Below are 144,179 nucleotides of genomic sequence, written 5' to 3' on the forward strand. Positions count from 1 at the left end.
CGTTGCCAGCTTCTGTTTCGCGACTTCGGAGCGTCGAGAGGACATGTCGAATATCTGGCGAAATTGCTGGGTGAATGATGGCCAGCCGGAAATGTCGCTTACGTGGTTAAAGAACCACGTCTTCGTAACTTCGGTGAGGTAAAAAGTGACATACCGCAGCTTGTGCGTGTCGTCCCAATGGTTGACGTCGCTTGCTCTGTTGTAGTGCTCAAGCCACTCTTCCACGTCGTCGCCGCGGAGGCCGGCAAAGACGAGAGGGTCTCGGTGTTTGGTGTTCACCGTCTAGGTAGGCTCAGCTGGCTGAGCCGAGGTGGTAGTAGCACTGGTGGATGGGTTGCTTTTTGCCAAAATCGTGTTAGGCGAGAGCAAACGACGACCGGATCAGAGCTTCAGCGGAATCGGGATAGTAAGAGGATGTGGGAATCGAAGCACACTCCACCACTAGACGTCGTTCGATGCGATGCCTTTATTTTCGAGCAGCCGCCCGAGATAGAGCCGAAGCACCACCTGAGCCAAAAGATGATGGTGAGTCGTATGTACAAATGAAGATGACGATATGCACAAAGAGCGCTCACAAAACACACACACGCACACACACACACACACACACACACACACACACACACACACACACACACACACACACACACACACACACACACACACACACACACACACACACACACACACACACACACACACACACACACACACACACACACACACACACACACACACACACACACACACACACACACACACACACACACACACACACACACACACACACACACACACACACACACACACACACACACACACACACACACACACACACACATATATATATATATATATGTGTGTGTATTTTATTTATTTATTTATTTTATTTATTTACAAGTACTGCAGGCCAGAAGGGCTATTGCAGGGGTGGACGAATACAATGTGGCAAATACAAAACACAATAAAAAGAAGCCTATGTGAAAACATGGTTAAAGGGAGTTCTCAATAGCATCCCCAAATTCTTTATGGGGTAAACAACGGATGGAACCAGGCAGGTCATTACAGAGTTCAATAGTCCTAGGAAAGAAACTGTATTTGAAAGTGTTGGTGCGAGCAATAAAGACCAATAAGTCTAACTGATTGCTGTTTCTCGTGATTAGGGGCTTTGCACGGGTCAGCTATGTTTTAGGGGATGCATAATATGGAGAGTAAAATAAAGAGTGCAGAAGTTTCAGGGAATTAATGTGACGACAGTAGGAAAGAGGGGTTAAACCAAGCATATGCAGATGAGATAACGGTGAAAAGATTCTGTTGTAGCGGTGGTATACGAAACGAACCGCCCTTTTCTGAATAGATTCAATTTTCTGATTGTACGAAATTTTGTAAGGGTTCCATATGGTAGCCGCATATTCAAGAATAGGTCTTACAGGTATTTTACATGTAATGAGATTAGTTTCTTTCGGGGCAACACGTAGGGTTCGGGTCAGGTAACCAAGTTTTTTTAGTGCTTTGTTGCAAGTTGTTAGAATATGTTCTGACCAGGTTAGCCTTGGTGTGAAAAGGATGCCTCAATACTTATATTCATACGCACGCGGCAGAAAAGTGGATTGATAGGAGTAATTGAAAAATGAGCAATTAGCTTGCCTGTGAAAGGATATGACGACTGTGTTTTGAAAGTTAATGCTCATTTGCCAGAGTTCGCGCCATGCACAAAAATTTATAAAAAATATATAAATAAATATATATAAATAAATGAGGAGTACACCTTCGCGGTGAACTTAGGTTTATTTACCGCACAGTTTTAGTCAGTCGGTAGACCGAATATATATATATATATATATATATATATATATATATATATATATATACAGAGAGATTATTTGTAATAGCAGTTGTACTTGAAGAAACTTCGTGTGACCTCAAATAATTGTTCACTGAAGGGACGATCTTATATGCGCATGTATAAGACCTCATATTAGGAGACAGTTTAATTTCACAGCCCGATTCCCCTCGTACCACCACGAAACGGACGTCTGCGTTTTTTTTACGGTGAGCCCGTGTATAAGCGCTGCTGCGCATGACTCCTATTGGTTCTGATTCTGAGTGCTTCTGGATTGGCCTCCCTTCGTTGATTGAGTTATACATATTTATGACTTCCGCATCGAAGTGTCGATATTCGCATCCCTAACAAATGTTGCAAATTATTAGATTAGTTTTTCTTTTTCATGAGTCCTTAGCATTGCCTACTGGCAAAAGAAGTAATACTGAGACATGCGTCATTAACGTACATTCCACACTCCGTTGATAAAAGACTCTGTTGAAAGGGTTACTGAAGTTTGCTGGTTTTTTTCAGGGTCAAAAAACAACGCAGATCAATTTGAAGCAAAGTGAACATACCACAACATATTAGTTCTCTGGGCGTATGCTATCCATACTATTAGAAATAATTGTAAATTGGCTACCTCCTTGTCTTTAGAAAATATAGTAAACTTTGTCCTGTGTGGGCCACCACACAGCCTTCACATCACGCGCATGGGTCCAGGCCCCGTAGGGCCATGGCACTGGCACTCCGGTTCACGCAGCGAAGTTGGGTGTCCGGGAGGACCTCCAATTCCTCCCATGTTCCGATGGTGGGCTGTCCCAGCGGGGGAGGATCGGCAGGGCATCCGAAGAGGATGTAGTCTAAGGTGGCGTGCGACTCTCCACAGGGGTCTACTTTGTCCGGAAAATTTCGGAGGGTGGCCGGCGCCCTCCTTGCCGCTCCCGCCCCCTCTTTCGTAGCCGGTGCCTCTGCTTCTGTTCACTTCATTTTAATGGACGGCGGGAGCTGCAGCCAAGAACTGAATGCCGGAACTCGTCTTCAGCAGAAAAACGCCACATCTTTCCATCTTCTGCGGTAGGATTATAAATTAAAACACACACATACAAGCGCTCGGGAGCCGCTTCAAAGTTTTAATATTGCTAATAGCAGTAATTGTACTAACCAGTGTTCATGTTATTTGAACGAGAAATACCTTAGTATTCTGTCAACAGTGCAGAACTCTTGAAAGCGCATGTGCAACCACATTTTCGCAACCTCTTTGCAGGCACTATTGTTTTCATTGCTTGCGATGCATCTGCTTAAGTAATCACTCATTCTCAGTCAGCAGTCGTCTGGCATTTAGCGTACTTTCGTGTGTGTCGCAACTACAGTGAACTCGTGTGTAAACTGAGATCATTCGAAGCAGATGTTCTTCCCATCATCAATTCCCTGTGAAATATTAGAGGCATCGCCTATTAATTGAGGCATGTATAGAGTTTACCTCCAGCCGGTCGTGTCTCGGGGTTCACCTGGATGGCCGAATCTCAGCTACTAAGTTTCAATTTCTTGACACTATAAGGCAGACCCGCTGCGGTGGCTTACCAGCTATGGTGTTGCGCTGCTATGCACGAGGTCGCGGGATCGAATCCCGGCTGCGACACCGGCATTTTGATCTGGGCAAAATGTAAAAACGCCCGTGTCCCATGCATTGGGGGCTCGTTAAAGAACCACAGGTGGTCAAAATCAATCCCGAGCCCCCCACTGTGGCGCGCCTCACAATGAGATCATGGTTTTGGCACGTAAATTCCTAGAATTTAATTATTTATTATAAGGCAGCAATACCTTCGCATGATGATGGTGGCGTGGAGCAGAGGTAGAACTCTGGGCCTTTAATCTGAATGTCGTGAGTTAGCATCCTCCTCCGGTCCACTACGTTTTCATGCTTGAAGTGGCGCCTAGCTGTTACAGGAAAATTATGTGAGACCCAGTGGGGCTATACTGGTCCACGTGCAACCAAATTAGAAAGGCACACTAAGCTTCAACAAGGACACTCCCCTCAACAGAACACGGATTTCCCCCTAGTGCAGTATTTGTCTACTACCTCCCTCATGACTCCTGCAACTAGCCCATGGCCCTCAGTCCTCAGCGGCTGCGTAGCACCTGACATGCGACGCGACATGGTGATCAGACATGCGACGCGGCAGAGGGTGCTAAGAAGCACTGAATCTTATATACGCCAACATCTACTGATAAACAAAATATTGATGCTCACAATGAAATGCACAGTGACGCAATAATACAATCACCAGATATGCAACTAGTTACATTCGCAGCCTCAAGCTCTATGAATTGCACTAAAGGGCTGTGGACTTATCTCAAATGTGAGCCGATCCTTAAGGCACTAAAGACCGAAGTGCCAGTTGTCACTAGAGAAAAAAGCGCGAAACTTGCGCGTGACGCCTGCACCCGATGTGTCAAATAAAGAATCAGCTTTGACACGAGAGAAGTACGCGTGCCATCGGTGTCCATTAAAATACTGTACGTTAGAGATACGTCCAGGATTATCTAGCAATAACCACTTCTGTTGAGTCATCGCAGCAACGAAGAAAAAGCATTGAAACGTATTCCTGCGGAAATGCCCTGCAGGCTGTATCCATCGAACACCGGTTTGCCTGCGTCATAAAATGCATTTAAGGCCGAACCGGCCCATTAATAGACAACATTGACGCCTTCGGTGAACCTAGTCGATGTGGTTCGCTCTCCTCGCCGCTGTGTTTTTTTAGGTGTGACGCACCTTATGCGCCCGGGCTGTCAGCATCGTGCGCTCAGGAGCGAGCCGGATCTTTTGAGCCGCTCTTTTCAAGAGCGAGGAAGCAGTGGTTGATTAAGTGAGCGGCGGTTCTTTCGGAGAGAGGAAGCCGGCTCTCTCTTGTTCTGTGAGCCGTGGTGAACCATTCCGTCTCTTCTGCTGGGTGCGACTTCCGTGCCATCTATTAGCAGTGCGAGAAAGCAACTGCCCTTCAGCACTTCCTCGCAAGAGTCGCCTCCACTAGAGATGGGTCACTCAGGAGCGAGCCGGATCTTTTGAGCGGCTGCTTTTAAAGAGCGAGTGAGCCATCGTTCAGTAAAAATGAGCGGCGGTTCTTTTGGAGAAAGGGAGCCGGTTCTCTCTCCATAAGAACCGCCGCTCCTTGAACCACCACTCACTCGTTCTTCAAAATGAGCGGCTCAAAAGACAGCCGAAGGCGAGGGGGTGGAGGCTATAGAGATGGGTCGCTCAGGAGCGAGCCGGATCTTTTGAGCCGCTCTTTTGAAGAGCGAGGGAGCCGTGGTTCAGTAAGTGAGCGGCGGTTCTTTCGGAAAGAGGAAGCCGGCTCTCTCTCGTTCTGTGAGCCGTGCCGGACCGTGCCGTCAGAGCCTTGTCTTCCGCTGGGTTTCGAGGTTTCGTTTTCTAACCGACGAGTGGTGGCCGGCGTGGGCAGACTCTCTCGCGCTACTCGTACTCGGTCGCAGTGTGGTGTGCAGAGCAGCCCCTTTGATTTTTTGTGCGTCCAGATGCCACCGAAGGGAGAAGTTAAGAAGCCTTAATTGGCAAAGGATGGTACCGTTCGTTGCCTGCTGTTGTTCGAACGATGTCTCACAACTCTCACCGATCGCACATCGTGCGCTGGTGCAACAACACTTCGAAGATGGTCTTCCGTGTCTTTAAAGACAAGAAGTGAACGTGCAGTTTGACCAGGTGAACGTACAGTATGTGCTTCATTTGTGCTAATTAGTGTAGCCATGAAAATGTCACCCATGGCATCCAGTTCATTGCATTTTCTGAGCGTGTATCATTAGCACGTCAATAAAACGAGGTGACTGATCTGTTGTGTTGTAATAGAACTTCATTTCTTCATTTCTTTTTTGTCCTGGCGTATGATGGCATGATCGCCAGTATCGCGCGTGCGCTCAAGAGAAAAAAATATGAGAGATACGCGTGGTAGTTTTGTGGATCTTTAGTATGATTTTGTATTGTACTTCAAGAAATTATTTCTAGATTCATTTTGCATGGCGTTACAGCTGACTCATATTATAGTGAGCGTGCGTATGAGAATAAATGAATAAAGTTGAAAGATAATGTACAATAATTTTGTGTTCTTATTTTAACCAAAGTTGATTTTAAAGTACCACAAAACAGAAAAGTCCCTGTAATGACAATGAAGTTACTTTTTTTCTGAGAAAAGTACGTCGTATTCTGCCTGTTACAGTATTACAAGCATTTTATCCTCAATATCAGAAAAAAAGTTTCATGACAACTAAAAATTCATGGGCTTAAAATATGTAAACCTAATCTCAAACATAGCAAAAATACCAATAACAAGGTTATTCAATTATGCATATATAGTTTTTTGTCAAAGCCAAATAACTATAGAATATGCATAACAGAGGGGACCCTTAATTGAACTGGTTCAATTCAGTGAGCTGAGCCGTTCCGAGACGCTCACTGAAGTGAGCCGTTTTGCCCATCTTTAATCGTCATCGCCGTCGTCGTAGTAACTGTACGCAAGCGGCTCGTGGTCGCGCTCGGCACGCGCTCGTGCCACTGCTCCCGCGTTCGTTGTGGTCTTCCACAGCTGGCCTGTTCGTGCTCGCACACGGCACGCGCTCGTGCCACTGCTCCCGCGTTCGTCGTCGTCTTCCAGAGCTGGCTGCGTTGAAGCAAGCGGTTCGTGCTCGCACTCGGCACGCGCTCGTGCCACTGCTCCCGCGTTTGTCGTTGTCTTCCACAGCTGGCTGCGTGGAAGCAAGTGGTTCGTGCTTACACTCGGCACGCGCTCGTGCCACTGCTCCCGCGTTCGTCGTCGTCTTCCACAGCTGGCTGCGTGGAAGCAAGCGGTTCGTGCTCGCACACGGCACGCGCTCGTGCCACTGCTCCCGCGTTCGTCGTCGTCTTCCATAGCTGGCTGCGTTGAAGCAAGCGGTTCGTGCTCGCACTCGGCATGCGCTCGTGCCACTGCTCCCGCGTTCGTCGTCGTCTTCAACAGCTGGCTGCGTGGAAGCAAGCGGTTCGTGCTCACACTCGGCACGCGTTCGTGCCACTGCTCCCGCGTTCGTCGTCGTCTTCCACAAGTATTTTACATGTAATGAGTTTAGTTTCTTTCGGGGCAACACGTAGGGTTCGGGTCAGGTAACCAAGTTTTTTTAGTGCTTTGTTGCAAGTTAGAATATGTTCTGACCAGGTTAGCCTTGGTATGAAAAGGATGCCTCAATACTTATATTCATACGCACGCAGCAGAAAAGTGGATTGATAGGAGTAATTGAAAAATGAGCAATTAGCTTGCCTGTGAAAGGATATGACGACTGTGTTTTTAAAGTTAATGCTCATTTGCCAGAGTTCGCGCCATGCACAAAAATTTATAAAAAATATATAAATAAATATATATAAATAAATGAGGAGTACACCTTCGCGGTGAACTTAGGTTTATTTACCGCACAGTTTTAGTCGGTCGGTAGACCGAATATATATATATATATACAGAGAGAGTATTTGTAATAGCAGTTGTACTTGAAGAAACTTCGTGTGACCTCAAATAATTGTTCACTGAAGGGACGATCTTATATGCGCATGTATAAGACCTCATATTAGGAGACAGTTTAATTTCACAGCCCGATTCCCCTCGTACCACCACGAAACAGACGTCTGCGTTTTTTTTACGGTGAGCCCGTGTATAAGCGCTGCTGTCCATGGCTCCTATTGGTTCTGATTCTGAGTGCTTCTGGATTGGCCTCCCTTAGTTGATTGAGTTATACATATTTATGACTTCCGCATCCAAGTGTCGATATTCGCATCCCTAACAAATGTTGCAAATTATTAGATTAGTTTTTCTTTTTCATGAGTCCTTAGCATTGCCTACTGGCAAAAGAAGTAATACTGAGACATGCGTCATTAACGTACATTCCACACTCCGTTGATAAAAGACTCTGTTGAAAGGGTTACTGAAGTTTGCTGGTTTTTTTCAGGGTCAAAAAACAACGCAGATGAATTTGAAGCAAAGTGAACATACCACAACATATTAGTTCTCTGGGCGTATGCTAGCCATACTATTAGAAATAATTGTAAATTGGCTACCTCCTTGTCTTTAGAAAATATAGTAAACTTTGTCCTGTGTGGGCCACCACACAGCCTTCACATCACGCGCATGGGTCCAGGCCCCGTAGGGCCATGGCACTGGCACTCCGGTTCACGCAGCGAAGTTGGGTGTCCGGGAGGACCTCCAATTCCTCCCATGTTCCGATTGTGGGCTGTCCCTGCGGGGAAGGATCGGCAGGGCATCCGAAGAGGATGTAGTCTAAGGTGGCGTGCGACTCTCCACAGAGAGTTGCATGAAACTGAGACCGGTGCGGATATTTAAACGTATTGTGTCTGTGCATGGTGTTCAGAGTAGAAACAAAAAAAAATAATTGAAGTGAAAAAATACGGATAAGGTAGCCGCCGCTGATGCTTCTAAAGCGCTTGTCCTCCTATTGTCAGGGGAGGGGTCTACTTTGTCCGGAAAATTTCGGAGGGTGGCCGGCGGCCTCCTCGCCGCTCCCGCCCCCTCTTTCGTAGCCGGTGCCTCTGCTTCTGTTCACTTCATTTTAATGGACGGCGGGAGCTGCAGCCAAGAACTGAATGCCGGAACTCGTCTTCAGCAGAAAAACGCCACATCTTTCCATCTTCTGCGGTAGGATTATAAATTAAAACACACACATACAAGCGCTCGGGAGCCGCTTCAAAGTTTTAATATTGCTAATAGCAGTAATTGTACTAACCAGTGTTCATGTTATTTGAACGAGAAATACCTTAGTATTCTGTCAACAGTGCAGAACTCTTGAAAGCGCATGTGCAACCACATTTTCGCAACCTCTTTGCAGGCACTATTGTTTTCATTGCTTGCGATGCATCTGCTTAAGTAATCACTCATTCTCAGTCAGCAGTCGTCTGGCATTTAGCGTACTTTCGTGTGTGTCGCAACTACTGTGAACTCGTGTGTAAACTGAGATCATTCGAAGCAGATGTTCTTCCCATCATCAATTCCCTGTGAAATATTAGAGGCATCGCCTATTAATTGAAGCATGTATAGAGTTTATCTCCAGCCGGTCGTGTCTCGGGGTTCACCTGGATGGCCGAATCTCAGCTACTAAGTTTCAATTTCTTGACACTATAAGGCAGACCCGCTGCGGTGGCTTACCAGCTATGGTGTTGCGCTGCTATGCACGAGGTCGCGGGATCGAATCCCGGCTGCGACACCGGCATTTTGATCTGGGCAAAATGTAAAAACGCCCGTGTCCCATGCATTGGGGGCTCGTTAAAGGACCACAGGTGGTCAAAATCAATCCCGAGCCCCCCACTGTGGCGCGCCTCACAATGAGATCATGGTTTTGGCACGTAAATTCCTAGAATTTAATTATTTAATATAAGGCAGCAATACCTTCGCATGATGATGGTGGCGTGGAGCAGAGGTAGAACTCTGAGCCTTTAATCTGAATGTCGTGAGTTAGCATCCTCCTCCGGTCCACTACGTTTTCATGCTTGAAGTGGCGCCTAGCTGTTACAGGAAAATTATGTGAGACCCAGTGGGGCTATACTGGTCCACGTGCAACCAAATTAGAAAGGCACACTAAGCTTCAACAAGGACACTCCCCTCAACAGAACACGGATTTTTCCCCTAGTGCAGTATTTGTCTAAACCTCCCTCATGACTCCTGCAACTTGCCCATGGCCCTCAGTCCTCAGCGGCTGCGTAGCACCTGACATGCGACGCGACATGGTGATCAGACATGCGACGCGGCAGAGGGTGCTAAGAAGCACTGAATCTTATATACGCCAACATCTACTGATAAACAAAATATTGATGCTCACAATGAAATGCACAGTGACGCAATAATACAATCACCAGATATGCAACTAGTTACATTCGCAGCCTCAAGCTCTATGAATTGCACTAAAGGGCTGTGGACTTGTAGCGCCTCAGCATGCGGCGCCCGTCAAGGAAGAAGAAGTTGGAATTCGAACGCGCGGCAGGTGCAGAGCGCGAATAAAAAATCAGTTCGAAAACTCAACGCTGTCACGGCTGGATCTTTCTCGTGTTAGCTCCGACAGTTAATGGTGACCCGATAATGAACACGCAACCCCAACCATCCCGCATGGATCCCGCCGGCTCTTCCACCCAGCCTACCGGTCCTGACGCCCAAGAAGACGCCAGACCTAACAGTGCTGCGGTGGCTGCGATCCAACACGTCAACCTGCCACCATTTTGGCCAAACAACCCCTGCACATGGTTACTGCAGGTCGAGGCGTACTTCCGTCTACGGCAAATCACCAGCCAACAGACCAGGTACTGGCATCTGGTGTCCTCCTTACCTCCGGACGTAGCCGAAGACTTCACAGATATTTTAGCTTCGCCGCACCCGAGCCATCCCTACGACACGTTGAAGGAAGCTATCATTTCCCGCAAGTCCGAGTCTGAACACAGCAGACTCCAACAGCTCATCACGGCCACAGAGCTCGGTGACCGTCGCCCATCCCAGCTCCTGCGACACATGCGCCAGCTCATTGGCGGGACCTCCGCCCCTCAAGAGGAGAAGCTTTTGCGTGAGTTGTTCCTTCAGCGCTTACCGCAGAGCATGGTCCCGGTCCTCGTCGCTGCAGGAGATGTCCCAGTAGACACGCTCGCTGAAATGGCTGATCGAGTGGCAGACTACTCGCGGGCACATAGCCTCAACGCCATGACCACGTCGCCACCGGCCACCGCTGCAGACCCCGCGCTCGCGAGCATCGACAACCGTTTGGACGCCATTGTCAGACGTCTCGATGACTGCGTACCTGCGCATCGCCGATCGGCATCCAGGTTCCAGTTCCACAGTCGCTTCTCGACGTCTCCACGCTCTCCGGGACTTCAGACAACCGACGCGCCACGGGACGACTCGTCCTCGACCATGTGCTGGTACCACCGCCGATTTGGGGCCTCTGCACGCAAGTGCACTCGCCCGTGCTCCTGGTCGGGAAATGCGACGACCGGCCACTGACGGCGGCGAGTGGTCCTGGTAGAACGTCATGCCGCCTTTTCTATGTTTCCGATAAGATCACTGGCGCTTGCTTCCTCGTCGACACAGGAGCCCAGGTTAGCGTCATACCGGCCTCCTGTGCAGATCGCCGTCGCAACGAACAGACCTGCCCACTCCAAGCGATCAACAACTCCGCCATTCCCACATACGGCCAACGCTCTCTTACACTTGACTTTGGACTACGCCGTACGTTCCGCTGGATTTTCATCCTCGCTGACGTCTCGCAAGCTGTTCTTGGAGCTGACTTCCTCAGTTTTTTCAACCTTGCTGTGGACATGCATGCTCATCGCCTCATCGATCTCAACACGCGCCTATCCATCAACGGTATACCCTGCACTTCCTCGTCAACGAGCCTTCGAGCTCTCACACCTGCTTCGCCGTATGCAAAAATTCTCGCTGACTTCCCCAACCTCACGAAGCCGCACACCAGCGAGTCACCGGTGAAGCATTCCGTCACTCACCACATTGTGACCACTGGACCTCCCGTTTTTACACGGCCTCGTCGACTTTCTGGAGAACGCCTCACCATCGCCCGCCGTGAGTTTGAGCACATGCTTGAACTTGGCATTGTGCGGCCTTCCTCCAGCAACTGGGCATCGCCACTCCACATGGTCCCGAAGAAAGATCCTGGCGACTGGAGACCTTGTGGGGATTACCGCGCTCTCAATGCCCACACCTTACCAGACCGCTACCCACTTCCTCACATACAGGATTTCACATCAAATTTGGCTGGGTGCACGATCTTCTCTAAGATTGACTTAGTGAAGGCTTACCATCAGATTCCTGTAGAACCCGCTGACATTCCGAAGACGGCCATCATCACCCCATTTGGCTTGTTCGAATATGTAAGGATGCCTTTTGGACTGCGCAACGCAGCACAGACTTTTCAGCGCACTATCAACGAGGTCACGCGAGGTCTCGATTTCGTATTTGCCTACCTTGATGACCTCCTGGTAGCAAGCTCATCGGGCCCTGAGCATGAATACCACCTGCGCACCCTGTTTCACCGTCTGGATGATTACGGCCTCGTCATAAATCCCAATAAGTGCGTCTTCGGCGTCGCTACAATCGAGTTCTTAGGCCACCTTGTCACTCCACAGGGTATACAACCGCTCGCCAGCAAAGTGAAGGCTATCCAAGACTTTCCACCCCCGACATCAATGAAACGACTCCGAGAATTCCTGGGCCTACTAAACTTCCATCGCCGCTTTCTTCCTAAGTGTGCCACTTTCCTAAAGCCCTTAACCGACCTATTAGCTATAAAAAAAGACCCGGCTGCGCCACTGGAATGGACCGACGACGCCGCATCTGCCTTCGCCACTGCCAAAAAGGCTCTGGCAGACGCCACCATGCTCATACATCCCGTTCCTGATGCCCCAATTCGTCTCATCACCGATGCCTCGAGTGTAGCAGTTGGCGCTGTTCTCGAGCAGCACGCATCAGGTTGGCAGCCCCTTGGATTGTTCTCGCAAAAACTCAAACCACCGGAAGTAAAATACAGTACATTTGCCCGAGAACTCCTTGCTGTGTACCTCGCCATCAAGCATTTCCGCCATTTACTGGAGGGCCGGGACTTTTACGTCGTTACAGACCACAAGCCCCTGATGTTTGCCTTCCATCGCAATCACGGCAATTACACTGCAAGGGAGATCCGTCAACTATGCTTTATCTCCAAATTCACCGTGGATCTCAGACACGTACACGGGTCGGAAAATGCCGCCGCTGATGCACTCTCACGCATCGATGCCTTGTCGACCCAGCCACCACTAGACATGGAAGAGCTAGCAGCTGCCCAGAGCAACGATCCTGAGCTGCGTAGTCTTCGCTCTTCATCCACGTCTCTATCTTTCACGGAGTGCCTACTTCCATTTTCTACCTCATTAATAACGTGCGAAACGTGTACTGGTGTTCCTCGGCCCTTCGTGCCTAAAGCGTTTCGTCGTGCAATTTTTGATCAATTGCACAACATGAGCCATCCGGGTATTCGTGCGACCCAGAAGCTAGTCACATCTCGTTTCCTTTGGCCAAGTATCAATGCTGACGTCCGACGCTGGGCGCGAACCTGCCTTCAGTGCCAGCGTGTTAAAATTCACCGTCACACGGTCACTGCACCATCCCCCTTTCGGCCTCCCGACGCAAGGTTTTCTCACGTACATCTCGACATCGTCGGCCCTCTTCCACCATCACAAGGGGCCTGTTACCTACTGACATGTGTGGATCGCTTCACCAGATGGCCAGAAGCGTTTCCCGTTTCCGACATTACAGCACCGACAGTGGCAAAGGCTTTCACAAACGGCTGGGTATCACGCTTTGGATGCCCTTCTGTCGTCACCACTGATCGCGGTCGTCAATTTCAATCGGCCCTTTTCACCGCACTTGCCAATATCTTGGGCATTCGACACATCCACACGACTGCCTACCATCCTTCAGCCAATGGCATGGTCGAACGGCTTCATCGACAACTGAAAGCTGCCCTCACTGCTCACCAGCCAAGAGAACGTTGGCTTGATCACCTCCCCTTCGTACTTCTGGGCATCCGATCAGCATTGAAGACGGATCTCGGCTGCTCATCAGCTGAACTAGTCTATGGCGTGTCTCTGCGTCTTCCAGGTGAATTCTTTGAGCCGTCGTCGCCCCCTTCCACTCATGATGCCTCTACGTACATTCGAGAGCTGCGCAACACGTTTCACGACCTTGCTCCTGTAATTCCTGCCGACCGACACCCCCAGTCTGTCTTCGTCAGCCAGGATCTGCATGACTGCAGTCACGTTTTCGTTCGGCGTGACCAAATACGGCCACCACTCACACCGGCCTATGATGGCCCTTTTCGCGTCCTCCATCGTACACCTAAAACGTTCACGCTGGACATCAACGGCCGTGAAGACGTCGTGGCTGCCGATCGACTAAAACCTGCATACATTGCCGCTCTCGCGTCCGCGGAGCTTCCATCTCAAGTCTGGACTCCCACATCCAAGCACGTTCACTGGGCGACTCCTATGGCTCACGCTCTACGGGGGGGGGGGGGGGGGGGAGCCCTGTAGCGCCTCAGCATGCGGCGCCCGTCAAGGAAGAAGAAGTTGGCATTCGAACGCGCGGCAGGTGCAGAGAGCGAATAAAAAATCAGTTCGAAAACTTAACGCTGTCAGGGCTGGATCTTTCTCGTGTTAGCTCCGACAGACTTATCTCAAATGTGAGCCGATCCTTAAGGCACTAAAGACCGAAGTGCCAGTTGTCACTAGAGAAAAAAGCGCGAAACTTGCGCGTGACGCCTGCACCCGATGTGTCAAATAAAGAATCAGCTTTGACACGAGAGAAATACGCGTGCCATCGGTGTCCATTAAAATACTGTACGTTAGAGATACGTCCAGGATTATCTAGCAATAACCACTTCTGTTGAGTCATCGCAGCAACGAAGAAAAAGCATTGAAACGTATTCCTGCGGAAATGCCCTGCAGGCTGTATCCATCGAACACCGGTTTGCCTGCGTCATAAAATGCATTTAAGGCCGAACCGGCCCATTAATAGACAACATTGACGCCTTCGGTGAACCTAGTCGATGTGGTTCGCTCTCCTCGCCGCTGTGTTTTTTTTAGGTGTGACGCACCTTATGCGCCCGGGCTGTCAGCATCGTGCGCTCAGGAGCGAGCCGGATCTTTTGAGCCGCTCTTTTCAAGAGCGAGGAAGCAGTGGTTGATTAAGTGAGCGGCGGTTCTTTCGGAGAGAGGAAGCCGGCTCTCTCTTGTTCTGTGAGCCGTGGTGAACCATTCCGTCTCTTCTGCTGGGTGCGACTTCCGTGCCATCTATTAGCAGTGCGAGAAAGCAACTGCCCTTCAGCAATTCCTCGCAAGAGTCGCCTCCACTAGAGATGGGTCACTCAGGAGCGAGCCGGATCTTTTGAGCGGCTGCTTTTAAAGAGCGAGTGAGCCATCGTTCAGTAAAAATGAGCGGCGGTTCTTTTGGAGAAAGGGAGCCGGTTCTCTCTCCATAAGAACCGCCGCTCCTTGAACCACAACTCACTCGTTCTTCAAAAGGAGCGGCTCAAAAGACAGCCGAAGCCGAGGGGGTGGAGGCTATAGAGATGGGTCGCTCAGGAGCGAGCCGGATCTTTTGAGCCGCTCTTTTGAAGAGCGAGGGAGCCGTGGTTCAGTAAGTGAGCGGCGGTTCTTTCGGAAAGAGGAAGCCGGCTCTCTCTCGTTCTGTGAGCCGTGCCGGACCGTGCCGTCAGAGCCTTGTCTTCCGCTGGGTTTCGAGGTTTCGTTTTCTAACCGACGAGTGGTGGCCGGCGTGGGCAGACTCTCTCGCGCTACTCGTACTCGCTCGCAGTGTGGTGTGCAGAGCAGCCCCTTTGATTTTTTGTGCGTCCAGATGCCACCGAAGGGAGAAGTAAAGAAGCCTTAATTGGCAAAGGATGGTACCGTTCGTTGCCTGCTGTTGTTCGAACGATGTCTCACAACTCTCACCGATCGCACATCGTGCGCTGGTGCAACAACACTTCGAAGATGGTCTTCCGTGTCTTTAAAGACAAGAAGTGAACGTGCAGTTTGAACAGGTGAACGTACAGTATGTGCTTCATTTGTGCTAATTAGTGTAGCCATGAAAATGTCACCCATGGCATCCAGTTCATTGCATTTTCTGAGCGTGTATCATTAGCACGTCAATAAAACGAGGTGACTGATCTGTTGTGTTGTAATAGAACTTCATTTCTTCATTTCTTTTTTGTCCTGGCGTATGATGGCATGATCGCCAGTATCGCGCGTGCGCTCAAGAGAAAAAAATATGAAAGATACGCGTGGTAGTTTTGTGGATCTTTAGTATGATTTTGTATTGTACTTCAAGAAATGATTTCTAGATTCATTTTGCATGGCGTTACAGCTGACTCATATTATAGTGAGCGTGCGTATGAGAATAAATGAATAAAGTTGAAAGATAATGTACAATAATTTTGTGTTCTTATTTTTACCAAAGTTGATTTTAAAGTACCACAAAACAGAAAAGTCCCTGTAATGACAATGAAGTTACTTTTTTTATGAGAAAAGTACGTCGCATTCTGCCTGTTACAGTATTACAAGCATTTTATCCTCAATATCAGAAAAAAAGTTTCATGACAACTAAAAATTCATGCGCTTAAAATATGTAAACCTAATCTCAAACATAGCAAAAATACCAATAACAAGGTTATTCAATTATGCATATATAGTTTTTTTTTCAAAGCCAAATAACTATAGAATATGCATAACAGATGGGACACTTAATTGAACTGGTTCAATTCAGTGAGCTGAGCCGTTCCGAGACGCTCACTGAAGTGAGCCGTTTTGCCCATCTTTAATCGTCATCGCCGTCGTCGTAGTAACTGTACGCAAGCGGCTCGTGGTCGCGCTCGGCACGCGCTCGTGCCACTGCTCCCGCGTTCGTTGTGGTCTTCCACAGCTGGCTGCGTGGAAGCAAGCGGTTCGTGCTCGCACACGGCACGCGCTCGTGCCATTGCTCCCGCGTTCTTCGTCGTCTTCCACAGCTGGCTGCGTGGAAGCAAGCGGTTCGTGCTCGCACACGGCACGCGCTCCTGCCACTGCTCCCGCGTTCGTCGTCGTCTTCCACCGCTGGCTGCGTGGAAGCAAGCGGTTAGTGCTCGCACACGGCACGCGTTTGTGCCGCTGCCCCCGCGTTCGTAATCGTCTTCCACAGCTGGCTGCGTGGAAGCAAGCGGTTCGTGCTCACACTCGGCACGCGCTCGTGCCACTGCTCCCGCGTTCGTCGTCGTCTTCCACAGCTGGCTGCGTGGAAGCAAGCGGTTCGTGCTCGCACACGGCACGCGCTCGTGCCACTGCTCCCGCGTTCGTCGTCGTCTTCCATAGCTGGCTGCGTTGAAGCAAGCGGTTCGTGCTCGCACACGGCACGCGCTCGTGCCACTGCTCCCGCGTTCGTCGTCGTCTTCCACAGCTGGCTGCGTTGAAGCAAGCGGTTCGTGCTCGCACTCGGCACGCGCTCGTGCCACTGCTCCCGCGTTCGTCGTCGTCTTCCACAGCTGGCTGCGTTGAAGCAAGCGGTTCGTGCTCGCACTCGGCATGCGCTCGTGCCGCTGTTCCCGCGTTCGTCGTCGTCTTCCACAGCTGGCTGCGTTGAAGCAAGCGGTTCGTGCTCGCACACGGCACGCGCTCGTGCCACTGCTCCCGCGTTCGTCGTCGTCTTCAACAGCTGGCTGCGTGGAAGCAAGCGGTTCTAGCTCGCACACGGCACGCGCTCGTGCCACTGCTCCCGCGTTCTTCGTCGTCTTCCACAGCTGGCTGCGTGGAAGCAAGCGGTTCGTGCTCGCACACGGCACGCGCTCGTGCCACTGCTCCCGCGTTCGTCGTCGTCTTCCATAGCTGGCTGCGTTGAAGCAAGCGGTTCGTGCTCGCACTCGGCATGCGCTCGTGCCGCTGCTCCCGCGTTCGTCGTCGTCTTCCACAGCTGGCTGCGCGGAAGCAAGCGGTTCGTGCTCGCACACGGCACGCGCTCGTCTTCAACAGCTGGCTGCGTGGAAGCAAGCGGTTCGTGCTCGCACACGGCACGCGCTCGTGCCACTGCTCCCGCGTTTGTCGTCGTCTTCCACAAGTATTTTACATATAATGAGTTTAGTTTCTTTCGGGGCAACACGTAGGGTTCGGGTCAGGTAACCAAGTTTTTTTAGTGCTTTGTTGCAAGTTGTTAGAATATGTTCTGACCAGGTTAGCCTTGGTATGAAAAGGATGCCTCAATACTTATATTCATACGCACGCGGCAGAAAAGTGGATTGATAGGAGTAATTGAAAAATGAGCAATTAGCTTGCCTGTGAAAGGATATGACGACTGTGTTTTTAAAGTTAATGCTCATTTGCCAGAGTTCGCGCCATGCACAAAAAGTTATAAAAATATATAAATAAATATATATAAATAAATGAGGAGTACACCTTCGCGGTGAACTTAGGTTTATTTACCGCACAGTTTTAGTCGGTCGGTAGACCGAATATATATATATATATATATATATATATATATACAGAGAGATTATTTGTAATAGCAGTTGTACTTGAAGAAACTTCGTGTGACCTCCAATAATTGTTCACTGAAGGGACGATCTTATATGCGCATGTATAAGACCTCATATTAGGAGACAGTTTAATTTCACAGCCCGATTCTCCTCGTACCACCACGAAACAGACGTCTGCGTTTTTTTTACGGTGAGCCCGTGTATAAGCGCTGCTACGCATGGCTCCTATTGGTTCTGATTCTGAGTGCTTCTGGATTGGCCTCCCTTCGTTGATTGAGTTATACATATTTATGACTTCCGCATCCAAGTGTCGATATTCGCATTCCTAAAAAAGTTGCAAATTATTAGATTAGTTTTTCTTTTTCACGAGTCCTTAGCATTGCCTACTGGCAAAAGAAGTAATACTGAGACATGCGTCATTAACGTACATTCCACACTCCGTTGATAAAAGACTCTGTTGAAAGGGTTACTGAAGTTTGCTGGTTTTTTTCAGGGTCAAAAAACAACGCAGATCAATTTGAAGCAAAGTGAACATACCACAACATATTAGTTCTCTGGGCGTATGCTATCCATACTATTAGAAATAATTGTAAATTGGCTACCTCCTTGTCTTTAGAAAATATAGTAAACTTTGTCCTGTGTGGGCCACCACACAGCCTTCACATCACGCGCATGGGTCCAGGCCCCGTAGGGCCATGGCACTGGCACTCCGGTTCACGCAGCGAAGTTGGGTGTCCGGGAGGACCTCCAATTCCTCCCATGTTCCGATGGTGGGCTGTCCCTGCGGGGGAGGATCGGCAGGGCATCCGAAGAGGATGTAGTCTAAGGTGGCGTGCGACTCTCCACAGAGAGTTGCATGAAAGTGAGACCGGTGCGGATATTTAAACGTATTGTGTCTGTGCATGGTGCCACTGCTCCCGCGTTCGTCGTCGTCTTCCACAGCTGGCTGCGTGGAAGCAAGCAGTTCGTGCTCGCACATGGCACGCGCTCGTGCCACTGCTCCCGCGTTCGTCGTCGTCTTCCACAGCTGGCTGCGTGGAAGCAAGCGGTTCGTGCTCACACTCGGCACGCGCTCGTCCCACTGCTCCCGCGTTCGTCGTCGTCTTCCACAGCTGGCTGCGTGGAAGCAAGCGGTTCGTGCTCACACACAGCACGCGCTCGTGCCACTGCTCCCGTGTTTGTCGTCGTCTTCCACAGCTGGCTGTGTGGAAGCAAGCGGTTCGTGCTCACACTCGGCACGCGTTCGTGCCACTGCTCCCGCGTTCGTCGTCGTCTTCCACAGGTGGCTGCGTGGAAGCAAGCGGTTCGTGCTCACACTCGGCACGCGCTGGTGCCACTGCTCCATCATTCGTTGTCGTCTTCCACAGCTGGCTGCGTGGAAGCAAGCGGTTCGTGCTCACACTCGGCACGCGCTCGTGCCACTGCTTCCGCGTTCGTCGTCGTCTTCCACAGCTGGCTGCGTGGAAGCAAGCGGTTCGTGCTCACACTCGGCACGCGCTCGTGCCACTGCTCCCACGTTCATCGTCGTCTTCCATAGCTGGCTGAGTTGAAGGAAGCGGTTCGCGCTCGCACTCGGCACGCGCTCGTGCCACTGCTCCCGCGTTCGTCGTCGTCTTCAACAGCTGGCTGCGTGGAAGCAAACGGTTCGTGCTCGCACTGGGCACGCGCTTGTGCCACTGCTCCCGCATTCGTCGTCGTCTTCCAGAGCTGGCTGCGTGGAAGCAAGCGGTTCGTGCTCACACACGGCACGCACTCGTGCCACTGCTCCCGCGTTCGTCGTCGTCTTCCACAGCTGGCTGCGTGGAAGCAAGCGGTTCGTGCTCACACTCGGCACGCGCTCGTGCCACTGCTCCCGCGTTCGTCGTCGTCTTCCACAGCTGGCTGCGTGGAAGCAAGCGGTTCGTGCTCGCACACGACACGCGCTCGTGCCACTGCTCCCGCGTTCGTCGTCGTCTTCCACAGCTGGCTGCGTGGAAGCAAGCGGTTCGTGCTCACACTCGGAACGCGCTCTTGCCACTGCTCCCGCGTTCGTCGTCGTCTTCCACAGCTGGCTGCGTTAAAGCAAGCGGTTCGTGCTCGCACTCGGCACGCGCTCGTGCCACTGCTCCCGCGTTCGTCGTCGTCTTCAACAGCTGGCTGCGTGGAAGCAAACGGTTCGTGCTCGCACTGGGCACGCGCTTGTGCCACTGCTCCCGCATTCGTCGTCGTCTTCCAGAGCTGGCTGCGTGGAAGCAAGCGGTTCGTGCTCACACACGGCACGCACTCGTGCCACTGCTCCCGCGTTCGTCGTCGTCTTCCACAGCTGGCTGCGTGGAAGCAAGCGGTTCGTGCTCACACTCGGCACGCGCTCGTGCCACTGCTCCCGCGTTCGTCGTCGTCTTCCACAGCTGGCTGCGTGGAAGCAAGCGGTTCGTGCTCGCACACGACACGCGCTCGTGCCACTGCTCCCGCGTTCGTCGTCGTCTTCCACAGCTGGCTGCGTGGAAGCAAGCGGTTCGTGCTCACACTCGGAACGCGCTCTTGCCACTGCTCCCGCGTTCGTCGTCGTCTTCAACAGCTGGCTGCGTGGAAGCAAACGGTTCGTGCTCGCACTGGGCACGCGCTTGTGCCACTGCTCCCGCGTTCGTCGTCGTCTTCCAGAGCTGGCTGCGTGGAAGCAAGCGGTTCGTGCTCACACTCGGCACGCGCTCGTGCCACTGCCCCGCGTTCGTTGTCGTCTTCCACAGCTGGCTGCGTTAAAGCAAGCGGTTCGTGCTCGCACACGGCACGCGCTCGTGCCACTGCTCCCGCGTTTGTTGTCGTCCGCGTTCGTTGTCGTCTTCCACAGCTGGCTGCGTGGAAGCAAGCAGTTCGTGCTCACACTCGGCACGCGCTCGTGCCTCGTGCCACTGCCAAGCAAGCGGTTCGTCTTCCATAGCTGGCTGCGTTGAAGCAAGCGGTTCGTGCTCGCACTCGGCATGCGCTCGTGCCACTGCTCCCGCGTTCGTCGTCGTCTTCCACAGCTGGCTGCGTGGAAGCAAGCGGTTAGTGCTCGCACACGGCACGCACTCGTGCCACTGCTCCCGTGTTCGTCGTCGTCTTCCACAGCTGGCTGCGTGGAAGCAAGCGGTTAGTGCTCGCACACGGCACGCACTCGTGCCACTGCTCCCGCGTTCGTCGTCGTCTTCCACAGTTGGCTGCGTGGAAGCAAGCGGTTCGTGCTCACACTCCGCACGCGCTCGTGCCACTGCTCCCGCGTTCGTCGTCGTCTTCCATAGCTGGCTGCGTTGAAGCAAGCGCTTCGTGCTCGCACTCGGCGCGCGCTCGTGCCACTGCTCCCGCGTTCGTCGTCGTATTCCACAACTGGCTGCGTTGAAACAAGCGGTTCGTGCTCACACACAGCACGCGCTCGTGCCACTGCTAGCGCGTTCGTCGTCGTCTTCCACAGCTGGCTGCGTGGAAGCAAGCGGTTAGTGCTCACACACGGCACGCACTCGTGCCACTGCTCCCGCGTTCGTCGTCGTCTTCCACAGCTGGCTGCGTGGAAGCAAGCGGTTCGTGCTTGAACTCGGCACGCATTCGTGCCACTGCTCCCGCGTTCGTCGTCGTCTTCAACAGCTGGCTGCGTTAAAGCAAGCGGTTCGTGCTCGCACACGGCACGCGCTCGTGCCACTGCTCCCGCGTTTGTTGTCGTCCGCGTTCGTTGTCGTCTTCCACAGCTGGCTGCGTGGAAGCAAGCGGTTCGTGCTCGCATTCGGCGCACACGACACGCGCTCGTGCCACTGCTCCCGCGTTCGTCGTCGTCTTCCACAGCTGGCTGCGTGGAAGCAAGCGGTTCGTGCTCGCACTCGGCACGCGCTCGTGCTACTGCTCCCGCGTTCGTCGTCGTCTTCCACAGCTGGCTGCGTGGAAGCAAGCGGTTCGTGCTCGCACTCGGCACGCGCTCGTGCTACTGCTCCCGCGTTCGTCGTCGTCTTCCACAGCTGGCTGCGTGGAAGCAAGCGGTTAGTGCTCGCACTCGGCGCGCGCTCGTGCCACTGCTCCCGCGTTCGTCGTCGTCCGCGTTCGTTGTCGTCTTCCACAGCTGGCTGCGTGGAAGCAAGCGGTTCGTGCTCGCACTCGGCACGCACTCGTGCCACTGCTCCCGCGTTCGTCGTCGTCTTCCATAGCTGGCTGCGTTGAAGCAAGCGCTTCGTGCTCGCACTCAGCGCGCGCTCGTGCCACTGCTCCCGCGTTCGTCGTCGTCTTCCATAGCTGGCTGCGTTAAAGCAAGCGGTTCGTGCTCGCACACGGCACGCGCTCGTGCCACTGCTCCCGCGTTTGTTGTCGTCCGCGTTCGTCGTCGTCTTCCACAGCTGGCTGCGTGGAAGCAAGCGGTTCGTGCTCGCACTCGGCACGCGCTCGTGCTACTGCTCCCGCGTTGGTCGTCGTATTCCACAGCTGGCTGCGTTGAAGCAAGCGGTTAGTGCTCGCACACGGCACGCACTCGTGCCACTGCTCCCGCGTTCGTCGTCGTCTTCCACAGTTTGCTGCGTTGCCGCTCATCATTCCAGCATAGAACTTCCTTTCTCTTCTGTCGTCGTAATGGGGAAGGCCGCGTTTACGCGGTTATGGACCATTGCTAAACCCATTAACGCCCACTGTACCAGAAATAGTACACTTGGCTTTGCATCTCTACCTCTTGAAGAGCTGAATACTTCATTTTGGCTATTCCCGTTTCTTGTACCCAGAGGGTACGTCACACACCCTCACACAGGGTAGCATCTACTGTTTCATTCTTGTGTAATAACTTCGTGCTATTTCCCACAAAACTGCAGACTGACGACGAATTGGGGTGAGTACAGCGGGCGCTAATGGGTTAAGGCAGTATGAGCCCATTAGCGGTGCTTCAGTGCATGCTTCGCACCTCCGCGGGATTCACGTTGGTGGAGCTGCATTTCGCTCAATGGGTCTGTAGCGCCCACCGACGCTGCTATGCGGGGACGCTAAGGTCGGCGTTCTCAGCCGGCGCTTTGGGGCCGGCCGCGGATGGCGAGGAGAATAAAGTTGGGCAGCGCGTGCTAGCGGCGCAAGCACGGCACGCGCCAGTCCGTTCAAAAAGTCTGCTGAGCTGGTCCTCTTGGTCGTGCGCTCCGCGGCGACCCCTCGGTTTCTGACATTGGTGACTTCGGACGTGATCCTCAGAGTATCAACAAGGACCGATTCAGCATCGCCTGCTACCGAGCCCTGCCCGCGGCCATGGACCAGCTGGAAGAAGAGTGGCGCCCACCGACGCTCGACGACCCTTGGCGTTTGCAACTGTGGCCCTACCGTCCGCACAGCCCTATCGTGTGGTTCGCGCAGGTAGACGCACAGCTATACGTAAATGGCGTGTCGTCGCAGCTCTGGCGGTACCTACTCCTCAAGCGAGAAATTCCCACCGACGTCTTCTCTCGTCTTGACCTTCCGTCATCAGACCAGAACATGTACGAGGGCCTCAAGACCGCCTTCTTTCAACACTTTGGCGTGCCAGTTCCCGATCACTTACACAGCACGACACAGTTTCCTTCAACGGCTGACGCTTCTGAAGGAATGGCTCAAACTACGTCGTCCTCTTCACCATTGGCGCCGGGTGAACGCTGCGCCACGGCTCGCGAATCTTGCGCCGCACCTACACCACAGGAGCCACTGTGCGGAGACAACAAGACAACTGCGCCTTTCGCGTCTCGTTCATTCCCCGACGACGAACAACCTCCCGCCACACTGCCCGCACCATCAACTACACAACTGGTGAGCCCGCTAGCCCTCAGCAACGACCACCTTGCATCCACGCCCGAGCATACTAAAGAGTCGGCATGCACTCCACCCCCACCCGAGTTACATGACGTCCCCAGTCCAAGCCGTGGAGATGACTCAGCAGCGAGCCGTGCCTTGACGGCTGTCGAGACGCATATCAGTCCACCTGTTCCGAGTGAAATCCTGCGGCAACACTGCGGTGAGACTGGTTCGCCAGTTATCACGTGCACTGCACTTCCCAGCTACGCCAGCGTCTTTCCCGTGGAGCCCTTGTCGCCTGCCCCCTCTCGCACCACACGTTCAGTGTCTCGGCTTCAACGCCCGAACGACACTGCTTTGACGTTTGGCCACAAGGATGCCTCCTCGGCTTGCGGTGCTCGGCGTCGGAGAACTCGTGCCCAGCGCGGCCGGCAGCCCCGCTGTTTCGCTGGTTTTCGTCGCTGCGTCCACCCGATTTTACACAGGTGCCAGGCCGGACGCTGCTACCGCCCTCTACGAAAGCGCCCGCCCTCAACACCGAACCTATGTTCACGGGTCCGACTGACATTCACACGTTGGCACCACGCTAACTTCGATAGAGCGAACCGGGTCCCGTCGTTGCGGGTTTGTCACCACGGTCGCAGCATCAGCGGGGGCCGGATTCATTGTTGCTGTCGGCGCCGACGCACCCTACCACCGTCTTCACCGCTTGACCAGCCCAAACTTGGACGATGTCATCGTGGCTGCCGCGTTCCCCGCACCGTTCTGCGATCGACCGTCCATGCTCACCGACCATACAACATCTGCAGCTTAGAGCGCCAATGGCGTCGCCCCTGCGCCCTCCTAGATGCAGGGATCATCGGGGCCATGTTCCTCAAGCTGCCGCCACCAAAACCTCGTCCGCTGCTGCACTCACAGGCCAGACCACCCCAGTGAATCGCGCACATTTCGCCGTTCCGTCTGGGCGGGGGGCCCTGTAGCGCCCACCGACGCTGCTATGCGGGGACGCTTCTCAGCCGGCGCTTTGGGGCCGGCCGCGGATGGCGAGGAGAAAAAATGTCACAGTTTCGCCCTAAGGGCGAAGCAATGAATGCGATAGCAACACAGCAATGTCATACGAAGTAAGGTGAGCGGCTTTGGTAGCAACAACACGCAGAACTGTTGTCGACGCCATCGGCGTTTTGCCCGCGTTAGCTCAAAATGCGTGCGGCGTTGGTGACTGTTGCTGGAGCCTCTGATATAAATAGGCACTTGGTGCCGCAGCTAAACGTCGCCTCCCTTCCCTCCCCCTCCCCCACGGCCTCTCGCGCGTCCGAAGAAGGCGCGTTTGCTCTACATATATGGTGATTGTAAAGGAGGAAAGAGACGCCTACTTCTGCAGCCCTTAAGCAAGCACGGCGCGGAACGCGCGTTTGTTCTCCGCCGTGCGTTCACTCCCCGTGAAAGAGCGCGTCCCTCGCGCCCTTTCACTCGCACATACAGCGTTCGGCGCGCGGCGACGATTTCATCTCCAAATGACGTCATACGGAACCTCACGGCGACGGCGACGGCGACGGCGACGGCGACGCCGACGGCAGAAATCTGCTTTTGAGTGTCCATATAATTGCTATCGCAATAATAAAGTTGGGCAGCGCGTGCTAGCGGCGCAAGCACGGCACGCGCCAGTCCGTTCAGGTCATTCGAGCACCGAGTTATTGCTATTGCGCAAACTCTTGGGAATGCTACATAAGGTTGTTCTCTCTTCTCCACTTCCGACAGTTAGCCTACCTGATCGACGGCTTTAGAGGGGAAGGCTTGGTACGGTACAGTGAGAGGCAGCAAAATCTGTCTTACGCGATAGACACCTTTTAAGAGTGACTCACTTTGTTTGGTAATTTGGTAGTGCTCAAGAAATTTTATTATGTGTCGACCACATCAAAGTTTATGCAATTTTACGTTCTTGCAAATAATTGTTCAGTGATAAAAATGTTAAACAGAAACAAAGAAACACTCTTGGCTTAATGATTAAAGCATCGGCTGCTGTTCTCGAAGCCAGATGTTCAACCTCACCATTGGCCATGCATTTCGTTTTATTGAAGAGGTCTGAAACGAGGCGAGAAAGGAGGTTCACTTCCTACCTTTTTTACCGCAAATTGCCAGGATTAGGCAAAGACTGCTTCGCATTAAAACAGTGGTACGTGTGAGGGCACAAAGGTACAAGAGTTTGTTGACATAAAGCCTCGCAGCATAGAATGGGGCATGTATAAATTCCAGGAAGCCATGGTAATCTTTTCTGGCAGGGCATTAGAGCATGCGTGTCGCGCTTGTGTTGGCAAAAGGTGAAGTAGACGTGTTTGAGATGAGCCTGATGAACGTTTATTCTGCCATTTCATTGGGAAGTTTCTCGTTGTCAGGAACAAAAGGTGGAATCCTGCGTACCCGTGTACCACGTGGTCTCCTGGACTCCCGACAAGGGTCATTTCTGCGCCCCCACCCCCGCCCCCATTTCCACCACGGACGACTCTCCTCGGCTATCGACACCTTGCCGTTGATCGCGAAGTCGCGGATGCGGTCGGTCACGTGCGCGGGGCATTCCCGCTGGGGAAAGTGGCCCGCTCCTTCGTAGTAAATTGCCACTGAGTTCTTTAGCCACTCTTGGTCGTACAATGCGACGCGCGTCATGATAAACTCATCTTGTTCTCCCCATAGGATGAGTGTAGAGACGTTGATTTTGCGATATGGTAATTTGCTCAGCTGGCTGCTGTCGTTGTTGAAGGCCCGGTAGTAGTTGATGGTACCAGTCAGCGCTCCTGCGTGTAGGACGAACGTGAAGCAAACAAAGTCTTATTCAGCCAAAATGCTAGTGTTGTTTAGACGCAACATGTGCAATTTCAAGGCAGGTAATGTTATTCGGCAACGCTAAATTATGAAGCTTTGAAAACACCGCAGACAAACAGGTGCACTACTCTGTGATAATGATACCTATAAGTGAGGAATATGGGATTTCAGGAGCAGCGTTCACTGGGAAGGTGAACGGGGGAGTTAAAGACCGGACTGGCCGAGGGAGTTGGGGGGATCGTTGGTTCATTCGTTGTTTCATGAAACATCAAGTGTCGTGTACTATACGTATCAGCTAGAACATTTAAGACTCTAGGTTGTGTTGTTGCTGCATTCTTGCGTATCTTATTGCTATTTATGTGGGATAACGTGCAGGTATACCTCAAAATATGCAGCGTATCATGTTCTCGACAACTAATCTTGAAGCTAGCATTTTTCCCGATTTATAGTTGCGTGCGCGGAAACAAATTGGGGATGTTCCAGGTAGATTTTCATGAGTTGTCACTTTTAAATACCAAAGGCATTAGCCGTCATGCAGGTCAAAAAGGGAGTTCGCGATCTGTTTGTATTGTTTTGCTTTGGTTTGTGGGGCAGTCGGTCAGTCACAATAAATTCCCGTTCCACAGAAGAGAATGTCTTGCCTTCGTGCAGACGGGGAACTCGTGACTTATCTGTCATGAACCAGGTGTTCTAACCGTTGCACCACGACAGTTCAGTATAACTGTCGTGGTGCAACGGTTAGAAGTGACGGATGTCCTATGAGAATATTATGCATCTCAATGCAGCTGCGGCTTGGAAATCAGATGAGATAACCTGCTAGATAGACTGCTGCTAGCTTTGTATGTATTGGAACGCCTTTGCCATACCACGATGTTCCACCACCAATCCTTAAGCGCGAACCCTATGCACGGTACGGTAGCCATTTGTTCGCATGCCGCCCACATCAGAATATGCCGCCGCAGCTGGGCTGTAACCCGGGACCTCGTGCTCCACAGCGCGACACCGCAGCTCTTGCTCGACCCCGGTAAATTTTAATATACTCAGCCTGGTTCCTCCTGCTTCGAACAAGAAACCTCAAGCACTGCTCAAAGGGAAGTGCCTGTGTAAATGCAACTATCAGAGGAAACGCGAGTTACCCTCCGCTATTGGCACGATACTGTACATCTACTTCTAGCTCAAACGAAAAGAGTACCTGTTTTTTTTGTTTCTTATTCCGAAGCGCCCTTTGCAGTGGTGCATCCGTTGAGTTTTAACAAAACGCCGTTGTAAGATTTCTGACAATTATTTAGCAAGATCTATGCGTTTGTGAACGTCTATGAGAATACGTTCGTTGTAGGGTGAGGACTAAGGATTTTATTAGGAGGGTATCTTTACGTATGCAGCAGTTCTTCGTTTTGGAGCTTCCGTAGCTTCAAGCGTTGTGCAAAACTAGGTACCACATGACGTCCTCACTCAGGCAGGTGTGGACGCTATAGCGCGCCTCTTAAACTAAAATGGTGTTTCAGAAAACAGGAGACATGAAGCTAGGGTCACTGTCGGCCGGACGTATAAAGGAACACAAAATGACCACAAAATAACGAATGCAGACAGTTGGTTTTTGGGTACGTACGTAAAGAACAATTGGGGTGCTATTTCTATACAGGATGTTTTTTTTGGCTGCACCAAAGTTTTAAAAATAGCCTGTGACACATAGCACAATTCTAACCCTTCATCTTATTACTCGATGAAACAGCCACAACTTGTTAAAGAAATCAAGATGCTTAATTGAATAATTACCACAATAACAGTAATTACTTTTTATTTATTACTTTTAATCTATGAATTATATTTAGTGAGTATGCAAGGAATATCGACTTAGAACGTATACTCAGGACAACGACAGTATCGCGTTATTATTTTCAAAGTGTCCGAAGAAATGCATTGGAGTTCCAGCTACGCTTGTGTTTTATTACATAAAACAGCATTTTCTTAAAAGATTAAGTGGAACAGTTCATGTTTATCGGAAGTTTGACGCCGCATATCTCGAAACTGCTGCCATCCTGAGAATTTGCTCTATGTCGATATACTTTGAATACTCACTAGGTACAATTTGTGGATTGAAATATGTGCCGTAACGTAATTATTTAATATAATAATTAGCATAATTATGTTAATTATTCAATTAAGCATTTTCATTTCTCGCAGAAGTATTGGCTGTCTCATCGAGTAATTTACATCAATGGTTAGAATTGTGTGGAGTCACAAGCAATTAAAAAAATTTAATGCAGTTAAACAACATGTAGATAGGCATCGTTTAACAAAAACATTAGAGTTTTCGTTCATTAGGGCCCGAATTACTTAAAACTATACTATACCACAAAATGGCTCGGGTCCAGGCCATATGGGTGGATGTCGCGACGATATGGGATGCACCCAAGCCATTTTCTCCTATAACGGACGGCTAATGGTGGATTTTGAATATAGCAATAAGCTAGTTTGCAATAGTTTTCCGTTATACCCAGCACACGCTGTTCGCTTATTTTGAAGGAGCGCTACGAACACACAAGATACGTCATGTTACCTCATTCAGAGCGCTTCTTGATGTTTCTCCAAAATCTATAAAAAGTACCGCTGCCTGCCGATGGGGTTAAATCACCCATATTAATGTGACAGCATAAAATCCTGAACTGAAGAGTTCCCGAGGAAAGCTCAGACATCAGTATTGGGTATCATCTTGAGCTTTGGACATGTTCATACAAGGATTTAGTTATGCCGAGAGCGCATGAACTCCGAGTGGCAATTGTTGAGTTCCTTCATCTCATCCTAGGCAACCGGAGCGTTTATTAGAAGCGAACTTTTCGAAATGTTACGATGAAAATATTTCGCTGTATTATGGAGATGAAAAATGAGGTGCCTCATGACTTCATTTCTTTTTTGTTGCTCTCAATGTCGCCAAAAGATATCGGAGAGGAAACACACTGCATACCTGGCTGCGAGTAGACGTATTTGTGGGCATACTTCTCTTTTTGTGTGAAACCCTTGTGCACTTTGTCCAAGAATGCCAAGTCTTTCATGATTAGATATTGCTCGGGCACTACGGGACGTCGAAAGGGAAGCTGGTACCTGCATCAAACAGAAATTTGGTTAGAGGACAAAAACCTGAATCAGAGTGAAATTAAGATACATGTGCAGTCACATTTAATGAGTGTCCACATTCCACTGAAGAAACAATATCAGTACTTACAACACTTGAAACCGCACTTGCTTTTGAACGGCTGCCTCGTAAAAAAAGTATTTTCAGGCTTTTCATGAACATCTCTGTCAAATGATAATATAAGATTAGCTGGTGTTTCCAAAGTGCCACTGTCGCTATAATAAGTACATTGTAGTGAAATGCTCCAGACTAATTTATCCAAGCGGCGGTTCTTCAGTCCATGCAAGAACGAAGCACGTGTGCATTTCCCAATTCCTAACCATTGCATGCGTAACCAATGGTGGGGATAGCATCTCAATTTCTCACTCCCCACGCTTCAGAACCAGGGATTGAATGCAAGAGGTTTTGAATGCGTAAGTGGCACGAGCGCAAGCGGCAGTATGGGAACGCTGGCATGATGAGCGCCATTGGAGCCAGCTGCGGAAGAAGACCACGACGAACGCGCGCGCAGTGGCACGAGCGCAAGCGGCAGTATGGCAATGCTGGCATGATGAGCGCCATTGGAGCCAGCTGCGGAAGAAGACCACGACGAACGCGCGCGCAGTGGCACGAGCGCAAGCGGCAGTATGGCAATGCTGGCATGATGAGCGCCATTGGAGCCAGCTGCGGAAGAAGACCACGACGAACGCGCGCGCAGTGGCACGAGCGCAAGCGGCAGTATGGGAACGCTGGCATGATGAGCGCCATTGGAGCCAGCTGCGGAAGAAGACCACGACGAACGCGCGCGCAGTGGCACGAGCGCAAGCGGCAGTATGGCAATGCTGGCATGATGAGCGCCATTGGAGCCAGCTGCGGAAGAAGACCACGACGAACGCGCGCGCAGTGGCACGAGCGCAAGCGGCAGTATGGCAATGCTGGCATGATGAGCGCCATTGGAGCCAGCTGCGGAAGAAGACCACGACGAACGCGCGCGCAGTGGCACGAGCGCAAGCGGCAGTATGGGAACGCTGGCATGATGAGCGCCATTGGAGCCAGCGCGGAAGAAGACCACGACGAACGCGCGCGCAGTGGCACGAGCGCAAGCGGCAGTATGGGAACGCTGGCATGATGAGCGCCATTGGAGCCAGCTGCGGAAGAAGACCACGACGAACGCGCGCGCAGTGGCACGAGCGCAAGCGGCAGTATGGCAATGCTGGCATGATGAGCGCCATTGGAGCCAGCTGCGGAAGAAGACCACGACGAACGCGCGCGCAGTGGCACGAGCGCGTCTCTGTGCCCACGTGACGTGTGCAATCAGGCACGCAGTAGGCAAACCTTTAGTAAGCCACAACCGTGGAGCAGCCATGGCTTCGTATCGGAAAGTCATCAGCGCACCTGGCGCCGCCACCTGCAGTAGTTTGGTTGCCTTGTAGCGCCCACCGACGCCGCAGCGCGGAGCGCTTTGTTTGGCGCTCTCAGCCGGTGCCTTGTAAAGTCCCTAAAAATTTAGGGACTTTAGTGCCTTGGCGCCGGCTGTCAAAGAAAGAGAAAAATAAAGAAGCGCAGCGCGTGCTCGAGGCGCAAGCTCGGCACGCGCAGTGTCGTTCCAAAAGCCAGCCACGCTGGTCGTCGCAGCCCCGTCGCTCGGCTCGCCGCCTTCGTCCTTCTGAGTAGGGACGGCGCGCGAGCTCTGTACCGCGCCGATCCCACTGCCTCCGACTCAGCCGGCTACCACCACCGCGGACACGGGTCACGACCTTCAGCGACCCTCACTGCATCCCACGTCAGGCGTCCTCAACGAACCACCGGACGCTCCTGCGGGCCTTGACCCTCCTTTGCCCGGTCAGCTCGTGGCTCACTCGCGACGTATTCCGTCGCTATGTACCCCGCCAGGCTGCGCCGCGTCCACCTGCACTGCTCGCGTCGTGGTCCGCACAGCACTTCAACTCCATCGGTCGTCCGCGCACCCTACGCGCCACGTAACGGTGCGGCACGTAATACGCCGCCGACAACGCTCGCGCGGGTACCGCCGGCGCACCATTCGCCTCACAGGCCTCCCCGTTCCTACTTCAAGACGCATGGGCCGATCACTATATCGTCGGTTGGACGCGCCCCTCCGTACAGCGTCCGTTCAGCGAGTCCCTCGACCCTTGCAGAGCTCCCAGTGCCGCCCGCCTGAATGGTGGCAGTGGCCCGATGCCTTCACGTTGACGACTCGGACTGGCCACGGACACTTTTCAATCAGGACTCAACTGGCTCGCCATTTCGACGTTCCGTCTGGGCGGGGGGCCCTGTAGCGCCCACCGACGCCGCAGCGCGGAGCGCTTTGTTCGGCGCTCTCAGCCGGTGCCTTGGCGCCGGCTGTCAAAGAAAGATAAAAATAAAGAAGCGCAGCGCGTGCTCGAGGCGCAAGCTCGGCACGCGCAGTGTCGTTCCAAAAGCCAACCACGCTGGTCGTCGCAGCCCCGTCGCTCGGCTCGCCGCCTTCGTCCTTCTGAGTAGGGACGGCGCGCGAGCTCTGTACCGCGCCGATCCCACTGCCTCCGACTCAGCCGGCTACCACCACCGCGGACACGGGTCACGACCTTCAGCGACCCTCACTGCATCCCACGTCAGGCGTCCTCAACGAACCACCGGACGCTCCTGCGGGCCTTGACCCTCCTTTGCCCGGTCAGCTCGTGGCTCACTCGCGACGTATTCCGTCGCTATGTACCCCGCCAGGCTGCGCCGCGTCCACCTGCACTGCTCGCGTCGTGGTCCGCACAGCACTTCAACTCCATCGGTCGTCCGCGCACCTACGCGCCACGTAACGGTGCGGCACGTAATACGCCGCCGACAACGCTCGCGCGGGTACCGCCGGCGCACCATCCGCCTCACAGGCCTCCCCGTTCCTACTTCAAGACGCATGGGCCGATCTCTATATCGTCGGTTGGACGCGCCCCTCCCTACAGCGTCCGTTCAGCGAGTCCCTCGACCCTTGCGGAGCTCCCAGTGCCGCCCGCCTGAATGGTGGCAGTGGCCCGATGCCTTCACGTTGACGACTCGGACTGGCCACGGACACTTTTCAATCAGGACTCAACTGGCTCGCCATTTCGACGTTCCGTCTGGGCGGGGGGCCCTGTAGCGCCCACCGACGCCGCAGCGCGGAGCGCTTTGTTCGGCGCTCTCAGCCGGTGCCTTGGCGCCGGCTGTCAAAGAAAGATAAAATAAAGAAGCGCAGCGCGTGCTCGAGGCGCAAGCTCGGCACGCGCAGTGTCGTTCCAAAAGCCAGCCACGCTGGTCGTCGCAGCCCCGTCGCTCGGCTCGCCGCCTTCGCCCTTCTGAGTAGGGACGACGGCACGGCTCGTACAGCCGCCGTCACGTCCCTTCTACAGCCTCATCAGTTCACGTTGTGCCGCCTTCCGCAGCAGTGTGTGTCGCCGCAGCACGGTCGCATTTACCGTAATGGCGCCAAGACGACCGCAGCCGCTGAGCAGTGCTAGGATTACCAGCAGTGTTGCGTCTAAACACTCCACACCACGTCGTTCCTACGAAATGCTAACGCATCATTCAGATAACTCCCTGAGGAAATTGTTTTAGGGGCGAAGCTCCTTAGGGTGTGGGTCTGTCCCTCCTCTGTAGTATGTAGTAGTAGTAGTAGTAGTAGTAGTAGTGGTCGTCGTCGTCGTAGTAGGTAGCCACGTCTACTTTTATGAGAAAAAAAAATTCCGAAAGTTGTGTCCGTAGCGCGGAATCGAACCAGGGACCCCTCGCTTCCGAACGCGCGGCGCTAACCACTACGCCACGAAGCGCACATGGACACACGCACCACGATGACAATAAATACCCAACATTAACGAAGACTGCGCGTTTCTAACGCGTTTGTGCTAACGCGTTACGGCCCGTGTAAGAAGCTGGTGTAAGACGCTGTGGCCTCTCCGCCTTACCCCCGTATTCATAAACGCTCCTCGACTTGAACTTGACTTGCCACCGCCATGGGCAGCGCGTTCGAAACACGTTGAAGCCGGTGGCAAGTCAAGTTCAAGTCGAGGAGCGTTTATGAATACGGGGGTTATACTCTCTCAGCAGTCATGTGATGGCGTCGGCAAACGCGGTGCATGTTCCGGCATGTGTAAACGGCTGCGTAAGACGCTGTGGCCTCTCCCCCTTACTAGAGAGTACTGCATGTTTCTAACGCGTTTGTGCTAGTGTCCCCTTAAGCGGGAGATGGTGCAATTATAATGAAGGGCGCTGTTATAAAATAGGAATGACGTCACATATGGCGCGTGTCATTGGTGGAAGTCAATCGTTCGATTTAGTGCGGCGAGACTGGGCGAATTGCACGGAAGATTCAGGGTTTACCGATGATTCCCTCCGCAGCTTCGCCCACAAATCATCATTCACACCGTGGATATGCGGTGTTTTTTTTTCTTGTCTATATCTCCTGTGCAAGCGCATCACTTAATTCTAAAGCAAACGCGCTCCGATGTCTTTCTAACAACAAACAAGAAAACGTCGGAGAGTCTCCCGAAAGACGAAGTATCGAGTGGGATAGCAAATAACTCGACAACTGTACGAAATAAGGACAGCAGATTTATCGGCCGTGTAAAGTAGTGAATATTCGCTTACTAATTAAATTAACTGGCATGGTGTCATGCGCGCACACACATAAATAAACACATCTCACTCGATGAGCGCGGACACTCGATGTGGAAACACTGGCATGAGGAGGCGCGACAGCAGCAGCGAGTGAATTCACCTGCGTGCTGCCTCTCGCTTCAACGCGAACTAAGCGGCGAGAACACAGCGCACACGAAGCCATCAACCATTGGTGCTCCTAAACTATACCCATCGGAGGTCGCTTTCAAGATAGGACCCGCGCGGCCGCACTCAGTTGCGCAATACGAAGCCGCCGCCTGAATAGAACGTCCCCGCGGTGCCTGGCGGGTGTGTGGCAGATGGCGCGCTTCTTCCCCGCCTTCCACCTTGGCTTGAGCGAGATCAAGCCTCCATCCTCGGCTCAGCCTCGCACCTAAAGCATACGGCGTGCTGTCACGGTGTTATCGCTCTTGGATTTCATACGGAACATCACGGTGACGCCAACGCCGACGGCGGAAATGAGCCTCGAATGTCCATATAAATCCTCCTGCATATAACTGCTATCGCAATAAAAACGACAATGCTCATTTTTGAGTAAGAACATGCGAGGCACTATCTAGGCAAGGGCGAGGCGTTGCTCTTCGTTTTTGCGGTAGCGTGATTATATGATTCGTCCGTAGACGTGCTGCCATGGGTGCTCGCGAATGGCCGCTGGTGGCAGTCGGTGCATATTCATCATCAATACAGGAGCTGAGGGCAAGAAGAATGCTACAGATCGTGTGGCTAATACTGTACCACAAAATATATGGACACCTTCGACCCGCACTCACGATCAACTGTCATTGCCTCATTTGTGACTGAAATTTCGGCTAGCGAGCTGTCCTTATTTCCGAGGTCATCTAAGCGGATGTGAAAGTAGACATGCGTTGCTCGAGTTACATCGGTGGCATAAATATACAGTTGAACAGCTGCACCTTGAATGATTGCTCGTCGACGATAGAGTTGGTCTATCACCTTTAGCCGTAGGCGGCAGTCTACTTGCCGGGTTCTAAGTACCGTAACGTTGGCAACGAAACGACTGCATGCCCTCATCGCTGGGATCATTCCGTCAAACGGGTTTCATCAGCTCTTTCCATGTGTGCTGGATGGCTACCGATGGGTCTTTCCTTCGTGGGTACTTTCTAAACAGATCCAAATCATTCTCAAGAGACTTTCGCCACCTTTACACAGACTGAACCGACATTTTCCGACCTTCAACTTAACGCATTTTCTTCTCTCTATTGTAGTATGGAAAAAATACACCTTCCTAATGTCCTAATATGAGAACCAAATCCATACGCAAGACATTGGGATACACTGCAACGGCAATACGTCATGTCACGTATGTTTCGCACGATTGTGCGATAGGTGACCTGCTGTATGGCTAAAGACAGACGTGCAAAAAACATATATCTTTGTGTGTAAAAGACGTAAACTATGGCCTAGCTAGAATTATGTTTGTATTTACAACGAACAAATCTCACGGATGAAGAATACAGCTTCTTTCTCGTCTGGCTTTTTTCTATTCCATGATTTTCTTTAGTTTGTTTTTCATTGTATCGGCACCTCTCAATTCTTGACAGATTCAAACAAATCGTGCGTGCGATAGTAAAAAAAAATCTTAGCCTGAAGTTTTTTTTAGTAAGCCACCATAGTTATTATTGTATAAGAATGGCTCATTGCGCTGTTGTCCCAAGCAAATGACCTCTACGAGTCAGATTGAATTTCCTCAACTTCTGCCACATGCTGGCTGGAGTGCGCAGTGTTCATATACTCATGGAACTACGCGGCAACCTGTGTTTACTTCTTAGTTTTTACTAAGAAGCGCAATAATAGCTACGTTTTCTAAACCAGACGACGAACTCGTTTCTTAAGCAATCCTCTCAAAAATAAACCAAGTTGGTACGCCATCCACTGCATTACATCATTTCCCTGTTGTCGAAATTATGTTTTACAAGGAATGTTTTTACGTTCACTTGGTGGTTTGACATTTAAGGCTTTCTTAAATGTAGGACTTGTTGGCGCGGCTAGGTGGCTTACCAGGACATCCTCATTTGTCTCGGACTGCGAAACAGCTGCTTCATGAAAGCCCTAGGATGCATGCCGTTAATGATGATCATCCTTTTCACCAACTCCTCGTGCATTGTGGCGAAGCAGAAGCTGATCATGCCACCCCAGTCGTGACCTACGAGCACAACATCCCTTTTTTTGCCACGGTCTGCAGAAGAAGAGAGACAGAAAGGGTGAGGGTCACAAATACCGCAAGTAGCGGTGATATTTATGCACAAAGGCTACAGATGCGTGAAACTCCCAACGCTCCAGCGTCATTTGATGTTCGTAATATATAACATCAGAGCTAGATGTTCTACTCGTGAGTATAATGCGCAGGAAAGGCTAGCAAAAACCACTGGAGGATGAATTTTCAAGCAATAGCGTGCTGGTACATCTGATGAAATATTAAGCAGAGACACTCGGTAGTTAGCTATATTAGTTATTGTTGGAGTGAGTGCGCGCGATATTACGTAAAGAGGTAAAGTACGTGAATCAGGCTCCACTCGGCAGGTAGTATTCAGCATCATTTTGCGACAAGGCGATACATAGTTGATTCCTCATTTTCCCTGCACCATTGGTTCCAACTGATATGCTCGGGACAGCATCTCGTGAACCGTTGCCTGTGCTGCGAAATGCATGTTTTAAATCCTGCGCTCACATGCCAGTGACCCAGCATAGAGCGTTATGTTTTATAGATGAATACTGCGTGTTAGTTTCGAATGGTTTTCTGCCACCTGAAGTGGGCGGCCATGATTCACACATGACGCCGATGCCGCGAGTGGGGCTGTAGTATTTGTACTCTTGCTATCATGGTAATATGTGGCCAGTGGACTTGTCACTAATCAGTGACAAATGTTCGTTAAATTTCAACACCATATGAATTATTACAGCAGAGGTTAACGCTATGTGGCGAGCCGCAAGAAAAATATTCACAGTACCATAAAAGAAAGCCGTCATCTAATCTAAGTCCTAAAGGAATACTTGAACTTCAATTATTGTATGATTGTTCGCCTATTATAGTCTAAATTAAGCGCGTTATGACCAACAATGCGAAGAAAAAGGGGTGGCTTATTCAACACTGCGGGGTTCATACCCACTAAACAATAACCTAAATAAAAATTATAATAGTGCCCGTGTAACTTTCCTGAAATAAACTGCTTAAAAATTTTCTGCCTACAAATGTAGTGCATATACCTTCACAGTTACCAAAGTAATGTTACGGGCGAAACAACGGAGACAGACGTGAGTCCACGTCTTTACCACGTCTTTACATGATTCATTGAAAAGTAGCTGGCGCTGAGCATAACCCAAAAGGAAGGACTTTGACGCGTAGAGGCCGTCAGGAGTAATACAAGCGGTCTTTTCGCGATCACGCGCGTCAGCTGCGATTTGTCAGTAGCCACTGCGTAAATCCATGGAGGAAAAGTATCGAGCGTTGCTTCTACGGTTCAAGGAGTCATCTATTCGGGGCAGAGGTTAAACGTGTTTCTTCGTGATCCTATTAAATTTTAGATAATTGATGCAAAATCACAAGGTACCATCTTTCTTCTTTACCAACACAGCTGGCGAAGCCCAGGGACTGGTCGATGGCTGGATGACGTCATCTTTAAGCATCTGCTGAGCTTGGGGACGTATAGCGTCTTGTTCCTTTTGCGACACCCTATAGGCATGTTGTCCAACGGGCCTTTCTGTAGGTTCGGTAATGATACGGTGCTGGGCAAGCGGCGTCAGGTTAACCTTCGTCGTAGTAGTGAAACAATATCGAAACGAATTGAGTGCATCCAGAAGCCTTTCTCGCTGTGCTGATGGTAGGCTCGGGTTCACATCGAGAGTGCTCGCGAACGCCTTGGCAGAATGGTCGTACGGCGAAAGAGCAGCGAATAATGGCGGACCATTAACGACGGCAATTTCCGCAAAGTATGGAGTGGTGGTGCGTCTTGTAAGATGAAGATATTTCTTGCTGAAGTTCGTGGCCAGCAGGTGAGCCTGTCTGTTTCGAGGCTGAATAACTCCTCGGGCAACGCAGATTTGTCGTGCGAGCAGGAAAGACAAATTTGCTTCCCCAATTACAGCGTCAGGGACGCCTTGTTCACATTCCACACCGACAAAGAAGTTCTGCGAGGGGGCAGAGTCACGGATTCATCGGACACACGTAGCGAGGTCTTCGGTAACTGAGTGATGTTGTGAGCTTAAGAAGGAAAATGGTCCTCGAACGACACCAGCAACTCACGTAGGTCAATGATTGTGCCGTATTCACAAAGAAAGTCAATTCCAAGGATTATTGGGCGGGAGCTCATAGGTAACACTACGAAACACCCAGTGAATGTCGACGCACGGGTGCGAATACGTGCCGTGCACATTACATTTGGCATTACCAGATGGCCACCTCCCGTGCGTAACTATGGCCCTTGCCATAACGTGGTGACTTTCCTCAATATTGATGCCAGCGCGCTGCACATAACTGAATAATCGGCACTGGTGTCGACGAGGGCAGTGACAGCATGATTATCAACAAATACGGGGATGTCGGCAGAAATAATCTTAGTAGTGTCGGAAAATAAAGAAAATCCGGAACGGTCGTCGTCGGGTCGCTGTGTCGAGGGAGGTTCTTGGCATGTTCGTTGGAAAGAGACTTCACCCTTAGAAGTCGCGGTTCCTGGTTTCACCTGAGAGGACTTGGTGACCGGTTCCTTTGGGGAGCGTAAGACGACGAGGGCAAGCTAGGTGACACAGACCGGCGAGGGGATGGTGATCGTGATTGGCGGCAGCTGAACAGTCGAAGGAATTCGCTGGCCCGTCAGATATATGCTTCGATTTCGTGGGGACGCTCACCGTAGCATGGGCATCGCGCGTCAGGGTGGAAGCCGCGGAGACCTAGCTGGCGGTACTGGCAGTCGCGGTACACGTGACCCGCTTCGCCACAGTGGTAGCAGAGTGGGCGGTGGTCCGACGAGCGTCATACATTTGCCTTAGTAGCGCTTTGTCTTGAGCCAGGTGGTCGATACGTAGGCATGTTCGGGTACCTTGAGCCGGGTAGCCGATGCAAAGAGGTGTCCGGGAACAGATGTGTATCCTGGTCCACTGTTCGCATCACAGGACCTGTAGATGGTGGCGCAGGAGCCCTCAATGCCGCCGCATATGTTAGGACGGGGACCTCAGGTCTTGGTGCTAGTTCGCGCTAGTTGACCGAGTGTTCAGGCACAGGAACTTAGGGTCTGCCTAGGGTTGCCACGATGTACATCAACATCAGAAACCATTGCAATTGCACATGACTACCCAGCCAAGATTCACATTATTATGGAAGCGCTCAGAGCACACGTCAGGCACCTTGCTCGCGCCCCTTCCCACCATCTAGCCTCACTGCCAGAAGACCGACCACGTGCCTCTTTTTGTCAGACAATACTGCCTTATCGTATATACCTTCCATCAGGTTACACAGCTGCAACGAGAGTTTTGTTTCCTCCTTGGTGCTTGGCTCAGCCACAAGTTTGACTGACAGTGCCTGAAATTCGAACGAAAGCCGAACTCTCATCACCAGCGCTCAAGCAACTTTCGCTGATCATGCTCTACGAAAAAAAAATACAGTGATCATACCCATCTATACACTGATGGTTCAGCCACCGTGGACGGTTCTGCAGGATCAGTGTTTTTTCCTGCGTAAGTCTCCACCTTGAAATTCAAGACATCACACCAGACGACATCGACAGCCGCGGAGCTTGCTGCTCTTCGTAGCGCACTTCGCATAATTCGTGAGGAACCACCTAACAAATGGAGTGTTTTCAGTGACTCCAAGGCAGCGCTACATTGCTTGCTTTCCGCCTTACACCGTGGACCCTACGAACAACTAGTCCTCGAAATCCGAGAGCTCCTTCATTGCCACGTCGAGCAAGGACACGACGTCACCTTTCAGTGGCTCCCTAGCCACTGTGGCGTAATGGGCAACGAATATGCTGATGAAGCTGCTCGATCTGCTCACGAAGACGGCGCACAGGAACCAATCCCGCTGTCACGAACAGATGCAGCAGCGAAACTTCGAGTGCTTGCAAACGATGCCACACAATCGTTGTGGAACACGCCTAGTTTGCAACACACACGTCTGCATCGACTGGACCCCTGTCTTCGACTTCGACCTCCACCTGGACTATCCCGACCCGAAACAACACTACTTTGCAGATTGTGGCTTGGTGTCGCATTTACAAAGTCGTTTGCTTTCCGCATCGGATGGGAGGATAGTGCTGCGTGTGATCACTGCGGCGACGAGGAAACAATCGAGCACGTACTTTGTCACTGTCCCCAATACCGCGCACATGTCACTCGCGACCGCGCTGGCACGTCTTGACGACCGGCCGCTTTCGGAGCAGACAGTCCTGGAACGCCGGCCTATACAGTCGTCACACAACAAGTCATTCAAGGCACTCTTGAAGTTTTTGCGATCGAGTGGACTATCTGACAGACTATAGTTCTCACAGACGTTTCCAACCTCCTCCCTTTTCTTTTTCTTTTTTTTTTAATTCCTTGAAATTTTTTTGTGACTGCTTTTTCTCTTCCCTATTCTTTCCGCCTTTCATATTTCCCCTTCCCCTTCCCCCAGTGCAGGGTAGCAAACCAGAATCTTTTCCAGTTAACCTCCCTGCCTTTCCCACCACGTTTCTCTCTCTCTCTCTCAGGTCTTGGTGCTGCGAGTGGTTGCACCGCCGTCTGATTTCACTCCGGGTGACGTCCGCAAGGGCTGTCACACGTGGTTCCACTCGTCCCACTCGTTGATGCTGGAAAACCGATAGAAGTGGTCCAGCCAGTCTTCAACATCATCAAAAGTGTCTCAATGGAACGGTCTGGGTGTCGGTGGCGCATGAAAAAAACATGCGGGACAGAAGACTGGACATCATGGGCTTGGCTCACCTAGTTTGTAGTGGTCGTTGACATTGTATAATCCAGTCTCGATTACAAGGGACCGAATTCGAGTAGTAGTCTTTGCAGGCGGCGGCTGCTTCTTGCTTTGGGAGGTGTGGCTGTCTGCAAGGTGCTAGGAGTGACGGCGTAAACTTAGGAGAGAAGCTGCATTTACCCAGCACTTCCAGCTGTAATGTCACGGGCGAGACCACAGAGACAGACAGGAGTCCATGCCTTTACCGTATCCAGTTGTTGTTGTTGTTGTTGTTGACCTGAGTGGTTGTGGCGCATACCCACAGTGGGGGATTGACCATGAATCGGGTGGTTATATTCGGTGCATAAAAACAAGGGAATTAACGAATAGAATACTGGAGATTAGAAAGGAAGATTTTGTGAGAGGAGAAGAAAAAAAACTAATTAATAATACGTTAAAAAGAAATAAATGAATAAAATAAAACTATGGTGGGAAAGGTGACAATAAGTTTAGCATGGTAATCGATTTGATTCAATGAGGTAATTTTGGATTGCCAAGCAAGCATTTTTGTGGCTGAACCCAATAAAAAAGGCTCCAAAACATAGAATTACAGGTTCCGATAAATCTAGGCCAATATTGCGAAGCGGGATTTTCAGTAGTCTTTTCCTTATTGCAGAAAAACGCCTACAAGACAACAGGAAATGGTCTATTGTCTCCGCTTCGCCACAGAATGAGCATAATGGTGAGGGGACCAGACCAGACCTGTGTAAGTAAAAGTTTAACGTAGGGATACGGCAGCGCAGCCTCGTGATAGCCACTTCAATTTTCCGGCTTTGGCAAAAGTCTCTGTGCCAAAGGTATAGATGTCTGTATTCCAAAGAATTAGCTAGAGCAGAGCCTGACACGGCCTGCATAATGACACTCCTGCGAAATCTAGCAGCAGTGACATGAGCAGTCAAAGGACAATACGGAAAAATTGGTCCGGTTACCGATGCCTTGGCTAGTGAATCTGCTATTTTATTTATAAGTGCTTTATGGCCAGGCACCCAAATTAAACAAAAACTTCGCAAATAACCAGGTATCAATGAATGAAACGTCCTCAATACGCGAGAGTCACAAGAAGCAGTGAGGGATGAGCACAATGATAATGAATCTGTGGCTATCACGGCAGACGTAATTGATTGGTCTAATTTGCCTAGAGCCAGCACCACCGCTATGAATTCGGCTAAAAATATGGGTATAAAATCTGGCAGCCGAAGAGAAAATGTCCAATCGAGAATAGGGGAAAATATACCAACTTTTTCCTCACATTGTGAGGCTTCTGTCGCAATAACGATGTTTGTTTGCAGGCTGTGCAGATCTTGTAATAGACCATCTGGAATGCTATGTGGAAGTAATTTTGAATAATTAGGAAATATGTCATCGAATTGAATATCAGTGGTAACAGATCTGTTGGGAATCGGAAGTACATCACAGATGCGCACTTCCAAAGGGTGAAGTAAATGTTGCGTGAATGTAATTTGGGGAGTATGTGAATGCGGCCAGTTTACACGAAAAAAACCAATCAGGTTGGGAAATGAATATTGTTTGAGAACGTCGAACCGGGGATTCGTAAATTCTCAAAAACGTCTGTACTGTCAAAAGACGGAACCTACATGAAAGAGGAGGAACACGGGATTCGAGATAAAGAACCGAATTTGCAACAAATTTAGGAAGCCCTAGGCACAGACGTAATGCTTCTCTTTCTGAGAGGATCAAAGGGCGGGAATTGTAAGCTGGAGCTCCAGAGAAGAGTGCGCAACCAAATTCTAATACAGGGCGAACGTACATGTGATATATCATTAGAAGTGTATCTCTTCTCAATCCTATTGGACGATTGCTCAGCCTACGCAAAATGCCAATTGCACGGGTACCTTTTCTAGTCACATGATCTAGGTGTGGCCGCCAATTGAGAGAGGAGTTATAAATTATTCCAAGGTACTTAACCGATTCTACCTATGGTATGTCTTGTAGGTGGTAAGAGAGAGAGAGATATGCACGGGGTCATTGATCGGAAAAACGAGAATGGCACATTTGCTGGTATTGAGTAAAAACTATTTAACATCTAACCAGGTCTCCAGGGCACAAAGGTAAGTTAGCAGTCGTTGATATAACGTATGAATGTCATTTACATATGCGAAAAACGCAATATCATCTGCATAAACATAAGTTGTGACTTCTTCATGATGGGGAATTGCGCTCATGAGAATAATAAAAAGTGCCGGGGGAAGGACTGAACCTTGCGGTACTCCTCTCGTTTTTTTGGACCTAGAAGACGAAAAGCCGCTTTTGTAGAAGTAGAATTCTCTTTCACTTAAAAATGAATGAATCCACGCTATTATATAACCAGGAACACCACAAGATGTTAGCCGATTTATCAAAACTGTGTGTTCCACGGTATCATATGCTTTAGCGATATCAAGGGTCACTAAGGCAGCATATTGCTTATGACGTCGAGCAAGTTGTATCCGGCTTTCTAAGTCGACATGGGCATGCCAGATAGAGCAGCCAGCCCTGAAACCAATCTGACATGGACTAAGAATTGAATTATTGTTTACAAATTTCATGATACGAAGGTGAATAAGCCTCTCAATTAATTTTACTACATTTGACGTAAGTGCTATAGGCCTGATGTTCTCCAATGTATACCCTCCCCCTTGTTTCTTAAGTATCATTATTACCATGGCAAGCTTCCACTGCAAAGGAATCCAAGCATTTTTAATCGAATAATTTATCACGTCTAAATGAGTGTTCGGTGATTCCTGTAACAATATTTTTAGCATTGCATTTGTGATTCCGTCAGGGCCAGGTGCTGTATTTGGCAAGCATGCTGCAGTCTGATTGCGCTCAGGTAGTGAAATTGACGTGAAGCCATCCGAAGAGTCTAAAGCATAATCAATAGTTGGAAGCCGGGCTGCAAATCGATTTTCTAAACCTTTGCCAATCGCTTCTAAAGAGGAGCTCATTACTTGCGGGGTCAAAACGATGGATTCTAATGTTAACGGCGTTGGTAGCACCTTTCTAATACGAAGAAATGCGAACAGAGCTCGCTTGTTTTTTGATTTTGATAGATAATCGTAATGCCTAATATCATATTCATCTTTGGCACGGTTAACAGTACGCTTAAATACACCAGCGTGAAACTAATAATTTTTCCAATTTGTCGGGCATTGATTATGGAGAAGTGTTTTCCAGGCTGCTTTTCTTTTCCTATAATCACGCGTACACTCATCATTCCACCAACGACAAGCGCTGCGTTTAGCTGAAGGGATGACAAATTCAGCTTGCTTCCGGGAACCCTCAAGAACCGAACAAGTCGTTGAAGCGATTTCCTCGCCATTGGCATTGGCAAGTTTCGAAACGGATGCAAGTAAGACAGTCTTAAATTTATTGTGGTTGACAAATGTGCACGCCTGGCATTCTAAAGATGTTATTGGACAGATGATTTCAAATGACACAGGAAGATGATCACTGTTGGTTGCTGAGTCAAACGTTAACCACGAAGAAACATTGAGGCCAGCACTACAAAATGTTAAGTCTAACACTGACCGAAAGTGGCCTCTAACAAATGTCACATGTCCTGTGTTCTGACATGAAAGGTTACTATCAATAGCCCATTCCCATAGTCGCTTACCACACAAATCTGTTTTTAGACCCCACGACACGTGATGCGAATTAAAATCTCCTACGAACAAAATTTCTTTTCTACAAGCAGCTACAGCCCTGTCAAGCTAACGCGTACTTTGCACACCGGTGGGGAAATCGGTAATAATAATTGAAAATGGTTGATACCCTGGGAGACATAAGTCTACCGCCAAAATTTCGCAGTCGGAGTCCATGAACTTCAAAAAAAAAAGGTTTGCCTTATGACAAATTTTATTTGAAACAAGAATCAATAGTCCTCCGCCTCGCGGGTTACGATCTAATCGGAACGAACGAAAACCTTTCAAATGAAAATTTTTCTCTGGTGATAGCCAAGTTTCCTGAAGAAGTATAACATCTGGATTAAGCGGATGAGATAGGTAAAACAAATCTGTAAAAGCTGAGAAGATATAGCGACAGTTCCACTGCAATACTTTCAACTGTCCAATGGTGTTGATCGCACAGTAGCGGCAACTGCCGCCTTAAGAAAGCTTTCTTTATTCATAGGCGATGGTTGACTCTTTCTTGGTTTTGGTTTCATAATCTTAGAAATTGGAGATCCCATGCGTTTGGGAGCTCGAGCGTCAAGTTCCATATCTGTGACAGTGAGGAAGAGGACTCACCCTCGCCTGGTTGAATTGGCGGAGTAGTGTCCGTCGAGTGATCTTTAAGTGTAGAATGCGGTTCTACGTCATTGCTAGGCATTCGAGGTGTGGCGTTAACTACTGAGGACTGTAGCGGTGCCTTAGTGGTTTGCAACATTTGAATCATCTGACTGGAAATGATTTGGTCTAAGCATTCTGATAGGCTGGATACGAATTTATCCATAGCTTTAGTCATTGCCTTTTGCACTACAGCGTCAATTGCTTCCGAGAGATTAATATTCATACTTGGGGTGTTACGGGCTGTAACACCAGAGTATCCGAAGGTCCTGTCTTTAACGACTGCAATTGCATCTCTTCGGGAGCAACGACGGCGATCGATTATTTCAAGAATTTGAGTTTCTTGGGTGCGAGCTCAGCAATTCGAATAGTCTGCTGGGTGTGTTCCCCCGCAGAGGCAGCAGTTTTCAGATAGCGCAGAGCATTCACTTGAGGGATGACCATCTCCACAGGTGCGGCAGCGTAGGCTCGACTTACAACCTCCTGCGCTGTGCCCGAATCTCCAACAATTCTGACATTTGATTGGACGTGACACGAGTGGTTCTACACGGAACACAAGAGGCCACACTTTGATTTCGGACGGACATGATGTGCCCACAAACGTGGCAATTCCTGACTCAGTCGGAATCCTCTCATTATTTACAAGGCGATTGCAACGATAAATAGCAATGACGCTTGCTGCGGAGAGCTTGTCTAGGGTTTCAGTGGGACTTAAGTGGGACTCTACGCCCCGTACGAGGCCCTTGGTGCACGTAAGGTGAGGCGGGATAAAAGTTCTCACCGGGATGAAAGCGAATGAAGTGCATTTCAGTAGATATTCAACACAGCACTCGTCCGGTGACCGACACAATATACCTCCGCGTCCGAACGCTCGCACGTCAGTGATGGTCTGGAAGTGGTTGGACATGGTCTTAAGTTCCTTCTGGACAGCTTGTGGGTTCGTCAGCCTAATGGAACCTCCATTGGTAGGCACGAGCGCAACAGGAATGGTGCTTTCGCCACTGCGAAAAAATAAATCTAAAGGTAATTCATTAGATGGCAGGGATGCTGACCAGGCGGATCGCGCCTGGCCAGGAGAATTGGTCGACATCAGCCCTAGATGGCTGATGCAAGGAATGTGAATAAATCAGGGATTAAATAAAGGTCGCTTAGAAACCTGAAACCACCCGATATACAGCCAAAATACCACTGCAGGCCAACGAAGCTTGGAGAGGCGCCGGAACGCCGCAGGAACCTCTCGGTGGAAACGCAACCGGCTGTTCTATGCTGCCGGGGATGCAGCCATGTCGAAGGCCTGGTAGATTCTTCCAGGTAGATTGCTATTGACCGGATCCAGACCAAGGAAGAACTTTTCTTCTTCCAACCCCAAGCGTGTACGTGCCACAGCGGATGGCTCATATGTGACAGCATGTGCCCATAGTTACCTATATTTATGTAGTGTACCAGTGCTCATTTCTAGGAGTCACACTCAAGTCCGACCTAAATTACGTAACTATTATCGCTAATTTCCTGCGTAAAATCACTGTCAGATTAAGAATACTGGTGAGAACAGTGTACTACTGTAATAGTTCACGATTTCCCATGCTGTATTTTGTATTTATTCAAAGTAAATTTCCGTACTGTGTGTAGCACCTATATTATAGTTCAAAACCTCGTGACAACACATACAAAATCAAGCAATTAGGATTACAGCATTTAGTACATTTAGTAGCAGCGCTTCTGAGCTGTCTCGTGACTACCACATTAACAATTGGTCAAATATCTAACTCCTGTCTTGTGATCATGTAAAATTACCTTATGTTATTTACATAATAGGTGTTGTTGGGCTTCTTGGCAATTACCCGTTTAGATTTGCTTCAAATAACAATTTGCGTTTGCGTATAATACAAGCTAATTATGGCAGATAGACAGCCTGCTTCTGTAGCGTTTAACTTTGGAATCCTCTCCCCGATAATATTAAACAATAATTTTCCCTAGCTTCCATTCTAAGGGAACCGTTATTCCCTTTTTATTAGACGTTTTGACGTACGCCACTTTTATTTTTTTATCTCTCGTAAAATATCCGGACTAGATTCCTACTTTCCATGTCACATACTACTGGCCGTTACTCTACTGCTGCATTAGTGTTTGTTCAATGTTACGCGCTAGCGTAAATGGCTAGGCGCACCGAGGGCCGTCCTGGGGTAGCGCGAAGCCTCGAAGTGTGAATCCCGGGGTAAACATGAAAGGGGGGGGGGGGGGGGGGGAGCGCGATGAGCGAGCGGCAAACCAACGCCATAGGGTACGGCCACGCCAGCGGCAACATGGCTCGGCAAAAACGCGCGGCAAAAGCGGCAGGAATCGGGCGTGTTGCGGCGTGCCGCGCGAAATGGGTTCGAGATCCATTTCGGGTACGGCCACGGTAGCGGCAAAAACGCGCGTTTTCGACGAGCGTAAAAAACGCGCGTTCTTGGCGCTAGCGTGGCCGTACCCTTCTGCGGCAAATGCCGCGTGCTGCGAGATGAAGAACCAATCAAGAGCGACGAGGTTGATATCACGGAGTTATCACAATCTGACCGCCGCCGGTCCGCGCCGGGTTTTCAATCGACGATCGTCGTCTCGCGCATGAAACAACGAGCGCTCGCTGTGTTGCTCGCGCGTTCGGAGAGCGCGGGTGATCTTATCGCGCTGCCGCGCGGCGAGTCGCGCTTGCCACGGTGGCCTCACGGCAAGGCGCTGACGCGCGGCAACTTGCCGCCCGCGGCATGACGCGCGCGTTTTTTGCCGCTAGCGTGGCCGTACCCATATACGCCTTTTCGCTCGCGCGATAACAGCAGCGATAGTGCGGCCCCAAGAGACTTCCGGTCACGGGCCTTATCAATCTACTGTGCCGGATCACAAAGCGACTCCTGCTAATCTATATCACCGCGACTACCTTTCTGGCTCGCTATAGTTAGCGGACTACGTCATTGAGCCAAACCGGAAGCCGTCCAGGGCGCATGTTTGCAAACAGCGAAAAGGTCCATATTTAGCGGATTTCGTCAGTGAGCGAAACCGGAAGCCGTCCAGGGCGTATGTTCGCAAACAGCGAAATCGTCTATAAAGGAAAGTCTCGGTAGCGTTGAGCAAAGCGGGGAAGGGGAAAAGAGGCAAAGCTTCACAGAGGAGGAGAGTAGGCGAAGTGCGCTGGTTGGACCTCTTGTGGTAGTTGTACGGGTTGTGAGTTGTGAGTACGCTATAGAGGTACTGGGTTCGTCTTGTGATCGAGTTTCCGATCGCCGTGCGAGAAGGATGGAGCAGCAACGCAAGCGCCGGCAGGCTAACTGCAGACCCCGAAGTTGTCGCATTGGAGATCGCTTTCAAGATACGGTTCGTGCCGCTGCGCAAACCGCGGAGTTGCTACCAGAGTACAAGCTGCGCCCCCTCCCTCCCGCACTGCCGTGCGCTTTCCGCCCTTGGGCGCGATTCGGCTCAATGTCGCAGGCTTTAACTCGCACATACAGCATACTGCGTGTGGGGACGGTGTTACCGTGCTTGGACTTTACACGCAACATCGCGGCAACCGCGACGGAATAAATGCACCTGAAGTGTCCGTATCGTTGCTATCGCAATTATGTAGCAATGGCAGCCATGTGCTTGCGCGCAACCCGCGTTCACGAAGTGAAACGTCACTGTAATTTTATTTTATGCTATGTAACGTAATCCGTATTTTCCCGTTATATCATGCTTCCTGTGTCAGTAACAATTTTTATCATTATTTTAACTATTATTTTGTATTCCTCGATGTTTTTTATGATGTTTTCCAATTCCTATGGTCATGCTTATTATTATTATTTGTTATGTGTACTACCTGACAGGATGTCCCCTTGGAAGCTCTTGCTCTCAGACTTACTTCTCTAACTTCCTTTGTACGTTAGATATTAGTAACTCAGTCCCGCCCTGGTTGCTCATTGGTTATGGTGTTGGGCTGCTGAGCACGCGGTCGCGGGATCGAATCCCGGCCACGGCGGCCGCATTTCGATGGGGGCGAAATGCAGAAAACACCCGTGTGCTTAGATTTAGGTACGCGTTAAAGCACCCAAGGTAGTCCAAGTTAATCCGGAGCCCCCCCACCCCCCTCCAGCGTGCCTCATAATCAGATGGTGGTTTTGGCACGTAAAACCCCAAAATTTAAATATTAGTAACTCAATAAAACATGACTCCGATTCCGATTCCCCATTCTGCTATAAGTTAGAATTGCCGCATTTTACCTTCATTGAATAAGCAAGTATATCTTCAGTCGGGTGCAAGACAACAGATCATGCTATTCTTCACATCCCATGACCATAAAAGCTTCGCCCGTCATCAAGATGATGAAAGATTTGCATCCCTGGCGTTTAAAGCCTCAAATGCGATGTTTTATACTTTATTAATTTTAAAAGTTTTATACCGTCTTTAAAAATACAGTATCACAGAAGGGTTTGTCTAATAAAAAATGTTATGAAGAATACTTACTGAAATGTTCCACCAGTCCTTTGACGTCTCCAATTAGATGACGCATCAAATATTCGGCAGTGTCATCTGGTCTGGTCGTGTTACCGTAGCCACGTAAGTCCGGCGCAATCACACTGCGGTAAATGTGAATGGTCATGTGAACAAGGCTACCAGGTGGATATCGCTAGAAAATATCGGAGTCAATAATGAGAAAAGGTATTTTACAGCAATTTGTACGATGACCAGACCAGATCATCAACGCGGCGTTGGTCGCTTGCGGGCAGCACTTGTGTTTATAAGTAGTTCACACAAGCCTTTTACTTTTCGCGAAGAGATTAATTGCTGAATAGAGCGCAGTACCAATAAAGAGGTCATTTTGCCGGTCATGGTTCGCGTAGAAATATATAAGAAATTGCTCTATGAAAACTATGCAGCCTGTCCCAACTATCAGGCACCAAGATTTAAAAATGTGGAAATGCCACCTATCTAGACCGAACCATGGTAATGCTGTTTGCCGTCGCTTGGATATACTCAGATTATTTTTAGCATTCCGTCTAATGACATTAGTCGCAAAAAATAATCAACTTCTCAAATATTATAATTAAATAAAAAGTGTAAATGAGAAAAGTGTAGGGCAAGATGAAAAACTCTCGATACAGCTTTTTGTTGATAATTCATGTTACATAAAAGTGTTTATCGGAGCGTGAAAGAAGCCCCCCAATGCACGCAAAACTGCCGCGTGACTGGCCGCTCGAGACACTTTCTTATCCAATTTATTTCGTTTTAATTGTTTCAATAAGCGAATTTAACTTATTATTGACCTAATGGCTCGATGTTATAAGCGACGAAAAATTATTTAGTGTCAATGTTAAAAAAAACTGCAATAATATCGTGGTTTAGAGGGGAAAAAACGGGAAAGTAGAAACAAAAAGATGCTAGAACATATAAAATGAAAAGGACAGAAACAGAAATTAATGGGGAAGAAAAGGAAGGAAGCGCGAGGGATACAGATTAATAAATACAAAATATTGCATCCTCAAGAACGCTTTCAAAATATGGAGGACGCTTAACCTTCGCCTTTAAGATTGGAACGAGATAGCATTCAAAGTTCCCTGGCTTTCTTATCAGGCTTTCCGGAGGGGGAGGAGGAAGAAATAACTTTACTGAGTCCTGAGGAACCCCTTCCTATCCACTCTCGATTTAGTGGTCGGAAGCGGTCACGCGCCGCACCCACGTTGGAACGGGAGGCCCGTGAGCCTCCACCCTTTCGTGAGCCCTCTGGACGGCCCGGAGCTGGGTCTGTTGGTCGTCGCTTCGCAGGGCGTCCTCCCAGTCTTCTTTTTTACTGAAAATGGTGCCGCTTAACGCGGAGCGTTACCAGAGCATGTGCGCTAGCGAGCAGTACGATTTGCCAGAATCCGGACTTTGCGGCTCTACCTCTGGTGAATAAAGGCTCAGTCTGACTCTCGATGGGAACGACCCTGTCTGAAGCATCCTGAATATCGATAACTGTGGTCTGTTGAGTATAGCGTGGGGGAAGCGGGAAGGCCCTCCTCGACAGCTGATAGCGCGTTGTTATTTCGTTGAAGGTGAGCAGCCGGTTTCGGTGCTGCCCTCCCTCCCCGCCACTTCGCTCGCTACAATCGCTGCGGTGCGTGAGTCCTCGCAAGCGGTCGTGCGCCAGCTCGTTGGCGTTGGGAAAGTCGGGGTGCACGTCGGCCCTCATGTGTACCGGAAACCATTTGACGATGTGATGACCCGCGGCTGCATCATTGCCGAGGACGGCCGCCGCTTCCCGCGACATCGAGCCCGAGGCGAATGCTCTGGCCGCTGATCGCGAATCTGTGTACACGTAAGGACGTTCGGGGTCCCTCATTGCCATGGCTATTGCCACATGCTCAGCCACTTCGGACGTTACCCCCTTGACCGATGCCGCGTTAATGATCGTGCCATCCCAACGTACTGAGACGGCCGCGTACCGATCGCTGCGCTCGTAATGGGCCGCGTCTACAAATGCCGCCAGTCCCGGGCAGTTGGCGGTCGATTTGAGCAGTGCTCGGGCCCTCACCTTTCGGCGCCCCTCGTTCAATTGCGGGTGGACGTTTCTCGGAAGCGGTTCTACCTTGAAAGTGCCCCTGACCGCCGCGCTGAGCGCGATGTTGCGTGCGTTGCACTCTGCCTCTGCAGTTATGCCTGCTTTTAGGATGCGTCTGCCGGCGCTGGTGGTCGACACCCGCACGACCTGCGCCTTGGTCTGTGCTTCGATGATTTCTGCTAGCGAGTTGTGGACCCCTAACCGATCGAGCCGCTCTGTGCTTGTAGTATTGGAAGACCTATCACCCTTTTAATGCTCTTGCGCATCAGTGTCTTTATCTTGGCCGCGTCTCTCTTGGTCCATTTTAGCGCCTAGGCTACGTAACTTACGTGACTCATGAGGAAGGCGTGGTAAAGCCTGATGAGATTGCTCTCGCTGAGCCCTCCCCTGCGGTTGGTCACCCTGAGGATCAGCCGGAGCATGCTCTCCGTTTTGGACGTGAATTTCATGACCGTTTGCGTGTTACCGCCTTTAGCCTCAATTAACAGCCCCAAGATTCTTATAGTGTCCATTATGGGGATCGGCTGGCCGTCGCTCGTGTGTAATTTGATCGGGATTTGATCGATCGGCGTCAAATTCCTCATGCCCTGTTTCGAGGGCCTGTACAGCAACAGTTCCGATTTGCTGGGTGACAGGCGGAGTCTTGTTTCCTTCCTTTGGGCCCAGCGCCTCTTGGAGACCCCACTCGATTTCTGCGCCGGACCCTCCCGTGCACTACACCGTAATGTCGTCTGCCTACAGGGCGCGATTGACGTTGGTCACTCTCGTCAGCCTGTCCGAGACCCCTTTCATTGCTAGATTGAATAATAGTGCAGAGATCACAGCCCCTTGTGGGGCGCCCTTCGCGCCCAGCGTGTACCAATCGGACATGACCTGTCCTACCTTGATCGTGGCCTTCCTGTCTCTGAGGAAGGAGCTATGTAAGAGTGGAATTACCGGCCGAGCCTCGTCACCGAGATCGCTTCGGGTAGAAATCTGTGTTTGACCGTGTCGAACACTTTCGTTAGGTCCAGGGCCAGTATGCCTTTGGTGTCTCTGGTCATGCCGTCGATTATATGCTTCTTGAGTAGTAGCATTACGGCCTGTGTGGAGAGGTCCTGTCTGAAGCCCACCATGTTGTGTGGGAACAGGCCCTCTCTCTCTATGTATCGCGATACTCGGTTATGTATAGCATGTTCCGCCGTCTTACCCAAGCACGAGGTTAGCGATATAGGCCGCATGTTCTCCGGCGCAAGTGGTTTACCGGGTTTCGGTATCAGTATAACCGAGGCCTCTTTCCAGACCTCGGGTACTCGTCCCCTTTCCCAGGCTTTATTGATTTCTTCGGTGAGCTACTCGACCGACTTTCCGCCTAGGTTTCTCAACCGTTTGTTCGAGACCCCGTCAGGTCCCATCGCCCAGCGTCCATTGAGGCCTTGTAAGGTACCCCAAATTTCCGATTCTGTGCAGGGCGCGTCGAGTTCTTCGGCCTCTGTGCCGGCGTATTGTGGATAGCCGCCGTCGCCCGACGGGCCCAGTGGCAGATACGTCTCCGCCAGCTCCTTTAGGAGCTCGCTCTCCGTTTTCCCCTGCTCCTTTTGCTTGTGTAAAAATCCTATCGATTGACAATCTCTGATTGCCTTTGGACTGCCTGTGGTCTAACAGTTTCTTCAGGAGCTTCGATTTGCCTTCGGCACTCATTTGTCCGTCTACCGACGCACACACCTCGTTCCACTGTTGCTTGGAAAGCTCGATCGCGTGCGCTTAGATTTCCCTGTTTAGTGCCGCCACTTTCTTTAGCAGTCTCCGATTTAATCTTTGCGTTTTCCACCTGGCCGTGATAGAATTCTTTGCCTTTAATAGGTGTGCCAATCTCGCGTCCATCCTTTCCATGTTCAGTTCGGTTTGGACGACCCTCGTCGCGGTGCTAACGTCCTCTTTGAGCCTTCTAATGAGGCTGTCTAGGTCCGCGTATTCACTTGTGTCGTCATTATTTTGCGGAAGGCGTCCCAGTCGGTGACCTTAAATTCTCTCGGTGGTGCCCCCCTGATGGGGATCGTCACCACCAGTATGTAATGGTCACTGCCGAAGTTGTCGTGCAGGTTGCGCCACTCGGCCCTTCGCACGTTTTTGACGAAGGTCAGGTCGGGCTTCGTGTCCCGCGTCACCGCCGTGTCTAGTCGAGTCGGATAGCGGGGGTCCGCCACCTGCTCTAGCGAGCACTTAGTGACTGCCTCCAATAGCCGCTCTCCCTTGGGCATTGGCCTTGCGTAACCCCAGGATTCGTGGGGTGCGTTAAGATCTCCCGCCACTATTAGCGGGGCCCCCCTGGCATTGAGGTCACCTTCGTTATTATCGATACGAACGACTATCTGTGGTCAGAGGGCGGGCTGTAAACGTTCACTACGAATACGCTGTTTTTCAGCCAAGCGGTTCGGTATGATTTCGATCGTGGTTGCCTCCGCTTTCGTGTTGCCTGATTTCAAATCTCGTTCCTGGAAACATCTCGTTCCTGGACCCGGTAGCCGGGCAGGGCCGCCTCGCTACCCAAAGTTTCTTGTAAGATTACGACGTGCGATTTGTCCGTCTGTGAGGCAACGAACTGCAGCAGTAGAGCGTTGCGCTTTTTGAAGCTAGCGCAATTCCACTGCCACACGACCAGCTCTCTAGTTGAGTTGTTCGCCATGATTGACACCTTGGACTTGTTTAGCACCTGCAGGCGCCACGTGTGCTTCGATACGCGTCACTCTTGCCGCGAGCGTTACCATGCTTTCCGGTAGTTGCTGGACCATTAGCTGCAAGGAGCTAATCGACTGCTGAATTCCCAATAGGATGCTACTGGACTCAGGTTCCGCCAGGTTTCCCTCCTCAGTCAGGGGAGGCGCCCTGCGTTTGACCGAGCGAACCGGCTGCTCCCCTTGCGGGGTCGGTGTACATTGCGGCACCTGCTGCTGCTGTTGTTCGACTAGCTTGGGAGTGGAACCTTGTTTCCGAAACGATTCGAAATCCGCCCTCATTTGCTGAATCTCCGCCTTGAGGCGCGCGTTTTCTTCCGCTAGTTGAGCTATTCTAGGGTCTTCCTTGTTATGCTTTGGCAATGCTACCTGTGTTACCTTTGGTTGTGGTTTCGGCTTTGGCTTTGGCTTGGCCCGGTCCGCCTAGGTCGGCCCCTCTTGAATGCGCACTTGGGAGCGGGAGCAGCCTCTCGATCGGCTGCGCTGTCGTCGTGTTGGCGTTGTCGACCATCCCCGTCTGGGGGCGCTTGCCACGCTGGAATCGCGTGATCTGCTTTCCAGCTGTTGCGGCTGACTTCGCAGCTGCGGTTTCTTCGCGTTTCTGCGTCGGCGCCTCCTGCGCCGCACGACATAAGGGACTTGGTATCGTTGCTTGCACTTGCCGTCCGCCGTCGGGTGTGGGCCCCCGTAGAGGGCGCACTTTGGCGAGCACTGGCGGTCTTCGGCCGGGTCATTGACTCCGCAGCCACGGCACCTCTTCTTGTCAGAATTTAGGAAGACGTCGACTCTGTGGCCCAAGTCACCGCACCCGTAGCAGATGTCGTTTTGCCGCCTGTATAGCGTGCAGCGTAGGCTTACGCCACACATGACATAGTTCGTCACTTTCATGCTGTCGAAGAGCACTACCACCGTCGAGGTGTTTTTGATCCGCTTGTCTTCAAAGGCCTTGGGATTATTCGGTTCACGATCATGATCTGAAGCTGGGCCTCGTTGATTTCGGGGTCCACTCCTCTGATGACCCCTTTGCACGTGTTGTCCGGCGCCGCAACATATGCGGCCACTTTGAATGCGCCTTCTCTTAGGTGAAGCTTCTTAACTCCGGCGTATGCGTTCGCCTTCTTCTCGGTCGGCGTGGACACGACGAGAATGTTCTGGGTTTCGTTCGGGCAAACGATGTCTTCCTCGGTCTCTTTCAGTGTGAGCGAGGCCGCCATTGCTTCCGCTTGCGCCAGGGGAAATTGACTAACTTTTTTCACGTCAAGGCCGTCTCTCACTAAGACGCGAATGTGGTCCCTCGGTAGCTGGGGGAGCCTCGATGCGGCGACGATGTGCTTGAGTGCGCTCTGCGGGCCGGCCGTGCGGCGGCCGCCCTTCGTCTCTGCTCGTTCCTCGTTGCCTCGGTCCGGAACGGTCGGTCCCGGTTTGGCCTTCTTGTTTCTGCAATGGCCGTCGTCCAGCCCGGACGATTCGCTTCTTCTCTGGAGATTTCCTCTCCCTCCACGACTGTCTCCATAGATGCCATGCTGCCGCGCACACGTACTAGCGACGCTCCCCCCGCCGACGATAGGCCTAGTCGGGTAGGGCTAGCAGAGCCGCGGCTTGGTCCGAACTAAAAAGTCTCGAAAATTGAAAAATAATTCACTGACTGGCAAAAATCGGACATCGCTGTGTTCTTTAGAAGAAACTGCGTCGAATAGTGCACATTTCGCTTCTAGGAATCCCAAAACTCAGTCCTAAAACGTGTGCAGAAGCGGGAGCCGAAATTTTCACGTCCGCACTCGTCGGCTTCTTCTTCTTCACCGGCTTTCCGGCAACTACAGCTTTTTTGTCGAACTTCGCCCCACTCCCCCACGAAGGTTTGAAAAGCTATGGTGGCCGCTTCTGGTGCAACACGTCAAGAACGTGCTGGGCCAGGAGACATGAGCTTACCAGGAGGCCCGGACTTGGGCTTTAGTTTCTTCGGGGCTAATAAATGTTATTTCTCTCTCTCTCTCTCTCTCGCCTCCGCGAGCGGCTGCCGAGGAGGCGAGTGCCATCTGGATGTTTTTTGTTTTTGTTTTTGCAAGGAAGAATCCGCGGCGCGCTGCTGCAGGACTCGAAGAAATGCTGGAAAACGTGTTTGTGTTTAAGGTTCGCGTAATAGAATTATGTTTTCTTGTACATTAAGAATAGAATCCGACGATATCATGTCGGTATATTGTGGTTAAGTCGTACTTTACAATTTTTCTGACGGATTTTACCTTGAGAATTCAATTTTGTTCTCTAAGGCCTTGCGCCACGCGGTGGGCCTGCGTGGTCGGGGTGGTTCGGGATAATTATTCGGCGCGCCGGCGAGCCAGCGCCCACGCTGACACCGACGCCGGATATTCTGTGACACGGGGCCCTGAACAGTTTTGCGTTAGCAGAGAAAGATGCGAAAAAATAAAGAAGTGGTCAGAGAGGAAGAACCGAGTGGATTAAGGAAGAAGAAGCGAAACAAATCAGACGTGAACTACACATACACGACCTGTAGCATGTAGAAATGCAGCTCCACTAACGTGAAACCTTGGGAGGTGCGAAGCATTGTAAGCAGTCTTTCTAGTAGCGCCACCTACCAGCCTCAGCACACAGCCAGCCCCGAAGCCAAACCTAGGTGTGAGAAGTGTGCGCGAGAGTGCGGTGCGCATGTTGACTTTCGTCGCGTCTAGTCGCGTTCTTGGAGGCGCCATGCCTTGTAATAAAGTGCGTTATTAATGGTTCTCGAGCCTTAATTACGTTTCGGCCAGCAGCCGGCCCTCGCCGCCCCTCACAACTGGCGCAGTCGACCCCGAACCATGCCTGAACATCACCTCTCGCCCGCCTCGTGAAGTGACTCGCCAGCCAACGCTCCTTCCTTTGTGCAGCTCCTGCCGCCCGACGCAGCCTCTCGCCCGCTTCGTCTTAGCCATTTCGCGCCTTCGCCCTTTGTGTTTCCCCGACCGTCGTGTTGACGCTGACGCCTGCCCGCCCGATGAAGTAGCCTGCCCGCAGTGCCCAAACGGTTCGCCCTACTAGCCTTATCGTCTCTCGTGACTCTTGTGCTGCTTTGTCAACCGCCATGCCGCTCGTGAATTGGAGTGAGGCGACGCCGATGGACCTCGCAGGCTTTACAGCGGATTACCTCCGTGAAGAGTTGGCTCGCCGAAACCTCGACACTACCGGGTCCAAGAAAGAAATAATAAATCGCCTTATCGCCAACATCGCCCAAAACCGCCCAACGACGCCTCCTTTGCCTTCGCCAGACTCCGCCGCGTCCACCCAGCGTTGTAACGTTACACCGCTCCCGCCAAGCCTCGATGCAGCCCAAACTACCGAGTTGCTGACGGGTTTACTTCAGCAGCTCCTTCACGTGCCGCAACGCGCTGCAGCCCCAGTTCAAGTCACTACCCTTCCAGACCTCTCCGCATCGCTTCCTACATACAGTTCCTCCCAGGGCAGGATTTCAGCGTCCCACTGGGTTGAAGAGTTGGAACGAACTCGAAACTTGGAATCGTGGGAACCTTCAACCCTACTCGCCGTCGCCCTGGGAAAACTTCGTGGAGCAGCCGCTGATTGGAAAGCCGTCTTCGGCTGTCTATTCCCAACGTGGGAAACCTTCAGACAAGCGTTCCTAGATCAATTCAGTGCCAAGCAAACCTTGCTACAGTGGCAACAAGCAGTCACTTGTCGCGTGCAGGCGCACGGAGGAAACCTTGTCAGCTACTCTCTGGCGAAGTTTAAGCTAATCTCTGGATGCCCAGTTACCCTCACCGATCCCCAGCGCATAGAGTAGGCCTACAGGGCATCGCCGACGCGAACCTGGCCACTACTATTGCAGCGCAGCGCCCAGAGACAGTCGCAGCGCATATGGACATTGTAACTCAGCTTGATCAAACATTAAGCCATTCGTTCCTTCGAGCCCCACACAGGGTATCCAAACGCCAAATTAACAACGCCAAGCCCACAGGTACCCCTACGTAGCACAGACTACACAAACCCCCAGGCTGTGTCAGACAAAACTGGCCGGCCACAGCGCATTTCAGCCCCACCACCAGACCAACGTGAGGCTCGATCTCGGCTAAGCATGGTGCTCCTGCCGACCGTTCTCGCCAGAACATGGCCGAAGCTTTGTGTTTTCAGTGCCGTCAAAGGGGACCTCTCGCATTCATGTGTCCGTCTAGATCTGCGGCTCCAACGTCTACAACACATCTTTCGCCTGCTCTCCACAGCAGCCCTTCCTAGACCCGAGACATCGTAAAGCAACATGAATGTTAGAACATTTGACGGAGCACTTTTCCATAGTAACAACATTTTTGCTCTGCTAGAGAGGCGCCATTTGACGTTGCGGAGTGAAAGCGCACCTTCACCACCAACCTACACATGTAAACACCAGCGTAGACAGAGATTCCTACTGTTGACATGGTCAAAATGTGTGTGTTGAACACGTTCATCGTGGCGCAGCGGTGAAATACTTGATCCGGATTCTTTAAATCGCAAGCGGGAACCCGCCCTCGGAAAATTATTTTTTATACTTATCACTTTCTTAGACTAATACATTAATAATATTAATAATCTTTACGGCCCTTCTCTTTTTTCTGCGTACACTTTCTACCTTTTGAATAACAAATTTATGTCGTCCTAAAGAGCTCTGACCTTTTGCAGTAAATAATGATCAAGAACTACAGGATGTCAGACTGCAGGACGTCTCAAAACACGACAAACTGAAATTTTCTGTTGTCTTCTTCAACTGGGAAGGCTGGTCCACCAGCCGAAACGTCAGAAATACATGTATGTCGTAAGGAGTACAACGTATGTCGTACTCTTTTCTGTCAAATTATATCTGTATATTTGTCTCGTCGACTTCGAATAAACGAAAGCGCTCCTTCCTTAAGCGCGGAGACCTAATTGCTTTCACGTGGCTGCTCGCGTGGCACCTTCAACTGTTGATTGGAACGGTGGCTCTTCCGAGATCGAATACCAGTCAAGCTCAGGCACAGAGGATCACAACTCCGTGAAAAATTATAAGAACCACGGTTCTTCTTTTTTTGTCTGCTGCACGTTTTATTCCTTTTGACAGAGAGGAATATGAGGACCATATAAAGGGATCATTTGCCGTTATCCGTGTCATTTTTTCCCTTCTGCATAACTAAAAATAAACCATTGTATCCGTTGTAAAATTTCTCGGAGGCAAAAACGACTCTGGGGGCGCCTCACGTCCGAAAGAAACCGACATAGAACACGTTAAAATCGGATCTGCCTATTTATCGATCTATCCATCTCTCTCTCTCTGTCTCTCTCTCTCTCTCTCTCTCTCTATATATATATATATATATATATATATATATATATATATACTACCGGATCCCGGCATAACCTCACTTCATATATATATCTACATATCATTGACAAGCTACAGCTGTAACAGGACAATTCATATGTGTCTTTATTTTAAACTGACATACCATTGTAGGCGGACGGCGGCGAACGAGCCCTGCCATCGTTCCTACTCAGAAGGGCGAAGGTGGCGAGCCGAGCGGCAGCTGCGATGACCAGGGTGATAAGCTTTCAGAACGACACTGCCCGTGCCGAGCTTGCGCCTCGAGCACGCGCTGGGCTTCTTTTTTCACTTCCTTGAGAGATGAGAGCACCGTCCAGAGCGCCCCGCGTTGCGGCGTCGGTGGGCGCTACAGGGCCCCCCGCCCACACGGAACGTGGAAATGGCAAGCCAGTTGAATCGCGTTTGAAAAGTGTCCGTGGCGGTCCACGTTGTCAACGTGAAGGCATCGGGTCACCGCCACCACTCAGGCGGGCGGCACTGGCAGCTCCGCAACGGTCGAGGAACTCGCTCAACGGACGCTGTTGGGAGGGGTGCGTCCAGCCGGCGAAATAATGATCGGCACATGCGTATTTGGGAAGGAGGAACTGAGAGGCCCTTGAGGCGAATGGTGCGTCGACGGTACCAGCGCGAGCGTTGCCGGTGGCGTATCACGGTCCGCACCGTTGCATGGCGTGTAGGGTGCGTGCACAAGCGATAGAGTCGAAGCCCTGGACCAGCCACGACGCGTGCATTGCATGGGGACGTGGCACACCATGTCGGAAGGCGAAAACGATCCGGCGCAGCCGGCGATGGGGCGCATCGTGAGGAAGCCACGGGCAGGCCGGGCAAAGTAAAGTCAGGGGCTTTGGGGTCCGGTGGATTGGTGAGGACGCCTGATAGTGGTATGCAGCGCAGCCGGCACTGGAACATCGCAAAAAGCGGGAGCGGGACGAGGCCGTGAGGCGCTCAGCGACAGCGACGTTGAAGACCCGGATGGGCTGGGTAGGTGGAGTGACCTGCTTTGGCTGCTGCTTTGGCCATAATGTTTTGTTTACTAAATTGCAGTCTATTGAATTTCTGGTCCGGCACTTAATATGCTAAAAAGTTAATTATCTAATCGTGAATTAACAGTGTATGCAGGTGGGGCTTTCTCTGACAGCAAAATTATTAGCCAAGGAGTACCTCAGGGCTCCATTTTAGGTCCACTATTACTCTGCATTTATATGAATGATTTACCCGACTGTATTAATTATGCACTACCGACATTATACGCAGACGATACGACTCTTGCCCTCGCAGATAAATCTGTACTTTCGCTAATTTTGAAACTAAACAGTGACCTGTCTAAAATTACTGATTGGTGTAACACCAATTTTCTCATTTTAAACCCTGCTAAAACGCAATTTAGGATATTTAGGTCATCACAGAGACATTTACCTTGCTCTCCGGCCATAACCCTCAATAGGCATGACATTCCTCCCTCGACTTGTGTGTCCTTCCTCGGCATTAAATTAGATCCCCACCTTAAGTTTACCAATCACATTGCTCACATCAAACAAAAAACAGCATTTGGTATTAGAGCACTACTGAAATCACGTGCATTTTTTTCCAAAGAAGCACTATTATCGTTATACTTCGCTTTCATTCATAGTCATATCATTTATGGTATTGCTTCTTGGGGTTATACTTATCATTGTCATCTTTCCTCTACTCAGCACATTCAAAATCAGGCCATTCGCATTATAACCCGAAGCCATTTTTTCTCTAATGCCTCCTCTCAACTACGTACAAACCGCATTCTTCAAGTGACAGATTTGTTCAACTATCATTTACCGATATTATTTTTCAAACTATTCACTAAACAAGTTTCTTACTTCGTTAGTTCTGATCTACTTCTTAATCCTAATAACACAAGGTTTGCAGCAGAAGGAAATTTCCTGTTACCTTTATGCCATACTAATTACGCAAAGATGGCTTCCTCTTTTTGCGCAATTAAACTTTGGAACAGTCTACCATATGCCATTAAATTTTCATCTACCTTGTACTCATTTAAACAACAACTTAAGAATTATTTGCTGTGTGATTAACTTTGTATACTGTTATATTGCTAATTTGTATTTTTGCTTATTCCATTTTGTTGTTTCTCTGCTATGTATTCCGCTTTATTTTTTATATAAAAATTAATCAAGGGTCCCGGTGCAGTCGCTGACTATGGGACCCTTGTCTGTATATTATATCTTGTGTAAATAACTGTGTGAATGGATAATAAACTGAACTGAACTGCATGCGCTGAGGACTGCAGTGGCCGCTGGAGATTTGGCCCATTTGATGTCGGGAGTTGCAGAAGGCCGTGACCCGTGTCCGCGGTGGCAACCCGATGCCTTCAGGGTGACAACTTGGACTGGCCACGGACTGGCGTCAGTGGGCGCTACACCATATTGCTCTTACCGGGTTGGACGAAAAAAAAAGTATGGAGAATTCAAATGCATTTGAAAGTAAGCACTAAACTTGGTTCTGGAATTTGCTTAATTAGCTTGCAAATATACATGTATCCTTGGACTATCAGTACATTCAGCTTTTAGAATACCTGCGTGATTCATCGTTGTATAGGCAGCGCACTTGTTGATACATTGTCGAACCCAAAGTCACACAACGAACGTTTGTATGATATATTACTCGTCCGTGTCTCAACAAGTGTGCTAAATAAATAGATAGTCAAACGATAAATGATTGGTCAGAACGAAAAATAAATGATCAGAACGGTAAATGGTGAAACACGGAAGACGAACTGCGAATCGTATGCTGGGCCACAGGGGTCGCCGAAGCGCAAGAACTTTCGGCCACATAGAGCGGCCTGAGGGCTCACCATCTGCCTCTTCCCCTGACCCCCAACTGCCCTCCTCACCTGACCCAGTCCTTTGGTGTCAATAAAGTTGCTTATGTAAAGTATGTTGCATACTTTACATAAGTAAAAGCACTCGAAAATACTGCATCTACAGTATTCGCGTCAACAGCCACATTTCATCCTAGAACATGATGAAATTTAGCATATGAATTTCGCTACCCCTGTATTTTAAAAATGCCCCATTGCTACGGGTGTATTCAAATAATTCGCCGTTTAGGCGGTTGATATTGCTAACACCGGAAACAGTTTGCCGACGCAGCTTACAAACCCAGGTGGTCGAAATTATTCCGGAGTCTCCCAATACGGCGTGCCTCATAATCCGATCGTGGTTCTGGCACGTAAAACCCAATAATTTGATTTAAATTTATTGACACAGCTTAGGCAACGTGACAAACGATTTATTAAACTAGGTATTTAAGGCATAAGCTTAACTGCGCAGCTTCTCGTTCTTACCTGACTTCAGCACTAGTTCAATGTAAGGCTACTGCTTTGGCTAGCACTTACCATTATGTGAAACACATTATACACACAAAAGTCCTGATATGGCAGCACCTTAATATTGCCTCCTGGTAAATTGGCTCCAATGCAAGATGAATTGTTGTTACTCACCGATTGCTACATTGCTCATATACGTCTAGGATCAAATATTTTTGCACGAATGTCTGTAACAGTGATAATGTAAGAACGGCCCCATTTCCTCAACACTTTTTAACGCAACAGAGTCAAAGGTCCCGTGTCGCAGAAAATCCGGCGTCTGTCTCGGCGTCGGCGTCCGCGGCCAAGAAAATCACCCCGAACCACCCGGACCACGTAGGCCCTACAAGTAGCGCAGAGACGCTGGTGAACTAATTGAATTTCTCAAAGTAAATTGCGTCGGAAAAATCTTAAAGTACGACTTAATCACAACTTACAGGTATGATAGCGTCGGATTGTAATTTGAATATACGAGAAAACATAATTCGGTTACGCGGGAACTCAAACACAAACACCTTTTCCAGCATTTGTATCATTCATACAGCGGCGCGCCCCAGTCGTTCCTTGCAAAAACACCATCTAGATGGCGCTCGCCTCCTCGGCAGCGGCGCGCCGAGGCGAAGATGCAGAAAAAAGAACGCTGCAGTTGCCGGGAAGCCTGAAAAACAGTGAAACATCTTTGAAGACTATCGCGTTCCACTCTTAAAGGCGAAGCTCGAGCGTCCCGCATTTTTTTTTTGTCAGGGATGGCACTTTGTAGGAGGACGTTGCTTACAAGTAATCTTATTTGATGTAGTGCTTACCAGAATGTTTTGCCTAGTTCCGGTATCAGCCTGTTCCAGATGAACCAGAAATCAAGAAAACCATGCAACATAAGCAACATTGTGCGTGTTTCATCTTCATCGCAGCCCTTTGTCACATAGTGGAATGAAATGTTCTGAAAAAAAAGGAAAGGGCAAAGCATTTTACAGGGTAAGCCAAAATACATTTCTTTCGTTTTGTTGCTGCAAAAGGACCCACGAGTTAGATAATGGCGTTTACGTGTTCTGTGCGTCCGTCGCGCCGCCTAAATTCAGAAAGGTGCTCAGAACACGCTCAATTCAGAAAGAATGCTCGTACCCTAGAGGGGATTATAGACGCTGCGAGGTGGCTGATCGTGGCTGTCGCCTGTCGTGCGTTCTCGCCAAAAAGCTCACATTCCAATGGATGGATGGTATAGCTGTGAGCGTCCCCTTTAAAATGGGGTGGCGGGTTGTGCCACCAAGCCATTGTTCTTATTTTGCCTAATGTCCTGTGTATCGTGCACACACACACACACACACACACACACACACACACACACACACACACACACACACACACACACACACACACACACACACACACACACCCACACACACACACACACACACACACACACACACACACACACACACACACACACACACACACACACACACACACACACACACACACACACACGCACGCACGCACGCACAAATAATTCCCAGCATCAACTCAGAGAATCCTAGACCGACTGCTGCGTAGATACCTTCGCATTCTGATGAAACATGTTCTATTGTTTTCCTAACTTTACTGCAGCGAAGAACACGCGTCTTCGTCCTTGGTGTACCTCGCTTTATAGCTGCTCGTTATAAGGCATCGTGATCTCGCTTCGAAAGTAGAGAGCTTCCCTTTGAGTTATCATAAATTGTTTCTTTTCTGATTTCGTTTCCTTCCTCTTAGGTAGTTACTCATAGCAGGTGTCTTTTCCGTTGCCGCCACTCATGAGATTGTTTCAGCCTCTTTGTCCTTGCGTTTGACGTTATTTGTTGCCATGTTGTCTAACCATACCGATCGCATACTTACTGGTAAGCTTCCGAGTTCTTTTCCTGCTACTACTAAGTGGTTCGTTTGAGAAAGGAAAGGTTGGCGCTATCTTCTGCCGCCCTTGAGGGAGCACGGCTCATGAGAAAATCTTGTTCCTGTACCTGAACACTCTCGCAAACCCTTTACTTTCTGCTGCGGGATGACGGCGCCATGTTAGAGCGATGGCTTACGCTGCTTCGCCCGCAGCAGTGGAAGGTAGAGGGGGGAGGGGGGGGGGGGGGTGGCCTGCGCATGCGGGTCGTTGGCCGCTCGCATATAGTTAGTATAGTAACTCTATAGGAAAAGCTGAGTGAAAAAAGTGGCAACCGCAAAGGCGCCGCCATGTTGCTACGACTGATTATTGTAACACTAAAAATATTCAGTATATTATGCACAAACAAGCAATAAGACGTAGCATGTAGGTATGGACAACTTGTAAAGTTCATTCCACATATTTTTCTTAAAGATTTGCTGTCAATTCAAAAATTTTTATTTAAAATTTAGGGTCCAGGAAAGGATGCGTTTGACAGCGCCTTAACTAGATAGGGCCACAGTACTGAGGGAGGCTCGGGATCGCGTTGATTGCACGTCTCGTCTGAATCGCATCTCGTCGTCTGCGCCTGCCCGCCTGCACGGAGTAGCGAGATGGCAGCGCCCTTGTTTTGACAATAAATGGGCACTACGGCAAACTTTTCCTCCAGAGTTGTTTGTATTAACTCCATGGCCGCTGGCAGAGAGGGCGAGGGGGCCGCGACGCGGAGAGCCGTGATGAGACGGGAGAGAGGTCATTGGAGGAAATTTCCCAAGTTGCGCACGCATTGCGCCGCTTGGCACCCGCGTGGACGGTCGCATCTGCGCTTCCAAGGGCAGGTCGGGTACCCTAAATAAATTGCGCTGAATGCCAGCTTGCCTCTTTCAACCCCTATAGCAGTGGTTGCGTTTAACCCATTAGCGCCCACTGTACTAGAACTAGTACACTTGGTTTCGCATCCATACCTCTTTAACAGCTGAATATTTCCTTTTGGATATTTCTGTTTCTTGTACCCAGAGGACACGCACATAGCACCCTAGCACTGGGTAAAATCTTCTCTTTGATGCATTTCTGAAACTTTCAGGCCAATTCCAGAAAAAATGCGGGATCGGGATGAATTCAGATGAGTACGCGGTTTTCATTTATTTCTGCTCGCCTGCTCTATCTATTTGCGTTGTGCTTTTTACTGTGTGTAGAACATATGCGGAGCGTGTTAGAAAGAAACCGTCAAATCTGCGACTTTATTTCTAACGACGCAACACGCATCGAAAGTGCGGTGTACTCGGATATAGTATACTGGGGGGGGGGGGGGCGTTTAGTTTGCGTTGAAGCGAGAGAGAGCGCGAAGGTCACTTTGCTCGCTGCCACAGGCGCGCTTTCTCACTCCAGCGTTTTGACGAGTTTCCACCGTCATCGATCGAGATGTGTTCATGTTTACGTGCGATCGCGTGACACCGTGCTCGCTTATTTATTCCGTAAGCGAATATTTACAACTTTACACGGCCGATAAAACTACTATCCTTACTTCGTACAGCTGTCTACTAATTTGCTATCGCAATCGAGGCTTCGCATTTCGTGTGAAACTGCGACTTTTTCAACACCAATGCTCTAAACTGCGCAATGCTTCGGCCCACTAACGCCTCCTGGTGCACTTGATCTGACCCAACTAGTTCCAGATCGTTGTACTATGTAGCAGCGACAATTGTTAATCGCGATCAAGAAATCCGATTTGGATCGGCCCCGATCGCGATCAGAAGCGGACACTAGTATAAGACGCCGGCCTCGGTGGCGGATTCTCCCTGACAGCGAAGCTTTACGGCAGCTACGGAATTCTGATAGAGGCTGCGTTGCTTGCTGCCCAGAACTTGATACACTTGAGATGTCTATAAACATCGGTTAGCCTCTGAAAGTCACGCCAAGTTAACTGTGTCTGCGTTCACTAACTTAAAGGAGCTAAGAAGAACGTAAACTTTGTTTTCAAATCAATCAGATTCGAGTCCGGCGTTTTTTTAGTGGGTCTGGGCACCCGCAACGGACGCGGTTCCGAGACCTTGTCTCGAAGCGGCTTCCTCGGCTCGATAGACGGCCCAGAGTTTTGCAGTCGCGTTCGAGCTGAGCAGTGCCGTCTTCCAGCGCGAGCGGAGGCTGGCGGTGGAAGAGACGGAGGGGTTGGCACTGCCCTAATTGTTTGTTAGGTCCTGACACTCCCATAACATGTGATTAAGCGTGGCAAAATCTCGGAGAAATCGAAACCGAAAGGGAATTCAAACCAGCCCGCACTACACTGCGTAGAATACAAGTGCAGAAGCTGCACCCGTGTAGCTATCGCTTCACAGCCAAGAAACGTTGTCCCTGAGTATTGGGTGACGCAGTGGCGCAATTCTTTATTCTAAAAGCGGGGAGGAAGACCATGCTGAAGGCGACAGGGGAGGCATCGAAAAGATGAGGTTCGATCAGCGTGTACGATTTCATAGCATGTTTTCACCGCGCAAGTTGATTATACTCGGAGTAAGTAAGCAGAAGTAGCTGGCGACTTTTGCCTTCTCACTTCCTTCCGACCGCAAGCAGAGGCGGGGCCAGCCCAGATACCGGTGGAAGGTGAACAGCAAAGCATCGATGGTAGAACCTGGTTCCTCAGGAGACTCCACTACAAGATATTAGGACATCTCAACTCCGATGGAATGTCGGTGAATGTGCTACCCGATGATGCCGACATGGAAACAACTTTAGTAAAAGCCAAGGCTCAGTGTTCTGCAGCTAGCTGCGGACTTCAGTTTACTCAGCGAAGCCAGCTATCCTTTCGTCGTGGGCGTTTCTACATATTCTGGCAGTGACGGCAGTTCGCTAGCTCATTCGCGATGCTCGATGCTTCGTATAGAGTGGCCGCGCCCCACGCGGACGCACCTTAACCGCAGCTTCTCTCACAAGTCATGATTCCTCCGTAGGCGTACAGCTAATGTCCCTCGTTGGGCTGCCCTATATCTTCAGCTCTTAAGAAAACATTTCGCTATCTCGCTCAGTGGGATGCGTCAATGTGGAATCTGAGAGGATCAAGCTTTCCTTAAATTTTGATATTTGAAGAGATCTTGGGGACACACGTGTTAGAAGATCTCCTGACAACAAAGACTCAGGGGCTACTCACAGAAGTGTTAAAAAAACATCTTCGTTGACAAATTAATCCGGAGCCCTCCTCTACGGCGTGCCTCATAAACAGAACTGGTTTTGGCACGTAAAACCCCAGAAAGAAGAACTTCGATAGGAGTGTTTGACATTTTGGGCTACGGTTGGCTGCTAGAGGAAAAAAATGCTAAAAAAATTGAAACGTAGATGATATCTGCCGCATACAAATTACAGAAACAATTAATATATCCAGTCGTCCTAAACCTTGAGTAAATACATATGTCGCCGAGATGACGCATGCTGCATAGCTTCAGTGCACTGGCTGAGATTTTCGCAGTAGACAGGACCGTTTGTGCACACTCAAAATTTGTAGTGGGGAAACTACAATTTTTTAAAATAAATAATTGTATTTGCATATGAACAAATACACGTTAGCGACAAACGAAGAATATGTGCTGAAAAAGCTCACAGCCTACCTTAAATGCCTCAGGGTTAACTTTCAGCACAAAATGCCAATGCTAAGAAATATATGAAGGAGTGGATTGCGCAAATTGCGCAAACTACAAGGGATTGATTTATGTTGCACTACAGGTGCCAAACGACATAGACACGAAAATTTATCACTGCATGGCAGCTGCGAGAACGCAAGCGAAATAATGAGAGTGTATAAATAGCAAATGCGCAGTAGCGCAATGTGTGAGGACGAGGATGCATGAATGTGCTGTGACAGTCGAGGTACCCGCCGATAAGTTAAAGATACTTTCGTCAAAGCAACATATTGTTTTACATGGCAGTGCTCTGAGACTCGCAAAAAAAAAAAAAATTGCAGACACCCAAGACTGCTTGCGTGTGAGAATGCGTTCGTTCCTTTGGTGAAATGTTTTCGTCCGCGCATACTTTGGCCGCGAAAGCTCTCGCCTGCGTTCAAACTGCGCCTTAGTAAAGCCAAATCAAAACGCGCCAAGCGCACCAACGCGCTCGCTTTCCCGCGAGGTGTCCATAACTCGACGGACCGCTCAGCGCCGTTCAATTGGCCAATAATGCTTTTAGGGGCGAAGCACCATAGGGTCGAGGCTTGTCCCCCCCCTCGTAGTCCGTTACTCTGGTTTGCATGGAGTCCGCTAGGGGCGCTGCGGTCGTTCACGACGCGCGCTCTCTTCCTCTCTTCAGCCATGGATGATCGGGAAGCTGCAGCAACACGGCAACGCCGGCAAGCGCAACCGGAGTCTAGGGCGCGGGAAGCTGCAGCAACACGGCAACGCCGGCAAGCGGACTCGGAGCTGGGGGCTCGCAAAGCTGCAGCAGTACGGCAACGCCGGCAAGCAGACCCGGAGCTGAGGGTTCCCGAAGCTCGCGCTTGAACCGAGCATCGGTGCCACCAACCTCAGGTAGAGAACGCGTCCGGCGTTTTGCCGCTGCTTCCCGCACACTCGCCGCCTCTGGGTGCGCTTGCCGGCGTCACCGTGCTGCTGCACTGATCACAAGGCTGTCTTAATGAAGGGAAAACGAAGTCCGCCCCTCGATACCATATACGACCAATAAAAAAACGTTGCATATACTGTACACATGTGTTGTCACTCATTTGCAAGTACGAGTGGGCAATGTACGGGGATTCACGGTTACCCGAATGATCCCCCGGTGCTTCGCCCACTCATCATCATTCACTTCGTGTATATGCGGTGGTTTTTTTTACTTTATACACTAATGACGTGGCGATACCTCCTCCCCATTGGCTACGCCGTAACGTGTGCAATGACGCACGCACTAGGCACACCTTTAGTGAACGAGTACCGCAGAGCAGCCGTGGGGGAAGCGTGCTCGTCTCGCACTCCGGAGACCCTGGTTCGATTACCACGCAGACCGAAATTTACCAGATGAGATTCAGTTTGTAATGAGGGACCCATTGACATTGCATTTCATTTCAATATAACACAATTGGTTATGGACTACACACAGGTGCCGTGCCACAGCAAATTCATTATTGACCTTGTCTGTGTTAAGAGTTTTATCCCAGGGGAAACTTAATGTGACGTTGTGACAGGCATTTCAGACCACAACGTCGCCTTAGCTTGATTTCGCTCATTGAAACGCAAAACCACTATAAAATACAGACGCGAGCCAGACTTTTATTCTGCAGATGATGTGACCCTTTTGGACAGTCTAGTGATAGCGTACGATCAATTCTATGAAAGTGTCAGTGCTGGTTTGTGTGATATTAACACACTAAGGTTTATGTAAAAGAAGCAAGCGCAGGCGTGCATTGAACTGTTTCTTACTGTGAAGGAAAAAAAAGGCAAATACCTTGAAACTGTGCATTACACAAGACTCATTCACCTCAGATGCAAAATTATTAGGCTTCGAAAGTGCCTAAAAAGGAGTGGGAATACGACAACGCATACTGAAATGACTGTCTTGTCTTGCCCACTTAAATCAAATATGAGAATTGAATGACGGAATTTTTAGAATATGTGCTGAAGTAATGTAATAAAATAATCAGCTACTCAATTGTGGCAATTCATTATGTCCAAAACATCGAAGACAGACGCGTTTTTTATGGATGAGGTTAGCACTTGGGACGAGAAAGATATTGCTGATGCATTTAATTAATAGGCCACGTCTGTTTTTACTTGTGATGATGGAATCGCTCCTATTTTCAAGAAATCTTAAGAACTACCTCGCATAAACGACCAGCGAATGACAAAGGCTCGTGTTTTTTATGTATTACTGAATCTGAAAGAACGCGAATCTTCTGGCCAAGATAACCTGCCCAGTATTTTGTCTAAAGAAGAATGCGGAAGGATCGTCAAACGTTGGCGCAGTTATTATTCGCGCATCGCTTTCCAGAGGTACCTTGCCTGATGACTGGAAACGCTCTAAAATAAACCATTAATCAAACAAATTAAGAAGGGCATAAGATTACGCTTGTTGGTAAAACATGCATTAAAGTTCGATCAACAGCGCAAGGACACCAGAGGGACACGAGAGAGAACAAAGCGCCCAATTCCAACAGTTTTTCTTCTAAGGAAGCATCGCTAAATATAAGTTCACAAGCAGAACAGCCGTGAGCAAAATGCAGGAAGAAAAACACACACAGAAAAATTCAACGTAATGATAGCTCGAGGTATCTCATCATGTCGGTGAGAGCGACGGAGGCGAGGGGGGTACAGACACATTATATTTCTTCCGCTTCTGTTTTGCGATGACACTACACTCTGGAATGTTGAGCTGAATCCCCATGTGCTGCAGTGGGCAGAAATACATCCCTGTTTTGCACGATCTGCATTGTTACATGTGTTCTTTCAACCTTTCATTTACGCATCGGCCTTCTCTCCGGTGTGATGTTTGTCACACGACAAGGTAATCTGATATACTAAGCTATTTGCGCACTCTCTAAATATATTTTGGCGCTTGATAAGAAACCCCAGTTTAGGCCTAGATACTGGGATGGTCATTTTGCACAGGTTGCGTAATTTTTTTCCGGGGCAGAGAAAACAACAACGCTGGGCGACCATTTTCACGTTGTGTGCGGTTCTGTGCAGGTACGGAATTATTGCAATTTTTACAGTGAAGCTGTCTATGGCTAGGATCCGGGATTTTACGGCATCCGCGCGGAAGAAGTCTCCCCTAAATAGTGAGAGCCAAAGAGCCAACAATAAAAGCAAACGCATGTCGCCGCTCGCCTGATAAGGTGAGCGGCGATATTCTCGGTTTAACGGCCACCTGTGTCTAAAACGATGTGTCTCTGTGATTGTATGACGTAGTGCGTTCCGTAGTGTGCGCCTGATAAGGCGACCAAGCGGAAGTTTTGGTACCATTTCGCTCCACCGGTGCTATGGGAAGGCCACGCGTGATCCGTATGCCCGAAGAGCAGCGTATCTACGAGGTGCAACAGCGTGAGCAGCAGCGGGAGAGATACCGTCGACGTGGTGCCAACCCTTCGGCCTGAGCAAAAGAGCGTGCTCGCGATGTGGTACGTAAGCGAAGAGCAAGAACCGACAACGCATATCGCGACGCCGAGAATGCCGTAAAGAGACGTCGCTGCCACGAGGGCACGGAGCCGCGATTCGATGGCGCCTACGCGAGGTTCCGAAGAGACTTTCTCGATCGCAACTTCGGATTTGTGAGTGGCGAGTACGTAATCGCCTATGGTTCAATAACGACATCTCGGCAATCAACGACATACGGTCGGAAGAGCGACGGCATAAGGCGGTGGATGTGCTGACGCTGTGCTTTCCCTGCGAGAACGTTGGACAATCACGCAACGCGCTCGCGCCACTGCTCGCGCGTTCGTCATCGTCGTCTTATTCCATAGTTGGCTCCGTTGCCGCTGATCACTCCAGCTTAGAATTTCACTTCTGTCGTCGTAATGGGGAGGCCGCGTTTACGGGTGCTTGAGCCATTGCTTGAGGGGGTATGAGCCATTCATTGACTTACGTGACGGACATATTTAACAAAAGAGGTGATACGCGAATGTGTGTGCGTACTTATCGTAACGATGACCACAGATCAGGACAATAAATATGTTCGTACCTTTGCTCAAAATCCTGTGCCACCTCTGTGTCGTGGGCTAAACAGCTTCGCTGGTAATCCACCTTCACAGAGTGGATTGGCTCATCAAATTTTGTCTATACCGAGTGGGTCCATCTGAACTTACATTCACAGCAGATAGAAAAATCAGGCAAGTTTGCACTCGGTCGCGCAAAGCTTAGGCACAGCGAAGCTTACTGGCTGCTACTGCTAGGTATGAACTTAGTTGCTGCTAGGGCTTAACTCGGTTTAACTTAACTATGCATGTAAGAAGGTATTCTCGAGCGATCATTATCGGAGGTACCTTCCTTTTCGCGACATTTCGCGGGACTAGCGCTGGATGCGTGGGCGCCTATGAGCGACAGCGCTCCTGGCATGCCACAAACGCAGGCAGGCTAACCAAGTTTGGTACAGTGCCAAGAACGCTGTCGCTTGCCGGCGCCGAACGCGTTGGCGACATTTCGCGTGACTAGCACTGGACGCCTCCGCGCCTACAAGCGACAGTGTTCCCGGCATTCCACAAACGCAGGCAGGCTAACCAAGGCTGGCCCAGTGCCAAGAACGCTGCTGCTTGCCGATGCCGAACGCGTTGGAGGCTAGCCGCTCGATATCAATTGGTCAGCTTCGCTGTGTCTTGAGCTTTGCGCGGCCCAGCGCAAGCTTTCGCTTTTTAGGGGCGAAGCTCCTTAGGGTGTAGCCTTGTCCGTCCGCCGTCATCCATGCTCACATCGACTGCCACGCCATCTGTCTGTCATGGATGAACCGTTGCATACAGTGGCTCAACGTCTATACACGAGATGGCGCTGCTGTGTATGGCGCGTTCCAGACCACATAATCTCTTTCTGCCATGGACGAACGTAAGGCGCGGCATGCTGCGGCTCAGCGTCTACCCAGACAGCAAGCTACTCCGGTGGCGAGGGCGCGGGAAGCATCGGCAAAGCGCCAAAGACATCAAGCGGACCCGGAGTTGAGGGCGCGGGAAGCATCAAAGCGCCAAAAACGCCAAGGGGACCCGGATTTGAGGGCGCGGGAAGCAGCGGCTCGCCAGCAACGCTGACAGCAAGCTACCCCGGAGTCGAGAGCGAGAGAAGCGGCGGCAAAGCGGCAACGCCGACAACAAGCTGCTCTCTTACGATGCATCTCTTACGACCACAAGCAACCCACGACCACGAGGAGCACGTGCATACACCTCGTATTTGTAAACTTTAAGATGTATCCGCTAGAAGTACCGCTGGCTCTGCATTTCACAGACCATAAAGCAGCAATAATGAAATCGAAACGCAACCCGGAACTCAACACGATATACGGGTTATGAGCAATAAAACACATTGTATATACTGTACACCGTGTCGTCACGCATTTGCATGCGCGAGTGGGGCAATGTCACGGTTGATTTTTCGGTATAACGATCCCCAGTGCTTCGCCCCACTCATCATGATTCACTTCATGGATATGCGATGATTTTTTTTCTCCAGACTCTGCGCGCCGCGGAGAGGAGAGGCAGGGGTCGGGAAGGCAGAGAGCTGGCGAAGAGGAGACCGCGTGTATGCGGACGCGGTCTCCTCCTCCTCCTCCGGGTTGCCATGGCTACCACGGCTACGCACCACAAATTACGGCTCGCTTAAACAGCTTCGCTGTTACAAACTGCGCAGAAGGCCTTCGGCAAGAGAGACTTGTAGAAGAGTTGATAAGCTGCAGTAGTTAACCTTTCAGATTGCTCACGGAAGCTGTCGATCATTTTCTGTTCGCCGGATGTTTTTGGGGAACTTATAAAGCATGGACTAACAATGCCTGGTTTAAAAGTTTAGAGTGCGCTGAGTTAAATACAGAAGAAGTGGCGTATTGCCACGTGGGTAGTACATCCACCAAGAACGGCTTTCAAGCAAACAAAACGTATTGTCAAGGGGCCTTTTTGCACCTTTCTTGGAAAATCTATGGGTTAATTCTAGTGGCTTAAAACATTTACGCACCTTATACTGAAATTTGAAAGCTTAAGATTTGTACGAGCTGGCATCACTGTCAAGAAAAACATAAAGGTATTTAACGTATCTAAAAAAAGCTAGGGCTTTAGTGTTTATGAACCCATCCGAAACTGATCTGTGAACTTTTGCTAAAACCAAATTACTGATTATGGGAGCAATGCATGATCCGATGCAAATGCCTTCTTTTTGAAGGTAAGGTTTACAATACCAGTGGATGTACGTAGACTGTAGATAAATGGAAAGTAAATATAAAACGCCACTGACACTGATGCTAGACTTAGTCGGGAAATTTGAAGGGCCGAATTTATCAATGATTTCATCAATACATGTAAATAGTGTATGTATAGTATGGTCCTTGACATCGTGTGCGATTCAGTGCGCAAAAGATTATTTTCTTAATAATAGCCTGCCATCGGTACTTCAAACAAACCTTCGCAAATTTGGGAGCATTGTCAGCGGTTCAACAACACGACTCGTACAGTTATCTGATAGCGATGACACTATTATTCCGCTTAGCCAGTCTTGCAGTCTTAAACCACGCATTTGTTTCCTTCTCCAGTACAGCTGCTCCTGCATTATTACCACGTTTACCGGACCAAAACTTTCCCTCTATGGATCCCATTGTTATAGATTCGGTTGGCGTTGCCAAGCACATTGACAATCTGAAGACCGCCTCTTCCGCTGGTGCTGACCTACTCAACTCAAAGATGCTAAGGATAACTGGAGTGTACTCCGCAATCATCCTCTCAAAACTTTTTGAACAATCGTTACAGTGTTCCACATTACCCAGCGACTGGAAGTTGGGGAAGGTGGTCCCTATCTTTAAATGAGGTATTGCTGAATCAGCAGATAACTATCGTCCGATCTCACTGACAAGCATACCATGCAAAACCATAGAACACATCATACATTCGCATCTAATTGAATTTTTGGAGAACAATTCTTTCATTAATACCTCTCAACATGGATTTAGGAAAATGCTTTCATGTGAGACCCAACTACTAACGTTTACTAATGATCTATTTATAGCTATAGCTGACCTTGGTTTTGATATAGACTGCATTTTTCTCGATTTCGTAAAGGCATTTGACTCAGTACCTCATGACATACTCCTTTTCAAGCTTAGTAAACTTAATATCGACACTAGCGTATTTAACTGAATTAAATGCTTTCTTTCAAACCGAGCTCAATATGTAACTGCTAACGATTATTCTTCTGCTCTTTCCTCTGTTACGTCCGGCGGACCACAGGGGTCTGTACTGGGCCTTTGTTGTTTCTTGTAGTTATAAATGATCATCCTAACAGTATTCTTTTTTTGATAAATTAAGCTTTTTGCAGATGACTGCGTAATTTACAATAAAATAAAAAAAATAACAAACTCATCCGGTTCACCAAATATCCAAAAAGATTTCGACAAATTATCTCTATGGTGTAACAAATGGCTTATGCAATTGGACGTTAATAAATGTAAATCCATGAGAATAACCCGGCGCCTTCACAGTTCAAACCACGGTTATTACCTTAAAAGAGCCCCCTTGAATTCCGTTAACTGCTTCAAATACCTTGGCATTAATATGAGTCAAGACCTATCCTGCAACATGCACGTTATTACGTAACCCGCAATGCTAACCGCACTCTTGGCTACCTGCGCCGTGTCTTTTCCAAAGCGCCATCTTCCTTAAAATTAATTCTGTATAAAACTTTAGTCGGTCCAAAACTAGAATATACATCCAGCATCTGGGACCCCAGTTAATCATACTAATCGCTACCCGCGAATCTGTTCAGAATCGCGCAGCCCGGTTTATTCTGTCAAATTGTTCCCGCTACGCTTCTGTATCCACAATGAAGAACACACTAAACCTGCCCGATCTGTCTTTACGTCGTAAATATCTTCGTCTCTGCCTCTTTCACAAAATGTATCATCAAAATGAAGTGTTAAAAAGTAACCTTTTTCTTCAACCGACACACATTTCGTCGCGTGTGAACCAAAAGTTTAAGGTTGGTGCGCCATTTTGCCGAACCAACTTATATAATGTGCAACTGAACTTGAAGAAATGCCACTTCGCCGCTCGAAAGCTTACAATTCTAGGTCATGTTGTTTCGAAGGACGGTATTCTCCCCGACCCTGCCAAACTTACGGCCGTTTCCGCGTTTCCCAAACCAAGTACCATGAAAGATCTCCGCAGCTTTATCGGCCTATGTTCTTATTTCCGACGCTTTATCCGCAATTTCGCTATGATCATCAACCCTTTGACCAAGCTCCTCGCTGGCAGTAATAACCTTTCGGCTTGGTCTCCTGCTTGCGACGACGCTTTCAACGAATTGCGCCGTCTCCTTACGTCGCCTCCTATACTGCGACACTTCGACCCCTCTGCACCCACTGAGATCCACACGGACGCCAGCGGTGTCGGGTTAGGCGCTATTCTTGCTCAACGGAAAGATGGGTTTGAAGAGTACGTCGTTGCCTATGCAAGCCGAACTCTCAACAAAGCCGAAGGCAACTATTCGGTGACTGAAAAAGAATGTCTTGCCATAATTTGGGCCATAGAGAAATTTCGCCCTTACGTGTACGGGCGCCCATTTGACGTAGTGACCGACCACCACGCCCTGTGCTGGTTGTCGTCGCTGAAAGATCCAAGTGGTCGCCTCGCTCGATGGGCATTGCGCCTCCAGGAATACGACATCCGCGTCGTGTATCGCTCTGGTCGGAAACATTCGGATGCAGATGCCCTCTCCCGTCCACCCTTGCCTCCCGACCCCGTCTGCTTCACAAATACTACCTGCGATACCAGCGCTCTTGCCATCTCTGACATGCCATCTGAGCAGCGCAAGGACCCGTGGGTGGCTTCCATTCTAGACTTTCAGTCTGGCCGGACTTCTGCTCCCACTTCTCGGACATTGCGTCGGCAGACTGAGCACTTCACCACTCGGGAAGACGTGCTGTACCGCCGGAATTACACTCCCGGCGGCCGTAAGTGGCTCCTCGTCATTCCCCGCCACCTGCGCTCCGAAATCTGATCCACTTTCCACGACGACCCACAATGTGGCCACGCAGGTTTCCTGAAGACGTATTCACGTATTCGGCTTCGGTACTACTGGCGTGGCATGTACCGTTATGTTCGACAGTATGTTCGGTCATGTTCCACGTGCCAGCGACGCAAGACTCCTCCTCAACACGCCGCCGGCCCCTTATTACCTCTGCCATGCCCGCCCGACCATTTGACCGCGTCGGCATCGACATCTACGGTCCCCTTCCCAGTACACGTCTTCCCTTCCCAGTCGTCGTCTTCTTTTCCCAGACATCGAAGCGCGGTCAATTGCCTTCAGTACAAATGATTTTTATCTTCCTAAAACCAGCGCAGAATGGAACCACCTTCCTGCCTTTATCGCTGCCATCATCGACACAAAATTCAGAAGTGCCATTCAAGATTACTTATTTTGATAACTTGTATTTTCATAAATTGTATTATTGCATACTTGTATATGTATTAACCACTCCTTTCTGTAATGCCCTCGGGCTCTGAAAGTATTTGTAGGAAATAAATAAATAAATAAATAAATAAATAAATAAATAAATAAATAAATAAATAAATAAATAAATAAATAAATAATGTACTGAGGCCTCCTTATAGCCAATAACATACTGATTTAAACATTTCGATGTTATTTCTAACAAGGCAATGTCCAAACGTAAATATTTAAAAAAAGGACTCATCGTGCATCGAGCAACATGAAACTTATCTCGTACCACTCTCTGGTACTACCAATCTTACACAGCGCTAATGTTATTTGGGACTTGTTTACTGAAGTTTATCTCCTTAAATTGGAAAGAGTTCAAAGCAAGGCTATCATATTTAGTTTCAATAACTGTGGTGCGACATTTTTAACACACCTACTTACACGAACTGGCTTGAAACGAATATAAGAAAATAAAAACTCTCATCTTAAGTGTATCTTTATAACTGTTCCATGTAAATTAAGCAGCCCTATATCAGATTATATCTTGATAAACTTTCTAGTTCATTCTGCTCAGGATATGTCACTGGAACGACACATCTCTTTCAATAGTTTCATTTCAGTGTAGAAACAATGTTTTTGAATCCATGTTACCGTGAATAGTAACGAATCAGAATGAGCTCAACATGTGAGCAGCCCTGAAACACAAAACCTAAGCATTTAACGCTCTGCTTGTGAAGTGACACTGCTGGTATCGTTTTTTTTATATTTAGTGATTCTTGTGATATCTTGTGCTTTTGTAAATTTCATATGATTTTTGGCACGCCTGGTTTTTGATATATTACAGTGATATTCTAGTTAAATTTTTTCGTGCAGTTTTTCGTAAGAGTGATGTGATGTATTTCCTGTTTGCTCTAACACTGTACAGGAACTCCTATCTAGCAGATTTGGGAATATTATTAATAATATTATTCATGCAAAAACATCGTAGTGAATTTATACCAGGAAAGTGATGCCTAACGCGCCACATGCAGTTGCGACGCAAGAAAGATTGTGTTCTTGTGCCAGTTACTTCTTAAAACAGTCAGTGAAGTTGAATGCATCGCTATATCAGGTGAATTTGGATGCCAAAGGGCACCTACGTTTATTTAGGCGCCGCAGATAGACCGCAGACACTTACCCCAATCGTCACGTTGGAGTGATTTCCGTACTTCTCGTTATAAAATTCGTCCGGCACAGTCCGGTTTTGGGGTATGAGGATAGAGTGGCCATGCAGTAATATCTGAAACTTGACGTAAGTGGTCATCCATATGCCCATCGCGGTTGCGATGGCAAAGAACAGTGCCTGGCCGAATATAGGAAGCACCATATTGTCGCGTGATTACTCAGATGAATTTGTCTTCAAACACCCTGCAAAAATAAAGTTACATCTTTGAAAGGTAGAGTTGTGCAAAGTAAATAGCGTCTCGCCTCAAGCAGTCCCAGTTGGATAGCGTATATGCTGCAGTGAGTATCCCTACGATACATTGAGTTGGAACATTTTCCTCATGATGAGCGCAGTTGTCGCCTATTTCATATCATTTGAAGTTGAAGTTCAAGTTGAAGTTTATTTCTTTCTTTGTTACAGAAAGAGGAACAAGAGCTAAAGGCCATGTGGCCTGACAGAGGCTCTTGCTCCTAAGCGCGTTCGGCAAGCAAATACAACACAAAAAACGAGTGAGTGCAATGTATAAAATACAAATAAACAAGATAGATTTATACAACTATTACATGAATATACATTCTATGCTTGAAAAACAAAATATTGGTATGTACTTTCACATTACAGTGCAGATAGATACATACATATACAGTGCATAACAAAATGTTAGTGCAATGGCACTTTATTTATACCGAATTTGAGAATGTAAAAGAAAGGTTTTTATACATTCTTTAAAATGGGGTGCATAAACATCAAGTTTTTGTTCAACGATGTTTAGTAGCTTAGGTACTTGATAGTTTAGATCCTGCCGTCCATAGTTAGTACGCGTGAAAGGTGTTCTGATTTGATTGCGTAATGGGTATCGATGAGGAGAAATGGGTAGGCTGACAACATGTAGTCTGTGTTTTTTATATGTAAGAGTAATCTATAATAGAAAACTTGATTTGCTCGGATCAATGAATGTTTGGTAAACATATAGTGTGTGGGTAAACTCTAGTGCAGCGCAGGCTCACCAGTTCATGACATTTTTTTTTCGCGCAGTTTTACGGTGCGGTTTTACTGCACTATCCTGGTTGCCGGTGGAGCAAAAGAACCATCACAAGGTGGGCTAACTATGCAGCTACTCAATGACCTCAACCTCGTGGACGCACAAAACGGCATCGCGGAGGCGGAGTTTTTACGAATATTTCTCGAATAATTGCTGTAAGATAAATCAGCCAATTGGACGACACCAGTGCTACTGCTTTTACTTGGAGACTATCATAAACGACACAGAAGACACGGGGCGAGGACCAAACCTGTTGTTGTTAGAGGTGAGTATTCTTCAAGATCTGACCGAGGAGGTCTGCTATTATTTAAAAAAAGACTCGTTGAAATGATGATCAAGGAGACGCTCGATGACCTGCTCGATCATGTGGCTTCAGACTCCACAAGTTATGGCGAGAAAGCTTTTACCACAGTATTGTTTGTGCGTCTCAGACTTCCGAACAGCCGAACAGCCATTCATTTCCAGCTACAAACTTGACGTTTCCTGAAGTTTCTAATTGAAACTGTTGACAGCCATGCGGAAAAATGATGAGCTAAGCACTGTATTTTGACGCTATTTTATCCGGAGGTGCCCCGTGATTAATTTTAGCATTTTATAACACCGAGGAAGCTTGCAAGGACGAAGATAAAACCCTGAACCAACTGGTTCAATACAAGAGGACCTGAACACATCTGGCAAAGTCCTAAGATTAAATTAAGCGCTCTGCCGTTTAATTTTTAAAGCGTACTACGAGCGTCACAAGCCAGTGACGACATTGGTATAATGGAACTCTCGATTATAGAGACCACCATAGGACGCTGTATTGCGCATTATCCCACTTTACAGTAAACTGCAACAACTGCTTCAGTTCTTGTAAACTGTAGCAAAAGCGAAAGCGGTACGAACGAAACCTTAACGCTTGCTTGTTGCACGAAGCAAGCGTTAAGGTTTCGCCCGAAAGGCGAAGCAACGATTGTGATAGCAAATTGGTAGACAGCTGTAAGAAGTAAATACAGTAGCTTTATCGGCTGTTGAAACTCGTGAACATTCGCTTGCTAACTAAATTAACAAGGATGGTGTCGCGCGCGCACAGGAAAACATGAACACATCTCACTCTATGAGCACGGATACTTGCTGTCGAAATGCTGGCGTCAGGAGGAGTAGCAGCGGCAGCAGCAGCTAGCGAATTGACCTTCGTGCTGCCTGTCGCTTCAACGCGAACTACGCGGCGAAAACATAGCCCCCCCCCCCCCCCCTCCCTCCCTCCTGCCGGTGCATTGCGCCCAGCCGACCCTGGCCTATTCCAAGACGGCCCGCTTCCTCCTTTGCGCATGCGAGATCATACCACCATCATCGGCTCACCGTCGCACACTTTCACTCGCAACTACAGCGTACGGCACCCGGCTACGGTGTTATCGCACTGGGACATTATACGGAACATCATGGCGACGACGATGCCGCCGCCGCCGCCGCCGCCGACGACGACGACGGCGAAAATGCGCCATGATGGTCCATATAATTGCAATGGCAAGATTACAACCTTTTAGCGGCCTAGAGCGATTGCTGGTCACCGCACGTAGTCTTTTCCAGTTCATTTACAGCACAACGGGGATTAAAACAAGAGAAGCACACATGAAAGGCGCTAACGGCCACTAAGTTTTTTAAGAACAACCTATGCAAAATAATCGCGAGAGCGAGATACGAACCAGACCATTTCGAAACAAAGCCTTTTCGTGTTTGAAAAGGGAAATCGAAGACTATGACTCGTCCCTCAAAGCTGCGCTCTAAGTCTGTCGGGTTTCACGCGCATAATGCCCACAGCGGACTATGAGGGACGCCGTGGTAGGGATTAAAGCTCACCACCTGAACTTCTTTTCGTGCACATAAATATTAATACGCGAGCCCTATTTGACCCTGTAGAGTACCGCCTGTCTGCCTCTGCCTGTCTCTTTACAGATGTCAAGAAGTGCGGCGCATTGATATTTGGCGCTCGTAGCGGAATTTAAAAAAAGACAAATTCATGCAGATCGAACGCATATCTTAAAATCTACGTGAAATGAAGCTTTCGTGAAGCGTGTAATCGAATGCTATCGATTTGGCCATTGCATTCTTGCACTGCTGGCGAAAGTGGCGAGCGCGCGCATGTTCCCTCGTGCACCCGTGCTACGCAATGTGACAAACGCGGAAATCCCCTCAATGAGGTTGTTGGCGTTGGCACGATACTAGTACACGTGCCATTGTGGTCCAATCAATCAATCATGCTATTTCAGCGTCAATGAGAATCAATGACACTTGGTGGGTGCAGACAAAAACCATTAACCAGGCTTGACTGGGTCTGTACCCTCGGGCTCGGCAAACAACGCACCTGATTATACAGTACAGAAGTGCAAACGAACCAAGCTGGATAATATACAGAAGATAGTTGCTTTCCCTCAAAGGTCATAAATGCGCTAGTTAGGTCGGAAGTGCTAAATGGACTGATAGTGCGATCTTTATACATATACAAACACGATAAGTGAGCGTGTTACGTGTGAAGCTCTGAATTAGCTAACACTCCCAGCGTCAACCGGGAGTGCATAGCACTCGCAGGGTTAGGTCTAGTTGTAAAACATAAATACCCCAGAAAGTGGATGGCAAAACGGCTCCGCGGTAGCTCAATGGTGAGAGCATCGCAAGCGTAATGCGAAGACGTATAGGATCGTTCCCCACATGCGGACAGTTGTTTTTTCATCCATTTTCATTTACATTTATTTTTCATTTCTTTAATTTAATTAGTAAGTGCAAGTAATTGCCCCTGTGTTGCCCTTGGTGTCATTGTTTGTTGACTTTTTATGATATGATTAATAATAATCGGGACCATCGGTTCCCTTTCTTCTCGTCTGAATTATTAAGTAACACAGGTAACTGGTATTTTAACATTTGAGTGCCGTAATTTGCCACAGGCCGGGTTAGGGCATGGGTTAGAGTATGGGGTTCTGTGCTAGGAGATCGAGGCTCTACACTACAATCGAGCACGTAATTCATTTTTTTTTCTTTGTGAGCTACTTAACAAGGCAGCAGCAGCAGCCAGCAGCCGTGGTCAGTAATGTTTGAGAGGGTTCACTAAAAATTGCTGGCTTTAAACATGCAAGAAATGTCCGCGAGACGACAGCGTTTTGCATAAATGATTGTGCTGCTAGTATGATAAACAACTTGACATCTGAACTTGAACAATTTGTATAGGCTTGCTTGGCTCTGCTTGGACGCGAACTTTTACTGAAGGTATAAAACATGTGCGACTTTTGAAGTAAGACGGCATGTCAAGCAGCATTACTGCTGGTTATAGATTCAGGAATACGCTTTCGCAATCACGACTGCTCTTCGGAAAAAAAAAACCCGTTATGATTAAAATGGCCGCTCTCGTATTTGAGTGCAATTTTTTTTTGAAGAAGCAAATTGTTTGCTTCTTCAGTTATTAAATTATATGCTCATTTCTGAAATGATTTAGCACGCGGGAACATGCTATCGGCGTTTCTGCTAAACTGAACGACTTCTTTGCAAGCCTGCTCAATAATAGTGGGAACGATAATTTGATTGTAATATGGTGCCTTGAAAAATTCTTTATTGTCTAGAACTTTATAACATTTCGCCTAAGGAGAATGTGTCTCCATCCTCTACATTATAGCCGGCCATTTCCAATAGCTGTAAATATCGCTGCTATGTATTACTACGAGCTGGCCCACTCCAAGGCGCGAGGTCTCGCTTTCCGCGAACATGGAGAACTTCCCGGCCGGCCCGCAGTGGTGGAGAACAGAGGTCAACCTACCACATATAATGAAATTACGCAGCACTTTTATCTCGGAAGGAGAGACTTTCCCCTTCCTCACAAGAAGTTAAATACATAGAGCGCAGGCATTGACCCTCAGATTATTGCAAACAGGCTCGTATCCCAGCCCGGCTTTATTGCACAAGCTTTATCCCGACACTTATGCGAGTAGTTCTTGCAGGCACTGCAAAGACTCGGCTAGCCTAGACCATATTATCTGGCGTTGCCCCTCGTTGCGAGGCACGCAACAAATCAATGAGGACAAGTGGCTCTCCGGTATCAAGATCCCCAATGCCGGGGCGCAACTATGGGCTGTCCAGAGGGCCCACGATGCGGTGGTCGGGCATAGCCTGACTGTCCCAACGTGGGAGCGGCCCGCTGCGCACTGAGTCGCGTACCTCAGGACTTCCATTAAAGTTTTACATCCATCCATCCATTCTGAAGCAAATAACTGTTTTGCCTTCTATAATGACCAGAGATTTACTAGTGGTTTCTTTCATTCATATGATGGTACTAATATCGCTCAACCATTTGAGCCCTGTTTGGCGGTAAGACAGCAGACCAACGGCAGTAATATGTTTTTGCGCGAGTGAAGGACCTATTACACCGAATACATTTTGCAAGATATATTTACAGAAGTGTTCGCAGCGCTGACTACATGTAAAGCCTTATGTTGCCCCGCTTTGGCGCAATCTGTCACCGCTACAAAGTCTTGCGCAGACGTTGACAGGTGGCAACGAAAATCTATATTTCTGAGTCGCAGCGCTGCAGAGAACGCGAATTGATCACTTTTTGTCCTTTAAATAGACAGGTAGTACCCGCAAATGAAGTAATAAGCTAAATACACTGTAAAATGACACATGCGTACGAAATTTAAGGGTGCGAGAAAACAGCGCTTAAACTGAAACATAAATTTTGCCTAGTCCCCCCAGAAAACAAAATGTACTGGATGTCTTGTTGCATTCGTTGGCGGGTACTTCGTTCGCTAAATAAAAACATGGCCTGTTCTACAGGTCAAAATAATAACTTTAGTTGACTTATGACAGGTTTAACAATCGGCCTGGTATGTTCTGCCTTTTCTAAAATAAATAATTATACGGATATACGACTGACTACGGAGAGAATGCAGTCTTCTATAACGCACCGACCTTCATCAAGTCTTCCCTAAGTTTTTAGTTCATTCCTTCCATGTCCCCTTCATATTGTTCTTGAATAAATTGATTCTCGTTCTGACACTCGAATGTATTTATTGCACTGTTAAGACGCAGCACCCAAAAATTACCTGTTACAGGAATGGAGGATGGTAGATGGTGATCTCAGAATCATGGGATGGAATAATTCATTTCTTGAAGCTAGGCAACTGAATACGCAAATAATAGTGAGAACATCTCCACGACACAAATTAGGGCTAATAATCTCGATGTAAACTGCAATATCTGGCATATATTCTACAAACTGAGCTCACAGTATTTCACATGCAAACTGGGAAGGTATCACGGTGTGTTTGCTACAGCTCTGAGCTTCAGCAATAAAAAGTGGTTTAAAAAATAGCGAACACTCACGTACGCCTGAAAGAGCTCTTCAGGAATGTTGTGGAGACCTGTCTTCAAGCATTTTTTAAGTACGTTCTACGACGTGCGTCATTACTGCTGACGTAACTACTGACAAATTATGGATGAAAACAAGTGTTTAAATACCACAGATATAGCCGCAGCATTTAAGGCAGCAAAGCATAGGGTTTATTTAGACATTTTGCTACAAATGCAGACTTCAGCGGTTGTCATGAATTGTCTATTCTTTCTTGTTTTTCGAAAATATAAGGGCACGTAGTACCGACGTCAGCAGACCGTTTGAACTAACCGGCCAATTTCTGAGAAACTTTGTGATTGATTGCGATCTGAATCGCCATCGCGGCATTGGAGCTCAGATTTTTCGTTGATCTGTGACGTCAAGCGCATAGTATCGCTATCTCTTAGACACCAAAACGCACCGATTGACGCACTTCACGTTGTCGGATGACGGCAGGCAAAGGCGTACTTTTCCGAAACTTCGTCGTTGTGTTGAATGACAGAAGACGTCAGCAGATGGCCGTCAGTTTCGAGTTTCTGCAGTAATGATAATAACACAAAAATAATGTAGAGGCGCTGACAATACTTTAGAGCCACAAAAAGTGTCAGAAATACCTGAAGGCAAACAGCAGCAAACTTTTGAATTACGTATGAAGTATTTCTAGCGCTGGTGCAGCTGCACAGTAGGCACGGTGAATTATGCGAACGGGCACGTCAGAAAAAAACTTTTTTTTTACACCTAAGCTGAAACTCCGCATGTCCTGAACCGATCTGTCTGGATGCTGCTTCATCTGTAATAGTGCATGCTGCGAGCCACTGCAGTTTCGTGGATCATTTTGCATAATTTAAAGGCAAGAAACACCATTCAGATAGGGGCTGGAACGCAGAGTGTAATTCTGGTATTGACGTCATGTCTACTTTTGGCATGGATTCGCGACCACAGATAGGGGTACCGGTCGATTCCTAACGGGGAATATAAACCCAATTAATTATTAATTTGTCGGTTTGCTAGGCGTTAGGGCTTTTGCGCATTTAATTTGTGCGATCTACAATCTGTTTTCAACAAGTTGACGTGATTTGAGAATTTCTTGCAGTCATCCTTTAGGGTGCGCAAACTTCGAAACCAGTTTTAAATACCAAGGTAATAATTTCATCAGTTGATGAGGGCTGTGAAGTTTGCGCCAGTTTACGAAACATGGAAGTTTTTGTTCATTAGAGGCTTTTTCGATAAAAATAATTTCTTTCTTAGCTTCTCTCATTCGTTTGTTTGTTTATTTCTAGGTTCTTCTTATTCATTCTTTTGCGGTTTCCTCACTCAAGAATCATGACATTCTGGGATCAGTAACGGCCTAAGGAGGTAAGGTCGTTCGAGGACAGGGTACGACCACGAAATAACGTCAAAAATACATTGAACTCTCTAAGGAGCTTTGCGTGCGAAACTTCCATGGTTGAGTCATTTTTAGCTCTCGTACCGACCTCCCCAAAAAGGCCTGAAGGCATCAGTTAAATATAACATTCTCTCGTTCTTTGTATTCTTTTCCTTTTTTCACTGTATTTGTTCCCTGTCTACCATATTTCTTTCCCTGAAGCTTCCTTGATTTAAAGACTTCATTCTTTTGGACACCTCTTATTATTTTAAGCATGAAATGCGTTCAGCTCCCGTTGTCAACGACCTTCAAGTGACCTTGAGACAAAAGCCAGAGCTGTTATCATGGCACTCAAACGAGAACATCTGCGCATCGTTGCGAGAGCAAAACGAGGTCATCAGGGCAAGCAATCAAAAGTTCAGAAAATGCGGTCTCTGGCCCCCAACCCTTAGTTCAGGACTGCATTACATACACTACATACTTCCCAAACAATTTAGAAAAAAAATATTGTTTCCGATTTCTTCCTAAGGTTTGTTCGCACTATCACTCAAGCTGTAAATTCTAGTACGCTGAAGTTTTATTTGTCATTTCCAATAGCGACGTTCAAACGGCAGATAGAGAGGCCGTCCTGTGCTCTTTTGAACGCCAGCGGTCCGTGAGTCGTGAGCGGTCTGCAACAAGAAGAAAAAGTAGGGACAGACGGTGAGCGAGCTGCACTGTTGGAAGAAGAAAAGCGGTTGAAGGCGGCGGCATCACAGGCAGCAAAACGCGCCATATGGAATCCATTTCATGCTTACATCTACTCTCGATTACGGGACAGCCAGCATTAAAATTTCTTTTTTAACCTGTCTTGTCAAGCCATTAACTGCTTCATTCATTCCTCCTCTGAATTTGATTTTTTCTTTGCCGTCTTATTTCATTTTCATTCCATCTTACATTTTTATTTCATTCTGCCTCGTTTGCGCTTCTTGTTCCTCTCTTGCATTCATTTATGATGTATTTCCATTCTTCCTTTCGCTGTTCAGTTTTTTTCTTCAATGCTTTCTGTTTTCCGCTTTTGTGACTTTCTTAACAGGCATCCTAGTCTCAGAAGACATTACACATAAGCACGATCAATCCGTATGTTGCGTAGGCCAGGAACGACACGGAAGCACTCAGTCGCAGCTCCTGCAGCTCGAAATCGTGGCTCGTTCACAAGCTTTATTTTTTAACGTGAAACGTAAATCTTCAATTGTACCCACTTTTACCTGGCAGTATATCTGACCTCGATATGATGATTCGGTAGCCGTCTTAAAGACAAACTAATTTAAAAGGAAAGAGCTGAGTCTCCTACTTGCAATGAAACCGGGCCCACCGCGTGGTCAGTGAGTATCTTTGATTGTTGGGGGGGGGGGAAGCATTTATTGGGCTATATATACAGAGAGGTGCTGGGGGAGAGGCCTCTAGTGGGTGGCGCCCCTTGCAATACTGGGCGGAGTCCCTCATTCCGGGACCCCGTTGGTCTTGACCGCTGCCCAAGTCCGCCGAACTAGGGCTTGTTGGGCCGATAGTTCCTGGCATCCGAGCAGGGGCGCCTCCCAGTCCTCTCGGGTAGGGGAAGGGGTGATGGGGGGAGAGAAGGATTTTTCCGGCATGCCCAAAACATGTGGAACGTGTCGGCCACCTTCCCACAGAATGAGCAGCGGCCGTCAAAAGAAGGATTAAAATGCTTGAGAACCGCCGGGCACAGCAGGGTGTTTGTAAAGAGCCTAAGAAGAATTCGTTCGCCAGCTTTACCCAGTCCCTTCATAGGAGCCGGTTAACGCCGGTGTTGGGCACGATAGTGCTCAGCAATCTCAATAAAAGGAAGAAGAGGGCTGTGATCTGGGTCAAGGTCCTGCCAAGTGATGCCTGGTGCCCGGTAAGTGAGTGCGCGGCAGTGTTGCCAGGTCCGACGAGGCGGCGTAGCCAAAAGCTAGAGAAGTTGTAGCCCAAATGTAGCCAAACACAAGAAAAGTGCAAAAAATTTTGTAGCCAAATATAGCCATTGTTATTTGCAGTTTTATTTGTCTATATATATAGAGAGAAATAAATGAGATGGGAAACGCAGGGACGTTAACCGGAAGGTAGATATTGGGTTTGCTACCCTGCACAACCTGTCGTAACAAAATGTCCGTGCCGCCGTGATGGTCGGCCCTTGAAATCAACAACAGCGACATCATGCATGCACAGAACAGTTTTTGGTTGATTGGGCCCGGAAGCTCTTAAGTGCCAGCGAATCGCTGCAGAGGGCGAAATCAGCGCTTTTATTTTATGACAGGTAGTACTAAGTTATTATTTTTAGTTATTTACAGTAATATTAACTACTGACTCTGCATTTTAGCTGTCGTGAACACAAAATGTTTAGCATCATCATCGATCTCTCAAGTCATCTCTGCCTACGGCACAGAAGTTCAGCTATTCAGCGATCTACGACGTGCTCACGGCTTCTTTTTTTATTAGCTAAAACAAGTCTTTCGCGCTATGATGTCTCGTGTTATTTGTCTCATCGTCCTATCTTGTGTCCTCGGTGTTGTTTTTTTAATTAGCTTGGCGCGGGTTAGGTGGTACATGCTCTATGTACTGTCCATTTACGTCAACCTGGCCGCCATTTTAGGTCTCTAGCACAGCAAGGACATGCGTTAAAATAAAGGGATAGACAACAGATGCCACTCGCCGTCTGAATCGGTGTAAGCGAAGCTTTAAAATATTAATGCGCAGAACGGAACACCTGTACAAAAAGCGCGCAGTCGTTTTCGGCGACCAGTACGTCCTGAACGTAACTCGCTCGATATGGTAAAATCCGCGACGGCGCACAAATAGCAAAGGTAAACAACAAATTGATAACAGTGGTTATGCTGTGAAAACCGCTACTGTTAAAAAGCAAACCATGTTGATGGGCTAATAAAGTTTTATAATAAAGGCCCCCAAAGTTTGAGGCCCAAAGAGCTTTGCGGGTGTTAGCGTTGGGTCATGCAGAAGTGAAGTGTTTTAGAGTAGGCGCTTTGCGTTTGCGGATAGCGTGTTGCACTTTCAGTGTCACTACGTCTTCAAAGAAAAGCTGTTATAAATATTAAAATAAAATATACCATTTTATAAGGAGAGTAATTTAGATTTTCGTGTTCTCGCGTTTAATTAAAATTTAGAACTTATTCTATTAGCAGCAAGCAACTTGTTGTGCTTAGTTTTGAGTAACCAACTTTACGTACCTTCACCCAACCAAGTCAATCCGTGTTAGGCCTACGAGCCATGAAATCTACAATTTAATTCGGAGTCAGCGGCGTCTAATGAATCAATCTTCATTACACATGTTAGTTGAGAGAAAGCGATAACCGCAATTATTTCTCCTAGCTTACGAAATTCACGCGTTACCACGAATCGAGCCCAGTTTGGTGCTAGGTTAGAACCGTCGCTTCGATGGGTGCCGCCATGTTTGTTGACGAAAGCTTTTGGGGCGCCCACTAAATCGATGAAATAGTGTGACCGACGCAAAACCCAAAGGCACTTGCGTCTTGCGCATGCGCAGTGGCTTCGACGCTATTTCTTTGAGGCCCCAAAACGTTTGAGGCCTCTATTCTAAAACTCTCTAATAATTGCTGGGGTTATACGAGCCTAAACCTACTATATGATTGGGAGGCATGACGCAGTGGCGGACTGCGGATTAATTTTGGCCACCTCGGGTTCTTTAACGTACACCTAAGTACACGGCTGTTCCTGCATTTTGCCTTGATCGAAATGCGGCCGCCGTGGCCGGGAATCAAACCCGCGTCATTGAGCCAGCAGCACGACACCTCACAAGCTAAGCTAACACGGTGGGTGAAGTTCATGGGACGTGGTGCACTGATGTCATCGTGGCAAACATGTTTCGATATTAGCAGAATGAGTATCTGCATCCGTGACGTTGCGGGCAAACCATCTGAAAGTAAAAGCACCCGAACCCCCCTTTGGCTAGGGTCTTGTTCCCATTCTTTTTTCATACGTTCTCGCCTACTTGGCCCATTTCCCCATGCTTGGATTCTCCTCTTATAGGAAGATCCAATCTTCTGTCCAACCTATTGAAATGCATCTCGAATGTAAGCACGAACAAAAATTCGTCGAGCAGAGAAGTAAAATGGCAGTAAAGCTTCGCGCGAGAAACGTGGAGTAGGTCGAAAGCTGTGCCCGGTCGCGATACTTCACCCAGAAGACATGGCCATGAACACACTAGAGCGTGTCATCCACCTGTGCTTCCCTTCGTTCATGTCGGTGCCACGATCGCCTGACGGCCCCAACCCTATGGTATTGCTCTCCCTTCCTAAAAATTAAATTATGGGGTTTTACGTGCCAAAACCACGATCTGATTATGAGGCACGCCGTAGTGGGAGACTCCGGAAATTTGGAACACCTGGGGTTCTTTAACGTGCACCTAAATCTAGGTACACCGGTGTTTTCGCATTTCGCCCCCATCGAAATGCGACCGCCGTGGCCGGCATTCGATTCCGCGACCTCGTGCTCAGCAGCTCAACACCATAGCCACTGAGCAACCACGGCGGGTGCTCTCTCTTCCTGAGCATAGCCATGTTAGTATAGTGTACTGGGAAAAACCCGCTACTTCTAAGTTCATCCCGATGCCCGGGGATCAGGTGCATAACGGTCAAGCGGGGTGTAAGTTTAAGTGCATCAAAGATCAAAGCCACCGGCTTAGACAATGGCGCAGAGCGGGAAGGGAAGGGGAGTGGGGGTCATTTCGCGCAGGCACACACGCACAGCCACGCGGCCGGCTCAGCTTGCTAAAACACAGCCTTCGAGATTTGCTTCTACCCGATCAGAGCCACCTCTGGAGCGTGGATTAGGGCGCCACTTATAGCCCAAACAAAGCCAAGTCGCAGATTTTCAGTAGCCAAAATATAGCCACATAGCCAACTCATCCATGTCGACGCCAAATCTTTTTTCCTGTAGCCCAATTTGGCTATATATAGCCAAACCTGGCAACACCAGTGCACGGGCTGCCTCACGGGTGGCTTCGTTACCTGGCATGCCTTGGTGGCCGGGGACCCATATGATTGAGCGATGAGTTGGATCGCAGTCGCGTATACTGCGGCGAAGAATTTTGTCAGCGAGAGGAGTGATCCATCCGAATTGAAAGTTACGACAGGCTCCGCGGGAGTCTGTAAGAATGAATTTAGAGTCGGGATGGGAGGCTGCAAGGGCGATCGCCACCTCCTCCGCGTGCGTTGAGCTGGGTGCTTTGAACGAGAGGCCGTCCACCTGTATTTCCTCGTGTATAATTGCAGCCGAGTCTTGTTCCAAGAGAGAAGTTACGGGGGGGCCTGGCGGAAAGCATTCCAGTCGGGAAGTTTGGCTTGTGCAAGGGCCGATGTAAGGGTCGAGTGTAAATGACAGTGTTCAGTATGCAGTGGTCGCTACCGAGGGTGTCCTCGGTGTTGATCCAGTCTGCGTGTCGGATGTGTTTCGTGAGGGTAAGGTCGGGGCAGGTGTCCCGAGTGACGGAGTTCCCTACACGTGTTGGCTGGACCGGGTCGGTTAGAAGAGTGATGCCCAGCGTAGATATAAGTCCCGCCAACTTACGACCACGCGGCTCTTCCTTGCGATAGCCCCACATGGGACAGGGGGCATGAAAATCGCCCACTATCATCAGGGGATCGCGACCCGCGATCCTTGATCCTTAGCGCTGCGCTAAAGATGTTAGCAAAAGTGACGTTTTATAGTTTCGGGGGGGGGGGGGCAGTATATATTAAGCATGTGTACGGGACTATCTGTTCGCCGCAGGGGAAGGACAGAGACCATCACGTACGAATATTCCAGATTTAGGTCGAGATCAACCTCCTGCGCTGTGTAGCCTTTATTGACTGGGAGACAGGTGGGAGGGTCTCGCTGAAAAGCGTTAAAGCCCCGAGAGCTTAACCGCAGCACCGGTTTCTTGCAGCGCAAGGACTGCGGCGGGGTGTTCGAGATTGTCAATGTCAATGGGCGCGTTTCTTCCGGTCTTTGAAACCCCGACAATTCCACTTTACAAGAGAGAGTGCTTGCTGTCTTTGCGGGGGGCGCCGCCCTCTAGGGGGTTGGTTGGGAGGGGACGAAGCCATGTTGATTTGAAGTAAGATTGCCTTGGAGAGCCGGCCCAGGTTCCGCCACCTGCAGCGGGAGCGATTCCGGCTCCTCCGAGAGTTCGGTTAGATCGATGAGTCGGGTGAATTTTGATGGGCCGTTCTCGTCTTTGAGGCGTCCCGTTCGGCGTAGAAGCCGGGGGTTTGACTCTAGCCATGTCTTAATGTTGGCCGTCACGGCGGCCCTAACCATGGCTGTGACCGCCTTGAGAAGGCTGTCTTGGATTTAGCCAAAATTTGATATTTGAGTCGTCTACTCGGCAAGGGCGTTTTCGAGGGCGGTGACACGCAAGTCGGAGCTAGAGTGTGTCGGGTCCGCCGGCACTACTTGCATCGGTCCCGGAGCTACCTGGGCTGGGGGCGGGGAGGACCGAGCCGTTTCTAGCGCGTGAATTTTGGCGTTAAGTTGAGCATTTTGCGCCCGGAGAGTCTCGAGCTCGCGGCGGAGGTCCGCGACGTCAGAATTAAGGGGTGGATGAGGAGGAAGCTTTGGTGGGGGAGAAGGTAGGGGAGTGCGGGGAGGCGGAGGAGGCCCGTCTCGGCTGCCTACCTTGGACTGAGACGTATTCTTTTGTGCGCCAGACGGAGGGCCCTGGAGAGCCGGGAAATCCCCGTCCTGGAATGTAGGGGCATCTTGATCCCGTGACGCTTTCGGGTTAGTGGACCGAGGAGACTTGGGGGCACGTCCAGGCAAGGTGCCCGCCGGTGGCGTTGGTACGGTTGTGCCTTTCGTCTTCTTGTTGCTAGGCGTGGGAGCTTTCGAAGTGGTGACAGGACCCGAGGGCACTGCAGTCCGAGATTGGGTTCGTTCACCACTCGGGTTGCCCGGTTGTTACAGCCGTCGGAATTTGGCTTTGCAGTCTTGCGAGCCCGTAAGATGACCGCCACCGCACACAATGCAGGAAGGAGTGCTCTCGTGGGGCGTCATGTTGCCGTCTTCGAAGACTGCGACTGTTTCGCCGCAGTGTCCACAGCGATTGTCTTGAGTATTCGGGCATAAGTCCGGACGGTGACCGATGGTGCCGCATCGGAAACACGCGGGAATAGTCCGCTTATATTCGCGCACCACAGTCACCACACTGTTGTAGTACACGTAACGCGGTACTCTGTGTCCCACGAAGGTGAGCAGGGCAATCGTCGACTTGCCCTGCGCCACTGGACTTTAGATTTCAGGGTGGTAGAAGTTTCCTGCTCATGGACCGTAATAATCCCCCTGCAGACTTCACCGTTGACTTTGGCATGTCCGACCACCGGGATGGGGCCTTTGGACGCATTAAGTGTAAATTCACGGGCGAGCGCGTTCGCCGCATTGACGTCTTGAGTGGTGGCAATGACGATATTCTGATCCCAGATGGGCCAGACACTAAGAATGTCCACCGAAGATGGATTTACGTAGGCAGAGAGCAAATCACCAAGCTCACCGTTCTGCAGGGCCGTCTTCAGGAAGATCGTCACTCTGGGCTTGATGACGATCGTGAAATCTTCTTTGCGGAGTGCAGGCATAGCGGTGGGCCGCCATTTCTTCGACCCCGCTGCTACGAGAGCTGAGGGTTGGTACTTGCAGTATTCGGAGGCACAGAAACACCGGCACTTATGGAGAGTCCGTTGACCGCCGAGGTGTTCAGGGGTTGCTGGCGTTTACGAAATGCCACCAACGAGAAAAGGCCTTCATCCACTATCTCCTCCTTCGGAGTGGAAGTTTCAAGCGAAGACGGGGCTTCAGCGACGATTTCTGACCATGTCATCGTCTCGGTATCGTACCCGCGCCAAGCAGAGGCCGCCATGGCGGCCGCGGAGAACGATGGAGAGAGAGATAATTTATTTGAAGGAAGGCAGAGAGGTCGGCCTGAGCTAGCATGCTCTAGCCTGCTACTCTGCACAGGGGGAGGGGGGAACGGGGACATAAAGGCTGGATGAGGGGTGATGATGACACAGATTCTTGAGATTCACCGCTTGGGGAACTCCCGGTGCATCAAACTAGTATTTGCTTCGTCAACTTTGCCAATGACTGTCAAAGTGGGGTACGTGATACACCACGTCCGACCATTCGTCCCGAGGCCACTGCAGTGTCGGAAATGTCTCAAGATTGGTCACGTAAGCGCTGTGTGCAGAAATCAAGTGACCTGCCAGCGTTGCGGTGGGCAACATAATACCGCCGACTGTGATGCACCTTCATTGAAATGTCCCAACTGTCCTGGCTCTCACGAAGCAACGTCGAAGGATTGCCCGAAAATGCAGCAGGAAGTTCGTATTCTCCGGAACGATGGAGACCGACGCCGGGGTGTTAGGCCCAGCTGGATGAAGTGGCGAAGACAAAAATGGGCCTAAAAGGTCCAAAAATTGGCCCACCTGGTCCCGAGCTTTATCTTCGGGCGCCGGGTGATGTTATCCATCTAGTAGACGCAAAATTTCAAGGGGTCCCTTAAAGTTTTCGGTAAACCGGGGGGAAATTGCCGGAGCCGATGTGAGGCGCGTCCGCTCGCTCCGCGCTCGCAGCGTTCCTTTCTTAATTGTGGGCACCACGCGCAACAGTTGGGGAAGAGGCGCGTAATGCGTGATGCTAAGGAGGCGACGTACAGAATCGAACGCGCAGTGTTTCTCATTAGAAATAAAAACGAAGTTCAAGAGGAGCGAATGGTTGGGAGTGATTGAGTTCCATTCTTCGAATAGGAAGGCATTCGCACTTTACAGCTACAAATAAAACCAGACATCATGCATCGTAACCGATAGAAGGAGTCCGACAGCCATCACTGGCTTCCAGCGTGTCTGCACAGTAAGCGAGAACACAAGTGGTGATCTGGCGTAGCCGTCTACAAGAACGACAATATCACCAACTTCACCACAGGACCCATCGAGATGAGTATGCCGTCTGGCGTTGATATATGTTCTGCAATGTCCGAAAGCATCGCTAATTTATGTCTTGCGGAAATCAAATACAAGAAGTCCACGTTGTGGTTGTGACGGTGTACATTCCGGTTGTACATTCCAGTCCACGTGACGTGGACATTCGTGACGTGTACCACGTGCGGTGACGGTGTACATTCCAGTCCACGTTGTGGTTGTGACGGTTCTGACGGTGACGGTGTACAGTCCGGGTGCTACCAGAAAGCAAGTTCAACAACTCGTCTCTGTACACCTAGTCACATACACTCTAAACACAGTGCTTCTGTACTACGATAACACCATGCAGAATTCAATGCCCATGGTAGTGACAGGGGACTTCAACATTGACAGAATAAATCATGCGAAGACGTGGTTTCTGGAAGTAATAAAGGAAGCAATGGGATTAAAATCCTCCGTCACAGATTTTGTACCTAAAGCCAGGACAGGAGTTGTTATCGATCTTTTCTTTGCTGTAAATGTGTGTTTTTGTGTGCGCGTTTTTGTGCGTGCACGTGTGTGTTGAGTGCGTGTGTGTGTGTGAATGCACTCGCAATAAAATATCCAATCATTGTGAAATGGGTGCTGTGGGAATTTTTGTTTCGTTATGTTCTTTCTTTTCTTTTCACTCGAAAGATTACCCTGCAGCTTTATAACGTTGGGTGCATGCAAGTTATATATAAAATCATAGTTGGCTATGTTCGGACCTATGGTGCGGACCATAGATTCACAGATGCTGGTCAGATGGGCGGCTTCGGTGTAGCCTTACTTTTTACTGGTAATGGCGCCTTGATGCGCTGGTGATGATGTGTGCCGTTTAGTGGTGCAAGGGCCAGGTATGGCCACCAGCCGTCATGCATGTGTACCGTTCGGGGTAATTCACATGCGGTGTGGTAAGTCTGCGAGGGCAGCTGAGAGATGACAGAATGAGCAGGTTGCGCCAAAGGCTGGCCCATGGTCCGGAGGTCACAAATTGCAGCTGGCGTCAATGCAGGCCGGACCTTCACTGCGAGTGATGAGAATGGGGAGTTTGGCTTAAAGGGCAACTTTGACGCTCTTGTCTTGTTTTCTTCTTTATTTTTATATTAGAAAAATAGTTTCCTTTACTTACACTTCATATTCTCATATGTAGAGAGTGGGTGGTTTCCTTCGAAAATAAAAAAAATATACTTGAATTCCATGAAAAGCAATCTGTCGCGATATAATAAACTTGTTGCTGAGCTGTTTGGTTCATTAATTAAGGATAAAAGGCACCGCGCTAAGCGCATGATGCTAAGCAGCTTGTATTGAGACACTAAACCCACCAGTACCTAGTTACCCTTATTGCCTTCTCTTCGGCATAAAAAATATATTTTTGAGCAGCAAACCACAGTGATTAGCTCAACATTGACATGCGGAATAAGGCGTCAGAATAAAACGAAATAACAGAGCAGTCCACCTTTCAATGACTGAACGATAGAAGGCCCCTGCGCTTCCGCGGAATCATTTGAATGCATTACGTGCGGCGACGTCCGAGGAAACTGCGCATGAAAGAATAGGACACCGAAGGCTGAAAGCCTGTGCGTTATGTCTCCGTGTTGGCGTCGTCAATGAAGGCTCGTTCGACGCTTTGTCAGCCCTTCAGTGCTACTACAAAATTTAGTATCCTCCCTGCAGTGGGAACGACGGCCTCTAGACTTGTCAGCCCGGTTGCGAGAGCGACGCAAAATACGAACTTAACGACTAAGATGTAAAGAGCATTGAGCAAGCAAGTGCTCGCCCAGAAACGCCATCGTCGCCAGACAGCGGGGAAGGATGTACAATTGATAGTTTCTGCCGTCTCCTGGACACGTGAAGCTGGTCGGTAGCGGTAAAAAGCGAATGTCACGCATGTCAATTTAGCGTTGAAACGCCGCGCGATACAATGGAACCGAGAGGTCATGGCGTCGGGGAAATGCACTAAGTTCGCAAATGGCGTTCGGAGGTCGACGATTGTTCAGCAATTTTTCGTCTTGTTTGCGCATTTTTATATAGAAACAAAATATATCAGAGGCTAAGTTATTAGAACGCTATATCCCTCGCCCAAACACAGGTAGTTAGTTGGGAGATCACAATGGGGTGGTGAGGGCGATGGAAACAAAAAGAAACCGCCACAACCAAAGAGCTTTATACTGACCCTCATATTCCATAATTTCTTTCATTGCGGTATTCCATAACAGTCCCCCGCTTGACAATTCACCTCAACTCAAGTGGACGCCAGCGCCGCCCATCGGATAAAGTGGTCGCTTCGCTCCGATCGCACTCCAACAGCGATGTCTGAAGAAAACTTGCATATCCATACGCTCTCAGTATTTAATTGAATGTGCTTCAGAGAAAGCTGTGTCACACACAAAAAAAAATTCTCGCAGCAGACAACACCAGTACTTCTGGGTTATACCTGCTGTTAGAAGAAGTTACGTATTTATTCGTGGTACGGCACTCGTACCAGTATAGTGCGTGTGTGCAGTCGTGCCACAACATTGGTTTGAAGCCCGTTTGTGGATTCGGGGGTGAAAAAAATTATTTCGGTGCAACACACTAGCCACTATCTCGATAATGAGTGGTAATAGTATTTTTCAAGAATTTGCGATTATTTAGGCAATCAATGTAGTTACCCAGCGCGGTGAAGATACCTCGGCCTGGACAGTGCGCGCACTGAACTACACAACCGCTGAAGAGGCCGACATAACGCTCACCATCACCTTTACGCAGACGCCCACAGCCATATACATTCCGACTCTGAAGATGTCGGCCAACACTCGGTAGACTCACAACCCCGCACATCGCATACTACGCAATAAGATAATCCCAGGCATACACCTCGTCTAGACCCCAGAACACGCATCCCTGGAGGGCAACATGCAGGCACACCCCTCGGTCCACGAGCACGCACACCGCGCTGCCCTTCAACCAGGTGACCGCGTACAAGCGTATCTATTAGACCTAGTAATAAAGCGCTACACAGAAATTATAACTTAATAACGTCTAAACCGTAGGCGATACCCGTTACCACACCTCACCATTACGCGAGAGGAAGCAGTTACGCTCAGCCAACTGCAGACAAACACATATCCGCACGAAACACTACTACGCGCCAAGTTCCTTACACAATATGGCTACCCCATCAAACTCTACGCAGCACCCTGTACCCTATCCCATATGGTGGGCGAAAGCCCACACGCCATATCCCTAGCACCCAAATCACAACCCTCGAACGAGCAGTGGGAGCACCCCCTCACCAGCCCCCACCCCCATTGCCAGCGCAAGCTGCTGGACCAGGCGGAGAGGATGGCTCGGCTCCAAGGCTTCCCGGACTAAGGGAGGCCTCTGAGCACTGGGCAAAAGAAACGTCTGCTAAATAAGCATTTACTCATCATCATCATTTTGTTGAGGAAACACTTTCGAGCTTGTATTCTTTCAATCAAAAAAATGTCATTTAGTGGGATAGACACAAACTTCCCGCCGTCGTGCTCCAAATGCTGTCACGTATGCTGCTCCTTCTACCACATACTCTGGCTGTGCCCGTACAACGCGGGCTCCGAACTTCAATACAAGTCCAAGTGGGACGCCTTGTTGAAGCCCTTGGAATTGGCACACCAATTACAGGCCGTCAAGAGGGCCCGCGACGTCGCCGAGAGTCGCTACCTCCCGTTACCGTCGTGGGTGGAGCCACCAACTTGATTAGGGAGCCGTCGGCTCCCCCCAATAATTTTCCTCAGAATACTTCAATAAAGTTCTTGTCAACTGTCAATTCTCAGCTATACTCCATCTCACCACTACCGTTCAGCACTACTAAAGCTACGAGGTGTAAGCAGGACGCATGCTTGCGCCGCAAAACATAGTTGCATATGTAACGGCCTTGTAATTGGCAGGGTTGAGACATCCGCACTTTTTTGACAGGCGTCACGTCACAAAGGTAGATAATACGTTTATTCCACTTCGCATGGGCGTCGTATGCCTTTAATTGTTGTGCGGGTAAACGGCAGCAACTCTGGGACTGGTTACAAATCAACATGGCAGCACCCACGCAGAACGGACCGCCCGCTTCGACCCGAACTTGCGCTTGGTACTCGTGCACTGCGCCAACAGCAATAAATAAATGGTGAAATCAGCCATCGGTTTGTTTCATATCTCTCGCTGAGGACAAAACATCAGGTACATTTTGTCGTTATTTGCGAGATCAGATATTTCTTTTGCCATGCCTGCGAAGCCTATATAATGCGCCTACAATTTGGTAATGGTTATTGAAAACAGCGCAATATAGGTTGAAAACCATTGGTGTTAGGACACAAATCTGAACTAATACAAGCGTCGGTTTGGAACTTACGGGCCACACAGCGCACGACGACGACTTCATAGGTTCGAGGCGGGAGGCACTCCCTTCGGGCGGTACCGCCATGTATTCGACTCCGGCGTTGTCGTCCGCTCCAATGTGCGCTCTTCGTTCGTCGTCTGGATGCTCTTCGCACCCAGACGGATGGCGGAATCCATGTGGGCCGTGTCGTCCGTCGTGTGTGTACACCGCAAATGGCGTCCAGTGAGTCACCGGGGCGTTACATCTCAAAGTTATCCCATTTTTCAAAGGAGGCGAAGTTGGTGGCCCAAAATGTGTTTGGTGCGGTCCGCAGAGAACACGTTAAGTGCGCCAGTGTTAACGCGGTTAGAAAGAGAACCACACTCCTAACAAACGTCAGCGAATGCTCCCTTTACAAGTGGGTCACTGAAAATCACAGAAATAGCAAAGTAGCATCTCCGAAGAAGTTATCCCGTGGTGGCAAGTCTTCAAAGGAAAACGAAAGTCGACGAATTTGATGTAGGTGTCCTGCAAAGAGTGGTCCATGACTATTTCAAGAGAAATGAAATACCTGCAGTGAAGAAGCTTACTGACCACTTTAACGCTGACGAAACGCTGCCTTCACTGTCATCATCGACAATGCATCCCATGCTCAGGAAGATCGGCTTCCGATTTAAAAAAAGAAACTATGCCGTAATGCGCTCCTTATTCAAGCTACACACTTCATTCTGTGGCACCGCAAGTACTTGCGTCAAATAAGAGAACTGTGTCGTCAAGGTAGGTCCATTTTATACATGGAAGAAACTAGAGTTAACGTCGGACACACGATGAATTGGGTGTGGTTCGACGAGAGTGTGAAAACGGCAGAGCAAGCCCAGAGGTGCGGTCTGTCTGCTGGCCTGCAGGATCCCAGCGGTAAGAGGACCCGATGATCGTGACGCACTGCGGAAACGAGAACGGTTTTGTTCAAGGGGCAGGATAAGTATTTCAAGAAAAAAAAGGGTAAGCTTGTACTAGGCTGCGCAAAGCTCCAGACACAGCGAAACTGGCCCATCGAATGCGTCATAACCTAAGAGATACCTGGCATAACCAAGCTCAACTCAGGCATAGCCAAGGCCGAACCTAGCTGCTACCAAGTTCAATCTAGAAACAACTAGGAGACCCAACCGATCGGTCAGCTTCGTTGTGACTCGAGCTTTGTGCGGCCAAGTGCAAGATTTGCCTCCCCATTACGACGACAGACGAGTAGTGAAAATGCACGCTGGATTGATCGACGGACGCGCAGCTAGCTGTGGAAGAATACGACGACGACGAACGCGGGAGCAGTGGCTCGAGCGCGAGCTGAGCACGAGTACGAGCGCTCACCGAGGGGCGCCAACGAGCCAGCTGCGGAAGAAGACGACGACGCTCGAGCCACTGTTGATGATGACAGTTTCGTAAAACGCGCGTGCCAAGCACGAGTACGAGCGCTAACCGAGGGGCACCAACGAGCCAGGTGCGGAAGAAGACGACGACAGTCGACCCAATCCTGATGATGATAATTTCATGAAACGCGCACTTTTCCCGGCTGGCTTAAGCAGCTTCGCTGTTAAATGAGCACAGGAGACTACCCTGACGAGATGGACGGGCACTACTATGAGAAGTGGTGGACGACGATCCTGAGCAGTGCGTAGTGTTTTCCAACGACAACGTATCGCAGCTGTCATTTGAGATGGCTGCTCTGTCATCAGTGATGTATCGGAGCCGCAGTGTCGCAAACACGGTCAACGGTCAGCGCAAACACACCTAGTGCGATGGCATTTCTTCATCACAAGCACGGCACACTAAACAATTGCAACACCTTCCTGCGTTCGAAGTCTAATTTCCTAACTGCACACAAGAGCCTTCACCCGCCAAAATGCGATTGCTGCGCTGTCGTTACGATATACGTCTACGATCGCTGTTAGCTCAGCAGCGGAAGCAATTGGCAAGCCCATAGGAGTGAACAACACATTCTGCGTACATGCGCACAGAGGCACCTTCACTGGGAAAGTGGTAGCAAGCGATGATTTGTGTCACTGGGCAGCACGCTCTTCTTCGCAATGCATCGCGGAGACTTCGCGCACGCAGATAAACTGGTGCATTTTCGCTGTGCTGCGTCACTACAGACCCTAGAATACCGCACAGCAATTTTGCAGCGACAGCCGTTGCTCCCGTCTCTATGGCTAGAGTGTCGTTTCAGTTGGTGAAGTGGCGGCCTTAATAGCCGCCTCAGTGAAAGCACCTGCGGTGAACAGCCATGCCACAGCGTTGCGTGGCCACTCCCCTAGTAAAACACGTTGTGGGGCTAGTTGGTGCATAGCTTTCAAAATATGAAGCACCAGCAGTGACAGAACATTAGGAAGGAACAAAGACAGGACAGGCGCTACTTGCAACTAGACAGGACAAAGACAGGACAGGCGCTACTTGCAACTAGACAGAACAAAGACAGGACAGGCGCAGTTGCAAGTAGCGCCTGTCCTGTCTTTGTTCCTTCCTAATGTGCTGTCACTGCAGGTGCTTCATCTTTTGAAAGCCACTCCCCTAATAGACAGGGAATGGACAGATTATTGTCATGGCTGACTTTATGCGTCATTATCGGAGCGACTTTATCGAGAATAGCACTGCAGCGCCCCTGGCGACTGCTCATCGCATGAACTCCCTCGTGCGCGCGACTCTCTAGAATGTATCCGCTTGCAAGCTTTCGCCTCACTATCGCCACTCGCGGCAAAAAAGTGCAAAACTTTATAATTCACTGGATGTCCGTTTGTCATCACAAATTTATAGCATTCAAAACGAAAAACCGATACTTTAAGAAATAAAATATTTGTTATTTTATTTGTTGTATTTCAAGGTATTCGATTGAGGGAAAGTGCACCTGCGGATGAGATAGAAGGGGCATAGCAGATGAGAAAGAGGATGAGCTGTGTCCAGACCCGCCATCTTTGTTGTTGTGGTGTCACTCGCTGTCAGAAGTGACAGTGCTGTCACTTACAAGTGAAAGCGAGCGAGCTTGCCTAAAATACAAGTATTGTATGCAAGCCCTTTTTGACATCTACCCGTAACCTCTTTGGTGGAGGTGCGGGGCGGAAATGTTTGTATTTTAGCCTCAGAACCTTTTAACTATTATTGTTTACTACACTAGGGTAAGTGGAAGCGCACGAGTTGTATCAGATTTGTTTATCGGTGCGATAATATCAATCAACGGCAGGCATCCTGTGGTCCGTTCGAACGCGTCTGAACGACTGCTGAATTTCGTGTCGAGTGCACACCGCTGCGGCAAGTCGCAGTCATCGGTTGCGTACAAACTACTAGAAAATGACCCGTTACAAGCGATTACGTATTTTCGTTTAAAGATATAGCTATCGCCCCAGTCAAAAGGGAAAATGAAAAGGGATTTCACCTGACGAGCTTTCTTGGGGCGAGGCGAACTTGAAGTCTTCCACTGGTTTGATCGTTGCTTTCATTCAGGATCGTAAGCATAGCACCAACTTTCGTCACCTGTGATAATTTTTGAAAACAAGTTTGAATCATTTCGGGAGTCTTCTCGCAAAACACAGCGTGCTTCCACGCGGCCTTGTTTTTCTTCAGCACTCAGCAGTCGTGGCACGTATTTGGCAGCCACACTTTTCATTTCAAAATCTTCCGTCAACCTTCGCTGCACTGAACTACAAGTCACTCCCGACAACTTCACAATTTCTTCAATGATCCGCCGTCGATCTTCGTTGATGATTGCACGCATTTTTTCCACATTTTTATGTGTTGGGGCCGTGGAAGGACGACCAGAACGAGGTTTGTCATCAATTGATATGTCACCATTTTTCAAACGGGATACCAACTCACACACTTGAGTTTTCTCCATAGCATCATCCTTGTAAGCCGTTCTTGACATTTCAAGAGTGTCTGTTGCATTTTTTCTCAGCAAAAATATAGCATCAGAACTGATAGTTGGCGGCGGTGAAATACAGCATATCACCGCCGCCTGCTGTTCCAGAAAGTCACCCATTGCAAGAAGCGCCGAACACGCAAAACAGTTGCCACTATAAACGCTGCCGCAAACAGTCCTGACCTTCTGCAGGGACGGCATGCACTCGCCTTACTGACTCAAGAATGTTCGCTCTATTCGCACCTAGCGGCTAAACGCGGCACTACAAAAGCTCTGCTCACCAAAAAATTAGTTCTGTGTCTTTTGGGTACCTCCTCGTAAATCCCGATCAATCGGGTGCTAGCGTTATTTCGAATGATGGTAGTAACAGATTTCTCATTTATCTGTCTGCACATCACCAGTGTGGATGGGTTGCTACCTCTACTTCGTACATTATTTTAAACTCATCAGAACACGCGCGCGTTTATCATCTGATTCATCTTTTGGCATTAGGACAAGGATGCTCCCGTGAAAAATGTAATTTGTGGGCTGTCCTGTCCCTCTACAGTTGAAATGTTGTGCTCTGGACATTTAAAACACCGAAAAACCACGTGAAACATAAAATAACAAGAAAGCGGGATATATGGATATATAAACGCACCTTAGTAGGTCTTTGTACTTTATACGGGGTGGTAATTTTTAATTTCTACGGAATTTTCAAAAATTAAAATACATATCCTACTAGTTACCGAAAATGAAGTAATTAACTTCTTAATGACTATGGCACATGTTACAGTTTACGAATTGTAGCCGGTAAGGTTTCAAGAGTTATCCGATTGAATTAAATTTCCAATATTACACCAGTTTAGAGGCTTTATTTGCGAAACTGTAGGGCCATATACATTGGCGTTCCAGTTACTTTTGTGATTAAATGCATAAACAAGCGTTTGATTAAAAAAGTAAGTGGTGCAACAGCGTACTTTTACAGCGATGTTGATGGCGAACATCTGGAAACTGGTGTAACACTGGAAATTGGCGTAATACTGGACACGCCTTGTAAACTCACCGGCTACAATTCGTGAATTGCCATAGTGACGCGAAGTAGTTCATTAGGAAACTAATCAGTTTTTTATTCATTATCTGAATATTTGTATTGACTTCTAGTGCAAGTATTGTCCGCCTCTCTGAATAATCCCCCTCAAGAACTATAATTATGTTACATACTAGTTATCTTCACTCATGTTTGCACGTTAACCTTGATAACAACGTTCAAACCGATGCCATCTTTCTGGATTACTCTAAAGCTTTTGGCACAGCGCCTCATAGCCGCTAATAAAATCATTCCGATCGAACTTAGATTCTCACTTAGTACAATGGATAAAAGAATTCCTAACTAATCATATCCGGTTCATCCTCCTTAACAACTACTCCAAACCCCTCCCTGTCACTTGAGGCGTCCCTCAAGGTTCAATCCTATTCCCATGTTCGCTGACGACTATGTTGTTATCGTACTGTGATTACCATCTCTGACCAAGAATCTCTGCAGACAATCTTAATAACGTGCAAAACTACCCGCCGGAGTGGTTCAGTCAGCTAAGGCGTTGAGCTGCTGAGCCGCGCTGCGCTTCTTTATTATTTAGTTCCTTGACAGTCGGCGCCAAGGCACTGGTTGGGAGTGCCGACCAAAGCGCCCCGCGTTGCAGCGTCGGTGGGCGCTACAGAGCTCCCCGCCCAGACGGAACGTCGATGAAGGAAGTGAGAGAAGCCAAGTTGGATCTTTGTACTCCAGCCTGCATCTTAGGTGCACCTGTGGCTGGCGCACGCACAGACGTCCTTGAGGCAAGCGGCTCCGGCTGTGTGGCATTCACTGTTGGCCTTGCGGGGCTGTCCAATACGTTTCCGGTGGTGGTCTGTAGCTTGTCGCAGGTCTTGCCGTCCAGCGAGCGGACAAACTCGAGAGCACAGTCACCGATCAGATGGTCCGTGCAGACGCCGTTCAGCTGGGCGAAGACGCACTGCTCGGAGTAGTCGCAGGGCTAGCCGAGGCCGGTGACGGTGCGGCAGGTCAGGTGCTTGGACTTAGGCTCACGGGCTCGGATGGCTTGTAGAGGTAGCGGCCCTCGCTGCACGAGGCCCCGCGAGGCTCGCGCTGGGCGTTGCTCGTGCAGGTGTCCTCGAACATGGAACCAAGCGCGATGGTTGCCTTGGTGACCTGCGCGTCGATAGAGCCGTGCATTCAAAGACGAACTTGCCGTTGTCGGAGCGAAGCCTCTCCAGCTGGTTGATGGCGATCTTGAAGACCTTAACGGGGCCGTCGTTCTTCACGGTGCTTAGGGTGGAGCGGTCGATGAGGTTCTTCAGGAGACGGTCGTGTACGGTCCATCTCTGACCAAGAATCTCTGCAGACAATCTTAATAACGTGCAAAACTACCCGCCGGAGTGGTTCAGTCAGCTAAGGCGTTGAGCTGCTGAGCGCGAGGTCGCGGGATAAATCCCGGCCGCGTCGGCCGCATTTCGATGGAGGAGAAATGCAAGAACGCCCGTGTGCTTGTGTTGTAGTGCACGTTAAAGAACCCCAGGTGGCCAAAATTAATCCGGAGCCCTCCACTACGGCATGCCTCATAATCAGAACTGGTTTTGGTACGTAAAACCGCAGAAAGAAGAAAGTGCAAAACTGGTGCAACCGTTGGCAAATGGACTTGAACCCTAACAAGTGCAAATTCATTTCAATTTCCCGCTATCGCAAACCTTATGTCTCTACTTTCACAATCGCAAATGTCCCAGTGGAATCATTTCTAGCGTATAAGTATTTAAGCATAACCCTGTCCCACGACCTTTCCTGGAATCCGCATGTGACTGAGGTAATTTCGTCAATGAACAAGACCCTAGGCGTCATGAGACGTCACCTTCGTCATCCTCCACAGCATGCCATACTACTCGCATACAAACTATTTGTAAGACCACAACTGGAAATGCTGCCACCATCTGGAGCCCTCACCAAACATGTATAATCAATGCGCTCGAGTCAGTTCAGAACCGTGCGACTATATATTCATCCATTCTGCATATCCATTAACATCAGCATTTCACGCTTAAAGGCTGAACATAGCTTGACATCTATTGCTTTTCGTCATCATATCGCCCAACGTGGTCTAACATACGTCTAACCTGACCGGCGCAGCAAGTGGCGCTCAGCTTAGAAACTAAGTCTTCAATCAGCAGTGGCAGCTTATCAGAATGTGTTGCAAGAAATGACGCTGCCACGTGGCTATCGCGCTGGCGAGGTAAGAAAATTACAAGGTACTGTTGATTTCGCCGTCCTCACTGAAGCAGTTCTCGAGAATGCACGGGCGAAATAGCTATACTGGGGAAATAAAATGAGCAGTAAGTCTTAGACCGTCTCGAGCGGTGTTCGATGGAGTGAACTATCGCAGGTATGGGCGAACAATATCATTTTGTGAAGCCGAAGAAGTGTGATTCGTATTCGTTTGTGGACGTTGCGCCTTCAGATGGTGAAACGGGAAGGCTCGCCTTTGATTCCTGCTGTTACATCTCCGAACTTGGACACTGGTATCGACCAACGAATTTTTACTGGCGGTGCAGTGAGCGCGACATTTCCTATTTTTTGGCTATTCCAGGCTGCAAGCTATCCTTGAGAAAAAAATATTGTCAGCGTGATTCACTGAACATGAAAAGAAGCCAAACGCTTGAACAAAAAGACTTTATTGAAGACAAAGCAGGTGGTCAGAACTTTCACGTGTAGATAAAAAAAACCTAAATAAGTACCACCGTCAGCAACTAGTGTAACGTGCTAGAATATTAAAGCGATACGCCTGATAAGCAGCTGATGGCCTGATAGCGCTCTCCAGGAGCAGTTTCTAGAACGCTGTAGTATTGGAAGGTATAAATTATGTTCGCCCTAGATCCCTAAGATTATTTTCATTTAATTCTAAAGATAGCAGGGTGGCTCAGAGCTAAAGTCCGGGGCTGCCACTCTAGGGATCTAAAACCTAAAACTATTCCAACTTGTCTTTATTCCATCTCATGAGGTAAAGTTTACGTAACCGATGATGCAAGCAACGGGCTTTGTCCTGCAGCATTTCTTGAACCGCCCAATCAAACGCTCTCGTCGTTTATAGGATACCAGTTTTCTTTCCTTTTAAGCCGAAAAAAAAAACATTGGATTTTTGGACAGGTGTTTTTTATCCAATTGGCTGGCAAGAGGCGAGCAGCATGCAGAAGGGGAAGGAGTTTTGTTGGAGTTGAGCTAGCGTATTGAAAGTAGATAAACGGATGACGAGGACGGTGGGGCCTGCGTCTGGGATTAGACTGATTCCAGTGGCATAGCTTGCGGTGAATGGTCGAAAGTCGCGGATACGTGCAGAGGAAGGTTAAAAAGGCCGCTAAAACGGAGTCTCAGTAAAGACGAGTCGGCAGAGTGTGGTCGTACATCTGGTGAACGGGCTGGCCACGTAAAAATTTCCATTACCCTTCTGCCCGGCAGCTCCGAGTCGCCAGTCCCAGAGCGATTTGTGGGCAATTGTCATCTATTTGTTTCGGAAAGGGGCAGTGTCCGCCTATGTCAAGAGAAATTCTGTTTCATTCGGCATCTTTAACGCGTTCAGGTCCCTTCGACATGGTGAGTTATCGTGGGTTTGCGACGTCGCGTGACTGACAGTTAAAGTAGGCGAAACACAACAACCTTTTAACAATAGGGGAGGGCTAATGGCGAAAAAGAAATGGAATTTGAAATAACTATTTTTTATTTGTTTGGTGTAATCATTCATAATAAGTGTGTACATGTCGTATCAGATGGGGAGTTTTACGCGGTTTTCGAGACGTCACGTGACATACAGCTGAAGTGGCAGTACACCGAAAAATGTTTGACCAATATTGGAAGACTCATTGCAGAAATGGAACAGAAACATTTGGAATAGCTTTACGTTATAGTACACCTGTTGGTGGTAAGTTTGAGTCCTGATAACACAATGAGAATTTTTCTTCCTCTTCTTTTTGCTTTCTCGCAATGGACTCTGGAATTGCAGCGACATCAGCGCACACCAGCGAACATCAAATAAAGCGGGGGCTTGTGTCTCTGTCTCTCTCTGTGTGTGTATGTGTTTTCCTGTGCACGAGGATGTGTGCTTTTGATATGTTCATTAAAGGCGTTGAAATAAAAATTGTCCGAGTAACATTTTGCTCGCCATGTTTACAGCAATTGCTGCGCCTTTCCGGTGGTGATAGTATTATGAAATCAATGTGGCACAGTTAACGTGGTTCAATTGCTACGTGTAACATTTTCCCTCATCCCATCCGCTTTGAGATATGATGGAGGTTAGTCAGTCTATTAGACCAGCAAGGTTGCTATATGATTCACGTGAAGGTAACAGCATGGCTGCATTTTTGAAAAATCTCGACGCTTTATATCGCTCCACCCAATGAAAGCGCAACATGACTGCAATAACGGAGGAGAAACTGCGCCGTATCGCTCAGTTCCTGGAGGACAACCAATAATATTGAAGAAAAGTATCGTGTGCTCTGTTAATTCTCACACACGCAGCCATCACGATGACATGCTGTCATCCTTGCTTCTTCTTATTATTGCGATAATAATTATATTGACATTCCAAGCGGATTTCTGCCGTTGCCGCCGCCGTGAGGTTCCGTATAAAGTGCAAGGGCGATAAGATCGTCGTCGCGCGGCGTATACTGTATGTGCGAGTGAAAGCGCGCGATGGACGCGCTCCTTCACGGAGAGCTAACGCACGGCGGAGCGCAAACGTGACGTCTCCGTCGCTCGAAAGGCTGTGGGGGATGGAAGCGAGGGTGGGGAGGCGCCATTGTGCTCCGGATCCAACTGCGCATTTGGCGACCTGGCGCAAGGAAATCTGGTGATTCACTCTCGCGCGCGTAAGGAGAAAAGTGGGAAGGTAGCGCGGGAGGGAGGGGGTGCGGCTTCTACTCTGCCAGCAACTGTGTACTTGCACTTTGCGCGGCTGCGGGCTGTCGTGCGCTGCGTATCTTTAATGCGATCTTCACACGACTCCTACCTTTGTATGCGTTGTGTTTTCGCCGTTCAGTTTCCGTTGAAGCGATAGACCACACGAATGTTCGCTCGCTGCTGCTCCCGCCTTTGCTCACGCCTGCGTTTTCATAGCGGTTTTCTGCGCTCCTCGAGTGTGATCTATTCATGTTTGCTTGTGCGGGCTGACACCATGCTTGTTAATTTACTTAGTAAGCGAACGTGTCCCAATTTATACAGCCGATAAAACTACTATCTTTGCTACGTACAGCTCTATACTAATTTGCCATCGTAATTGATGCTTCGCCTTTCGGGAGAAACTGCGACTTTTTATTACCGTGAGGCGGGTTTTGGCTAAGCCTCCTGCACACTTGTGTTCCACAAAAAGTACGTCATCAACATCAGCGCTAAGCAAGCATTGCTCAGGCCGGATGAGCAGTGATTTTGGACATATTTGCACCCTCACGGGATGTGAATGGCGTTGTAGGTAATCGCTACTCCTCATATAAACCTCGACAGCAAGGTTATGGCCTTATATCGGCGATTTTCTTTAGATTCCTTCTCAAAAGCTGAACATGACGACATAGCTTATGGTAACTGGGCAGGACGCTCGCCATGTACACCCGTGAGCAAAAGTATACGGACCACAGGGTTGACAAAAAAAAACTGAATTTCTTCGTAATTAACGAGCATAAACTGGAATTGACGAGTACACTGAAAAGTTCCGAATGCCAAGTTCGGACTGCAGTCCTCAATTTTAAGTTTCGTTCACAGGCAGAGGAAAAAATGTGCTTTATTGCGCCACCCCTGGTCCATTTACTTTTGCTCACGGGTGTACATGGTTTGGATTGGGGTGACTTTACAGAGTGTGTACTTTTCTTTATTGGTGGCATCTAGAGCCTTGAACCAAATAAAACAGTGACAAGAACGAGCTAGGACGCGTGAAAACCCGTAAATTTAGAGACTCTATGGTGCAAGAGAAACGTGGAAATAAAGTCACGTATCCGTCGTTCTACGTGCTCTAAAAATAAGCATTAACTAGGGAAAATTCCAATTCGAACCTTCTTACTAAATGATTAGACAGTTTGCTATTAGAACAGACGTAATACCAGTGTTGTTACCGTTATGGCTCGTTTTCTTCTTCAGCAACTCTGCTATGATTCCTTTACTTAAATGAAGGCTTTGATTTTTGAATGAATGCTATGACTTTTGACATTAACGTTTAGCACTCTATATCGTTATTTGCACTGTTGAAATGTAGTTTAGTACATGCTATTTTTGTATTTATTTTATACTATATTACGCTGTGACATAGTAAAAATAATGCTCGAATGACATTTATTCTCTATTTAAATATCATTATGCATACAGTTTTGAATTTTTGATGCTGTAACTCTTTAAGTACTGAGGCAAGCCACGGGTGTTGCACGTCAGGTGTTGCAAACCACGTTGAGTCCATCTCTCCTCGGTTTGCAGTGTATATTGCGAACCGAAATAAAGTTTTGTTGTAAAATCTAGCCAAAGCCCCAGCACCATTGCTAAATGCTTAAGAACGCATAGAACGCATGAACAATTCCCGCCTTTCCGGGTCTCACTTCCTCGCCAAAGCTCGCTTTTTGATATGCCTGGAAGGTTCATTCCCTTTCATAAACTCCCGAATGCGTCGGAAGCTTTTGTATGCAATTTTTGTCGACTTCAAAACGCATCCTTGGTAGCCACCCTGCCGTTGGCGACCAACCGTGATCACATAGGGGCTATATAGGGAAACCTTAGTGTTTATGATACAATTTCAAACTAGCGAGCAACAGACATGCACGTGGTTTAGTGGCGTTTCAATTGTGATAACACGTCCTAGAACGTCGGGAGAAAGTGCTGTATCAATGGCAAATATTGTAATGGACGGAGTTAGGTATCACCGGCAATCGAAACGTCAAGTGGAGGCCCTTCGAGAGGCAGAAAGAAACGCTGTGACCGCGTTGCAGAGTGGCGCCATCCATAAACGCGCGACTTGCCCACATCTTGGTTTATTACTTTCATTGTTCGTGCGGTTATGACCATTTCTACAGTTGCCTAGTTTCGTTCCAAAACCAAAAACCACCCCCCCCCCCCAATTTTTTTTCCACGAATAACGCTTGTGATTAGTGCGTGAACGGGCTATTTAACTCCTCAATTTCATCGACAGTTTTCACACATCTGTTTTATTAGTTTCTGCTGACTGTTCAATTTTTACACTCATTCTCATTCCACAAGGAATTTCATTGTGTGAAATGAAAAAAAAGCACCTTTGATGACTGTATGTCACGGAGCGGCATAGTTTCGAGTCATCGACACGCCGATTAACGGGTGTCAAAAACGTCGCGGTCCCACGGTACGGCATATAGTTTCGAGATAGCGACAGGCCGATTAACGGGCGTCAAAAAACGTCGTGCTCGACGGTGCGGCATGTAGTTTCGAGATAGCGACACGCCGATTAACGGACTCAAGTGTGTGCGTGTGCGGCCGTGTGGTGCAGTGCTGGGGCGCGGCCTTGGACAGCGGGTGGAGAATCAACTGTTTCCTCGCCCCTGATCAAAAGGGGCGCGGCCAAGTCTTTTGGGAGGAGTCATGAAATAATTAGGTGAACTCTGCATACCTGCAGTTACCCGACATAGGGAACTAGGGAAAGGAGAGGCTATTTAAACGCCGCTTTTTCACCCTGGTTATCAGTCTAGAAGCTGAACCTGTAATCTGTTGAGATGAGAAGCAGTCAAGGAGCTAGGGCCGTCCAGTATCGCCTGGGCCGTCTAGCCGCGTCGGAACTCCGAGTAACTAGTTGGCATATGAGACGACAAACTAGCATCTGCAACGAAGCTCACGGTAGTTCGCCTCAAGTTAGCTCAACCTGCTTGAGGGAAGTCGTCAGATCTAGACTCCCGGGAAATCCTGCCCAGCAATCGCATCCACAAGATCGGCCCGCCAGCATTCTTCGGGAAAGCTCTGCGCGACGACTTCACGGTTTATAGACTTGCTGCTGCTGCCCGGCCACGCGTATGACATCGTTTTTTTTTCTTTTGAGCTTTCTTTTCTTCTGAACTTTATTTTAGTGGACTACTGTTGTGTATTCTTGTATATTTGATCCACGCCCTGCTTCATGTTTGTATCCACTGTTATTTGCTCGTCATATTTATTTGTCTTCATCATTGTATTATAAGTTCAGGTGTGTTAGTTTGTCTTGTTTTCTTTATTATTTTATTTAATTTATTTGTTCATATTTATCAGCCGATAAATATCTTGTTTTAGATGCGGAGCATCTTATAGCGGCGGCCTGTCCCGCGGCGTCGTTGGCGTCGGCGTCCGTCCGCACCTCTCCTCACTCCCTCCACGCCAGCTGTGCAATAACGCCTCTCTCCTCCTCTCCCCCTCTCCACGCCATCTGTTCGATAACGCGCTCCTCCCTCCGTGTCTTCATCCGCCACCTGCGCGATAGCGTGCGCATGCGCACCTCTCTCTCTGCTCCTCCTCTCCGTGCCAGCTGCTTATATAAACCCGGTGCATGCGCCGGTGCCCTGAGTTGCTGCTTCGGTTTAGTCACGCTGCGCCGTCCGATGCGCTGAATGGACGCCAACGAATCTGTCAACGAACTGTCTGGCACATCTTCAAACAGCAGCAGCCAGTTCATTAACAGAACCGCGAGCACCTCTGAAGACAAGGCTGCGCAGAGAAGAGCTCGCGACGCAGAACGTAAACGCCGGCGACGCGCAGCGGATCCAGAATCAGTTCGCCAACGCGAAGCCGCTTCGAAACGTCAACGTCGAGCAGCGGATCGTGAGCTTCGAGAACGGGAAGCCGCGTTGGTTCGTGAACGTCGAACAGCAGAACCTGAGGTTCGGGACTGTGAAGTTCGACGTAAACGTACGAAGCGAGCGGCGGAACCCGACCTTCGAGAACGGGAAGCCGCGTTGATTCGTGAACGTCGAGCACCAGAACCTGAGGTTCGGGACCGTGAAGTTCAACGTAAACGTATGAAGCGAGCGGCGGAACCCGACCTTCGAGAACGTGAAGCCGCGTTGGTTCGTGAACGTCGAGCAGCGGATCCTGAGCTTCGGCAACGTGAAGCAGCGTCGGTTCGAGAACGTCGAGCAGCAGCACGGCGTTCACGCGATGTGATGGCGACCAACGCAAGTTAACACGTAATAAAAACGTAATAACACCATGTTAACAACGTTAATAACACCGTAATAACAACGTAATTAACGCCGTTATAACAACCGCGATGCTCCGCATCAGCCCATGGTTCCCCTCGGGAAGATGGTGTAATTTTTTTTTGTTTACTCCCGACTCTGACTCTTTCACTGTGTTCGCTCGAGTACGGAACAACCCAGCGGCTTGTATACCCCGTCGATCGACTTCGCGCCGACGGCGAGCGGGTGACAGCCGTGACACTGTGGTCACCAAACGTATAGTCCCTTGTTCAAGCATGTGCAAAGTTTTGTTATTAGCCCCGAGATATTTGATTGGAGCCCGCTCGTCTGATTTTGACGAACATGCTCGCTGCGTGAAGGCTGCTTGACGCTGCCGGTCAATCTGACACAACCGAATGTTTTTCAATGTATCTGCAGGCTTACAGCAGAGTATGCAGTGAAAATGGGAGAAAGCAGGGTTAAAGCACTGTTCCCCACAAAATGTAGCGGAGTCGCCTTGGAACCACTTTTAGTGTGAATTGCTCATGATGTTCTGTAGCCATCAGTGCGTGTGTGTACACACTGATGGCTAGCAGACGACACCAGGAGCAAATATCGCAGCTGCCGCATTTCGATGAGAGATAAATGCAAGAACGTTCGTGTAATTAGGTTGAGAGGGACCCTAAAGAACACCAGGTGGTCAAAAGTATACTCGAGCCATCTGCGACGGCTTCTCTTATAAACAGTTGTGAAGTTTCGGAGCGTTAAACCTTACAATTTAGGAATATATTGGGTTTTAGTATGCACAAGTGGATCTAATATGGCGGTGACACTTACCATGAAATGTTGTTCTCTCGCTGCTTAACGTCCTCACAGACGGAGAGGATGAGAAGCCCCTCTGTTGAGACCAAACCTGTGCTGAAAGCACTCGAGAAGCGACCTTTTATTGTAGCCCTGTGGGCGTTGTCGTAGAAAGCAGACAAGCCATTCAGACAGATCAGTGTTTGCACAACTTCTAATATGTATGAATTCCTGTTAATTAAAAGGACATGCAACATCTGTTTGAGTTTCGATCATCAATGCGCCATATCAAGAAAATCAAGTTTTCTGAATTCTGACAACATGAGCCACACAGTAGTTGCTCTCTTGTAGCAACCTTTCTTGTAATCGATGCCGTCATCATTGTTCTTGAAACACATGCCAGACTGTACTACGCCGAAAGTATATCGACCGCATCCGTCTTGACAAGCTACAATGATTCCATGCGCAGATAACTTCTTTCCACACACCCATACTCACGGTTACCCTCACAAACTCGGATACACATAAGCACACGCGCGTTCGCACGCTTACGAAATCACACAGACACATGCTCGCACACAAAATCTAGCTGTGGTAAGTGGTAATGTACGATGTCACTATCTAGGGCATACAATCTGTATGTCGACTTATACAGCAAAAGCTCAGCAAATCACCCTTTTCAGAGGTGCTAGTTCAACACGGCTACAGATGATTAGCGAACAGCACGAAACGATATTTTGAAAGTTATAACAGCGAAACCACTGTAAAGGACCCAAGCGAATGTAAAATGAACGTTCTTGAAAAGTATTTGCCATGAAAACGTTATCACAGTTTACCGACCTGCCTCCCCACATGCAAAAATTTGTTCGTTCTTGTAGACCATACGCATGTGAAAAATGGGGGAAAAGCCGCAAAACAATAACTTGCACGCAAACCTTCCACAATGACGCTTAATGTAAGCGGATAGCCAAACACCTCTAGAAATCTGTAAGCTTTATTTAAAAAATAAAGCCCTTGAAGGCGTATATTTGTTACAATGAAAACAAATAATGGGAAGTTTCATGTTGTAGTCAACACCGATGCCGCGTATTCAAATACTATACATGTAAAACGCAGAAAAAAGTTTATGACACATCTCTTGACCGATTTGCATGAAATGTGTCGCGTTTGAGGGAGAAAGAAAAGAATCTGTGACTTTGGTAAGCGGCTTTATAAATATAAAGCCCCTTTATAAATATATACAGTATATTTAGCGATTGGAATATTTATCCAATTTCCGGAAATTGGTAAGCTTTAAAAAATTGCTTGAAGCATAAAGTTCACAAGTCCGTACTTCTCCACCAAATGCAGATATGCCTGCTATGTAACGTGCATTTTTTGGACCATATTAGGTGAACAAAATTAAATAAATCTACGGCTTGCACGAAATTGTTACAATGTTTACTAGGGTTTTGCAAAAGTACTACTCATAAATCAGTGGCACATTTCAGATCGGTCTGGCGGCCACACTTCCTTAACCGAGGTAGAAAAACGTTATGAAAGGGCAGAGGTAAGGTGGCCGCGCAGATCTCGGGAAAGGCTGCACGAGTGAATTAAGCAAATCGCCTCCATTGAATCGGAGCACATGTGCTACCAGGGAGCGATGCAGATATAAGTGAGCAGATCAGTTCAGCGGGATGAATGACTAGCGGTGAACTGAATGGGAAAATTGTCGCGGTGCGCCACGGCAGCCCAAGCAAGAGGTGATTGAGGATCTGGCGTGATGGTCGTTGTTGTCGTTCACGTCCGACGGGATGATCAGCGGTCACGTGAGCAGGAGCGTGGCATAGCGAAGATTGTCGGGAAGGGGATTTTGGGGGTGTGGTTGGTAAAAAGTTAAGAACCCATTCGCAAGATGGCCTTCAGTCATCATCATCATGATCATCATCATCAGCAGCAGCAGCCTATCTTTATGTCCCTGCAATCTCCAATTACCCCTGTCTTGCGCTTCCCGATTCCAACTTGCGCCTGCAAATTTCCTAACTTCATCACCCGACCTAGTTTTCTACCGCCCTCGAGTGCGCTTCCCTTCTCTTGGTATCCATGCATTCTCTAATGGTCCACCGGTTATTCATCCTACGCATTACGTGGCCTGCACAGCTCCATTTTCCCCTCTTAATGTCAACTAGAATATCGGTTATCCCCGTTTGTTCTTTGATCCACACCGCTCTCTTCCTGTCTCTTAAGTTAGGCCTAAGATTTTTCGTTCCATCGCTCTTTGTGCGTTCCTTAACTTGTTCTCGAGCTTCTTTGTTAACCTCCAAGTTTCTGCCCCATATGTTAGCACCGGTAGAATTCAGTGATTGTACACTTTTGTGTTCAACGATAGTGGTAAGCTCCCAGTCAGGATTTAGCAATGCTTGCTGTATGCACTCTAACCCAAGTTAATTCTTCTGTAAATTTCTTTCTCATGATAAGGGTCCCCTGTGAGTAATTGACCTAGATAAACGTACTCATTTACAGACTTTAGAGGCTGACTGGCGATCCTGAATTCATGTTCCCTTGCCAGGCTATTAAACATTATCTTTGTCTTCTGCATATTAATCTTCAACCCGACTCTTACACTTTAGTCAATCCGTATTTATTCGCGGCGCATTCTTTATTGTGATTGCAAGTATACCGACAATCGTGGGGCTTTAACGCTGTCTCCCCCATGCTGTCACAGCTACGAGGGCGCTGATGATGATAATAATTTATTGACATCCCCTTTGAAACAAGGCGGTGACAAACATTGCTATACATGTTTTTTATTCAATAATTTTTTATCTCAGTAATTTGAGAGGTGCACCATCTGCTGGAGGCCATATGAAATGCTGCGGGCGCGAGGGGAGCATTCGAGGGCAAGCCGCGAAGGTTTGTGGTTTGAATCGCAGTCTACAGCGTACTAGAATATCTTGTTGTATACCCAAGAGCTTTCTTTCCCCCTTTTGTTTAAACGCCGCTTAACGAATGCTGTAGGTGGCGTGATCTGCTGAATTTCCAAGGTACAACACAGTGAAATAGCTAAGGGATCACCAGTTTGTAACTTTCCCCTGGGATAATGCCCACTGCTGCCCGATGCCGATTCTTCTAAAAACGTTAACGTTATAATAGCATGTGTTAGGGGTCATCGTCCTAACTCTGTTCATGTATGTCTACACCACGTGAGTTTAGTCATTGAGCGAATTTATATGGCCCATGAAACTATGAGCCATAGAAAACGAGTTGTGAAAGGACCCGTTGTAGAAGTAGCATACTTTACAAGACTGTTAACTTGGGCTAGTTGGTTCAACGTCGATAATATCAAACAGCACAGGCAACATGATTAGGGGACTACGAGTCCCGTAGCCCTGTTGTTTGCGCTGTTTGTTCAGTATGACAATGTGAGCCTTCTTCGCGTAATATTGTAATGATTTGCTGTTGGTGTCAATGCTTTTTCCTGGAACTACAACTTTTAGGGGCGAAGCTCCTTAGGGTGTGGGTCTGTCCCTCCTCTGTAGTAGTAGTAGTCGTCGTAGTAGGCAGCCACGTCTACTTCTATGAGAAAAAAAATTCCAAAAGTTCTGTCCGTAGCGCGGAATCGAACCAGGGACCCCTCGCTTCCGAACGGGCGGCGCTAACCACTACACCACGAACCGCACATGGACACACGCACCACGATGACAATAAATACCCAACATTAACGAAAGGATGCGCGTTTCTAACGCGTTTGTGCTAGCGCGTTACGGCCCGTGTAAGAAGCTGGTGTAAGACGCTGTGGCCTCTCCGCCTTACCCCCGTATTCATAAACGCTCCTCGACTTGAACTTGACTTGCCACCGCCTTGGGCAGCGCGTTCGAAACGCGTTGAAGACGGTGGCAAGTCAAGTTCAAGTCGAGGAGCGTTTGTGAATATGGGGGTTATACTCTCTCAGCAGTCATGTGATGGCGTCGGCAAATGCGGTGCACGTTCCGGCATGTGTAAACGGCTGCGTAAGACGCTGTGGCCTCTCCCCCTTACTAGAGAGTACTGCACGTTTCTAACGCGTTTGTGCTAGCGTCCCCTTAAGCGGGAGATGGTGCAATTATAATGAAGGGCGCTGTTATAAAATAGGAATGACGTCACATATGGCGCGTGTCATTGGTGGAAGTCAATCGTTAGATTTAGTGCGGCGAGACTGGGTGAATTACACGGAAGATTCATAGTTTACCGATGATTCCCTCCGGAGCTTCGCCCACTCATCATCATTCACCCCGTGGATATGCGGTTAATTTTTTTTTCAGCAGTCGATTTCCGAACCTACGCTTCACACAGAAAGCACCTCCCACCTAATTCCAATGCCACTAATGAAGACAATCCAAGAGGCATGCTCGTTGCTGGCAGCAGTGTTCTTTTGAAGGTTTTAAATAATGTTAGTTGTTTTTCTACGTAAACGTAATTCATGGGTTTTATACTAACTGGTTTATCATACGTAGAAAACACTCTGTTTACGCATTGCTACGAAGATTGTTTTTTATTCGGTGTCTGCTTAGTAATGTGATGTGAGACCATAGTGTCTATCGCGAAAATCACCGAAGGCGGGAGAATGTGAAATAGCTAAAGGATAAACAATTCGGAACTTTCCCTTGAGACAATGCCCCGTGTTCCTCGCTGCCGGTTCTTCTAACAACGTCGACGTTATAATGTGTGCTCGCGGTCATCGAGTGTGATGTCGCGGATTTCAATGTATTTTTGAGTGCAGAAGTGATTCTTGCCGATATTTGCCGCAGACTTCCATTGCACCGATGCAACGAAAATTACGTTGTCGCCTTACATGGGGGATCGTGGCCCGCCTCACGCCGAGCGGGTAGCCGTTTCTAACCTGTGCGCCCCCTTCACAGGAAGCAAATCATGTGTAGACTTTCACTTCTTTTTATCTCCCCTCAACAGCAAATTTAGGCCGCTATCTTCGTGTTATTCTAGATATTGGTTATCGATGTCGTAGGATGAAGACCTAGGCTATGGCCATGTGCGCAAAGGTAGTTCGCGATGTCCCGGCAACGAAGCTGTGACGACATCTGTCCCCGCTTTGACAAAACACGGAAAGCACGCAACACAGCGACAGTTTGCGCCACCGTTGCGTTGCAGAGAAATCGGCATCTTTTGGGCCTATATTCTGCACGACATGCAGTTGCCATAGCTTTGAATTGGTGTTGGTTCAGGCAGCATACGCCAACATATAATCTCCTCAGCTCATGCATAAACGGTTGGACGCGTCAAATCGGTTTATCAATATTTTAATACTCGTTAGCACATCTTACATGCGTGAGCTTTTAGAGGTTAAACTTCACTTTATGCTTCAAGGGCGTGTGTGGCAACCCTGCAAGCATCTGTTTAGAGCGATGACTGCATCAACAGCAAAGAATTGATCGAAGCACTGTAGGTTGCACCGCCAGAGAAATCGTACGGCTGGCAATCCAGCATGCTCAAACTATGCTTATCTGTGACCACTTGCTAATACAGATTGCCATGACCTCACCTCCATACCTAACGCTGCACTAACACTGTGCCGGCATTGTGCAAAGTCGACAAGAACCGGTATGCACAAAGTCGTGCAACGAAAAGACATTTCATAGTGGCACTGAGCAACAGCTGTAGGCACATGCAAAAATTACTCGATATAATGCCTGTCTTTTTATTGCGATAGCAATTATATGGACACTTCAACCGGATTTCTGCCGTCGGCGTAGCCGTCGCCGTCGTCGTCGCCGTTGCCGTGAGGTTCCGTATAGATAAAATCTTCGCCGCGCGCCGTATGCCCCAGAGGCAGCGTGCGGGGACGCGCGCTATCACGGAGAGCGAACGCACTCAATCTCCCACGCGCAAGCAAGGAAGCGGAAAGCCCGCGCCGGAGGGAGCAGGGGGGGGGGGCACTTCTCTGCCAACAACCGCGCTCGTCGCTCGTCCTCACAGTCTCTTATCTCTCCCACGCGCAAGCAAGGAAGCGGGAAGCCAGCGCCGGAAGAAGCGGGGGGGGGGGGGGGCGCACTTCCATGCTGCCAACAACCGCGCTCGTCGTTCGTTCGACCGCACCGTCTCTTATCTCCACACGGCTCTGACCTTTATGCGCCGTGCATTCGCCGCTCAGTTTCCGTTGAAGCGATAGACCGCACGTACCTTCGCCCGCTGCTGCGGCGTATATATGCGCTTGCTGCCAGCGTTTTGACAGTCGTTGTCTGCAGTCATTCGGTGTGATCTATTCATGTTTGTTTGTTCGCGCTCACACCACGCTTGTTCAATCAGTTAGTAATAGTCGGGCCACATTTTCCAACGCACGCTACACATGCAATGCTGCCCGGGTCGGCAGTGCAGCGCTACAGGTGTGTCCCTTCGCACGCGCTGCCACGGGAAGCGCTTCTCATCAACACCACCGTTTCACACGCGCCTTCTCGTGGTCATCGAGTCTCTCTTCATGTCGGTCTACTTGCGCCGCAGCACACCTGCTTACTTAATCAGCTCATGTTTACTACAATTCATATTGCTACCAAAGCCGCTGACCTTACTTCGTATGACATTGCTGTGTTGCTATCGCATTCATCGCTTCGCCCTTAGGGCGAAACTGTGACACTTTTTTTTCCAATGGATGCATTTTCTTCGTGTTTCAGTTCTCCACTAAAGATAATGAATCTGTATATAACGAGTAACGTCTGCTGTCGGGCTAGTCGGTACATGGCTAGGAATGGGTTTAGACGCAAAAAGTAGGACGCGGACAACAGAATAAATGACACGGACGGTGTGCCAGTCTGTGTCTTTTATTCTGTTGTCCGTGCCTTAATTTTTGCGCCTAAAAACATTTCTAGCCATGTATATAACGAACTGATGAGTATATATTGTTAAACATTGTTATAGGACATTTTGGGTAGGTCGAAATACCTGATATATAAGTTATTAAGGCGAACGTCTTATATGTCTCATAGTGAGGTATGCGCTTGAAGGCCGTTTGAAAACCGCGTCGTCGACACGAAATGACACTCTCAGGAAAAGAGGCGATAATGCACACAAAACAGCGATTAAGGGTGAAAGAATGATTAAGCAAGTGAACTGAAGTGATAATGGGTATACAGAGAGGTGAATGAGGTGAATTAAGAGTGAATTGACGGTGAAATAAAGGGGTTTGTTTGGGTGATTGGAGTCAAACGAAATGTAATGATGAGATAGAGTGAGCTAAGATAATGATGAGTAAATGAATGAATTAAGAGTGAATGAAGGTGAACCAAGCTGTGATAGGGGAATCAAGAATGAATGAAGGGGTTATGCAGTGGGGGAGTGGCTTGAAAAAATATATATGTGAGATTTGTGGGTCCTAGTGAGTGTTACTCAACAAAAAAAGTGCTGAGTCACAGCTCGAGTTTGGTGAACCATCGGAAGGACGACTTGCAAAAAAAAAAAAACATGACGAGTTGCCAAAATGACTGCAACTTGTGCTTTCAGAGTGATTATGACTAAGAAAAATAGAAGTGGTCGTCGGTGTCATAGAGTTAGCGGCGCTCGGGCTTTCGCCTTCAAGTTGTCTGAGCTGTAGCATAAGGGACCCCTAGTATTCCCGTTGTAGCCGGGTTTGACGGTGCACTTCACAGTTTCATAGTTTTAGAGCAGCGAATATACGCAGAGCTTGTAATATACGCCACATGGAGCTATTGAGCACTGTACTTGTATTTACTTGATACTGCTATAGCGGTTTGCGTTCTAGTGCGCAGAGCTCTATACTAACACTGTCGTAGGCGGGTCGTACCACCATTGGGTGCCGCGCCTAAACATACTGGCGGAATTTACTAAATATGTCCGAGAAACACGCCAGTAGCAAATATGTCAGTCCCACTGGATGCGCCTATGCTTGGCCATGGCGCTGCTGACGTGGGAGACAATCAAAGGCGTAGGGGTGCCGTCAGGAAGAGTGCAGTCTCCGAAGCCTAGGTAATCCATTTCGATGCGGTGCAGGGACCAGCCAAAGTTTGTCCGCTCGGCGCGCCCGAACACTTGGTTGATCTGCACCGCAAAAGGTTCAGTGTTGTGAGGGCTGACGTCCATTTTCAGACTACTAGTATATATACACAATTCCATCCATCGCGTGTACAACGTGGGGGCTGATAATACTTCTTGCAGTGGCTGCGCTGACACTAAGAACTAGGTCGGTATGTTTTGCCAGAAATTAGCTTTTTTTTGTTGAGGTTCAGTAATAAACGATCAAAATCTCAAGTCCTTAAAAAGCAAGACACCTTGTTATGCGGCTGCTAATAGGTTGTAAGACATGATTTTTCTTTTGGCGGTTTTCCTTACCAGGTACTTCATTTGTAGCCTGTCGTAGGCGCCTCACGCTTATAATCGTGCGTCCCGCCCTAGCATGTGCTGTTGGCGTGCAACAAAGCCCCAACTGGTCGATAGTTTCATCTGCTTCGCGCTGTCGCGCATAATCTTACAAATGGCGCATGACACTCAAAATACGCCACGCAAGGTATACATGAGGCAAATTTTCAATTATAAAATAAAAAAACAAAGTAAAGCATCTCTAGGCCAGGTGGCGCACCCACTTTGTTTTCTGTTATTGATAATTAGATGTCTAACCTACTTGATCGCGAGATGTATAGAATGGCACACTTTACGACCAAAATACTGATGTCGCTTCCACAGCGTACGAGACGGGGCATAGCACTACGCGTGAGTCGGGGTATAGACGTCTATCGCTTCACGTGTTTGAGCTCAACGAATCACTTTTATAGTGAGCAGGAATTTGCGGGGAACCCGGCGCAACAACTGTGATAGACAATTTTATGTTTATTTCATGGGGCAACGCCGCCTTGAACTTCTACGCGGATGATTTTCATCGTTTTGTGAGTTTTGACGTCAAAGAACGTGCTGAATATGCTTAAATGTCTGAAGGTGCCCGCCGTAAGTCCTGCACCACGACAACACGCCCCGAATATAAGCCGCAGTGTCATTTCATAATTCTGTTTCATTCTGTCATTTCGTAATTCTAATTCTATCAGAAAGCCGAAATTGGCACGCCACTCAAAGGCGCATGGCTTTTTGTATGTCAGCATGGACACAAATGACTTACCCATACGCACATCCACCAACCACATATGTTGTTTACAGTAAGCGCTCACGTGAAATACAGTGCTTTGGGAGTCGCGTTCTTCTTCTTTCTAGTGTTTTAAGTGCCAAAACCAGTTCTGATTATGAGGCACGCCGTAGTGGAGGGCTCCGGATTTATTTTGACCACCTGGGATTCTTTAACGTGCACTACAACGGAAGCACATGGGCGTTTTTTGCATTTCGCCTACAGCGAAATCCGGCCGCGCGCGGCCGGCATTCGATCTCGCGATCTCGTGCTCAGCAGCGCAACCCCTTAGCTGACTGAGCCACCCCGGCGGGTCGCAGTCGCGTTACTGCTGTATGTACACTGATGGCCCTGTGCTTAGACGAGAACGAATTTTTTACTCGGTCTGCGCATAGTAAGCTAAGAAAAGGCATCGCATTTAGTGGCTGGCTACGGCTTCCTATAAAAAACAAATGTTTTGCGTTTTCTACAGCTGTTACAGATAACACCATTGGTAATACTGCGTGTTTCCAGGAAGAAAAATGCCCGCATGCCTCAGTCATGCTTTTATACGGAACACATGTCATGGTACCGACAAAATAAATATAAACAAATTCGGCAGTTTTACATAACACGTGCGCAATCAGCGTAATTAGCCTCCCCAAGATCATCAACAACAATGACAACAACCAATTTACGCCCCGAGCAACACCCATAAGGACGGCCTGTTCTGTCCGTGCCCTCAACTCGGCGGAGGCAGAAGAGGCGGCCATTGCCCTCGCTTCAGCAGCCGGATTTACAACTATAATCAGCGACTCAAAGACCGCGATATGCAACTTTACACGTGGAATCGTGGCCCCAGCCACGCTACGAATACTGAATCCCCTACTCACCTCTAAACAACAAGATAGTGAAGAAGAACCCAACCCAATTGAATTGATATGGGTCCCGGCTCACGCAGGAAACCCGGGGAACGAGGCGGCGCACCAGTGTGCTCGAGGATTCGTCAGCCGAGCGGTGGGTTCCGTCTCTGACCCAGGGGACCTGGTCAGCGAGCCACTGACCACATACCATGATATCGCCCAATACTATCGCGTCGCAAGAGGGCAAAACCCCGACCTCTTCCCAAGCTCACCAAGGGACAAGAAGTGACCTGGCGCCGACTCCAAACGCACTTCTTTCCCAGCCCACAAATATACGCACACTTTTACCCTGACTTGACAGACCCACACTGCTCATTATGTGGGTCCATAGCCTCCTTAAATCATATTCTCTCGGACTGCAGAGAAGATACCCCCCCCCCCCCCCCAGATCTCCTGGCCGCTCCCTCGCCTGAAGCGTGATAAGCAACACTTATGAACCCGAACCTGGAGGTTCAACTTCGGGCCATCAAAACAGCCGAGGAGGTGGCTGTAAGGCATCACCTGGTAGCCATCCCTCACTACGCCAAATTAACAAAATAAAGTTGTTTCCTCCTCCTCCACGGTATGATCATTAGGCACGCCGTAGTTACGGACTCTCGATTAATATTTACAACATGGGGTTTTTTAACGTGCACTAAATGAATGGGAAGACGAGTGGTTTTGCATTTCACCTACAACAAAACGTGGCCGCATTGGCCGGGATTTGATGCCGCGCCGTCACACTTAGGAGCGAAACGCTGGCACTAACGCCATACAGCAGTCTTATTTGCGTACTGAGCGCAGGCCATTGATTGACTCATGTGTGTCCATCACGCTTCTTTCACTTTGCTTTTCGACTTCAGTTCACAGCCCTATCATCATTTTATTATTCAGGGGTATTGAGTTGCCTTTGCAAAACTTTGCTGTTTTATGGCTGTTATGGGTGTCTTCGTGTGTTTCATAATCAAGTAGCTGCTGCATGCCAAGTCAGTTATAGTGCGACATGTTTCTAAAAGCGCGCTGTCATGGCACGTTTTAGGAATTAATGCCAAGGCTACTCCGAAGCAAAACACATGAAACAAACAGCTAAAGTGTTCATAGTATTTAGCCACGACATGAGGCGTATTTAGATTTCTTGGCACAATTGTTATATGTACAAATTTCACCTGTCAGCAGGACAGCAGGTGAAAGCCCGAGTAAAAATGTATTACGGAAGTTGCACATTGTGAACCCCAACTTTTAGAGAGAAGACATTCTATATATATAAATGATTTAAAGCCAGCAAGAATGCGTCTGTGCACAGAAGGACTCGTTTGGGCTCAAGGCGCAAGAAGAAAGGGGGGGGGGGGTAAAACGAGCAAAATCTACAATTTGTGGAGTTGTGCACGTACTGTATCTGCGAACATCAATTTTCAGTGTGACATGCGATGCTATCGAAATGAAATAAAGCTCCCGACTGACATTGTCGGACACAGCACTTAGAAAGAAGGCGAAATGTAAAGAGTGGGCGCTTGGCAAGAGCCGCCGCTTCTACACAGACGATCACATTCATGAAAAGCTCATGATCCTGCACAATTCCGGAATACACGGCATACAATAAATCGCATCGCCCATTACATGTGCGCACAACGCATGCTCTTGCTAAGTTATCAATTCTTTTATTCGAAGTCGCCCCTGAAGGTCTGCGTAATGAAAAGGCCTCGTGTATAAATCTGCACTATCCAGCTTTAACTCGGCAGGCATGTGATGTCAAACTCTGGCGTGTATTTACATATTTTACAACGGTCTTGGGGATGTGCACGCCTTGTCAATCCCTCGACCTGCGGACATTGCTCCCACAGTCTGTCATGACGGCGAAGTGTTTCTCGAAAGCTCTTTTCTGTATCCTCTGCTTCAGATCTCGGTAACAGTCATATATTGCTAATCTCACAGTGGCAATGAGCCAGTAGTGTGAGTCCTGATGGTTAGGTTCACAGCACTACAAGAAGTGGTGGGCACAAACATACATACCTTCAATTCCAGAGTGGTGGTGTTGTCCCAAAGAACCGGTGCTTGGTATGAGAGGCCTTGCGGTTTCGCATATAGCACCATGTCTTTGTCGACGAAATCGACTATGTGCTGGGGTCCGCATGACTGGTGTCCATTCCGGAATTTGTGGAGCGCGTGGCGTGCGATAGGGCAAGAGTAATTAGAAAAAAAAGAACACTTATACACTCTACAAAGATGCTGCACTGCACTATGCCATGATTCACAAATATATTCTGGAGGGAACTGGTATGGGGCCTTCTTGTAACCGAAATAGTTGCAGGACCCGATAGGACCTTTATGAGGAATACAATGTTCAACATAAGTTCACGCATTCACCGCATTGTGCGTCTTGTGCGGAATTATTATGAAATATTTGTCGGATGTCGGCCTATTTGACATCGTTCTTTGGTTCCATGCAGACTTGGCGTTCCTTCTGCGACGTTCAGACGTAAAAAATAGATAAACTACGCTAATAACTCCGCTTCCATGCACTTTCTACCAGGACACGCTTGGGCCGTGGAATCGGGAATTGAGATTACGGTATGTAAAGCCTCCGAATAAAATCACGCGCCATTACACTGCTGTGAAGGTGGATAACCAGCGAAGCAGTTTAGCAAACGACATAGAGGTGATACAGAATTTAGATCAAAGGTTTGAGCACTTTCCTTTTTTCTTGAGCGGTGCTTCTCTGTCTCTTGAGTCATCCCGAAGAAATATACACGCACACACACTTTTAGTTTGATCGGCGGCGTACATTGGCGTGGAAGACTACAGTCACCTCGTGGAGCTGGAGGAAACTATAGGCACGCGCGACATGACCGCCACGCCGGGGGAGCGTAAGGAAACTAGGCACGCAAGAGCTTGGAACGACGACAAAGGGAGTGTGGTACGAGCGTCCTCATGGCCGACGTGGATCGCACAGCGGCAAATCTTTGAGACACCCTTATTATGTATCTTAGAGTTTACTGATTTTTAAAATAGTGTCATTGATAACTAACCTACTGAAAATTCATTTCTAAGTGATTAGACGTATAATCATTTGTACAGAATGAAGCGATTTTTCGTCAAATTCGGGAGCTGAGTTTTTGCACACGCAGATCTGTTGACGGACACCAAAAAATGCATAGAACCCTAGCCATATACAGCTTTGCTGTAATAAGCGGTAGTGGACCAAGCGTTCAATGCGCGCGAAAACTGGTCAGGAAATTCGTATTCAGTTTCTCATGGTCCAGACTGTGCGAGGCACTTAAGGTGGCGTATAACGAACCGAGGAACAGTCAGAAGCCGGCACGCTGCATGAAAGTGCGCAAATTCGACGCTGTATGTTTTCGAATGGCCCAGTGCGTCGGAGTGGAAGTAACCCTTTGGATTTAGCGTGACGCTGATGTGTATATAGCGCCAATACCAGGTACTGATTTAGCGGGACAGACACATAGCGGCTGTTGTGCAGTATTAGCAGGAAGTTGCAGTGCGCTAGGTGCCTAGGCCTACATTTACATAAAAGTTCATGCGCTCAAACGTTTCGTAACGTAATGTGTCAGCCAATGGTGACGTAGAACATAATATTAACACGTGTACATGTTTATCCTTCACCGGTGATCACTTTTCACCGGCTAACAAATATTAAACGTTATCACTGGCACAGGGTGTGCCTGCATGTATCGGACGTTTCTCGAATGTTATCGTTGCTTCTATCCATTGTCTGTTGTAACCGACGCTTATGTAATCTGATTGTATGACCGACGCGAATTGTCTAGCACTTTCTGGAAGACACGCGGGCACCAGGGATTAATCTGGAACCTTCCATGACTCATGTATAAAAGCCGACGCGTTTCGCCACTGATCAGATTTCGACGATCGCCGACGATACCGGGCGCTTCCTTTTATACAATACGCACACCTAAAATATGCAGATCCAATGCACATCTTGGAATCTCGTATGTGAAGTGACGATTTCGTGCAGCGGTTAATCAAACTTTACAAGTTTGCCTATTTTATTGCAACATTTTTTTTGTCTAGAGCTAGCTCGCGCACCAGTTCAACGCAATATCACACACGCGTCGAAACCCTGAAAGAGCTGGATGGCGTTGGCACGATACAAGTGTGCCTGTTATTGTGACATATTGGTTGTAGCGTTGGCCAGAAGTGCAGGGGGACCGACACCACCTCTTCGGATGCGTAATTTTTCTTTAGTATTAGATATTGGGCAGTACAACAGCGGCACTCAGGAAAGGCCTTGGTCAGGGAAATTCGGGAGGGTGTGCAAAAAAAGAAACATATTGGTCATATCAAGGTCTGTGTTGTTTTGCCAGATAGGTCACGTGGCTAGGTGTGCATTAGCAGCAAAGAAATATATTAAACGACAATATGGATAAATAACCAAAACATGATAATTGCATTTAGTTTTTATTACACTGGGTGCATATCTAATTGCGAAACTCAAGACGAGGAGTATTGAAGCGCTGCTTACCATGGTCTGCTTAGCAGAAATTCTAATGCCAGCAGCACTTTCGAGATATATGACCTTAGAGTGCACTATGAAATATAATTGCGTTTCATTAATTACCTGTAAAACATGCCTGTAAGGGTTCGGGGTGATTTTAATTGGAATTCCGAGCTATATATAAAAAATTATTTGGAATAAACAAAGCACATCAAATATCCTGGCCTTAGCACGTGACGGCGTCATGATAATGTTACAAAAAAGAAGATGAAGGCGTTCATCGTCGCAATGACCTTCTCTCATTAACATGGCGTTTCTGATAACAAATGAAGCGGACAGCCCTTAAAAGTTTAACTAAAAGATGAGTGAACCCATTGTATATTTCGTTGTCTTGCCGTGCGCCTTGCACTAAGTCGATGAAATGACGCAAGTGCAACAGCCTTATCCACTGCATGCTTGCTATATTGACATTGCAGATGAGAAGCGCAATGTACGAGAATACTATGCTCTCATTGCAGAAAAGTGAAGCGTACAGCGCAGCCAAGTATTCCTCATGTACTCTTGGACTACAGCAGCGAGTTATTCTGCACGACCGCGCTTTCGCGCGAAACTGCCGTTAGGTTTTGCTGCACGTATGGGAAGCTTTTGAAACGAAGCTTTCTTCATGAACCCTCGCGGACTTTCATGACTGTGGCTGGGTGCTGCAGTCTTACGGAATTCCACACATGCAGGACAGCGCTACCATCTTTGCTACCTTTGTAGGTGGTCAAGGACATCGACCTCGTTTTATACAGAATGATGCATTGATGAAACGACTGTCACATAAGTGCTTTCTGTGAAACAGATGTACATCATCATGAGCGCCATTTCATTAGTAAAGGAAACCTTTCTATGCATACTTCCATGGTGTTTGGCGTTTGGTGTATCTGTCTGGTCAGTGTTTCGCTAAGTAGCGTGAAGCTCTCTGCTCTACCTTCAGCATCAACTCGCTGTATTCGGCGCGCCGACACTGGATGCAGCGTAGTCGCAAATGGGGGCCATGCCGGAGACAGTATAATGCACGGTCACCTCGGTCACGTGGTGGGACTCTCCGCCTGTTGCCGTCCTCACTGGCAGACAGGTGATCGCTTAGGTGTAAAGCGCTGTATAGAATGCAATCATTACCTGGTATTTCTTTACACACTTCGTGAAACCTTCGTTTCTCAGAATCAAACATGTGAATGAATCTGCACGAGTTTCTTTTACAGCGAAGCTGTTAAGGGCTCAGTCTGCGATTGTCGTGTCCGCGTGTAGAAAAAAACTCATTGGCACGAGCATTTTATATTGTGAGAAGGTGCAGATGAAAAGGATAACGGGAAGCGGGGTGACGTAAGTCGCGCCGTCCAATACTCGCGTTGGAGGGGGAGAGCGTGAGGCGCGCCAACCATTGGCGGTGCACAAAAAAAGTAGGTCAAAGGAGGAGTGGGGTGTGAGAGGAGTTCGCGTTGGCGTCGGTTGTCTATACGGAACTTTGGGCAGGGACTCTAGTCTGGGAATGTCGTTGAAAAGCGTGAGGAACGCGCTAGGAACGCCGTCGCCCGCGAAAGCCGACGCGTCCCATTCCCCGAAGCGCACTATAGGAATGCCATCGCCCGTGGACGCCGAACCTGTTCTTTCAGAGCCGGGCATTGTATAACCATCGTCTAAGTGTTAAAAAATACCCCATTGTGCTACTCGGAGCCGGCATCGAGGCCTTGTTCCCGAGTAAGTAGCGAAGGGGTCAGTTTACCATTTTGTAGCCAAATCCAACATAGCCAATCCCCAATATAGCTAAACCCCAACATAGAAAATCCCACCAGAGCGCCAGCTTCGCTGGACTTCCTTCACAGAGTAGAAGGGCCCTGACTTTTTCTTTTATAGCGTTAGGTTTCCTTAGCTCGTTCATCAGTGTCGAGTCAGTTGCCTTCCACAACGCAGACTTGGCAAGCGCGCCAAGATCGTGATATGTTTCTGCGACTAGAAGGTTCTTCTATCATTGAGATATAATTAGTCATCTTCATTCCTCCTTTACACAAACAGCAATCCTTTGTAATAATCTTCCAGTCAGTGTCATCATTCGTGCTGATTCTGCGCATTTTAGGTCTGCCATTGAATCACTTGCCTGATAGCGTCATTCGTGAGTAGAATCCTAGCACTATTTTACAATATCTCTGACGACGTCTTGGTGTGTTTATCTAGCTGTCTGCCTGAAAGTTTGCGTCCTAAATGTAAATTCGTTGAACTTTAATTCATCCAAAATTTAGCTTCCTTGAACGTGAAGTTGCGGGCTGTTTACAACAGAAGTTAGTAATATTTGGCGATCTTCAAAATCAAATTATCCAAAAAGTAAAAATTCAGCATTATTTTGCTGCGTCTAGGAAATAGATAAATATGTCCTAAAGCTACAGAGCAAGTCGCAATGCAGCAAATGCGCTAGTTTCTTCTAAATATGGTCACAACTGAGACACAGTTCGCAAAAACCATGTATCTCATGTTGTTCTTGAACATTTATTTCTTAATCACATTATTCAATTTCTTTATATTATATATTGTTAAAATCTAGAAGAATTAGGATTTTTATGCTATGTACGACAACTTTATATTCTAAGTAAAAGAGCCGCCACGGTTGCTCCAAAAGTACTGAAAATGGGGGGGGGGGGGGGGGCTCATGCTGCCGGAGTAGGACCGCCACTTTAAGGACACCAAAGAGAGAAAAAATGTAGTTTTGTTAGTAAACACCCTTCTAAAAATCGGAAAATTCACTCTTATTACTGATCGGAAGCTTGGCAAGCCATAAAAGAGGCTCTAAATGAAGAGGGGCGTTCACGGAGGTTTGCGTCACCACACCAGTTCGCCATGACGTCATGGATATTGAGGGCATATGTTCGGGCCTAGTTAATCGGCAATGTGAACTACAAATGGCTCACGTTGTTTGGCCTGCTTCTGGGCCCCGTGTATTGAGGTAGTTTATCGCTGACAAGGACTACACTGTATTCTAAGAGAGTCAAAAGCTAGCGTCAGAAAGTATCAAGAACATGTGCCGAGCCACAAAATCCCGATACAAACATTTCGTTCTACACAATGAAGCTGATCGCAGACCTCATTTCCGTGCCGTCTGTTTATCAACTGCCGATTAAAAGCGTTGGTTTGGTCTCAGTGCCGCATCCGCGTGCTGTGACGTCACAGTACTTTGAATGCCATGATGTCACACTGACGTATACACGCACTGATGTTTAGGTGCGAAATTAAACAAATAACTGAAAGCACTGACCGTCGTTTCTACTTCGAATATCCATCATACTGCCGCGCACTAAGGAGCATTGTGAATTAGTACCTCATAATTCCAGTCTTGCTCATTGATTCTCTTTAGTGTCCCTTCAAACTGAACGCTTTAGAATGAGCATGAGTTCGATCCCCAATGGCGGTGGTAGCAAAGGTAGTGTTATTCTTAGCCGTATGGCGAGGTTTAAGCTGAGGGTTTGTATGTGCTCTGTCGATGGCAGTAATGATAATGGGTATGACCGAAAGGACACGGCAAAGCCATTTTCAAGCTTTTTACTACTGGCGAAATAAAAGAAAAAAAAAAAGAACCACGAGCAGCGGGGCTCGAGAGATGCGATAGTTGTACCGCTGTCACTTTTCCGCAGTTGGAGTCGACACGATAATTTTTTAACGGACATATTATTCCGGTTAAGGACGTCAGTGCACTCGCGTTAGCTTTGCTGAACAGCAGACCACCAGTCACCTTTTCAAACGGCTTGATGTCTCGCATCCAACAGGCATCACCGTAGTTCGCCGTTTTACTGCTGGCCTTGCCTCCCATCTGGAACTCGGACACGCCCACTTGGAGCGAGAAGAGCACGCTTACAGTCTCTGGTATGTCTGCGAGCTGCATCAACTCCAGCGTCGTCAGCTGCGTCATAGGAACACTGGTTTGTTCATTACAAGATGGATTAGGTGCACGAATTGTGTGCGGTAGGGGATATTCAAGGATAATGCACAATGAAATTGCGGGAATAAATCTTTTTATTGGCGTGTCTTATGGCGCGAATAAAACACAAGCCTTCCAGAGGCGTGCATTGGTGATATGAGCTTGACGTAGTAAAGTTCAATCACAATTTCCTGATCGCCTGACATCTAGGTGTAACCTGCACATTTGACCACGTCCACCAACGCTTCTTAAAGGGGCCCTCGAACACTCTTCAAGCCATCGTTCTATGGTCGTGGCATGTGTAGATTGGCGGTTGGAGAGTTAAGTACAACAAGAATGGCAGCGATCGGGGTATGTATGCCGAATCCATTAAATCGAAAAATGTCGAAATACTAGAAAGAAATGCACGCCCTGAAGTCAAATTTTGTGCGGTCCCCTGTATCCGCTTCTCTCAATAACTTACGTAACTCTTCACAACCAAGGGTAGGAACCCGAAGCGCTCAAGTAGCGGAACTTGACACTCCATGGTTGCCTACATGTTCTATGATGAGGGGTTTTGGTTACTCTGGTGTGTCGATGGCGCTTTTGCCATGGTAAAAGAAGGTACCTATCGGCACACTAGCAGAAGTCGTGTTCGCCACTACTGGTCTAGCAACGTGGGAATCTCCAACGTATCATTTCTTCAGTGCAGCACCGCAAACACCAAAAGAGGGTGAGGCAACAACGATGCATCGAGGTGAGAAGCCTGCACCACGCGAACAATGCAGCGCGGCTACACTGGTGTTCACGAGATTAGAAAAACGAGAAGCTTTAGTGCTCAGAGGCCAGAGGTATGGCGCCATACCAGAGGCGAAAGAGCAGCCAGTGACCCTACCGTTGTTTGTGGTTGTGGCGATTTTTTTCCGACTGTCTGGTCATTTAATATAAAGAGTACAGCAAACATAAATAAAATAAAAAGTTAAGCTATCACATTTTTGCTCCAGTCCAGTTGTTATCTGACCTTTGTTTTTTAGCAATCACGGAGGTGCGAGTTGGGACGTGGATGATGCTACTGGTAAGTGCCACTGGGCGATGATGTGGTCGGCACCGATGCAGTGATTTGTTCGCGTGATTAAAATATTAAATATTTCGATATCGGTGCTTTGACCTACGCTAAAGGCACTTTCAACCGTCAGTCTACGCAACCTGCAACGAAAATTCGGGGACTTCAAAAGTGCTCGAGGGCTCCTTTGAGGCACGGCTTCCCCTGCTCTGTTAGGTAACAGGTTGCTTGTGAAGTATGCCAGCCACGCAACAAAGCTCCCCTGCAGCTAGCTCATAGCCTTCTGCTTCATGACAACCCTCATTAACAATGCTGGACTCGATCTTAAAGGTCGCTCTCCGTGTCGCTCTCCGGCTACAATTGAATTGCCGTTGTTACAGACGTATTCAATCGTTATGACATCACGCAAGCATTGTATATTTGGCGATTAGTGTCAGCACACAAAATATGTAGGCTGAACGAGAAGCGTGCAATGTTTTCGTTTTTATGTCCATATATCAATTCAAAGTATACTCATACATTGTTCTGTGTGCCTTCTTGTGTTGTGTCCGCACATTTTTTCATGGGCGTAGTAATTTTCTAATGTAACTTGCCACAACCTCCGCTATTGGTATCCCCGGCTGCCTGTTCCACGACCTTATACTTCGTGAAAGTGTTGCTCGTCGGTTAATCATGAATCTATAAAAAGTAGTCCACGACCTTCTTCAATCCTATTACACCAACCGACAAGTTCATAACAGCGTAGCATCTACATACTCACGGCGTCCCTGAACGCCTCAAGCATCCCTTCAGAGATATGCTGGTTATACGTGTTTCTCAGGATTGCCGTGGCTTGGACACATCTTTGCATTTTGCGACTCTCACGTATAACGTTCGCGTCACAGCGAGTAGGCTGCTCGCTGTTTCGTTACGACACATAATTACCCGCGGCCATCTTGCTCGATCTCCATACAAAGTTATCCACCCTCTACGCTCTTGATGTTCATGTTCGTGCTGACACAACCCGTCAGATTACCCGAAATTCTTTATCGGCTTATCCAATTAATAACAAATGCCTTAATGACGACCGATAGCGGAAGGCGAACTTCCCTCCGGGATCCTTCGTCTTGCTCCGGCTCCTATAACGTTCCGCCGGTCCATGCGAAAAGCTCATATCGCGTTATGTCGGCCCCTGACACGCTATCGCTATGACGTCACGTATGGGGATCGCTTCACTGACACCTGTATGACCCTGTCCACTAGAACCATGAGTGACACCACGCATGTCTTACGCAATAAATTAGACGGCTCTCGACCAGAGCCAGGCTGCACCGGAGCGCTGCTTATTCCGCTGACGGCGTAATGTCACTGGCGGTTGTTCGCGCCAAGAGAGAGACACGGTGTCAGCGCTAGAGCGACGATGGCAAGGTTGTGACTGTTTTAGTGCGTTAACCTTCTTATAGTACTTTCAAGAGCTATGTTTCCGGGGGGCCACGCTTCTCGTCTCGGAGGCCACGCGCGGCCATCCCAGAAGTGCCACTATATGGCGCAGCGTGTTCAACAAGAAGCGCGATAGAGGAGCTCGGTTGCCTCATGACTCGTTGCTAAGCATTCACAACACACCTGCGCGCCATGGATTTCAGAGGCTTTGCACAGGGTTCGCGGTGGTGGCGCTAGATAGCACCGTTCTCGTTTCGACGCTCAAAAAATTAGGGAGAACTCACATCATGGTGAATGTCGATGGTAATGCGTCTAGCATTGAACCAACATAGCCACACACGAGACCTAACAGAATGAAGCGTAGCAAATAGACAAAATCAATGGGCTGCGGGGAGCAGTTCACTCACCATACTAGGCAGGGGCAATGGCACGCTGTTTTCGAATATGGCTGGTCCCGCGATGGTGCAATTGGGGAGGGACGGTGGCAACTTGTCGAGAATGTGAGTGTACAGTACGAGCATGTCGATCGGTTGCGTTCTGCACGTGAAGGCAGTGTACTAGTGTCATGAAAATAATCAATATCATCATTCCTGAAGAACCCTACCTCATGGCAAAAGAATCGTGTCAGTCATTCAGGCCCATCTGCCATTTCCCACAAGTGTGGGAATTCTTAAGTATTCTCTATTCAGGAGTAAAGTGATCCCAACATCAGCAGAAAAAAGCAGTTGCTCTAGTTGTCCACATTCATAGGCTGTCGCACAACTTCAAGAAGATTTCCCAGCGCTCAATTGTACAAGTAGTGGTTTGGGCACTAAACAAGCTACATGACTAGTCTACGCACGATGACTAACCCGAATGCCACTGCCAAACAACAGCACGAGCAAATAAGTACGTTAATTGCGCGGATTGCTTCATCGACCGCTTACCATTATCATGTGGTAGGTGTTATTTGGAGACTCCAGCCATTGATTTCTAGTTACATCTCCCTGAAGCTGACTCAGTGGGATACATTATTAAAAAAAAGAAGTTGTGGAAATATATTCTATTCTTTCTGCTATAACACTCTACAGCGGCAAAGCGAAAAAAAAATACATTCGTACGCACGCGCTCACGATCGACGAGAAAAGTTTTCCGTGCTATTAACTGCTATAAAAGCTTAGAAAATTACAAATAGTGAGATTCAGTTGAGCAGGGATTATCATCAGAAACGATTATTTTCCCTGGATTATATTTTTTTCCGATCACCGATTGTCATGAGTGGCTGAGACAGGCGATAACGTAGGCTTGGCGTCCTGCTGGTCCATATGACGGCCCAGAAAGAATGCCAAATAAAAATAAACGTTACATAATACGGCGTCTAGTGAAGATATACTAGAAGGAATGAAAGCGGACAAATCCCATATAGCCAATATAGGCCTAAAGAACAATCATGGTTTTCTTGTGTGACAACTTTTGGGCACGTTTCTTTTTTTCTTTGTAATTTGTGCAAAAACAGTGATACAGAAGTAGTTACCTTTCCTTTCGGTATGCGGTATTTCTGAAAATTGGCCTTTAGAACGCTGCGTCATTATATCTGGAGGATTAAAATGTGTTATGAAAAGTGCAGTATTTGTGCTGCTATGTTTATTCATTGGCGCGAAGCATTTTATATAAACTGAAAATTCGACCTCATGAATCAGAACTGTTTCTTCTGAAGCACTATACCTGGTTCCATGTACCAAACAAAGATGTGACCTCAGGATACAATGCAGTTAGATAGATGGCTACGAAATACACTGCGATAAATGGTTTGAATAATGGTAGTATCAATACAATGGCATTTGTAAAACATAAAATATCCTCAAAATTTCATAATTTTTTAAAACAGAGGTGCAATATGAGGCTTCCCGCGAGAATGCTCATTTCATATGACAACCCAGTACAGGATGGAGCTTACGCGGTGTAGCAGCTATTTAATACCTGCTGTGCGTGCAACGTTTTAGCTTTGACAACTGTACAGAAGGCGTCGCCGGGGGGTGTGCACCAGTAAAAAAAAAAAAAAAACGAGCTTTAGCAATATACCGAACGTGAGAAAAATAAAGTTCATTCGTGAAATATACTTTACGGTACACAAAGGCATACGCTTTTGTTCATGATTTAATTACGTATTACGCTAACACGCGTAGACACTTTTTCGAGGGAAGCATGGCAACACAAGTAGAACGAGGTGCCGGCCGCTTTGAAAATACCAAGTCATGGTCCTGGAATGCTTCGGCCTTTCGTTCTCAACTGATGTGTTTGCAGTAGATTTCTGTCATGGTGCTTTCAGAGCAACGTGTTGGTGACAACAGGACGCTGTTCTTTCCTTTCTAAATTTTTAGTTGGTGTAGGCTTAAAGGCGACCTACAACAAAGTTGAGGACCTCTTAAAACAGCCTCGATTAAGATAATGCATATACCCGGTGCTCCCGCGAAGACATTCAGCAATTTCTAAAAGTTACCTGTGGCAGATGTCACAACTCAAGTCGACGAGATGGCCTACTGGAAGAGGCCGACATTACTGGCAGAAAAATTGAAATGCGTAATCAACTAATTATCAAACTTCACTTCCTAAGCTTTTAACAAATTACCTTATGTCATATGCACTTTACTAATTCTAGGGGGGTGGGGGAGACTGCAAGGCATATGGACTTAAAAATAATTGTGCGCATGACACCATTTACGAGATATGCGCTGGCAAACTTGCGGTAAAAATGCAACGTCGTTTGGCTTACGTTCTTAAGAAAACGCTGTTTTATGCATTGAAGCACAAACGTAACTGGACCACCCATGTATTTTTTCACAAAGTTCGGAAATTAATGTCTCCAAACGGGTGCCATCCTGAGAATTTGTTCCAAGCGGACCGCCTTGCGAACTCCCCGACTAGAATTTGTAACATCCAATCACTCGGCTATGAGAGGTCTGTGTTTCAGTGCCCCACCGCCGGACAGCCACCGGTTTTTAAGTCGGGTACAAGAAGCCTCCTGGTGAGGCGTCAGGGCTTTCAGGGGTGCATTTTTCGGGAGAGGTTGGTATAGACCGCTATGCTTGCTGTGCAACAACCAATACGAAGAAACACGACACAAATCTCAAAAGATTCCTGCTGGTTCCATTCTCGCAATTTTGTACCAGGTGGGTGTCGTTCCGAGGAATGGACGTCCCCTAATAGTGGAACACCTGGCGGAAATGGAGCTTGCACCTATTTTACTGGTAGGTAAACGTCTACTTGGCCCGCTATCAAGATGTCGAAACTGCAGAAGTCGTCGAGCGCCAGGCCGGGGGACACCCATTAGAAAATCCGATGGGTTCAAGGCAGTAACGGTAATCGAACCCCGAATTCTAGGCGGATGCTCTAACTTTAGGCCACGGCTGCGGCAAAAATTAGGTCTGGCGATCCCTTTCCACCAACTGGCCATCAGGCGAGTGTCTTTCCAAGCACCTGGAACTCCCGTAGTTGTCGAGCACCGTGCCGAGAGCGCGTTTGCACCTATTTTACCCCTAGTTACTCGGCGGCAGCATTCGTTTGCAAACCACAGCAGTGCAGGATGCTCGACTATTTCCCCCAAACTGTGGCGGAACAAAGGACCGACACCTTCGCAAATCTCTATAGGGCCCTCTTACAAGATGAGAGTCCATACAAAGAAGCGAGCACATCTCTACCTATTTGAACAACCGGCGGGTTCCCGGTGGCACCGAGACTCGTTTTTTTATCGCTGCGGTGGTCAATTGAAAGAGCATCTGCTTAGTAGGTCTTGGATTTGAATGGCTGTGCTGCCGTAAACGGACCGGTTTTTACCGTGGGTAGAGATGACATACGACCCGGGGATTTTGTTGTTTACGAGGATTCTCATCTCTCTGCAGAGTCGCTAATCTCCCCAGGGGCACCTTGCTTTGATAAAACAGTCGAGCACCCGCCGCTACAGTGGGAGACAGACTAGTGCTGCAGCCAGCTACTTACCGGTAAAATAGGTACAAGCACGCTCCTGGCATGGTGCTTGGTAAATACAGGATCGAGTTCCAGACGCTTGGAAGGGAACCCACCTGATAGGCAGTTTTCGGAATGGAATCAGCAGTAGTACTTTTTTCGAGGCTCACGAAGGTGTCAATGGGATATTGAGGGTGTAGGGTTCTTTCCCGAGCGTATCACCCATTAAGCCGAGCGCCGGGCCGGAGTACGCCTTTGTGTAATTTGAACTAAGTCAACAGTGACATAGAGCCTCTAAACGAATGAAGAGTTTTCAATGCAGCAAGGCGATAGTGGCAAGTGACGATCTGCCGCATTACCTTGCGTCGCTCCAGCGTTTCGTCGCGGATCATGCCAGTTACTTCGAGGCAGTAAATTCAGCGGCATAGATGCACATATCGGGAGATGAATGGGCAATAAAAATAGCCACTTTATTCACTAAGTTCCCGCTGATTTATTACACAATAAAGGGTTTCTTTTGTTGAACATCATGGCTTTTGGTATTGTGTGCGATACGTTGCGCGATTCCATAACGAAGTATTTCGGAATTTAGGAAGTCCGGAGCACTTTGTTATAAAGCCGCCTGACTGTAGCTGTGCGTAAGATAATTTCTGGGGGGTCTGCACAGATTAGTGACTGGCACTTCGATGATAGTTCTAGTCTCTTCGCTCAAAATGTAGCTCTGTAATATGTAAGAGGCCGCCTGCGGCGCGAAAAAGAAGGAGAGCCCGTGAAGCACGGTGTTCGGAACGGCACGAGCTCTCGAGGCGCGTGAGCCGAGGAGTAATCGGGGCATGAACGGCGCTGTCGGTGGATTATCGACGTGGCTCCGGGCCAGGAAGGTCGCATCGCCAGCTACGCTCTGGCGACGGGAGACTTGGGGATCTGGCTGAGCCCATGACATTGGCCGTCCAAGGTGTGGCCCTCTACCTCGGCAAGTTCAAGCGAGGCTCCTGGACTGGCGGCAGCCTCTCACGGCAGGACCGGGCACCCCAGAGAGGATCCCCCTTCTGCGGCAGACCGGCACGTTCGATTCTCCACGGGACGCCACGTCGGCACTCATGAAGAAGTTGCGACGCATCCCGACGTCTATCCAGGTGGGCCTAAGCAACGCCGAGCGCCGTCACTGAAGACTTACCCACGAGCTCACCACCGCGAAAAGAGACGACGCGACGCCGACTACATCATCAACGAGAGCAACAACTGCTTGGGAAAGGAGCCGATAAGTCCGAACAGACGTGCAACGACGGGTGCAGCAAGGTGACTTTTTGTAGCGTTTCAGGTGCGCGTCTCAGCGATAAGACAGGGTTGCCTGACTTTGAAGGATAGACGATACATACATGCGTAGGCGCAAATTTGAACTTGTTTAGTGTACTGAGGTTTAAGTTGTTCTTGTATTTGTTCGATATGCTTTAGTATGCTTGATTTTTAGTTTGAGGTGCTTGGTTGTGAGTTTGCGTGTGATTAAAAATCTGTTTGCTGTGTCGCCATCCGTCTTCCTTCTCCATCTCTTTTACCACCCACGCGCCCCCGAGATCGGTGACAAAAAAACATCACATTTGGCGAGCCTGTGCCAGGATCCGTTCCCGGATTCTATTCAGCCCAGTCACTGATACTCGGGAGTTGCAGAAAGAAATTCTAGAGCTAAACATAAGACTAGCGGAGATGGGCGCGGGTTCTCGCGACGGCACGAGTTCACCCGGATCGGCGTCATCTGACTCAGCTTCTTCCAGACCAAAACGGATTTGCCCTAGAAAATTAATGGCACCTTTTGATGAGAGAAGGGATGAGTTGGATGCGTATTTGCATCGGTTTGAGAGAATAGCGGTCGGGCAAGGCTGGGAGAAGAGCGAGTGGGCTAACGCCTTAAGCCTATGTTTAGTGGGTGAAGCGTTGAGTGTATATGGGCGTATGTCAGCAGAAGAATCGCTAGACTACGACAAGGTGAAGAAGACTTTATTACAGAGATTTAGGTTGACGGCAGAAGGGTTTCGGGAGAAGTTTCAGTCGTGTAAGCCTGAAGACTCTGAGACAGGCAAACAGTTCGCATGTTGACTGACTAATTACTTTGAGAGGTGGATAGAGTTGTCGGAGACTGACAAAACATATGAAGCAGTTCGTGACAAAGTCATAGGTGAACAATTTCTGGCCAGGTGTAGTAACAGCTTGGAAATATTCCTCAAAGAAAGAAAGTTACAAACGGTAAAGCGATGGCCGAACAAGCAGAACAGTTCGTAGAGGCACAAAGATTGAAGAATTTAGGCAAGAGTGACAAAGATACGCACGCAGCAGCGTTAGAAGAGGTGAGGAATCAAGGACAAATGAACAGACCAAGGGGACCGCAGAGGTGTTTCCGATGTAATCGGTTGGGCCATGTAGCGATGAACTGTCGAGTGAGAGATAATCGTCACGAAGCACCGGTAGTTTGTCAGTTGTGCCAAAAGAAAAGTCACAGAGCAGACGAATGCAGGACTAGTTCAATGGATAAGAGTGCATGCATTATGAGCGCAAAAGAGGAAGGAAAGAGAGAGCAGAACATGCCTGTAGTGGAAGGCGAGGTAGAAGGGCACAAGGTTGCAGTGTTGAGAGACACAGGAGCAAATACAATTTTAGTGAGGAAAAGTTTAGTGCCACATGAAAGCATGACAGGATACTTTAAACCAGTAATATTGGTAGACAAGTCCGTCAAGTATCTGCCATAGGCACAGATACAAATATCGACACCCTTCTATACAGGACTAGTCACAACTAGATGTGTAGACGATCCCCTCTATGATTAGAGTGTGGGAAATGTACCGGGAGTGAGGAAGGCAGATGACCCCGACCTCAGTTGGAAGAGGACCGAGAAGGACGTGGTAGAGAAGGAACGCTCAGAAGCACAAAAGGAGGAGATGCAAGACACGGACGTAGCAGCTGCAGTACGAACACGAGCAAGTAGTAAAGGTACCAAACCTTTGCCAGCATTGCAGGTTACGGCCGTGAAGGGGTTAAATATAACTGTAGCAGAATTTAGAGAAATGCAGAACAAGGATGAGTCGATAAGAAAGTGTGAACAGAAGATAGGGGAACGGACGCAAAGGAAAAGGAGTCGGGCAATAGTAGAGTTTATAAGAAGAATGACTTATTGTACCGGAAATGTATATTCAGTTCAGGTAAGGAAGTATCACAGTTGATGGTCCCGAAGGAACTGAGGAATAAAGTACTGAAGTTAGGGCATGATAGTGGAATGGCAGGTCACCAGGGAATAAAAGACACATTAGGAAAAATAACAGAGGAGTTCTTTTGGATGGGAGTGCAGAGTGACGTGAGACGATATGTAAAATCATGTGACGTATGCCAAAAGACGATGGCTAAGGTGAAAAACGAGGAGAAGACTGGTGTTTGTGTAGTGATTGCCGATGACAAGGACATAGGGTTGACGATAGAGCCAACCAAGTGTGAGATAGGCTAGAAGACTAGGGAATTTGTGGGGCACAAATTGGGAATGGGACGAGTCGAGCCCAAGGAGGATACACTAGATAAGAAACAAACAGTGGGCAGGCCCCAGGCAGAGAAAGAAGGTAGAGGAAGGATTTTCAGATCTACCCGAGCGAACAGAAGTTGGGCGGAGCGAGATGCAGTGTTTAACAGAGGAGCCCGAGTATATAAAGCTAAGCCGACGTATAACAGATATAATGAGAGGCTACAGCCAGTTCAGGAGCCTCGCTCGAACTTGCCGAGGTCGACGGCCACACCTTGGACGGCCAACGTCACGGACTCAGCCAGACCCCCAAGTCTCCCGTCGCCAGAGCGTAGCTGGCGATGCGACCTTCCTG

The 144,179-nt window shown here is 48.6% G+C and overlaps 3 protein-coding genes across 3 annotated transcripts in view; all 3 read right to left on the reverse strand.

Annotated features, from left to right (window-relative positions):
* Positions 1-18,563: 18,563 nt before the first annotated feature.
* Positions 18,564-85,969, reverse strand: LOC119458385 (epoxide hydrolase 2). Its single transcript, XM_049671587.1, has 8 exons — positions 85,875-85,969; positions 79,557-79,786; positions 64,195-64,328; positions 49,911-50,023; positions 36,219-36,396; positions 29,415-29,551; positions 26,051-26,421; positions 18,564-18,680 (listed from the first exon to the last, which is right to left on the reverse strand). The coding sequence occupies exons 2-8, from the start codon at positions 79,743-79,745 to the stop codon at positions 18,564-18,566; spliced, it is 1,239 nt and encodes a 412-aa protein (XP_049527544.1). The 5' UTR covers positions 79,746-79,786; positions 85,875-85,969.
* Positions 85,970-93,722: 7,753 nt separating this feature from the next.
* LOC119459109 (uncharacterized) lies at positions 93,723-94,972 on the reverse strand. Its single transcript, XM_037720941.1, has 2 exons — positions 94,891-94,972; positions 93,723-94,255 (listed from the first exon to the last, which is right to left on the reverse strand). Exons 1-2 carry the CDS (start codon positions 94,970-94,972, stop codon positions 93,723-93,725), a joined length of 615 nt encoding a protein of 204 aa, XP_037576869.1.
* Positions 94,973-123,372: 28,400 nt separating this feature from the next.
* The window catches only part of LOC119459110 (uncharacterized), an 84,247-nt gene continuing 63,440 nt past the window's right edge, over positions 123,373-144,179 (reverse strand). The window contains exons 10-12 of the mRNA XM_049671588.1: positions 136,791-136,920; positions 133,737-133,904; positions 123,373-123,549 (exon numbers count right to left, since the gene is read on the reverse strand). Of these exons, the coding sequence (XP_049527545.1) occupies positions 123,373-123,549; positions 133,737-133,904; positions 136,791-136,920 (475 nt within the window). The remainder of the gene's footprint in view (positions 123,550-133,736; positions 133,905-136,790; positions 136,921-144,179) is intronic.

This window comes from Dermacentor silvarum, chromosome 7 (genome assembly GCF_013339745.2).
Source record: "Dermacentor silvarum isolate Dsil-2018 chromosome 7, BIME_Dsil_1.4, whole genome shotgun sequence".
NCBI classification, from domain to species: domain Eukaryota; kingdom Metazoa; phylum Arthropoda; class Arachnida; order Ixodida; family Ixodidae; genus Dermacentor; species Dermacentor silvarum.

Bases quoted from the DNA above. Each gene is read 5' to 3' on its own strand.
- LOC119459109 (XM_037720941.1), bottom strand. From the start codon at position 94,972: ATGCCTGCACTCCGCAAAGAAGATTTCACGATCGTCATCAAGCCCAGA. The intron at 94,256-94,890 runs GTGAGCTTGGTG...CTCGGACTGCAG, and splicing joins GAAGACGGCCCTGCAGAACG to TGCCCTCGGGTCCTGTCACC.
- LOC119458385 (XM_049671587.1), bottom strand. From the start codon at position 79,745: ATGGTGCTTCCTATATTCGGCCAGGCACTGTTCTTTGCCATCGCAACC. The intron at 64,329-79,556 runs GTAAGTGTCTGC...CTTTTTTTTCAG, and splicing joins ACTCCAACGTGACGATTGGG to AACATTTCATTCCACTATGT. The intron at 36,397-49,910 runs GTAAGTATTCTT...CTTCTTCTGCAG, and splicing joins AGGACTGGTGGAACATTTCA to ACCGTGGCAAAAAAAGGGAT.